Source organism: Strix aluco, chromosome 1 (assembly GCF_031877795.1).
Source record: "Strix aluco isolate bStrAlu1 chromosome 1, bStrAlu1.hap1, whole genome shotgun sequence".
Lineage (NCBI taxonomy): Eukaryota > Metazoa > Chordata > Aves > Strigiformes > Strigidae > Strix > Strix aluco.
In genome coordinates, this window is record NC_133931.1 from 95,943,329 (window position 1) to 96,087,507 (window position 144,179).

Sequence of the window (144,179 nt, forward strand, 5' to 3'; positions counted from 1 at the left end):
GCTCCTGTTGAGCTCAGAGCAGTGGGTACTGATTACCTTTCAAAGTTATGCTTTGGGAGTCCCAAAATGAGAATCCAGATATGGAATTACTCAAATTTAGCAAATGGTTTTAAATGCATAGACTGTGATATCTGACTTTCAGTTCCTTCATTTACAATGAGGCAGAACAGCAATTCCCCTGTCTCATTAGGGTGTTAAAAGGTTTAGTTGGAAGTCTCTAGGATACTTTGAAAATGTAGAACATCATCAAAGAACAATTTAATATAAGCCAGAATCAATTGTGTCCTGCTTGCTGGTGCCAGAGAATAGAAAGGCTCTCTTCCTCTTTCATGTAGGAGGTAGCATTTTTGCAAACTCAGAGGAGAATGGGAGTGTGTAATAGTGTGCCTCAATTCAGATGCCCAGTATAGCCACTGAGTTAGGGGGAATCTCTGCAATGAGTTCTGATTTGCTTCCCTCCTTCCTTGGAGAAACAGAGACCTTGGAGACACTGTTACCTCCAATTACTCTGTATAACAAACTCATCATATAACTTCTATGTTCTTTATTAGGTCACATTAAGATTGAATGAAAGAAAGTATTGACCAAAGTCTAAGCCCTTTGTCTTAAGAGCTCAGGGTGAAATTAATCTTGTCTTTAGACTACAGTGTAGAGCTCTGAACCTGACCCTGTAGTTTCTTCTCTTAGTCAGTGTAACCAAATGGGCATCTCTAGGATATGATTCAGCTTGACCTTCATCTTAAATATGAAATATACTGAACCTAGAACTACTGTTGGCTGGCTCATGAGCAGACATCAGCATTGTGAATGTTTAAAATTAGAAAAGATGCATCCTGTTCTTACTTTCTGGAAATTCCCTGAAGCTGATAACTGGACAGCTGCCTGATTCGTGCATCTCAGCTGGGCCCAGGTATAACATGAATGTTGCCTTGCTCAGACTGACCTGTCCATCTGCAGAAGGAGAACTACAGTTGTCTGGGGAACTTCGAAGCCAAACATGATGGCTTTACTGGATTTAGCTAATTAATTAGTTAAGTGGGAGGGTATTTCAACTGAATTTTATACTTGAGCACCTTTATTCTGTCTGGATTTTGTGCTAGCTGCTTACATCTTGTACTGCATTTGGACCAGTTTGCTTTTCCTTCATGTTTATAAGCAAGTAGCTGCATATTAAAACCTAGTGTCACTTGAACACTTTCAGTGTGGGCTCTGAGCTCTCTCATGGCCTGACAGTATCAAACAGTCTATGGTAATCTTGGTAAGATATACACTAAGAAGAATGCGGACATTTTTGTGTCTACTAAATAAAATTGCCCATCAAGTGTACTTGCACTCTATTTAATCTTTTTTCACTGATTGACTGAAGCAAGGCCGCTCGAATAACTGAAAACTCAACAGCATGAGTAAGGTCTCCATGACCTGGCCTGAGTTCTTACTACTTCTGTGAATGGTTCATGAGAAATCCACACAGTAAAATGCTGAAAATATGAGCCCAACATCTTTGGATAGTATACAGATTCTTGAAAAAATGAATCTGGTCAAGAACAATTTATAAGCAGGACTAAGACTGAAGAAAGGAAAAAAAATAGGAAGAATTGTTTGTTGTTGGATTCTAATGTGAGTTTCTTTCCTAGGATAGAGTCCTATTCAAAATTTCTGTGAAACTATCCTTATACTGTGAAAGTTGCCTTTTTTAGGGCAAGTTGCCTTTTATTTAAAAGCCTTTTTTTTTAGTACTAAATTAAAGAACAGACAGACAAACAAACTACGAACTCTTCTGAGAAAAAGAAATGTGAACATGGGAGGATATTCTGTATAGGGTCCCTGGGTGCTGCTCCAGCGTGTGAGTATGTGAGAGGGTACCTGTCATTGAATTAATAATGCAAGTTCTTAAAATTGTGATACAAAGTGTCTGTTTTTCAAATTGTCTTTTACAAGTAGTCCAGCTAATATCAGACAATATTGTGAGTCTCTATGCAATACTGCATGCTGCTTGTCTACTTAAGGGCTAGATCCTGCTACCTTTGCATGCCTCGCCAGGAACACAGCTGATGGAAGCTACCACTCACAACAAGGTCATAGTGGTAGTTTCTACCTCAGCAGAAGTCTGTTCCTGAAAGAGGCACCATGTCCTACATAAAGTCTCTTTTATTTCAATGCGAAAATCATTGAATATGTTGTTATTTAGTGTCAGAGAGAAAGACAGAATTTCACCCTTGGAGGGTGAAACAAAAGCAATTTTGATAAATCAGATGAGAGTTGATGACAGTGAGCTGTGAAATGCAAAGATAGCAGTTAAATGTTTAAATTAAATCAAAAGAGAGGAGTAAAAAGTTTGAAATCATAAAGAATTTTTTTTCACTCCTCTGATACCTTATGTTGAATAGCCAGATCATTTTATTATTGCAAATACTGTGGCAGTAATCTTTTACTGCTTGCAGTATAGGCCTACAGCATTAAGTTAGTATAAAATTACATATAGTTTAATATATCTGTACAACACCTTTAAACAAGCTTCTCTAGGCAGGAAGGTTATCCGTCTTATAAATCTATTATTTCATTGTACATCTTGATAGCCTAGCATTGCTCCTAGCCATGTTTAAGCATTAAATAGTGCATTATTATTTCACATAAATCAAACAGAGATGTGTGAATTCATAAATTTTGCATTTGCACAGACAGTATTTTAAACGTTTTACGGCTTCGTGGGAACTTGGTATAAGAGCCTGTACACAAATCAGTGCCCAGGAAATTTCAATAAAATTTAATATCACAATTACTGCTTTTCAAAGTCTTGGCTTGCATATTTTAGAAATGTTTTAACAGGGTCTAAAAATAAAATCAAAACTTGGAAATAAGGTCTTTGGTCAGATTTTGCTGGATAGCTCCTTTGCTGCAGTGGAGTGGATAATTGTTTTTTCTGGTGTTCCCTCTGTTGTCATCTGTGTTGTTTTTTTTCAATTTATTTGTACTTTTTTAATGCTCCAACTTCTTGTTTCTTCTTGTCTTTCATTTCAATTCTTCTAGGCCACTAAACTGTAAAGAATCATGTGCAAACCTGATTGTATTCATTCAATAAACTCCACTGATGGGAACTTAAATATATACATGAGGTTTTTCAGGTTTAGATTCTTTTGATTAAAAACCTTGAAAATACCGTCTCAAGAGATTTTGTTTTCATACAATATGTTATATATTTGTTAAATGCAATGTAAATATTCTGGTGTTAAAAATGACAATGTCAAGAAAGGAAAAAAAGAGTAAAGAACTATGTGTCATGTATTATGCCATTGTATCCCATGATAAGTTAGCTTTATGTTTTACAGAGGAAAAACAAGCATATTGGGGCAAGACGTCCACAAAACAGCTGAATTGTTGTTTCTGGAGCCTATTATGTTTCCTATGTCAAGTTTTCAAAATTTGACCATCGCTTTATCTAACTGTAGTTGAGCTTAATTTTGTGAATTCTCCATTGCAGTACAATGCAGGTAATTCAGTGTCTCCTTCCTTAACAGATAAGAAACAGAGACAGAGAAGTTAGGAGCTCTGTGGTCCCATGCCCATTCTGCCACAGGAATTACCTTCCTTTCTTTTGGGTAACCCAAAGAGCACCAGGAATTACTTTGTAGGGAATGAAGCCCAGCTGTGTTGGATCTCTGAATTAACAGAGATGGGAAGAACATGGGAAATCACTTATAGTTCTTTTGCACTTTGCAGAGAAATACGGATCTTTGTTTCTTCCACCATACAGCTTCTTCCTCCTGACCCTTGAATGCATGTAGAAAGGGAACTCCTTACAAACCTCAACTCCAGATTTTTACACCGTCAGGCTGAATCAAGATGATCTGTGCCTATACAGATAATTACATTCAGTTCTCCATTGCCTGGAACTCTAAGGAGCTGAGGTATACTGAGTAGAAGAAAAACACAGTTAATAATTTTGCCATGCACCACCTTAAATGTATTACCACTGCATTGCCAGCAGTTCTAAGGAGGAGCACCGCAGTAGCTCATGGAAAAATCTTGGATTTGGAAGCAATATAGTTGATTTTCTCTGAGTGAATAGTGCCCTGCTTAGACCTGGGCTAACCAGGGTGGAACAGTATTACTGTCTGGAGAACTGGATTTTGCACCAAATTTTGATTTTAATGAAAAAAAAAAAATATGCTTGAAAATGAAACTTTTCCATTTTTAATGGTTTTAAAATATAATTCTAAAAATAAGATCTTTTTCTTTCTGCAAGATACAGACAAAATTTACTATTTTTTCTTATTTCTAGCAAAGATTATTTTAAAACAAGGGAACTGAAAGGTTAGGAATGACAGAAAATTCATAGATGTGTGAGTTCTGGAGTTTTTACTGAGGGGGGGAAATATATGAGCAGCTGAACTTTTGCATAGTGATTCTAGAAAAACTTATTACCTCTTGTCAGAGAAAGACTCTTTTTCTATAACACAAAGACGATGAAGACATTTTTGATACACTATTGACCTGCACAACCATCTGTGTCATGGAGTGCATGTGAAACCCTGACACTGTAGTTTTCCACTCTGGCAGCAGCCATAATTGTTTTAACATAAATGGAGTTGGCTTGGTATAAAAATGGAGCAGTGATGTAGAGAATAAGGCTGTCTCACCTAGGTTGCCATTTTACATCTATATTGTGCTGCAGTGATAAACTACTCAAAATGCAGAGTCCCAACAAATCAGGTCCCTGTTGTTTTTGAAGACAAGGCATATTTTGTGGTACTGCTCATTACTGGGCAAGAACAACAAAGAAGTTCAAGACTAAGATTAATGGTATCAGCAGATCATTGTCTAAAGATTAATCTTTTTAAAATGATGAGAAAGGGATAGACACAGTGAGCCTCTAGCTGCCTACAGCTACAAAGAGTAATAATAAACATTACTATGGCAGGGCTGGCTCTGGAATACTAACAGAAGCGTATCTAGTTATCATCAGTAAACACTAATGGTGGGTTTGTGTTGTTTTCTGGCTACTGATGACTGTTGAAAATGGTGTGGCTTTTTTTCCCCCTTCCTAAAGCAACAATTGTGTGCTTTCTTTTGATGTTTGACTATTTAATATTCATTTGCTTGGGATCAATTCTGTCTTTCATGATATTGCCACTGTACTACTTTCTGTTACGAAAACTTCTACATTATTGTCTGGGTCTAAAACTATCAGGGATTAAAAAAAAAAAAAAAAAGATTCATTATAGAAATTACATTTGCTCAGTAAACCCAGGAGGCATTGTCTTTCTGTTAGCTCCTCTATAACTAATCCTTAGTGCACACTGCTTTTATATTTAGCAGAATATGTATTTATACTGCACAGGAGGTCCATGTAGCAGTTGCATAAATCTGTTTATTTTTCAAAGGCTATATGTCAGCAACTGATGGTATAGAAAAGGTGTGTATAAGATAAAACACACTAATAGTCCTTCTTTTTAATCTTAGCACTATTTATGCATCTCTTGTCAACATTACAAACTTCATGGTTTGAAAAGGAATTGTGAATTTGTGTTCAGAATGATTGGAGCTGAAAAGTCTGAAAATTTTGGAATTCATTTGTACCAAACGGCTCTTATGTCTCATAAACTTAAAAAGACAATCAATGGTAGAAGCAGTCCACTTTTATATCCGACAATGGCGATGACAGTGATCTGAATGTCAGCGAGTATCAGATTCTGCCAGCCTCACTCGGGCTGAGCAGTATATTACTGCAGGAGCAGCTCCACTAACTTCAGTCAAGCTCCGGGGATAGTAAAATGTTAGTATGATTTAGTAGTAGTTGCAGTGGGTGCCTATATGATCCTATGACATGACCGAGCATAGAGATTATTTTGCTAATTTGCTTCCATGAAAGCAGGCTTCTGTTCTTGCATTAAGACACAATTTTGACTCAGGTTTAAAATCTGAGCTTGATGCAACCAGTTTTTTATGTATTATGAAGTTTGAGTGTTACCTACATGATGTCCTGGGGGCTGAATAGTTCTCGCTATCTTTCAGAATTAGGCATAATGTTAGACTACGCAAAGTTGTGGCATGATGATCAACCTGAAGTCAAGCATGGGAATACTTGAATAAGTATGGTCAGGTGAAAGTATTTAGTGTGATACCTGTGTACATATAATGTATAATTGTATATTATTTATCAGGACTTGCAGTGGTTCCCAAATACAGGAGTGCTGCTGTTAAGGTTGACAAAGTAGGAAAATGTCAATACTTGGTCCAGAGGGGCAGTGTTGCAAAACCATCTCCTATCTTCAGGACAGGATGAAGGCTGTTGCTCCCTTTGAAAGAGCCTGAAGGCTAGGAAAGCTTAAATTTGAATTGTTAGAGCATGCTGAATGCTTAGCTATGCATGACTAACTCAAAGGAGGTACTGCATAGGAAACTTTATTTTTTTCATTTAAAAAGTCTGTAATCTTATTTAGGATGGAGATTGTGCAACGTCTTTCTCTTGTGACTAAAATCTGATTCAGCATTTCATTGTGGGTATATACGATAGTGAATTCAATCTAGGGAACTGCTTCAATAAGGAGTGAGTAAAATTGACTTGGGGGTCTTATCTAGCTTTACTGCAGGTAGTCTTAAAACTGAAATGCATGTTTCATTTTGTTATCATTGAGGTGGAGTTAGGTAAATTAGGTATGTGGCTTATGTCCTGTGGGGATCTAGAATTTGTTTTAAAAGCCATTAGGGTGGAGATACTAGCTGGAATAAAAGTAATATTGGAAGGGTATATCCAGATCATTCCAAAGCTAATGTAGTGGTCCCTTTGATTAGTAGGTCTTTAAAAATTCACACTTACGTTCTTTCAGTGATTTCAGTAAAGTTGCATGATATAAAAAATGGAAAGATGCACTCCTTGGGCAGCTCTTCTGTTTAAGAAACCTCTTCTAACTAGAAGAAAAAAACAAAAAAAGTTTGCAATGTTCCCATAATTCTTGTCCTGTGCTGAGAATTGGACGTATTGGTTTGGACAATCTCAAATTGTCCCACAGCATCCTTGTGATAAAACCTTGACAAAATTTGGGATTAGGAGTTCCTCTTTGGGTTAGAAGTTCTTTGGATGATCCCACTATCAACTGTGAAAGTCAATTCGGTGTGTAAGTGTTCATTGCCTGAAACATTGTGTATCACTTTTAAAAAAATACTGAGCATTTATATTTGGAAAATATCTCCCTAATTGTATATATTGTTCTGGGTCATTATTTTCTCATTGTTTAAATTACAGCTCATTTATTTAAAAGAATACTTGTCAAAGGAAGGCTTTAAGTACTGATTTAAGAAAGCAGTGTTAAATAATTGAAATGACTGTGATAAAATTGCCTTAGTTTAAACAGACCAGTTTTATCAGTCTGTTTAATGAATTGTGCTTTTATAGGGTGAGATAAATCTAATGTGAATTCAAGTGGTTGCAGTAGAAATACAGCTCTAGGTGGGATCTCTTGGTGGATTTAGCTAGCAGAATTAAAGAAAAAAAAAAAAAGGCAATTGTACTCCTGCATTTTCTTTCAGAAACGCTTCACGTACAATAAGCAATGCTGGTATCTTACAGAGTGTTGTAATCCCTATGTATCTGTAATGCCCGGGTATTCACATATGAATTGCACAGAGCATCTTGGTCATTATTTGGAAAAGATTTATGACTCTGGATGTAGAAATCAACTTGGAGATGCATCCAATCCTGGAATTGTTAATTTTCATGCACTAGAATAGTGACACAATCAATTTCTTTGTAGGCTGAGGAGACTTGGCAGGTTGGCCTTGCTACTTACTGATAATTTAGAAGGACTTTTCTCTCGTTGCAAGAAAAACAGCATATCTGCTTTGTAGTCAGACTAGAGACAACCACTGGTCCGTGACTGACACAGGAGATTCCTGGGATATTTTGGATTCTGTTGTTTATGCTTCCATGTGTTGTTGGAACATAGCTTACTTACAAGAAGAGAGTCATTATAAATACATACTAAATGTGTTTCATTAGAATGAACGGACATAGTGCATCATCAGCTCTTCTCTTGGCTAATCCACCTAAATAATCTACATAGCAGGATTGGTACATAATTTGGGGGGATAAATAAGGGTTTCCAGTAAGACCCAGTCTTCTTGTAGTTTAAGGGAAGTCCTTATATGCCTATTCATGTTGACTAGCATGCATGGTGCCATGAATTTCAATGGAAGTTCTAGGAAGGTAGGATTCAGTGTGTGAGACAGTGACACATTCTGGTCCCAAAATGATAGTGAAATTCTTGCTGTCTAGTAAGTGAAAAATATGAACTTGGTGTTGTATAACTCTAAGGAGATCACTGAGCCAGTAACTAGCATTTTTTATAGCTGGACATACCCACGTTAAGTGATTTTTAAATGCTGTCAAGCTGATTTTGGGGACAGTTTACCCCATCAGCAATCATTGTGCATGTAAGTGATATCTCAGGATACACGGCAATGCTCCCTCCATGTGGGGCATATACATGTCACTTCAACAGCTTTCAGTCCTCTATAGTCAGTTTAAGGAACGAAATACAAACTTCAAGTGTGAGCAGAATTTGTCAGGCAGTATGTGACTGGCTTCCCAGGAAGTTTTACTGCAGCTACAGCTGAATCCATGCAAATTTTTCTTGTTCTCAGCAAGGCCTTCACCACTTGTCTTCTGTAACCAGTCTCTACTGTCAACCCTGCAACTTCACTTGTAGCACTGGAAATTATAATGATTACTTAAAAACAAGCAAACAAACAAACTTGAACTAGAGTCTCATTGGTTTATACAAAACACTTTCTAGGGGAAGGAATTGTCACAAGACACCTGTGTATGATGTCACCTTGCTCTAATCAAACAAGCATGTAGATTTCAAAATGATGCTTGTCTTCATGCCTTGTAATTTTAGTTTATTATCCTTAGGTTAGCCTTTCCTACTCAGCTTGTTTTCTGTAGCATGGCTGTGTCTACTGACTGATATCAGTGTCTTGGCAAAATCCCCAGTGCACCTGAAGGAAATTTCTTGAGATTTCAATTGTTATGTTGTTCTGAAAAGGGGGGTAGATGCTCTCTCTTGCAGAAGTTGTGAAACAGGATATTTCATAATTTAAAATGGCTAGTGCTTCTCCTTTACTTCCTCCCCAAAACAGTTTGTCTCCAAGATCTATGCTTTCCTGTTCTGTGTCTGCTGCTGGCTGAAACTGGTCTTACAGTTTTTACTACGAACTATCAACTTGTCCATCTGTAGTAAAACTGTCAAGATTCTTGTTTCACTTAGCACCTGTCTAGGGAAGCCTATGTTTTAAGTTTGTTGAAATCAAGCTGCTATGGAGAATAACTTGGTTCTGATGGATTCAAATAAGGGAAAAAATCAGGTCTATATAACTGTCTTTCACAGTGGTTTTATGATATGAGAGTGAATCAGAAAACAAGAGAAAGTGAAAGTCTGAAAAATGAGGGAGGCATTTGAGGTAGAAGAGGTTAACATTTTTACTGTTCAGAAAGTACTTATCTTTTTATTAGACAATAGACTTTTTTGTCTTTGTTTTCTAGTCATTTCATCTTTCTACTGCAAACTTTTAAATAGTGGAAGGATGTATTAAATACCAAGGAAAATTATTTTTAAAAGCTATTTTAAAAATTAATTTAAATGTAGACAGCCATAGTATTATGGCATTAAAACACCCCAGGGTCTTTTTTATTGGTCCATTAATACTTGCCTCGAGTGGTAGAACACACCTGAGGCAAGATTTAATGAACCAATAAAACATGCCCCAGAGTGCCCTAATGCTATATTGCTAACCATTCCTATTACATAAATGCGCTGTTTGCATACTTCCTTCATACATTTCAGAAAAATCTTCAATTAAGTGAAGACCATATGACAATTCTTATCCAGAGTTTCCATCAGCATATTTTGAAGTGATTAAAATGATTATATGAGATAGTCTTAATCAACCAATACAATATATTGTGCCTAGAACTTTATGGACTGTCCAGATGGTGAATCCTTTAAGTCTGGTTATGTGTTAAGTCAGTGTGTTTCCTCTGTTACTGAGAAATTTCTAAAGTCTTCCTAAATAATTTGAATGTAATGCTGTTCTATTTCTGTTCTTCTCTTGAAACTACCCCATTTGTTGTTTGCCTAGAATCCACCCCAAAGCAGAAATCTGGCAGAGGAACTAGTCGTAACTTCAGTCCCATTAAAATGCTCAAGGATGTTACTAACATGATGTTGTCCAAAATTTTTGACATGGTTTAATCAAAGAATGATTTTAGTCCTTTCTAAGGGGGTAGATTTTTAGAGGTGTAAATCAGCTTTAAGGGAACTAAGCTCATTTACATCAGCTGATAGTCCAGCTTTTTCCTTTCCAGCACATTCAGAAGGATCAGAAATGTCATACTTGTATTAAATCAGACAGCTCAGATGCAAGAAAATATAAAGGATGCTTATTGTATTTTGCAATTGTTAATTTAAAGCCTTTGACTGGAGTTAGCTTTGGCACTAATGATTTAGAATGTTCATAACCATGAGCAAAAATTGATAAACATACCTAAGTTGATCTGTACTTAGTAACAGGAAAAAGAATCAGAAGATTGGTTTTGAATGCCATTGCATGCAGAATAATAACCTTTCATCAGAGAATGAGAGTGAGCTTTATACATTATTAGTTTTGCTTTCCAGCATTGTTGTGAGGCAGGATGATACTCTCTTAAAGAAAGAAGGTAAAGATTTATAGATCTAAATCATAAAAATGGCTTATGACTTTTACATATTTGAGAATCTAACATGAAATAACTTTTGCTTTAATGTGACTTTGTGATAGTCAGAGCCAAACTAAACATGACTTAAGAGTATGAATTTGCCAGAATCCTTACTTGAAAGCTTAGGAGAGGAGAAAGAGAATCCATGTTGTTAAATTTATGCATAAGAACCAAAGAAACTACCACTTGGGCTTTTTCAGGAGGAAGGCTTGTAAACCAAGCTTGATCTTTGCAAGAATATTTGACGAATTGAACATATATGAGGATATGAGCCACACATACTTGTTAGGGCAAAAGTAACTTTACTTACTTGTAAGTCTAGATCCTCAGCTATTGTGAGTTGGCATAGTTCCATGGAAGCCAATGAAATTATACCAGCTTATACCAGAGGAGGATCGGTCCGTAATCTTTCAAATAACAGGCTCATTAAATGCTTAGGGCCAAATTCTTTCCTGGCATGACTCCACTGAACTTAATGGAATTAAGCCAGCAGAGCATTTGGCCATTATTTAATACAGATAATGATCTAAGGGGAACCAGGTTTCTGTATTTGTTTTTCTTTTGATATGTAGCATTAGCAAACCGTATGTGATTTTTGTAAGACATAATATATGAAGTACTGGCTAAAAGAGTCTGCACAGAGATCTCACAGGTAGAGCACCAGACCTTCTTGATGTGCTACCTTATTTGGAATAAACAATACTGACCTGATCACAGGTTCAAACCTTCTACTGTCTTCTGGAAAGCTAGTGCCCAAACTGTCATCTCTTTTCCCTATTTATTCTTTTCTCATCATTTCACAGTACAATCCTCTCTGAAATTTAAGTAGTGTTAAACTTATTGTTGAAGTTCAGACTATCTGAAAAATTATGGTCTGTTCATCCTATGACCAAATAGCTGATGTAAGTTTTCCAAAGTCATTACTGGCATTTTTTTTTTCCTTTCAAAGAGCATAGTGGGCACATTCTGTTTTAAGAATTTTCACTGCATCATCTAGCAGCTAAAAGGCTCAAATGAGTAAGTATAGTATTACTATTATCAGAGACTGTTTCCTGGAGCCATTTTCATTTTTTTTAAAGCTTGAGGTTTTTGTCTAAGTTTAGCCTTAATTTCATTTCTGCAGCCTTGTTGGTGTTAGCTGGGCCTTATTCTGTTGGCTTAGCATGTGGATGACTTACCTGAGCTTGTTAATGCCTGACATGAAATGTGGCTTAGATGCTGCGATGACCACTCAAAAGTAGTCTGGTTTTGGTTTGTTTGGTTGGGTTTTTTTGTTTGTTTGTTTTTTGTTTTGGTTTGGTTTGGGTTTTTTTCTAGTTACCTCAGACAAAACTTGACTCCCTGCCTTCTTTATCATTGTGATGTTTTTTTCCATGTTGCTCTGAGATGTTAGGTACTGCTCTCAGCAGCAATTAGGTCTAGACTTTCAGAGGAAAAAAGCTTTCTTTGCTATATTTTTGGAGCACAAGTATGGAAAGGTGAAAGTATGTGGCCGCACACCCTATTTCATAATTGATATTTACTACAGAAACAAAGCTTTTTTGAAATAAATATTTACCATTGAAGAACTTGAGGCCCTTTATCAATTGAGGGTGCTTTGCAGCTGAGTTCAAGCATAGCAGGAATTGTATCTCAGTGAAGATGAACTTCCCATATAAAGGTTATAAATCTAGTTCAGAGGTCATTTTGTGACCCATATGCAGTTTTATAAAAACATGAGTAACCCAAACACTAAAATCCAAAACAGAATCACCAGCCCCTTCTACAGCATTCTTATTAAAGTTGGGCCAAGAGTGATCACTGCAAACTATTTGCAGTTGTGAGTGATGTAACACAGCTCAAGGGCATTCAGTACCTGGCAAGCAGAACTGTCTTTGAATGGACTTAGATGAAGGACCACCAAGAAAACACAGAATGAAAAGCAGTGGAAGGGAAATTCATTGCCAATTAGTACCCAAAACATTCAGATGAACAAGAAGAGCTCTTTAAGCAAATGAAGTGGGGGATGAAGAGTCTGGAAACCAGGTGGTAGGATGAAATAACTCATTTGAAGTTACACATGAAAACATAATCGAATGTCAAGGAGTTGGTATAACTTATGGCTTGCATAAGCAGGGCTAATGTTTTCACATTTCTTTTATGTTTTGGACTTGACCTAGGGCATGTAAAAGAAGCAGGTATGTTTCCATGTAAGGGGAAGGGCACTGTTACTGTTCCAAATAAACCTTAACAGCCTTGTTTAATAGAAGCCCCTGCCTTCTCTCTCTGCTCCCCTGTCCCAGTTTGGATTTCTCTAAGTCAAAATGTAGCTGAGTAATTCATGATAAGTAAATGTGATAGAAGGAGATGAAGGTGTATGACTATTCTGATAACACCGGCCTGCGGAGTTGTTTGCTTGTAGGCATGAGAGTTCCCCACGTCTCTGATGAAGTGATACAGTGGAAGCTACAGAGCATAATAGCACCAGGAGTTCTTGTTGGGGCTGGTGAGTGACTTGATGGCAGAGTCTGAATCTGTTTATTTGTTCAAATAGTGCATCCGCACGAGTGTATTTTCAGTTGTATTGAGCAGCTGAGTTGCAATCTTGCAATAACTGTCTATGCATGTGCAGGGATGTGTGTTTACAATGAATCTCTTTTCTTCTCTAAAAAAACCCCAAGTGTAGGGTTGTGTACGAGGTTTAAATTAATGGCTGTGCTTTAACACTGATTTTTTTTTTTTTTTTTTTTTTTTGCTCTCCATGCCTGAGTTGATGGTTACTTTTGCTATGCCTAAACATAACTTAGGGGAAAAATATTTGTGTAAGATTGCCCAAGTAATTAGCCAGTTTACTCATGCAAATAAATATTTTTTTATTCAACTTCTAACATATTTTGGCAGCATTGACTTTAATTACAGAAACATTTAAAGGAAGACAAGGATGTAGTGCATACTAAAAATGTTCTGTGCAAATAGTGAGAGGATTTAGGTGAGCAGCAGCTCTGTAATTACCTTGCAGCCAGAAGGACCCTCACATTGTTTGAAGGCTGTTAAAAATAAGGAAAGAAATAATTTTCTTCTCATGGGAAAGGAATTAATTAGCAGTGTGCTGAGGGCCTTGGGATTGGTTCTCATCCAAAGTAGATAAATAAACCAAACATTGCTTCAGAGTAGTCAACACAAGCAAAAGATATGCTGGGAGAGCTTCTTTGTAGGGTTAAACAGTGAATCTGGCCCCTGAGGAGGAGGGCTAAGAGAATTTTAAACCACCTTTGCACCTTTCCAGCATGGCTTATTCCAGAGGTTGCTGAGGCTCTTTACCAAATAGAGTCAGCCCTGAAGGCCTGTCTAAGCAACTCCAGCCCCTTGGCTGACCTGTTAACTGAGACAGTTTTGCAAGGCTTGAAATGCTGAAGGTGCAGTGCTGCATGACTCTTTTTTTCTTTCTTTTTTTAAATCTGTGTTCTGTCAGCTTGGGCTTGCACTGAGGTCTCCAGAAGGCAGCTTAAAAAGCAAGTTTGTGAGACATCTGCACGGAAGAGCAGTCTTTAGCTACATCATTAGATCTAGAATTGGATTATGTTCCAGTGTTTTCAGCTGGCTTCAGAGGTCTAGATCCTAGGATCATAGAGCTATCCCTAAATAGCGGTATAAGTACTTCTCTTTGTAAATGATCTGAGATTTATTAATGGAAGAAAATGTCAAAACCTTTGCTTACTATAGCTTAGCATGGCTTCAGAAGGAAATAGAACTCATCATCTTTTGCTTTCCCAGCAAATACCTGTTCTCCAATGTTAACTTTTTAACTATTTGGCTAATTTCAGCTATATTATTTGACAAAAAAAGCTAGAGGCATCAAAGACCATAAATTTGTGTACCTTTCTACCCAAGCATCTGATAGAGGGGAAAAAAAAATTATTAATGCCCCTGCTGAAAAGAGTTTATGGTGGGAGCATGTTTATTACAAAAAGTAAGAGAATCTGTGCAGAGGGGAGACGTTACAAATGCCCTAACTATTAGAAAAACTTCAGTTGAAAGTCATACCTTGTTAGGCACTAGAAAATCCCAGTAATAAAACAGACTCCTGTGAGACTAGGCTGTCTTGGTTGCTCTGCTCACAGAATTTTGATTTTTAAATTTTTTTTTTCCTCCATATACTGGAGCTTTACCTTTAGGCCTGCTTGCCTCTTAATGTAGAGGAAATTCATCAGTGTCTCCTTCTTAGGATTTTTCTAGCAAGTTGTTTGATCTCGTGTGTTGAATTCCTCAGGGGACTAGACCACTGATAAAATTTCATATGTAAACAGTGACAGGTGTTCACCTAAAATTTACAGTGTTTTCCATTTCTTATCATTCACTGCTATTTGATTCTGGTACTGTAATAACAGCTAATAGAAGAAATTATAGGGCCATTATGTTAGATTATGTGAAAACACAACACATAAGTGTCAGACATTCTGTGTTTAAGCCTGCAACTGATCTCACTGTTTATTTTTTGGGAAGTAACTTATGTATTAGCAAGGCTCCAACAGTCCCTTTGAGCATTAAGATTACTAAGGCAGACATTCGAATAAAGCCTTGTACTTATTGTAGCTCTTTAGCAAGCAAGTTAAGAATCTGAAAAATTCTCAGTTCTATAGAAGGAAGAAGAGAAAGTTGGTGACAAGATTTTGGATTTATAAGGCTTATAAAACCTTAAAGACTATTAGGTTTAAAGGAAGAACCCAATTTATAAAACTGTTTTTGATTATTTGCTTTTCTCTTCAGTAGTGATTGTATTTTTAGAAACTTTTATGCAAATCTGTGCTGCTTTCATTGCTGCCTAATTTGTATAAATTGGGTTCCCTTTGTATTTTGTGTAATGCAAAAGAAACATCCTGCATGTGTAACAGCAAACAGGAACCCATGGTTTTCAATGTCAGCTCATAGAAGAGGAACTTCTGGCATTCTTGGGAAGACTAAGTATTGCCAACTTGCATGAAATATTGGTGCTAAGATGCTGAACTACTGATATCACGCTCCTTGTCAATACTGAGTCTCTATAACGTGTATTTCTTGAGGATTTTTACTCATAGGACCAGAAGATACATTTAGTATTCCTGCTACTGAAATATGCTGAAAAGTATTTTGCAAAATGAGCACGTGATTAACTTTTCTTATATATATATATTTTCTGCTATCTTCATTTAAATTGCTTATATGTGGAAATTTAAGTATCTGACATCTATGTCTAGTCAAGATTTAAACTTATATTATAGCTGAGAAAACACCAAGAAAAAAGGAAAATAATATTTTGAGGATAACTTACCCTCTTTTTGTTGAGAAACAATATGGTTACTTGATAATTTTGCCCAGTGGAAAAGAAAGAAGATATTTCTGTATGAATATATGGAAATACATGAAAATTTATGAAAATATTAGGTATGGAGAAGAGATTATAAAGTTCAATAGGAATGTTTGCAGAAGAAGAGATATGTAAAAATGCATTATGTTGGATTTTAGAAGATTTCTCTATTAGTGCAATTTAGTTTTGGAGCAGTAGGGACAAGAAGATTACTTATTTCTTTATAAAATCCACAAACAGAAGTATAGGAGTGTTACTTAACCCAAGAGGGCTTGATTTTGCTGGCAAAAGACATTCCTGTCATTCATTTGTTCCTAATAAATAGTGTAAAATAAACAATGTTTCCCACATGGCAAATATTTGTCCAATGCTTTTTACTGGTTTTACTTGTGTTATAACAGTTTGCAAGTACTCTGATTCCTGTTAAGGTGCCTAGAATCTTAAGAGTTTAGGGTGGAATATACTCAAAATGGCATAGTTATTTTGATGGGGCCAGATTTTTTATATGGTTCATGTTTTTTCTTTCATATACTATTCTCTGAACCTTTTAAAATGAAAATTATTTTAATTTTCTCACATGAGCATGAATGCATTCCTATCAAACGTGATCCAAAGCCCACTGATGTCAGGACTTCTAGTTAATTTTTGGACTGGGTCAAACAAAAGAAACGGATTTTTTGCCATCTTTGCATGGGGAAGAATTAAATTCAGTTAAAGAGCCATCTCTCATGTATAATCTTGTACTGTACTGTTATTCTCTTTGTTCATATATATTCCTGCTATTATAAACCAAATGCTTTTTTGAAACAAAAATTCAGACCCCTCTTACTAACTTGCGTAGTTTATTGTGCCTTCAGGCTATAACTAGTGTGTACACTAGAATTGATACAGAACTATGAATCCAGAAGAATTTATCACAGTGATATGATTTTGGATGCATCTTTGCACAGAATTATTTGGTGTACATTTTCAGAGGCCCAGGAACCTAAGATTCTCTCAAACTTCAACTTATTGGGTGAAGCTTCAACATATGTAAATTAAAGATATTTACTGTATGGGTGTACATACATAAATATTCAAATCTGGGTTCATTGAAGGCAATGGTGTTTTACCACTGACTGCAGCGGGACCAAGGTTTCATTCATATGCTTATACTGTGTGATAGCAAAAAATACACTCAGACAAATCTCTGTAAATATATAAACAGATAATGTCTTTCAGTTATTCATTATATTCACCGTATTAAAGAACAGTTGCAAATCCATATGCCCATGACTATATACTTAATTATTTTCTCTAACCACAAGTCTGTGGTATGTAGTATAATTACCAGGTATTTGCAATCTTCTTTCCTCTGTTTAAATGGAAAAACAAGAACCTGTTAAATGTTTTTAAATTGTTTCTCCAATTGATATTAGTAACATCTTGCATTTTTAAGGCTTTTGTTTTTCCAGGACTTAAATTTTTAACACAATATTGCTCACAGCATTTTCTTTGCTTTGGAGATGACATTAAAAAATGGTTTTTCCTTCTCTCTGATTTCCTAAGATGCACACAGTATCTAATTTCACTGAAAACTAATTTTTTAACCTTAAGTTAAAAAGTGATTGTACACTGGCTGGGGGGCTTCAGCAATAACACACAGTCCTTTTGCCACTGAGATGATTCCAGACTGAGGAATGTAGCATTTATTAGTAGCAGGAATTGTGATGATATTGGTTGGACAGGGCAGGCTTAGGTAACTCTCTTGTGGAAAATATTTCCACACCTTAAAATGACCATGTTATGTGCATCCCAGTTAACAGCAGAATGCTCCCTTATTGACAAAAATGGGAAGAACCATCCATCCTCTAAATGTTGCAGATAGCTGAGCAGGATCTTTTTGTGATACCTTGAATGAATGAGATCTAACCATACATTTCTGCACTGCTGGCCTGTTGTACAGGGAGTATTTGCCCTTCTCTGTGCTTTTCACAGTGTATTCTTATCAGTTATAGGTAATTGGAGGGGATATATACATCTTCTGCAAGAATATTGAAAACAATTTCAGAATTTCTTCTAAGCCCTCTGGAGCCTGTTAGCTTCCACATGGAGAGAAGGTGCTCTCTTGCTTCTTTCATGAGGGCAGTTTTTAATGGCATGCAGGTTACTGAAACTGAATGGTTCCCACCACTCAGAGAAGTCTGCATTGACATTAACAGTGAACTTAGAATCTAGAATGATGGATCTGCGTTTGAGATACTGCAAATGTCAATGGTGGTAAACTGAATAGGATCTCCCATTGTTTGGGATGTGAAAGGAAAATAAGAGTAAAAGGGTCCCTTAAGTGTATTTGTTGGATTGGAAAATTAATACGGAAGATTTGTGTATAGTGGGTGTATTTGGGTATATTACATACATATGTAATTCAGATTCCTGGCTCTCCTGCGGGATATAACTAAATGACTGGGAATTTACCTTTCAAAATCCAGTACCAAAAGCCACCTAGGATCTATCAATTTATTTCTTCTCTATTTTGCCAGTTAGCATCTTGCAGACTACAGTCCCTAAGTGTGGCTCACAGTGTGATTCCAGTTCTTCTTGTTGATTCTTCCCAGGGCTGAATTCCAATCAGAAATTTACAAATTGCATTCTTTTTTCTGGAATCTGCTTTGACATCCTTTCAAAGACAGAGTTCCTGTGAGCCCTTGGGTGTTTAGACATCTCTTTTTACTTGCAGTGCTGCCTCTTCTGGCACTCAGGCTATAGCTCTCACTTTCCTCTAAGCAGGGGGAAAATCTTCCATTTTTGTTTTCTCTCTGGTCTTGCTGGATAGTTTCTGCAGAGGGGGATGGACATCTTCCTCATTCAGTTCAAGATGTATGCCTTTCCGCAGGAGAGAGTTGTCTGATTCTTACTGCAGGTCTGGTTCTCCTCTCCTCCTGGGGCAGGTGTCAGGTAGAGCCAGGGCAGGCTGCTCCATGCTGTGGCTGAGCTGGGAGCTGAGGGTGATGGCAGGGCAAGCACAGCAGTGCCTCACTGTCCAGTGATGCAGTCCCACAGTGCTTGAGCAAGTAGTGCAGAGGAGGACTGCTGATGGTAACTGGGATCGTCTAACAGTGCAGTGATTGTCAGACATGTCCTAGTGATGAGCTAGGGCTGATGCTAAACTGGGAAGGCAAGTCAGCAGGTCGAGACAGCAAGGTACAAGGCTAGGCACAGGTATACCTGCCACAGAGCTCAAGTGAGGACCGAGGGCAAAGCCCTGAGCTTGAATACAGCTCTCAAGCCTCAGGGTGGGAAGCTCCAATGAGACTTCTCACAGCTCTGACCCAAGGTTGCAAGGCTACAACATATGAGAACAAGCTTCCAAAGCCCTTGGGGGTGGGCTGTCAGTGCCCTCCAGACCCTGACAGGCAGGGGTCTGAATGGGATTTATTACTCAGTGCCCTGCTTTGCTTCAAGGAGACTGCTCAGGCCCTTGTTAAGATCAGTTCTGCTGAAGTGTTGGGTCTGCTAATTTGCAGCCAGCACTTAGCTTTACATACTCAGTGTGAAACAATTCTAAAATTAACCTGACATGTAAATGATTCGCTGTTCGCAGTTGCAAACTTGCTGAAGTTTGCAGTACCCAAACCTTGGTGTGTGACATTGTTTAATTTTAAAGGCCACACAGCTGAGATTCAATGAAAGTTAAGCTTTGTATCAAATCATCAGAAAGTCTTGCCAGAGCTTTAGGAGTGAGTGTTGTGCCATTTGCTTGTCTCTGTCACAGTCCTGGAGAGCTAAGATATTTGTATATACCCGAAGAGATTGCCAGAATCAATCCACTTTCCAGAGATGAACGTGGACATGTCCTCTTTTCCTCTGTAATGTGAATACTCAAATCTTTCCACATAAGAAACTCATATATTTGAGTTTCACAGCACTCCCTAATAAGGTTTTATAGCCATTACTGTCAGTGCCATATATCACTGAGGCATTGAAAAAGTGGAGTTTCTTTCCCAAACCACCTTTCTAAGCATCCAAGATGAAGTGATTTTATAGCTTACACTTCCACAGATCTTTCAAATCCCACAGCACAACTTGTTTCACCTGAGCCTCAAAGATTTTTGTAAATGATTTCCCAGAAGCTCTTGAGGGGGTCTTTTCTCCCTTTCTTTATTTAAATTTAAGCTTAAAATACGATTAGATTCTGTTCAACACAAAATTGTTCTAGAATACGTTTCAAGCAATGTGTGTACAAAAGGTAATCTACACTATCTAATAAATAAAATCATGTAACAGTTTGAAATTTCAAATGTGACCATTTGCTTTAATATTGCGAAGTGTTTGTTAAACCTTTAAGCTTGTGACATTTTTCCACACTGACAGCTAAATAATGAATTAATGGCTTTAAAGTCCATGGCAGCCCGAGGGTTTCAAATACATGTTTAGTCAAAATAATTGGTGCTTTAATCATTCTTTATGAACCAAAATTGTTCTTTTGTTATACAGGAGCAGTGCTAAAGCAAATATCTATGCTGTGAATGTTCTTTTGTATTTCTAAATTATCTGCTAAGTTGGAAAGTGGTGTCTGGATGCATTTTCTTATTTAGAGTTAAAGAAGTTGTTTTACTCTCATAATGACCACCTATATGGCTACTGACTGTGCTGTCCTTCCACTGATAGTGAGCAGCTTATGGTAGTTTTAGTACACACGTACACAGACCACCAAGTTTTGAGAGCAGATTGGAGAGTATGCGGGGGAAACCTCAGACCCTGCACTGTCAGATACAGTGTGTAGGATCCATCCGTAACTAAATTAGGGGATCTGTTCACAGCAAAGTTGTCTCTCAACCAAACTATGACACAGTTAAGAGCTGCATCCATAACATCTTTTGTTAATGGTAGGAATAAAAGGCTTAGATTAAACAAGGGTGGAAACTGTGGTCCTAATTGTATTGTTGGTATCATGTTGGTAGACTACTGTGCCTACACAATATTCTGCTGAAATACTTGCATTGACCTCAGCGATGCATCTGTGCCATATGATCAGGAGATGCTAACCCAGTTAACCTCTATCAGAACTTGCTATAGGCCATCATGGACCTAAAGAACTTTCTGTGCCTGGGACAATTGTAACATGGATAGGACCTACTTTATAAAATGAACGAGATTTAACTTCTGGCTCAGGGAAATTTGTAAGACCACAGATTGCTATAAGGTGTAAAGGTATACTGGAAAATGTGTTAATCTATGTTTGCCATTTCTTTCACTAAACAGCCACTAGTGACCTGTGCTGGACTAGGTATGGGCTCAGATGAACTGTTGCTGTGACCTAGTTCCTGTGTTGCATGACTAACTGCTAAGAAACACTGATCATCACATAACTAAAATGATTTTGTTGGAACTTTTGTGGCACTTTTTTCGTAGAGTTTAATAACAGTGTGGGCAGATTGCAAATGGAAATTAATTCTCTTCAGGACATGCCTCAGTATCTATTTAGAATAAACTCAGAGCATGCTCTTTGAGAATTCCTGCCACCTGGCATGGTTTTGAAGACAAGGTAATGTCTTTTAGAAATAGTTTTCTGAGTATCAGAGAAGATACTTCTGGCAGCAGTTATTCAGCTTTTGTCTACAACCAGTGAATCCCCACAATGTCTTGCCTTCTACTGTGACAGCTCTACATGAGTTTGAAATAGCCTGTCTCCGACATCCATGTTGGGCTTTCTCTCTGAACTCCCTATGGGTTTTTGTAATAGCCTAAGCACAACACATTTTGATACAGGAATGAGGGACTGTCCACTCCTCTCTTCCTCCCAGTGCTTGTTAGGATTGACTTGATATGCTGTAGTTGGAGTGTAATGCTTTGAGACAAGTCTCCAAGCTGGAAAAAACAAAAGCAATAGTGTGACTGCAAAATGCAATTATTTTTCTTTGACTATTAATGCAGGAGGAAAATGGCTAATCTGTAGCAAATTTCTTCCTATTTGGATAGCGTGACTGTATCCGATTAAAACGGAACACTCAGCAGAAGTTTTACTTCCTGACTTCTAGCTCAGGATACAGCGTGTGCTGGTACATCAGGTTGTTTCCTCTCTGCATGTAAAAGAGGAAGCATTGCAATGATGTTGGGGGTAAATCAGTCAGTGTGGGTTTTGAGGTGTAAAGTGTCTTGGAAGGGGAGAAAAATATCCTAGCAAGATTCAGCTGGCCCTTGTAAATGTTAGATATTTCTGACTGACTGCCAAAATGTTTTGGCATTTCTTTGAAGCTTTTCTTTAGCTTAATAGTGTGTGGTAATTAAAGTGTAGAATTTCATCTGTACTTACTTTTTTCCCTGGTATATCCTTGCTTAGGCAAACCTTATATTTCCTCTTCTTTGATTCCCCCTCCCTTGTTTTCTTTCCCCCTTTTTTTTTTTTTTTTGTGGGGGGTGTGTGTTAGTGGTCGTTTGTTTTGTTTGGTTTTTTTTTTCCTTCCCTCCCCCCATTGAGTGATAGACAGGGAAGGTAGAAACTACTTTTACTTTAGGAAGTTAGGACAGATCATTGCTAATGATTATCTATCTCCTTGAATGATTATTTTTTTTATTTGGCTGTGCAAAAGAGCTTCAAAATTCATTATACTGTTGAGAACTGGGAATTAAAAGTATGAGGCAATCCATACCTTGTACCTATGTTTGGGTTGGTTTGTGCTGATGCAACTATTTTAGCTAAGGGAGGGATTTATATGAAGGGATACCAGCCTCACTAAGGGTATACTCAAAGTCCTTTGCACTGTTGTAACTGTACCACACTAAAAGCTTGTCATAGCTTCAAAATGGTACAATAAAGATTTGCTTACGTATATGTTACATATTAGCGTAAATAAATAGCTAATTATATTGGCATAATTTAAAAAGTGAGTAATTCTCTTAGCTATTTCAAAATCAGAGTGCTTTTCTAGTGCAGTTACAACAAAAAGTAGACCAGCTACTTTGAATGTAGGTACAGATCATGTATCCATAGCTATATTAAAAGCTTCTGCTGTCTCAGCTATACCAGGCAATGGTGGTAATGCTTCAGTCTTCCCTTTCCTGCTTTTCTGAACATGTGAGAGTGGCTGGCTGGTGTAAAGTAAGTTTGGAAAAGGCTGTCTTTGTATGGACATGACTTAAACTGCTGCCATTAGATATTGGAGGCCAGAAATATAGATTGTTTCAAGTAGGAGTTAGATATGTTTATGGAAACTTGGTCCATTGAAAGCTACCAACTGTGCTAGTCCAGATGGGACCTTCTCTGGCAGAAGTCACCACTTAGAACCTGTGTCATTGGCTCTTCTTGTTAGTGGTTACCGTCAGAGACAGAGTGCTATGCTATATAGGCCTTAAAGCATTGCCCATCCCTTATTGGAATAAACTAATGTCTCATAGTATGTCTGCATCTATAGAAGAAACTGTGGTAGTAGCAAAATTTTTGACATACAGGCCTGAGATGCTGAATAAATGTTAGGTCTTTAATTTGTTGCAACAGCAACAAGTAAATGCTTATATCAGGGTGTACAAATGGCTTCCCTAAATCCAATGTCTGGATTTAGAGTTGAAGTAGAACATCAATACAAACAAGGACAATACCAAAAGAAAAAGAAAGGGTGAAAATTTGTTCTTTGAAAAGTAGGAAGCTACCGTGGCCAAATGAAGCAATGAAAATTAAGAATGGCATTGCAGGATTCCTGCCAAAAGTAAGAAACATTTAGCACTGGCCTTGTACTGCCAGTCTTCATTCTATTAAAACAATTTTAAATGAATTTTGATTTAAAAAGAAAAGTATTAAAAAGTTCCTCACTATAGAGCATGTAAACAGTTACCTCTATTTGAAACATTATGCTTAAAGTGTCTGGTAGTTGATAGGAATGGGAGTTTCTGGACACAGACACCTTGAGAAAAGGCCAGTTGGTTTGATGTTTGACTTATCAGATGGGTATACACTATGAGTCGTCCCACTGAGTCCTGTTAGGGAAGCTAAAGATGTGCTTCAGCCTTATCAGGATGGAGGAAAGGAACATGGGGATGAGCATTTGGAATTTTTGGCTATATTCTTAAACCAGGAAATGAGAACTTACTTTAATGGCAATATTGAGTGTTACAGTATTTCTGTCCACTTGTCTACAGTAAGTTAAAGTGAAGCATGTTATAATTGAAAGGATATAATTATAAGTTTAAAATATTCACAATAGAGTTTGCAGGATTTCCTTGTCCCTGATTGCTCTTCAAACTAAAGGCTTTTTTTTTTTTTTCTTTCTTTTCACTGAGTTGAATCAGAAGAACCAACTGAATCAGAAGAACCAAGTCTGGTAGCAGCTATTGAGAGTTTTAACTATGTATACTAGGAAAGGATTTTAGAATTTGACTATGCATGCCTAGGACAGTTAATTTAAAAGCATATGCATATAGACAAGTGAATGACACTTCTTGAAGGAAGGAAGATATCAACGCTTTTGGAAACTTGTCTAACAAATACTTAATTTCTATTACTGAGAGCTAATTAATACAAAACTTTTGTTATATGTACATCTGAGTTCATATTTTTAGCTTTCAAAAGGGTATCTCAAATAGTAATAATTGGTATATTATTTTATATTTTCTACAGTCTCTTTCATCTGTGTTTTTTATTAATTGCTTATGGGGAGAGCATGTTGCTTGAATGTAAGATTTTTAAAAAGTTTTATCAAAGTCACTATCTGTCTGTTTTCTTCACCAGGGAAAGAGCACTGAGTAAATTGTGGAGTTACAGGTGACGTCTGTCTACAAGATGGGATTCAGTCCTTAAGAAGTATCCTTGCAGTTGTATGGAGGGTGCCATCTTTCAGGTGTAATGTAGGAGTTCTTGTTTCATTATCTCTGTGGCTAGAGATATCCATGTTATCCCAACTATTAGCCGCTTGTCAGGGTAATTTCATTTGGTCTACCAGATTTGTTCTATATTACTGGTGGATTTTTTTAATGCTTGTAACCAGGTTTGTGTTTTGCAGGTGTGTATCTGCATTTTACATTTACCTTGCATTTTCAAATTTATACAAGTTTTTGTCATGTTACGGGAAACAGTCAAAAGAGAAAGAATGAAAGTAAAGTGATCATATCAAAATGCAGTCTCATATCCTTTGTATCACCAGTCTCTTTTGGAAAAAAAGCGGTAGTATGGAATAAGGAAGTTGTGATAGTACCTTAATAATTATGCTATATTTCTCATCTAGAAAGTATCCTGATATCTTTTTTTTCTTTCTCCAGTATGAATTATTTTCATTCTGCTCTTTTCTTGGAACACTGGATGTCTTTCACTGGCAGAGTCTAAACTATCAAGCCTTGGAAATGGATGTCACTTTCCAGGTGCCTTTCCAAATATACATTGAGTCTTCATTCATTCTCCAGTTGTCTCATCTTTCCCTTTTAGAATTTAACAAAACACACATGTTCTTACACAAGAACTCCTAAAAAAATTTAAGTTTTAAAGCTTTTTAGCCTTGAGTGCATCATGACCTGAAGGTATAAGCTGCTTAAAACTGTTATTGTTTTATAACTAGGCATGCCAGTTATTTTTTGAATAAACATTCATGGAAATCTGAACTAGTGAAAAATTAATGAATTAGATCCATTTCTTGAGAAGGTGGTGCTGGAGTTTACTATGTTAATTGCAAAACATACAATTAGATGTTTTAATTTCTAGCATAGTTAACAGTCAATATTTTAACTACTGAAATAGAACAATATTTTTATTAAATACTCAAGACTGTGGGTGAGATTTTCTTCTGATACCATGATTATATTTTATTTCTTTCTTTGCTGTTTGGCTGTTAACTGTCTCTTTAACAACTCTATTTTGTTTCCAGTGCTTTACACAGATGAACTTGGAATGGCTGCATTTAACTATACAAGATTCATTACAAGTCTGTGAAAAAGAGTATGAAGTGGGTGAAGGTATTCAGTATGATATGAATTTTTTTAGTAATGACAAACACATGAATATGTGGTGCTTTGTCGGGCCTTGAAAGAATCATGTGGGAAAGGCAATCCTCATCTATTGTAAAATGATTGCAGAGGCTTCTCTCTCCCTGCAGCATGTCTGAAGAATTGGGATTGTTAGAGCTTGGACTTGGGTCTTGGACAAACCAGAAACATCTTAAGCCTTAAGTACATTTAGGCATAGTGTATCTTGTCGTCTGAGATGCAGCTCTAGGAGCAGGAAGATGAAAAAAAGAACTTTTTGCTCTATTTACTTTTCCTCATTCTATTCTGCTATGTGAGTTCTACTTGCATATGCACACAAAAATCTGGCTTTCTATATAGTCCATGATGCATGGGATTGAGGGTTGAATGTGAAATTTTAAAGAAATTTCAGTTGCCAAGTCATAACCAACTGTGGCTGTTCTGAACCGCATAAGAAGGTTTTATACCCTGATTCAACAAAGTGTGCTCTTCAGTCTTCTGGATCCTTTGTGTGTTTAAATATAGCTAAACAATCTCATTACGGTTGCTTTACTGTTGTATCTGCTACTTAATTTCTTTTTTTTTTTTTTCCAGATTACCTTCAGTATTGATGAAAACACTAACAAATGGCCAGTAACACCCTGATTTTTTTTTTTGTTTTGAGCCGATAGCATAATCTTCCAAGCATATTGTCCACAATTTCCTCAACAGAAATTGTATGTGTATGTGTGATTGTGTGTTTTTTTCTTTAATTGGAGTTGGTTTCTAATGCAATCTATACATTACAACTGTTGAAGCCCATTTTTTATCCTGGAAATATGCTGAAGTTGGATTCTACTTTGATAGTAGGCATAAGAAATACATTAATATTATAACTTGTCATTGAATGCGCTTAAAAGTCATAAAAATGCTGTCTGTTTTGATTGTGTCTTCAGCTTCAACACTGGGAGTCTACTTAGACATAAAATTCACAGTGGAACCTAACTGAAAAAGTGATGTGTGGATTGAAATGAGAGAAAATTTTTATACTGAAATCTCTTAAGCTTCACCACTGTGTTTTCCCTAACAAAAAAAGTGTATTGCACATTTTGAGGACCGTAGTGTGGGTGTTCTAATAGAATCTGACTCCTTTGTCATAATCTCTTTGTCTAATAGTTCCTGTGTGGCATTTTTTTCCTGTGTGTTAATTTATGTTTTGATTTCTGTGTCCTTGACCCAAAACTGTCAGGCCAGGATGATACTGTTGTCTACAGCAGATTGTGAACTATTAATTCTCTCCTCCTTTCTGTACAGTAGTGTGCCATATGCAGATGGGGCTCCTCCCTGGAAGCATGTGCGTTCCAGTCTTTGAGGGTCCTCGAGCCTGTCACAGATGTTCTGTTCTGAAACAGGATCTCAGGTGAATGGAGTGGGTTTGTCTACAGAGCAACCTCAGTGTCAGAAATATAAGGCATCTCCAGGCTGCATCTCACCAATGATATGTCTGGTCAAGTATCTGCCTTTCAGCAATGACCGTCACCACACGTTCCAGAGGAAAATGCAAGAAACTTCAAGTGGCTGTTTGGAAATGATCTGTCCATGGGGGAATATTCTTTTTAGTCACCATAATTTGCCAGGCTATTTATTTGCAGAATCACATATCTTTTCTAGGTGGCTTGGCATGTATCCATCTTTGTGACACATTTCTTATTATTCTGAGTCACTTTTCACTGTCTGAACCCTTGTTACATTTTTTTGAAAAAATTCATTCCAGTGATAGGTAACCATGTGTCTACCTAGAGTTTGATAAAGGCATGTGGAATTAGATAGAGGAAAAGCACGTTGCCTTTGAGGTGGTCTGGTTGTTTGCACCTCAGTATCATTTTAGAGGTTTTCTCTTGAATAAATTAAGGAAATGGAATTTCTTGATTAAGTAGAAGAGAAATTTTAAGGTGCCTCCATCTGTTAGCATGTGTGTGGTTGTGCAAATGTCTGGATATGTATGTAAGTGTTCATGTATGTGTTTTGTGCCCACACTTACATGTATGTATGAAGTAATTTACAATCTGAAGGTCTGAAACTCAAATATGTGGGGGGAAACTAAGGGGTTGAATTTGGAATTTCAATGGAAATCAAGTTCTGATTTACGACTGCGGTGATTATGCCGTAATTCTTCCCTCTCCCTTAGCAGTTAAAATACTTCCAAAAGAGCAGATTAAAACACAATGACACTTAGCGGGAATACAGGATGGTGTAAAAGAGCAGACAGGCCAGAAAAATATCTTTAGATGGGGTCTATACATGCTCCTTGAGTTGCCTTTACTGTGGTTTCTACCCACTCACGCGGCCAAGGCTGCATCTGTTTCTGGTCAGTGTTGGAGAGGTCTGAAGGGAGAACCAAAGGGGGTGTGTAGGTATGACATGGACATTAGTAGCTAGCTGTCTTTACCGTTCAGTGCTTTAACTAGTGCCACCCATGGGGCTAAAACCAGTGTTATCTTAATTCCTATGAGGCTGCTTTAACTCACTTGCTGAGTCTTTCTCTCTCCCGCAGCTGTTCTGACCACACAGTTGCTTCATTAAGTAGCTCTGAGTAATATGTACCATCTTACCTTTTGAAAATGGCTTATTCAAATCTCACACCATCATGGCCTCAAGAGGATCTACTTCAGCAACGCTACCTATCATTTGATAACATAAAACTGGAAAACATTATTGTGTAGCCCTGCTACTTGAAAACATGCATTACTAATAGCAATTTCCAGATAGATTAACTGGTCATACTGTTGCACAAGAACATGGGTCCTCCTTTTTTTTTTTTCCAGATAAAGGGTAGGATAATTAAGTGGACAGCAAGGATAACTTAAGTGGTGCCATTAGAGATTGTTGCTGCATTCCAAATAACCCCTTTTCTACTAATCTCCTAGAAGAGAAACTGTCCACCTCAAAATCCAGTACTGAGGGCACTATTTCTTATGAAATGGAAAAACACCCGGATTAACCATCGTTTTCAGGTAGCTGTTTTCTTTCCCCTGATCTCAGCTATCTTGTTGCTGAAGTCATAAAATGAAATGGTTATATTCACACCTGTGTACATCAGTGGTAGATGTCTTTGTACAACACATACTCCAGTTACTGATAGATGGTGGTAGAAACTGGTCTCAGAGTTCAGATTTATAATACGATTAAGAGACTACATTTCTTTTCAGCATCCAGCATTGTAATTTCATGTATTTCTAGAAATTTTTGTAATCTCCCTGGTGATGATCCTGAATGAAGAGGTGATAGTAACTGACCAGTTCTAATTAGCCATTTTCAATGAAGTCTTTTTCTCATTAAACATATGAATACTCAGTTTCCAACTGACTGGAAGCTTGTGTTGCCTACAACTATTCAGAATGGCAAATGTTTTGACTGAGATTGCAGATAATGGATTTCCACTATGCTTCTAATATGGTGGCCATGACAGAGATAACACAAGAGCATCAACAGCTTCTGAAAACAAAATTGACCCTATCTGTCATGAGACTGCAGCCTTCCTGCTATTTGAGAAAATCACATTCCCCTTAACCCATCAGATATTCAGTGATATTGATGATCTCTTGAATAACAAAGCATAGCAAGTACAGATTTTTTATAGCTATAGAAAAGAAACCAAACCCTCTTTTATATTATAATATATGTATTCTTTCTTGTGTCCTGTTTATGTAAAAATGGAACCACTTGTGTGGTTGATCAGTATGGCAGAGGAGGACCATATGTCCCATTAATTTATTGTTGGAAACTCATCTCATGTAGTAAAAATAAAAGGAGCCACAAAACTTGACGCTAGCTTTCCACTGGCTACCTTAAAGTTTAAATATGTATATAGAAGTAGTTTTGTACAGGGTTTGTGAAATCAGTTATATTATTTCTTAACTTCCATGCTTCAATGATAAAATTCAGCTTTACTAGAAGAAAGTCTTATAATCATTTTCACATTTGCTATGCATTACTCTCCTCTCCCCCTCTTTCCTTTTTTTAAATAAATAGTACTTTGCAACAAATTGATTTTGCTAGATAGTGCATTGATCATGCACCTTGCCTGGGGACAGAATATAGCTTCAAAAACAATAATAACTAAGACAATCATCTAATTTTACTGAAATAAAACTGAAAATGTACACCCAATGAAATAATCTCTGAGACTACTTTAGGTGCATTTGTGCTTGTACTTTATCCTCAGTGACACAGTAATCTACTAAAGTTCTTCTCTCGATTTTTCTCTTTGCAATCTGGAAGAACAGATTCACCAGTGATTGTGCTCATTTATAAAAGCATCCAAAACAAAATTGAACCCCAAGGCTGATAAACTATAAAGATGCTGATCAGATCTGAGCAGAATGGACGGGATGCTTTGGGGCTTGCTCAGCTAAAGATGGCTCTACAAGACTGATGGCTTTATATACACAATTACAAACACCATAGCTTTGTCGAATGAATGGGAAATCATAAAATATGTTGCTTGCCCTTTATTAAGTAAAGAATGGTATTTTGTAAAATACTTGCAAAGATTTACTAAATTTCTGTAATTTAATTTCTGTCACTGTATTTTCTTTTCTTTGTAGAAAACTTAATCAAACAATCATTTGGTAAGAACAATCCAATAGAGTAAACCTTCTAGTCCTGAAGAACAAGTAGCTAATTGATTTTACTTATCAATATATATCAAGTGTGTGCACAGTGTCTGCTTCATATAAAATTCATTCATTTACACTAGCTGTGTCATAATCAATAATGGTTTAAAAATTCATTCATTCTCACTAATATTCTTCTCTAAATAAGATGCTGAATTTGAGTCCTCTACAAATTAGGTACTTATTGGAAATCATAAGAAGACAAAAGCAACAGGACAAAGTTTAAAAACTCCTGCAGTTCTTCTAAGCAATATTTCCTAATATCATAAACAAGCTTTGACTTTGTGATGACATGAAGCAAAGCTATGATGTGGTGACTCATCTGGGCTCTGTAGTGGCTTTTGAAATAAAATCATGTAAGCCAGAAAAACTTAAACATTTTAACAATAGTTTTTTAAAGCTCATGGGTTTCCTAAAGACTCTTCCATTTTCTTTCATTTTGTGAGTATACTAGTCAATGGATGTCTGAGTCTCTTGAAAGTCACTGACATTTAGGGAAGAACTGCTATTTTAATTGTGAAATATACACTGGGGAGGGGCAAGGAAAAAAAAAAAAAAAAAGAGGAAGAAGCTATAGAAGTTATCTATGTAGACTTTAAAAAGTAAGGGCATCTCCCTAGCTGAATGGAAAGCCTAACCATAGTACAGTGAGAAGCATTTGTTGGTGAGAGGGCCTACCTTTTACGTCAAGTCAAAATTTGTTTTCACATTAGGATGAATATTGTGTTACTCTTGAAATTTAGTGCTTTTAATTACTTGTGATTTTAAAATTAAAATCTATAGTGTATCAGAAGTCAAGTTTCAAAAATTCTATTAACTTGCAAAAAGTAATTTGAATGAAGTAGGACCAAAAATATGTTTTTTTCTTTTTTAACTGGCATTCTTGGGATCATATTGGTTCCTTATAATCCCTAGTCTGTTTGTGCCCATTTTATGTTCAAGGTATGACGGTGCTACAGTCATAGATGTGATTATGGCTGTCAAGTAAAAAGGATGAGAAGTAGGCTAAATTACATGCAGCTGCCACAGCTGCTTGGACATAGTTGCTGCATAATTTTGTGACTGCAGGTGCAGTTGAAGAGGATCCATCTTCTTACTCCAGCTCTGTGGTTCTCCAATGGCAGAGCTGGTGCAAGGCTATGACAAGGATTCCTATGTACCATGTAAACATATAGTACTGTGGTTAGTAACAATAAGGATCTCATGTTATGGGAGAATGTTCATACTTTAGTTTGCTCATATGCCTGCATTAGGTTTAGGCAACAGAGAAAGAAGAGCTCTCATATGATTGAGAGCAATGAGGCTGGTCTGAATTATCTTCTGGGGGAGTTTATCTTTCTTCATCAAGTATGCAGGGAAATTAGCCCTATGATTTGTGCACTGGAATTAAGTTGTATAAATGCTCCCCTCTTTCCCCTTCATGCCCTGGATAAACTTTTAAATTGTGTTTTGCATCTTCTGCTGCTAGTGAAATCCAACTAATAGATCTGTCAAGAGAGTTATATTTTTTATTTTTTGGAGAACTTTTGCCTGGTGGGAAAAAAAAAGGATCTTTTTTGACTGGTTTAGCTTAGAATTTGTGTATAAAATGCTCTCCTCTTTCTTTTCTTCCATGAAACACTACTTTAAATGCACTGTTAATGACTTCTCATAGGGCAAGAGATTTGAAAATTTTGAGGCATAAACTAAAAACAGTAGCTACATTATGTACTTGAAGATAAAATGGAGTGGACAAACATTTTTTTCAATGCCAGACATAGTTCCATCCTTCAGATTAACTTACATCTTTCATGCATAATGACAGCACACTGAGTAAAAGGAATAAGACTAGCAAACAGTATACTTAATGCAGTGAAACAGATTATTTGACTCTGATTATTTTCCTGCTTTTCCAGCTCTGTGATATCATGTGTAAGGATAGTATACTTGCTATGCAAAGCTAAATCTCTCATTAAAGTAGACAGTGTTATTTTTTTTTTTTACTGTCTGCTGTGAAATTCTGTTGATCTAAATTTGAGATACGTTTATTTTTAAAAACATGAGCTAAAAGAAGCTGGTTGTTGCTGATTTTACTCAGACATTTTTTTCTGAACCCAATAGGAGCAATCCTTTCTCTTCCCCTCCATTTTTTTAATGAAGAGAACTGGTTTTAAATGGTATGGGCTAAAGAGTATCTTCACATTGTGTTTGTATATTTTTTTTTCTGTTCTAGCTTTAATTCATAATTACAAGCTTCTTCCAATCTCTGCATTATGGAACTACATTTTAGACCAACAGCTGTTATCTACTTTCACTTGTAGCCTTGGGGTATGCATATTTTAATATTCATTTACTATGTGCCGATAAACTAAATACTTCCTACTGGAAGTCTATGAAATTAATCACAGTATCTTAGTTGCTGTTCTGTCTTCCATGTAGCTCATATTTTTTAAACTTACTATGTTATATAAATTCCTCTCTTCTCCTCCCTGAAAAAATGGGGAATAGGAAAGGTTATTGCAAAATATACAAACAGAACAAGTTGATTAAATCTGTGATAATTAGAAAATAGAGAGGAGTACAGTGTAGTCATTCAAGTGACACAACCTTCTCTCCTGTTCCTGTGTCTTGCATATAACTAGTATAAACCTTTGCCACATTGCCTCCAGCAATATTTTAATAGCTGGCTTTGTATTTGAAGGCTGTGGTTTTAACTGTTATTTAAATAGTATTAGGTCCTCATATGCATATAATATAGCCTAAGGGTAGATATTTTCCGGTCTTCCAGGCACAATCACAACTCCAAGCATATTTGTGTTAAAAGTATAAAACCTGTGGCAACTTCAGAGATGAAATTCAGTGAATAAGGAGGAAATAAAAGTCATGCAACCCATTAAGTTTAAGGCTGTTTTTTGTGCAGCAATGGATAAAGAATTGGTGAAAAGCTGTAGAAGAGCATGAAAATAGATTACTTCAAGGATGAGTTTGGTGATAGAAAGTAATAATGTCAGGGCTGGAGATGTTTAGACAGATTTCTCATGTTTATATTTCTGGAGTGATGTCCTCTTCCCACAAATTATAACTCAGGGGCAGCACTTGGAGATAATAATATACAATAGGTACCTGCTTCTGCTCATGTTAGAAGCAATGGAGAATTTTGCTACAGAATTTGGTGGGAGCAGTGTTATCCAAAATTCCCATGGGACATAAGATCTGTATTATGAATGACTGAGGTCTGGGATGTGCTGTTGCCCATCCTGGTACCTGAATATGCCCCAAGAGTAAGTACAAGCACACTTTGGGCTAGATTCAGTAATTAATGAATAGCATGAATAAGACACAGCAATCTGAAATCACAAACTGTGTTCCAGAAAGTCCCTGTTCATCTATTGGCTAGGACTGCAGATGTCTGAACTTGTAAGGTACCTGCCCACGGTTGTTCTGGTGTCCCAAGTGCACTAGTAGTCATCTTCACACTTGCTGAGAACTTGGGACATTTTGATGACGTCAATGCATATCCCTTAAGTCAATTTGGGATGCAGAAACTGGTTCTTCCTTCACATAGGTCCCTGGAAGAGAGATTCCATTAGGCATATTACGATCAGGCTGGATGCACTGGCGTTTTGCATTAAACTAGTGCTTGAGAGAGTACCTAGAACTCAGGTCCTCTCACCCTCACTTAGATGCTCTAGCCACTTACTGCCTCTGAGCCAATGAGTCTGGATTTCTACCAGTCCAGTTTCATAGCCTCAAAAGGAAAGATTTAGAAAATTCCTTATTCCAGAACAAGATGTATTTTAGTGTTGAAAGTGTTCTCTAGAGATGTGGTTTTGAACGCCCTCATGCTTAGGAGACTGCTTTTGAAAATGGCTCTTCCATTTCCCAAGGGACCCTGCTGATCACAAGGTTGCTAATCAAAAGGTGAATGCCAGCACTACTGTGTTCCAGTTACTTGACCAAGAGAACAGTGGTAGGATACTGTCTTCTGCAGGGTACCCATTCTAGGAGAGCCAGATAGACTGAGATGCCTATGCTTTTAAAAGTAGTGGAAGAAGAATTCAGATACACCCTCATTCTCAGTATATCTGAAATACCATTCAGTTCCTTACTAAGTGTGGAGGTTCTCTTCAGTTTCATCCTTAAGTACCTTAACATGAATTTATTGTTATTGTTCTGGCCCTTGAAATGTTATGGGATATAGGGCTAGCTGCATTTAACTTTCTGTGATCAGGCAAATCAAACTGAATGAAAAATAGAGCTTTATTATGTTGATATTAAAATATCTTGAGGAGGAGAACATCATTATATTTGTAATCAAATTAAGATATAAAATTATATCTAATCTGAAATTTGTATCTCTCTTTAATTGACCTCGTAAAATACGTAATAGCCTACAAACTGCAGTTCACCTTCAGAAGCTCACTGATGTCCTTCATACCTCCTATGAGATGCCTAGCACACCTCTGAAGGCTAAAAAATAGTAAAGAAAATTGAATATCAATTGTGCCTTTTTTTGGTGGTGAAAGAAAATTGTCCTGAGTCATAAAAACATAAAACCCATAAAATTATGTCCTAAACATAAACAGCTTGCAATGAAAAAAAAGTAGACTAAGTCCCAACCTGGATCAAACTTTACTCAAGCTTCAGGAAATTGAACAGATGACAGGCCATTGAAGCTTTGTCTTAGCAGAATCCTGAGGCTTTATAAAGCACAAATTCATTTGCAAATGAATTGAAAGTTGTTGGTTTTTTTTTTTTTTCCCCTTGCCCAAATTAAAACAAAGCACTCTTTTTGGCTGAAATATCAAAACTCTCATCTTAGCTCCATGTGGAGGTAAAAAGTGGAACACCAGTCCTGTGGGACATTATGTAGAAGTCTGTTTTTGGTTTGAACTGGTACAAAAATAACAAAATACTTACAAGTGGAAAGGTCCACAGGTTTTGCTTCAGTGCTACACTGCATCTGCCCAAATTGCTATAATGCTGCATGAGAGCTGTCATATAGCTGCCGTGTTTACGTTCACTTTTGCCCATCAGTACTGTTAGGTTTCCCATGATGGTTCATATTGTGTGATCAAAGCATAGGCCACTGTTTGGTGGGAAGTGTAGTCCCACTGAAGAGAATGGGGACGGCAGCTTTTATGTTAGACTGTGGGCTACAACAGGTGCAGATTCATACCTAACAAAACCAGAACAGAATGCTGTGGTTCAGTTCAGCAAACCAAAATATTTTAGTTCACAATAACAGTAACTTGTAATACAGTGCTTTGTTTTGCTTTCATCATTGAAAATACCTGGGATAAAATTAAGATGTTTCTATAGCAAATTGCAACCTCTTGAGATCCTCATTGCTAGAAAATGTCTGATATGTGCAAGGAGCTTTGTTTTGTATAATTGCATGTCTTGCTTCTTGCTGTAATTCTGTGAAAGTTAAAGAGACTCCTGAAGTGAATATTTGCATGATTGTTACATGATTTAAGACAGAAATCAGGTCAATAATGAAGACTTAATTTGCATTGGGCTTTGATGTCATTGTCAGCTGTTTAACATTACATACTCCTCAAAGAGGAGACTTTCATCTATTTTAAGGAATATTGATATTGTTGCAGTTGTTTTCAAAGTTCTTTGACTTTTAGATCTCTCAACATTTCCAAGTAAATGTTCAAACAGTTTTGTAATGAATTTATTATTATTAATGCTAAGCTTTTTTCTTAGTCACCTTAGAAGTTTCCTGTGGACCATGTGTAAAAAACATTGAATTTGACTGTTCCACTTTCATTAATGGAAAAAAAAAAAAAAGGTGGATTTTTTAGGAGAAACCATAGTGGAACTTAAGAAACACATTAACTTTTTTGTGCTTTTACATGTGTTCCTCTTAAAAGAATTATCACTTAGACTATTTGGCCAAAGAAAACAAGCATAAAATACAAAACTTCAGGTAACTATGTAAATTTAGCAAAGAAATATGAAAGAGTGCTATGAACCAAACCAGATCATTATAAATACCCTTTGTTACCAAAAAATTTCTCATCAGCTGTATTGAATGTATGTAATTGTGAAATTTTGTTAGGTTTCTTATTTACTTCCAGACTGTAGGTTCTAGTGTGCTGCAGTAAGTGAACTATTTTAAGACTAGTATGTGTTTTTAAGATAATAGTGAAAGAAGTGGTACACATTACAGCTGTTGCAAAAATGACTCTGTGAAGGTAAAGCCTTCATGTGTTAGTGTGTAGAGGATGCTTTGTTATGATGGCAAAGCAATCTCCTCATTCTCTAAGTACCTTGACTTCTTTTCACTGCAAAATAAAAAAATGTGTTTATATGATAATAATTTTATATTATAAATCATAAATGTGTTTATGTATCCTGTAGCTGACAATGTCTCAGATTGCTGCCTTATTTTCTCTACTCTTCCATTCAGTGGTTCATAAATGTGGTTTCAACTCTATCAATTTTCCAGTGTTCTCTGTTGTTTTATAGTATGTTACCCTTCTCTGCTCTACCAAAGCTCTTTCACCAAGAATATTAACCATAATTTCTAGTTCAGCCAAAAAAGGCTTTTTATTCCTCCCCAGCTGACATTCCTGCTTTGCTGGCTGTCTTTCAGCATCTTACCCTTCAACTCCATGCCAGAGAGGCTGGATGATTCTGGAAGTCAATGTTAGCTTATTTTAAGATTGATGGTTAAGTGGACTCTTTAATTTATTTAGACAATTGTTTGTGTCATCAAACCTTAACCATATTGATTGCTTGACAAATGGAATTTGTCATTTGGTTTTCGTGATTTGTCTCAGGAGCTGGCTCATGAAAGTTACAGTCTGGGTTTTTTTATTTCTTGGATAGAGGGTAGTCATTTATACAAAAGATGACTTTTTATCTTTGCAAACTTTCAGAAATATAGTTGTTCATCTCCCCCAGTGTATGAATAATAATAATAAAAAATCTTTCTTCAGCTGTGAGACCATATCTGGTGGGAATGCCTTCATGAATATTTATTTGGGCAAGCCTTTGCCATTCTTAAGCTTTCTGAAAACATTTGTGTGAATAAAATCTTAGTCAGCTGAATTAGTCTGAGAAAATGACAATAATAAAAACAAAAGCAATGAAACAAACCAGAAAGCTTTATTTATGAGATTATTTGCTATTTTGAGGTTTGTAATAGGATAATTTTAGCCTTCGTAATCTGCATTTTCCTGACTTTCTAGATGCTTTTTTTTTCTGACTTTTTTCCCCTCCCCATGTTTTATGATGAAAAAAGGAAAGTAAAGAAAACAAAGGAGGAGGAATAAATTTCCCTCAATGAAATCTATTACCAGTTATATCTTGAGGTCATATTTCAAGATAATGTGCGAGGACGAGGGTGATGATCTCCAGTTTCACAAAGATGGAGCATCCTTACTGTATGTTAACCATATCCAGTTCTCATCCCTGATGAAGGACAAAAGAACTAAGGAGCCTGATCTTTTGTTTTTCAAGAATCTGCAGGAAAACTAGGGAAATTCAAACCTCCATATTCCTTCTTCAGAGTGATGGCTTCAGGGAGAAAAATGAAAAATAGTCCTTGTCTGGAAGATCTGAACACTATCACTTCTTGAACTTGCAGGTTCAGATCCTCTTAGCAGTCTTTATTCTCTGGTTCATGTTCTTGTTTATGAGACTTAGCTTGTTTCATCTAAAAAGCATCCCTGCAGGATAACAGTATGAGTAGCACATTATTGAAAAAGATTTTTATAGATTCTTTTGTTTATCCGAAGTGATATGGTTCTAAATTTTCAGTCTAGATTTCATTAGCGCTTTAGTGTAAAGATCCAGAACAGTATGTGCAGACTTTTAAGGAATCTCTCCTAGGCAGAAATGGAAAATAGGAGAGAAGAAATATGTACAGAATAACAGAAGTGAAATTGTCGTATCAAGTGAGGTTTAAGAGATCACACAGATGATCTTCATATTATTACAGAGGATTAAAAAACCCAACAGAGTAGATCAATAAGCATTCAAAATTACTTTTGTTGTCATTGTGGATATGGCCACAACAGATTCCAGCAGCATTCCTAAAGAGCATATGCAAAAATAGGAGACAGAAAAAGTAAAATAATTAAAAAGCCCAGTTCTCCTTCCAGTATGTCAGAACAGGACTCTAGTTTAGGTGCTGTGAGAATTGTCTGGAGTCTCTAGAAAGAGCCTTCTGCAGGAATCTCCTTTCTTGCAGCTATATAGGAAACATGAGAACACAGACTTCTAACACGGGTGCTACAACTGTCTCTCTACTCTCATTTTTGGAACTAATATATAGTTCAAATGAACCTGACTCTGACTCAGGAATATACTGGTTTCTTTTTCCATTCAAACTCTTAATTTTGCTCAGTTAGTATAGATCTATTTTTCTTTTTTGACTAAATACAGTAAGATGTATTAACCTTATAATCAGAAAACTTTTGTGTATCTAACGCGTCCTTCATGCACACAAGGACTTTTCAACAGCTTAAAATTGCAAATGAGCTCAAGCCTCTTTCTTATTCCAAATTCAACATTAGCTAAGTTTTCACAGCAAGCTGCTTTATTTTTTGTCAATTTCCAGTTTTAGATATTTGCGCTTTCCTAGGTTAGAATATTGTTTCTTTCCACAACGGCATAAATTTCTATTTGTGACATAGCAATAATTTCCATGGCAACAAATCATAGTATTATGAAGGTGAGCAAAATCCAGCTACAGAAGACTGCCAGTGGTGGGGATGAAAGCTTGGAAAAAAGCCCTCAATAATAACAGGGCTAATAGAAAATTATAGGCAAAGTAAAAAGCATTTTGTTTAAATGATCTCTATTTTCATGTTTGCTCAAGGATAAAACTATTTTTAAGAGGGGTGTTCCAGAGTTGACTGAATTGACTTTGCAGGGATTTGGACTAGTTCCTCACAGAACTCTGATAAAAGCTCCTGCATATCTCTGGGAGGGTCTGAATACCTTATTCAGGCAAAATTTTTACTGAATTCTCTAGAAGTTTTTCATTAATACAGATTCCTATATTCTAAGTTAGATATAGTTATGTAAGTTTAACCTATAATGTAAATGTGTAACTTGTATAAATATACCAAATGCTTGCTCAAGATTTCAGAATGTTTATACTCAGGATCAGTGTTTGTGATCTTTCCTGTCATGTTTTAAAAAGTTTGGCAAAAACTGGTTTAAGTATAATAATTATGTGTTACATCTGTACAATGGGACCATATGCACCTTAGCTCTAATAGAAACAACTATTTTATGGTATTTTAAAGATCACTATATCTGCATTAAGTACTGCAGCACTGTTTATTTTCATCCATATTGATTTTTAATTATGCTAACACTGTACATTATTTAAGAGAGGGGAGAGGAAGTTAAATCCTAATCTTATTAGCACATTAAAATGGATTGTGTTCAATGGCATTTCAGTTTGTCCTGGGTCTGATGTGACTGAGAACAGACATGGACCCTCTTGGATTAGTTTTTAATTCTTATGACATAGTCATTTCATTCTGGATTAGATTTTTCATTCATATGACATGGGTTTAGCACATGTTGAATTGATCAGAGAGTAGACAAGGCCAAGCCTATCTGATTATATAATTGCTTCATCTTTTGTACCATAGTTGCATAGGGCCAAAGCCTGAGATTTCTATTCATTTTGAGTCAGTCCTTTTTTAAAACAGGCCTCAGCTGTCTTCCAGGTTTGTTAATGCAATGCCACTGAAAACAGTGCAAATTTGCCTAATAAATAAGGGTGGTTTAAATAGAGAGGTGTAAATCTGTTACTTGAATTCAGCTAGTAGATTTGGACCCAGATGATTAAAACTAGAGGCTGACCATAACGAAAAGAAGCAGGTTTCAGCTTTTTGGCTTAATGTTAAGCTTTTTTTAAGGATTTCTGTGTAACTTTAGTTAAGGTATGTTGTTCTTTGTGTCATTTTTCCACATAAATCTCTTCTTTAGTTTTCAATCTTTGCTGTAACCTTTTTTTTTTTTTTTTTTTTTGAGAAAAAACAAAACAAAACAAACACCCACAACAAACCAAACAGAAACCAAACTGTTTTTTACTCCTATTAGGAAGTGCTCAGCAGAACAGAAATATAGTCTTAGGGGATACCATGGGATTTGACCTCAGTTCAACTGTAGTAGCCTGATAGTAGTGTGTGGTGAATCAGTGTTTTCAGTGTGTGTATGTATGTACTGGTACTTTAGGGGAAAAAGTCATACTGTGGCTTCTCTGCTTCCATTTCACTAATGGCGTATAAGTACATTGCCTTGGTAGATGAGCTTTATATGACCTTTAGTTGGTATAACTCAGATCGTTAAAGTCAAAATAGTCTCCTTGTACTAAAAGCTGAGTGTCTGAATCGGTTACAAATTTTCTAAGACTTTCTGAAATTGTTCTTGTGGACTAGCTCCTTTCTTGTTGGTGCATAAAATAAATAGAGTCACCACAGATGCTATTGTGTGTATTGCTTCAGAAAGTGTCTTTTGATTTCTTCATTTGTTCTGGAAAAAGCAACAGTGCTAGAGAGCCCCCATCCCTGTATGTAATAATCACATTGTTTCACTCATTTGTAGCTGGTGACTTTTCTAAATATTTTTGATCAATAGAAAGAAATGTAAAAAATCAGTAGATTGCAGCTTGTAGCTGGAATTGATAGATAGTTTAGGTGGCAGACTTTGAACTCCCTTGGCAATCAGTAGTTGAAAGAAATTACCTTACTTCCATAGCTAGGATCTTCTGCCAAATTTACCCTGTTCACGTCTAAATCTCTTACATATTTTAAAGGATTAAAGTTAAAGATGAGATTAAAAACTTTCCTCTTGGCTTCAAAAAGAGAACAGAATTCTCTATACAAGCATAACTGACAACCTCCCATGAGAAAAAAAAAAAAAAAAAGAAAAACACTAAAGATGTTTCCCCATCTCCTTAACCATTTATTTTCCCTTTTTTTTTTTTTACCTAGATATCTCACTGAGATGGCTCTTTACAATATGGTGTTGTTAGACTTTATACAAAGGTTATACTTTATGATTTGACTTACAGTATTTTTCTTCCTTTGAACTCTTCTTTGAATCCTTAATTCTTAACAGGTCTACATGTTGTGGCAGAATTAATTATGTTGCCATAACATCACTTTCCCCTAATAAATTTTCCACTGTGGGGATTTCAGCACTTCAAAGATGATACAACATACCTTTTCCTAACCAGATGATAAGGTTTCATCTATGCAATGGAGCCAATGATTATTTTTGAACCAACATATAATTATGAAGACACAGTGAGAGAACTTTCAACATGCTCGCAAATGGCAGAACTAAACGCAAGTAGAAATGTCATGTTGGGGTGGAGGTTCAAAGTTAGCATCCAGTCTTCGACTCTGCAGCTGCTATAATTACACAACTCTGTAAATTGGAATCATTTATCCTCTGCCAACTGCAGTAATTAATTTTCTCTTCAGTCAGTGGAGGGGGGATTGATCTTTCCTTTATGAAAATCTTTCTCACGCAAATACCACTTTGCTCTTCTATGTTTCAGTTCTGGAAATTTGTACTTCTATACAGCAGGTATTAAAGAGTAGAGTTGCAGCTTCCTTGCCTGTATGTTCTTGTCTGCGTGGCAGTGATGAAAATGAAGATCCGAAGTGTGGGGTTTTGTCATGGTATTTAATTACTGCAGATTGTGGAATTAGGGTGGCTTGTCTAGTAGCAAATGGTGACTGGTGTTCTTTACATGCAGATACTTGGCTGGTTATATCGGTCACTAGAAGATGGATATTTCTTCTGTCTAAAGGCCTCTTGAAAATCTATGAAAATTATTAATGATTTGCATCTAATTCATACTGTGTGTCTCCATTCTCATGCTGCCCTTGTTCTCTAAATAAGTGGCACTTTAGGAAGAAATCTTGGGAAAAAAACCCATACTCTGAAAGTCAGGGACTTTATCCTTAGAGGGCAATTTTCATTTGGGCTGTAGCTTCTTTATACTCTCTGGTTGCTGCAAAAGAGATGTTACCACGTGATTATTGCCTCATAGGTATTGTGTAGGAGAGAAGTCTAGCCTGCTACAGACTTTGTGTAGTATTACTATGCTGACTGCTTTGTAGTTAAGCATAGAGGCTGTATGTAGTTGTGAATGAAAACATGCTATGGCTCTGCTGGTGGTTCAGTGTCCCTGATGGCCTCAGTGAACCTCTAGTCAGTGACAGTGAATGTGTGATGGAGGTTTCTGTTGCTTGATCTGATCCCCTATAGACCACAGAATTAAATCAGCAAGAATAGCACCACTTTTGCTCTTCAAAGGGCTGCTGGCTCCAAATGTGTGACTGGGCAGAAGTCACAACCTCCAGCCAGTGAGGACAGGACCTGACTTTCCCAGATCCCTCACTGTTGTCCTTCCAGTTCAAGAAGGGGTAATGCAGTGTGGCAGAAGCTTTTGTTATCATTATGCGTGCTATGCTTGTCCACAGAGAATATGGAAGACTTCTGTCTCGTGGCTGTGCACAAAACCCTTCTCCTAAGCAAGAATTTTCTCAAGTTTTGTTTAGTCTTGAAAACTGGATTCATTTTGTCTGTTCACATAGTACCTCGTACCTTCTGGGCCAGATCTTCCATCGCAGTAATTGGTATTTTTCTGATGGCCTGTTGGGTCCTGGTGAATGCTGAGGTGTAAGCTACTCTTAACTACTCTGAAGCTAGTTCATCATCCCTGGTAACTTATGCTAGTGGACTATACCAACCTCCGGTTGCCACAGATTGCCCACCTGAGAGAGAAGGTGAAAAGCCAAGAGAAAGATTTTGTCCACTCCTGCTATGTAAAGTTTTATTTTATATAGACTAGTGATCCCCTGGTTTTCTAGGACCTGACTTGCTTTTGTTGTTTAGTGTGATTCTGAGGGAAGATATAGTGTGGGAAGGATCAGAGGCAAAGTGTAATTCTCCATGGTGTATCACTATGAGGAAGGGTCATTGAAATGACTTGTCTTTCTCCCTTTGCCAGTGCCTGGTTGAACCTTTTCTATGATCTGAAAATAATCCACTGCTTCTGAATGACACTTTCCTCACAAGTAAGATTAAATAAAACTGTAGGAATTAGAACGCTTATCATGTAAGAAGTAAAAGAAACATCCCTTTTGCTTTCTCTCTTTCAGCCTATATATGCGAGATATTTGTATGTTAGTAGAACTACTGTATATACAATAAAAATTATGGCCATTTGAGTAGAAATACATTTTCGTTTACCTTTTGATCATAAAGAAGAATTGGAGGATTTCTTTCCAAAAAGAAACTCGCTATATTCCAGTTTGAGATATTTGATAATCCTTCTTTGTATCAGAGTTTAACACAGTTAAAACACATCAAACGTGATCAAACTACATTTATCAGCAGAAAACAGCTCAAGTAAAATTATTAAAAATCCTTTGAATTTCGAAGGCAGGAATACAGCGTGCTTCTTTGGTGTTTTAACTTCATATGGTGATTCAGAATGATCTGCTTCCAGGCCTTGATCTTTGCATATTTATACTTACTTTATTGGTGTTAGAGGTTTTGTTTGCATTTAATAATTATGCAGCTCAGAGTGGTTGTTGAATGAATTTCTGGAAGTTTTGTAAAAATCGCTATTGGTTTGGACAGGAAAGCCCACATATTGACAGTAGACATGCATTTGAAATCAATACATGACTTGTATTTGGGAAGCCTGGAGCAAAATCCTCAGGTGGGGTGAATCACCATAACTCCTTTGACTTCCATGAGATAAAGCTGATTTTCACCAGCTGGGAATCTAGACTTTGTTTTGGTTTCCTGTTTGACTAAACTGAGCCAAAAGCAAAGGAAATGTTTTATAGATACATATTTTTCCCTAAAAATAAATTAAAAGAGAAAAAAAAAATCTGAGTGGGGATTGTAGTAAATGAGCATCTCGGAGTGGAACAAAGGAATAGAAGAGAGGGGCTAATTGTTTAATTAGTAAATGTCTGCTTGGTTAATGACATATTAATGAGTTTTTAAGACAGTCATATCATTTACCATAAAAGACCCATGTGCGTATCCCTGGATGTACTGTATAATTAAGTAATGCGACCCATAGGAGTTCATCATTTAAAAACCTGTCAGCTGTCTCATGTTTGGTAGCAGATGAATAAGCTCAGGAGGGGCTCACCAGGAGGACTCAGTTAGGCGTTTAGGTCCAAAACATCTCCCTGTATAAAATCTGTTAATCTGTCAGCAGTGTAGTATCTGTGCATTAAGACAGTGTGGTTTAGGATTTGTCCAGCAGTCCATTGAGTTCTTTGTTAACAGAAAAGTTGTTTCTGTGAAGTGGTAGATCCCACAGGCTTCTCCCTCTCAGCTCATTTCCATCATCTACTGGAAATGAACAAGTGAGGTTCTTGTTCAAGGTGTTGGCCCTGGGCTGAGACATGAGATTTACCCAGCACTGATGGAGTTCATGCTACCCTTTAGATACTTTATCTCTGCCAACAAGAACTTATCCCTGGTCATAGATGTACTACTGAAGTGTACTGTCCTCCTTCTCAAGAATTCTTCTGGCTATGCCAACAATGTATATCTGTTTAAAAATTTTCCTCCTTCCTTCTCCCCCACCCCACTTTAGGGCAACAGTAGGCCTAGGTTTTTTTATCGCAAAATGTATTCTTCACCCTTTTCATATTTGAATACTGCTTCGTGGAGCATTGCAAGCTCCTTGCTGCTTATATTCCTTCAGTTTTTAAAAAGAATGTGCATTACAAAAGGTGTGGATATTGGTAACTGCTTGCCTTCACCTTCAAAGAGGGGTGCAAATGTCAGGATCGCTCACTCTTTCTGTCTCAATATGTATATCTATCTATCTATATAATCTCATACATAAATATATTTCATAGCTGTGATTCAGATTTTGAAGTTCATCAAAGTTTGGGGTGAGCTTCAGGTGCAGGGTATGTGGGTTGAAAGTTTATGCTGTCTCTCAGAGCTGTTAAGCCATTGAAAGACCATGGGCAAAGTACTTGCACGATATGCAGAGAACTCTAATTGTACACCTAGTTGATCTGAACATGCAGTGCCAATGTGGATCAATTATGCAGCACGTGCGGTAAATTTGATAGATCTGGTGTGATGAAAACCCTCTTTAATCTTGGATTTCAGGGCTTGGCCTTCGTGGGTGCATGATATAGTGGCAGAGCACTCCTATCATTTCTGTTTCATTTCCTTAGCAGTTTTTGGAGGGATTGCAGAAGCACTGTCTCCAGACTTCCAAGCTTCTAATGCAGAGAATCCAAATACGGCATGCAGTGAGTTGGATAGGTCTAACTCTACTGTGCTGTTGTATTAGTCATTTGGAGCCTGGCCCTAAAGTGTGCATGTGCACACTGAGAAGGGTCTTTGGGTACCATAATACATGCTTAGTAATTAACAAAAATATCTGTGTGCAGAAAAACATTTAAGGAAGATTGAAACCATTTGTCATTTTCTTGTGTTCAATTTTCATTATTTTTTTCCAGTTAATTTTTTCCAACTATTTTAGTTCACAGGTGACGTGGTTTGAGCTGAGGTCAACTGAGCACCACACAGCCACTCACTCCCTATGGCAAAATATTGTAGGTACAGTCTAAGAAAATATTCTAGTTCTAGAAGCAGGTTTTGGTTGAAGTTGCTAAAAGCTTTTTTTTTCTAGTTTCCATAACAATAAATACACATATGAGGCAGAAAAGTAATTCCAGGAGTTGTAAAATGAGAGCTGTGGCTTGTTGTGAGTCTCCAGGTAATTGAAAACTGGATATGTTTTGAGGTTCCCCTTTCTAGGGGACCTCTTCTAGTCTCTTCAGATTTGATAATGAAATTGAATAGATAAAAGAGCTAAAGTGTATGGATTAGAGGTAAACAGACTAACTAAGGGATTATGCCTTCTTCATAATACAAATCAACAAAAAATGGTGCTACCTTAGCAGTAGGGATGACTGACAAGACAGCAGAAGAAGCTAAATGGGTCATTTATGAGTCACTACTTACTACTTATATTCTAGTATTGCCTTCTGGATTATACTTTTAGAAAGGCATTGCTTTGTCTTAAATATTTTTTTTTTTAAATCTTATGCAAGCAGATAGCAGGCTGTTTGAGAGAGAGTAGTATTCAATGTATGGGCCCTTCCCCAAAGATGGATATTGAGCACTATCAGGTTAAACCTGTGCACAAGCAGAAATAGGAGAGCATTCAGTATAATACCTGTCCCAAGTACATGGTGTAGAGGCCACAGAAAGAAATCATATAGACTTTATACATTTTTTTTTTCCAATTGTTTTTTTGGCAATGGTAAGTGAAGTACCATTGCTCCTGATAGATGAAGTTTGAGAGCAAATATTACACACCAACTAAGGGCTTAAGTCTGATCTCCCCTCTGCGGGTGCGTATCATTAATGATTCATTGCATAGTTTGAATAATAAGCTGTCTGCATAGTGGAGGGCAGGACATAGTCCTAGGAGACTATTGCATGTGTGATGCATTAAGGATTATATAGAGGATGTGTAACTTATTAAAGTAACTGTCTTGGGTTAAGTCACTGTTGGGGTGTATGTGTGTATATTTATCTGAAAATTAGGGGAAATTAAAAGATGATCTTAGAGAAGGGAAAGAGACTGTAGAAATACAAATTTAAGGGAAAGCTATTGTTTTAAAAGGACATGAAGCATGACCTTCAACTCCTGAGTTAATAACATTTGAGCAAAACTGACAAAATGTATGTTTGCTTAGTCTAGTTAGTTTAGATTCTTTTGTTTAAAGTGTAAATCTCCATTTTGTAAAATGAATGTGAAAATTAAGTGACTTTGGAAGCAATCTGCTTTCCTGAAATGATAAGTATAATGAAAAATTAATAATATTTTATTTGCCTATAAAAGATACTCCTTTATAAGAGAGCAAGCAGAACTTTGGAAAGTTGCTATGCGTATGATTTGTACACAAACATGTACACACTCAGTATTCCATATATATATATATATGCATAACTTGCACACACATCAGACTGTCAAAATGTGTTTGTCCTCCTATTCTCAAATAGGTATAGTTATTGTAAAGTAAAACTAAAAATTCCCAAAACACTCTCTTCACACCCCCCCCCCTCCATATGTAAGTATAGCTGGCTTCTTAGCTTTGGGTTAAGAGTTACAACCATCTGCCCCAGCTGAGGATCTGCCTCATTGTATGTAGTGTGTAGTCCATTAAAAGAGCATGCTAATGCAGTGTTATTCTACATTCTATTTACTTTTAATGTATTCCATCATACTATGATTATGCATATTATGACATTATGACTATGATACCTATTATGATTATGCACTACAAAGCTTCAGAATGAAATCCTATCATGACTGAGGCCAGTTCACACTCTCAAGTCAGGAAATTAAAAAATTACTAACAACAGTATTAATTTTCTATATTTTCCACATACAGAAAATTCTATACTTACAAGAAAATGCTATTTCTAAGAAATATCTTTCATTTTTCCTAAAAAACCCTTGTCACCCTATTTGAGGAATGTAGCAGAATTGCTGTGTCCGGATTGGAAGGTGAAGGTTTTTTCTGCTTTCTCCATGCTGATGGCTGACATTGAGAACAAAGGAAAACAAAAGGGAAAATGAGGTAGAGGTGCAAAATACAAAGACTGTTGGCCTTTTACCCAGAAATCTATGCCTCCTGTTCTCTAACTTCTTTTCAAGCACTGGCAGGAGTATGTTATTTATAAACAAAACTTAGGCATATGGGAAATTGGGTACGGTCCAACAATGCACATGTACCTTGAAGACTCTGGCTAGCCAGGGGTAGTGGTATTGTAGTTACATTGTACAATTCTAGTAATTGCTTGAAGAATACATGTGAGGAAGTGCTTTGCTTGAAGAAAGACATCGAGCCAGGCTTTGGCATTCTTACTGACAGGATGAAACTGTGAAAGAAGTAGTTTGTCTGTACTAAAGCAGTGGTATTTTGTTGCTTTATTGATGCTCCCCTTTTCTAGTTGTTTCTGTATTGGGAATATTGGGGATAAATAGTAGCTGCACACTGGAATGTGTGGATGTATTATATTTACTTCTAATGTATTTTATTGTCTGTTATGTGTACAATATACGTGGTTAATAATAGAAGAGCAAAAATAAATACTATTGTGTATATAGTGTAGTTAGATATAGTGTTGTCTGTGCTGGGAAGAAGGAAGGAGGGTTATTTGATCTGTGTTTTAAGAGAAAGTGATACTGTGAAGTTGTCTAACTTTGTAAGCTTTTCCTTTGAGGGAGATATGTGTGCAATCTGCATGCCTGGCTAGCTCTTTGATGATAAATTTGGACTCAGTTTTTATTCAACTACAAGAAGGTGCCAAAAGCATTGGCATCTGTTTTAGAAAATTGGCAGAGTTTCCTTGGCTGCAAATTTCTTTATCCTGTCTCATTACTTTATTCCTATCAGCTCTTACCTGCATGAAGAAAGACCAAAAGAAAAAGGCAAGAAAACCCTTTAAAACTTAAGTAGCTATTACAACAACAGAGCCTAAACCACACAGGGTGAAGATTCTATAATTTCCACTCTTTACACATACTAGGTGCAATCAAACAACTTGAAGCAATAACACAGGGGGAAGTATGTTTTACATAACTTGACTTCCAAATAGCGATTATCCTTTCAAGGCTATTTGTTTTCCCAAGAATCCTGCTGATTATAGGCTCTATGTTAAACCTGTTTCAGATGATAACTTAGCTAAACCCTGGCTTCCGTTACATTAACCAAATTATGGATGCTATGAATGAGCAGGAATTATGGGTTTCTTCTGCATGCAGGAATGTTGTCTTAAACAGACCAGTGCTGTCATACCAGGCACTAGTTTCACGAGATCACAAAAGATGAGGTGAAACCCCAGTAGCTTAAGATCAGTAGCAGAAACCTTGTTGACTTCAGCAGAGCCAAGCTGCCACCTCTAGTATTTGCAAGTGATTCTGATAGTTGTCTGTAGGTGATGGAAGATCCTAAAAACTACACTGTTCTTGTTTTATGGTGAACAGGTTCATGGTGGTTGTGGTTTTGTTCCCCCCCCCAAGATTTCATTTGGTTATTTTAAAAATATATGAGGTAGAGTCATATTCTGTTCTGAATTAGGTGACAAAATAAATGGAAGATACTGCTCTTAATCTATAATTCCTCATCTAAGGAGATCTGAAACCACCTAAGCAGATCCGAAGTCATGAGATCCTAGAATGCTGTTGAGAATCTAGCCTCTGTCTTTTGTAATAGCGTGTAGTCCCAAGGGATATCACATTCACATTTCATGCTCATTGCTGCTTTTGGGCTGTCAGAGACTAGGTGTTTCTAGGAAAAGAAATATCTCAGTTTTACTTGTAAATTCTTTGTTTTGCTTGTAAGGCTGTCACTGCAAAGCAGCTTGGGTTCTTAGTGCAAGTATCAACAACGCTTACTGAGCCTGAATGAAAGATACTCCTTGACTGGCTCTCCTTTTGTTGAGAGCCCAAAGCCCTCTCTAACTGGGTTTCCAAAGCCTATCTTGCATTGAATTTGTGATGTTTGAAGGAAATTGTTTTGGAAAGAAATTCACAGTACTTATTAGTTCCTGGAAGCTGCAGATCTCCAGCAGCTCTGTTTTAGGTACAAGGTTTTTTTCCTAGTCACTCTTCATTCTGCCCTCTCCCTGTTGCTGTTCCTACAATGGAAACTGATTGCACCCTATCTCCAGCTCACACTGACCTTGTAAAATAGATGAATCCACAGATAGATAATGTTAAATTTGTGGTCTTGATAGAGCAATTGTGGATTACCATATTGCCATATACAGAAAACTTTTTTCTGTATATGATTTTGATGGTATTTTAACATGAAGAAATAGTCATACTTTTTACACTCATAAGCAGATGCATGGTGAGAAGCATCTTGCCACTGCGGAGCATCTAGTTATAATGATTCTTTTTTTTTTTTTTTTCTTCCTTATCCCTGGTGTGATAGCATTTTATCAGCTGGCCATTCTCTTGTGTGATAAATTGTAGAAACAATATGGAGGGAGGAACCAAAGAATTACCAATCTGTTGCTATTTGAGACAGCAGAACAGTAAATAAATGGTTTACAAATGTTTTCAAGAAAAAGGTCCAAATGAGAATCTATTAATTGCTAGACTTTGGTATTTAGGCATTTTGTGAGGATCTAAAAAAGGTCATGGATTTTGTTACGAATGTTGTGGGGTTTTATATGTTTATGTGATCAGAGAAAGAGAAATAAATGGCATGTGAATCAGCATTACACAAATAAAAGATATTATAACCTTTTACCATAGATATTTCAAGGAATATATTATTTGAAAATTATCTTAATATTTACAAAGGTGACAACTATCTATAAAGAAAACCATGAATGTTTCATAAGTATATTGTTAATATAAACAAGGGTTTAGCTTATATTAACATGCTGTGTCAGTACTAAGACGCCTCTGTAGTTTTCACTTTTGATATTAACAATTTATGGTCTTTTGTTAAAATAATTTTGTGTTTCATAGTAGGGAATGCTAGAAAAATCAAAAGTTTCTAAAGACACGTTATGTGTTTTCTTCCTCACACTTTAAAACCCAAAAGGTGTTTCATGCAGTCATTTAAGAATCACTACGAGATTGACTTCCAACTGCAAATGCTGTAGAACATCCATCTTCAGGTAGTATCCTAGATATAACTCATTAGAGCAGCTCTGCAGTAAGGAAGAAACCATAAGGAATCAATCATAATTCACACCTTCTGCAGTACAAATGGTCTGCCAGATGATTTAAGGACTTGGAACTGTATAGTTCAACTTGCTCACGGTAGTAAGGTAAAACCCACATTTCCTGTCACAGACTTTGTAAGTGGTATTGGATATGCTTAATATTTTGTGACAAGTTGTGTATACACCTTTATTGCACCAAAATATCATTGACTTCTCCAACAGTTTGGCTTGATACAGGATTGAATAAATTGGTCTCCTATGCCACTTCACCTGTTGGTAAAATTGATAATGTATTTGTGTCCTTCATGGGTGAATTTATGAATTTGTAAGTTAAGCACTTAAACATTTTGAAATATGTGTGTGGGAAATACTAATGTCTAAATGTACTTGCTAGTCACTTTAGTGACTATATCTCTCATCCAGCTTCTATGAGAGAGGTAGAGCTGAGGGACTAGAGTAAGAAGGAAAAGCTGTTTGTGGCCAGATATATATGTATAGTGGTTAAAAGGTTCATTCTGCTTACTGAATTTTATTTCTTGGATGAAATTTGTTTATGCTTAGATTGTATAATAATTAGTAATAGCTTGATACTAGGTAGTTATTGGGACTGTACTCATGAAAGGGATAAAATTGATAAGAGACTGTTTCCTGTTGGGCATACAGACATCCACTTGTGAGTGGAGCACTGAGGTGGATGCCCCTTAGATGGGCATAAGAATCCTTGATTTGCATACTTTTATAAATATCTGGAACAGTGGAGAGGAAAATTTTCTGATACCCCAGTTTGTGGAGCATTGCTGGTATGTCAGTCTATTAATTTTATGGTTTTTTGGTTTGTTACTCTGATTTCTGCAAGTATAATATGTATTTCCATATCCCTTTGAAGTATTATTGGAAGGTTCTCAATGGCTTGAATGATCTGCAGAGGTGTTCAGAGAGATTTTATACAATCTTTTTAAAGCCACAAATACAAAAGACATGCAGAACTCTGGACTGTAGAATGAAGTAATTTTTTTTTTTTTTTTTTTTTTTTTTGTGGAGGTGGAGGTGGAGTTGTGGTTTGTTTGGGTTTTTTTTTTAAGGGAAGTACACTTAAGTCGATTGAGTACTGCCTTTCCAGACAGTATTGGCACTCAGCACCCAAGTATGGAGTGCTTAAGAAAGTGGTGGGTCTTCATTTTTGTTCATTCCAGCTACAATGCAAGCTTGAGGAAAGAGGTGGAAACTTTATACTCTTTCCTCAGATTCCATAAAGTGACATTTGATGCTTAGCACACAATTCCATCCCCCCTGTTTTTTTTTTTTTTCCCCCAGTCTCTTTCATCTGTCTGTTTCTTAAGACAGAATTACTAAGAAGAGAGTTTTGTGTCAGGAAGGTCAAGGTATTGAACTTTAAGGGGTATCAATTGCAGTTGGATGGCAGCCCAGTAGGAGGATCTCTTAATGGGGTGGAATAAGAAACTTACTTGTTAGTCTGCTTAAAGGTAATACTTTAAAATGTGTGCTCCAAGGAATCAGTCTTTGATTTAGAATATTTTGTCTCCTGCTTTTCTGAACATGCAGGCCTTAGATCTTTCTATGATTAAACTATTTTTAGCAGATGAGAATTCCTCTGAATTTGATTACAGTTTCTCTTGCATTTAACCCTACCTCAGCTGAAGAGAGGTACAACTGGGGATTTTTCTTCTGTTAGCTTTTTGGTGTGTTTGCTAGGTCTATGTTGCTTTCTCCTTTGTTCATCTTTGTTTCATACTTTCAGAGATAACTTCTAGCTATCAGTAAGTCAGAAGCATGGAAATGGTCCTTGTTCACTTTAGCTGGGCTGGGTACCTGTTGATGCAGGTACTCCTCAGTCACAGCAGAACTGACTGATAGGACAAGAAGTGGAACTGTTAGTCTCTTGAAAAGAAAAAAGCAAATTTTCTCATGAAAACTTTCTCCATTGTTCTCTCATAGATGTTCATGGTCCATATTTTAGTTGTATTTTTAATTGTTTTATGCTTGTATGGGCACTCACTGAAAGGAATTGAATTTGTAGAAGATGTAGGTGTGGATAAAAATAACTACTCAGAAACAACTAAAAATTATAAAAAAAATAATCTGAAGGCTAATATTCTCTTATAGAAGTTTGTCTGTTGTTGCCCCTAGGAAACCTGAAAGCTCCCAAATAAAAAGAAACTTAAATGAAGTGAAGCTAGTAAATTTTAAAGGAATATAGTCAATATAAAATGTAACATCTTTAGACAAGGATTGATTTGTATTTTCTATGTAACTAAATAGGTTATTGAAGCTGGTATCACACCATCCCAAGGAAAGATGGACAGCTCAGTAGTGGATATGTCTTCTGCTGCTCAGCTCTAGACTTTACTGCACAGTCACCCTTTCATGCCTGAAGCTCTGAGGGAAGATACCATTGTTGTCTTTCTATGTCAGGAAATAAAAAATGGAAAGAAAAAAAGACCAACATTGGCATAAGAATAAATGGGTATAAACCAGCCATAAATTCATTAGGATGGAAACTAGAAGGAAGTTTCTGTTTTGTTTGAGAAATGACGTTCTGGAACATCTCTGATAAGAGTGAGTGTGAAAAAAAACCCACCCCAAACCCAGACCACAAACCCTCTAACTCATTCAGTGATTGAACATTAAAAATTTATGATAGCATTAATGTAATGCCCATGCCTGGGCTTCAGTTGTCTGGCTTAACAGCTGGGGTTGGCTTTGGTGGCCTAAGAGATGCCATCCAGTCCAGTGGTCCTACAACTCATTCCAGTGAAATCACTGAAAATATTGGCATTCACTGGATCTCCATGTTGTCAGTGACAGGTAAGCAATGTACAGCATCTAGAAGCTGCTCTATTGAAAATGGTTATGTAGATTGAATGATAAAAATAAATGAAAGAAATTTTCCAATTTCAAGCCTTACAAATCACAGGGTGGTTTCTTCACTTTTCTCTACAGAACTCAGACTATTACAGGGGGGAAGGGGGAGGGGAACACAAACCCTGAAGCTGTGACCTGCATATGTGTGTGAGTGTTAATACAATACTAAGATATCAGACATGAAATGATGATTATCTTCTTAACATCTATTCATTTAAAGGAAAACAAAATGCTGTAATTTGAGTGGCAGCTCTTATCCATGAAGCATTATTCTCTCTCTTAAGCTTTGATTAGATACATCATGTGCCATTAGATTCCACTACATTACATTTAATTTCTCTTCCACAAAGTAATAATACCATACATTAAAGTTAAACCTTAAAAACATTAAAGGGAAGATACTTTAACCTGCATTAAGAGTGTATTTAGCTAGCCATAAAGCTTTTCTCTCCCCTTAAGATAAACACTCAAACACTTAAACAGGCACAATAGTTATGCTAAAACAAATAGATTCCTATAATAAACTACATCTTCCTTTTTTTTTTTTTTTTTTTTTTTTGATTGAATGCCAGGCTTGACATGATTATACTGTAAAGAAAGTCTCTTGCTATAGGAAAACAGAGAAATTTTAAGCATACCCTTGTCATCTGACAATCCCCAGGAACCCCTCTGCTGCTCTTAATTCTTTTTTGTTTTTGGCCAACTGCCAAAATCCACTTTAATCCAAAATAGTTTAAAGACTTAGGGTTTGATCCAAAGTCCCTTGAAGTCAGAGGAGATTTTCTGTGTCTTCAATGGGTTGAACAGACTGTTGAAACAAGCTGAAGGCTGACATCTCATTTACTTTTGGGATACTGTTATTTGTGTAGGTTAAGAGTGATTATAGGTAACATAGTGGGACAAACACTGCAATCCTTAGATAATTCCTATTTAGGCTGAACTCCTGTTCAAGTCATGGATAGAGAAGGAAGTGTTCTACTTTGTGCTTTAATTAGCAACAATAACCAAAGGCATAGATCTTTAATTTCTCATTAGCTGTTCGTATGTTAGGCCAGGTAAGAAGCATATATGGGGGAAATGTGTTTTAGTTTTAAATGTTTGTCCCCAAGAAGTGGTGTTCAGAGGATTATGGCATTCATTTCCTTGCCTAATAAGGTTTTATTGCCACACCCTTGAGCGCATTTCTGAAGTATCTTTAGGAACAATTCATAACAACAACAACAGCCAATAACCTAATTTTCCTTTCTTCCTTGATGCAGTTGGTACTCTTTTTTTTAATAGTATTTATTTTCTTGCTTACTAAGTTTTCTTTTCTGCCAGTGGGTTGGCACACTGAAGCCAGTGTTGAGCTTCTTGTTTGTCTTGCTGCACTTTTGACAGCAGTGAAGGTAAGAAGAGGATGCCCAACAGTCCTGGGCCAGGATGGACAGGAAGGGCTGTCCTTTAGTTCCACTCCTGAAGTAGTGCCCTTTTCCCAAGTTCCCAACTCACTCCAGTGTTCCACCCCTTTCACTCTCTTGCTGTGAATGGAAAATTCACAGAACTCTGTATTTAAAAAAAAAAAAAAAAAAAGTTTGTAAAGGAAATACACTGAAAACCTTCCCTTCAAACAAGCTTGTGTGTGGACAGTTTGCCTTTTTGCAAGGAAGTTTTTTAAAAAAAAAAAGTTTCTACCGGGAAACTTCTGATCAGATTCTAGTTGAAATCCTAGTCTCTCCTAAATCATTCTTTCATTTGCTCTACTCATGACAGTGTCCACCTTAACAGCTTTGGATTGATAGTCTGTCTAAACTATGCTGTCTATCTGCTGTAGCTTGTCAGCAAGTGAAATCAGGTTTATGTGATTTTGTTATATTTTTAAAAAGTACATATTTGAACCTGTCTTACCAGCAGCTCAGTACCTTTCCAGAACCCCTGAGAGACTTGTCTGTTATTGACTGATTCTATGTTTCCATTTAGAAACATCATCCTTTAATTGCACAGAAGTATCTGAAATGAGAAGGGTTGCTCAATTTGATGCTGACTTTCTATGACATACAAGAGTCTTCAACAGTTTCTCATAATTTAAAATATAACCTTTTAGTCTTTCATGTTTATTCATTCACTGCTGTAGATGGTAACATCAATACCACTGTTCTTGTCACTAAAATCTATATCAAAGACATAAATTGTGAGGATACAACTAAAGGCAGCTTTCCAGGGGGATTCCTAATTGTATTTGCTTCTGAAACTGAGATGTAATGATGTTGATACATGTATACGTACAATAAGGGAAAAAAAATATGAAAAGGCTGCCATTTTTTAAACTCTTTTAAGCTCTTCATATTCAGTGGCAATGTTTAAAATGATATTTCTGATACTTATCAGCCAATATTATTACCAGTATAGCCAGGCTAAAAAGGGCAAAGAAAAGGACAATCATTACTGTCATGACCACCAAGTATTTTTCAAATAAGGCCCTTGGCAAAAGGGTACAGGTTCTTGATGAGTACAGGTATTTAACATTTTGTGAATTGCTTTTGCATTGTGTCTACTGGTGACTTTGTCCTATTTTTAGGCAAGTGTAACTCTCGTATGATTGCTACTGTTGCAGTAATGTCCATAGGAGAGAATGACTTTAACAAAGCTAGTGTCAGTAGTAGCTAGAAAAATGTTGCTTAGATAGATAATGCATTATATCACCTCTGCTGCATCATGACTGCTCACAATATTGTGCAATGTAGTGCTAGGGACAATTTGTGATTTGATGACTTCAGTGTGCATGATTGCCATCAGTATAACTGTAGAAAGATACTCTGACCAAAACATGGTTTCTTCCTCACTAGGAGATTGTCCTCAAGAATTAGCCAGTCTTAATATTGGTTTTGTGAAGATTCTAGATCAAATATGGAGTCTCCATCCTAATTTTTGAGGGCTACCAAGTTCCCTGAGAAAAGAGCCTCCATATAGTGGGGCTCTACATAGTTGCACAGGCAGCTGTACTCTGAAGAGAATTATTGGCTAAAAGTTAGAGTTTACCAAGGTATTTTAGAAGTTACTCTTAAAGTTCATACGGATTAACCAAACACTTAACACTGATGTGATGTGAACTCAACATATCTGTATTATTTGTTAGTTTACAGTAAGATTTAACAGCATTAAGCATGTCTTCAGCAAGATGTGTGTTGTTGGCTCTATAATATTTTACCAGTTGAAGTCTCTGAAAGTACCCAGTGCCTTGTATGGATAATATTCCAGTGGAAAAAGATGTAGGTAATAAGATTTTGGCCAACCTTAGACCTCTTCCTGAGCAACATAAACCAAACCATAAAAGGTGGTATTTGTCGTGCTCAGAGTGAGTGTGTTAGACCAGTATGGTGCAAGACCTATATATATATTTGCTTTGTTTTAAATTCATGCTTTGGCTTTTTATGTAGAGGAGGTATCAGGAGCAAGTACAGCCAAAATTTACCAGAGTAGACTTGTCAATATCAGCCAGTTGATACAGCACTGAATTGGTGAGTGGAGGAATCATATCTTCCCTGTCTTCTAGCATGCTAAAGGAATTCTGTTTGGTGATGTTTGTTCAGCATATTTTCCTCGAGAGGATATACGCCTCCAGAGAGCTCATTAGGGTGCTTTATTGCAGTATGTGTAACAAAACTAAAAACTTTAAAAAAAAATCCTTAAAAAAAAATATATCGATGCTAGTTTATTTCTACCAGCATCCATCAGTGTGGTGCTGCTTCCAGTTTAAGGAAATTTTCCATTGTTGAACAACTACCAGGATAACTCCTTATTTTTGGGAGTGGAAGTGTAGAGAGGAAGCTACCATTATCTAGTCTAACCTTACTCAGAGAAGTCTCTATGACACTGGAGTAAAACGTGAGACTACATGCTGCTGATAAAACTTTGCTGATGGATACCAGAATGAGGAGCATTTTATCCAAAACAGCCAACTCCATGGAAGGCTTTTTAGAGTTGTAAGACTTCATTCTGGTGGAGACAAAAGTGAAAAAAAAAATACAAACAAACCACCCTAATATAAACTGTTTCCTTTGGCTAGTACCATTTTATCTTGAAGAATGACAAAGGGAATTGTAAACCTAACCACAAAGTATACAGAGAGATTACTTCACTCATCATTGAAGTATATCCTGTCTCTGGGGCAAAAACTAGCAGTGGTTTAAGAGCATACAGTGATGCCATACAGGAATTTTTTTGATACAGTTCCAGCTTCTAGATGTAATTTCCCACTATCAAGTTCAGTGATGGTTATGAAGCTAATGTTGCTGTTCTTATTTTAAATGTGCCAGAAGGCTCTTTGATAATCCAAAATATTCTGGGGGTCTTGACTGTATCTTAAACTTGTAGGAATCTCTCTTCAGTGAGAGTAATTTCTGTAGAGTTTAATGGAGCTAGGTGGATATAGATAAGCTATATTGGCCTATGACATCTGTGCTAGCATTGTAGGAGATTACTTTGTGTCTCTATAGCTGCCCAGATAATTCAAATCAGCAAGTGCTTAATTGGTGGTTTTCTTTGCAGCAAGATAGTGTTCCTAAAATGGCTAAGTACTGATTCACTTCAGTTGTGAGAGAAAGAAATCAGCACAAAGTAATATAGCTGTGGTTTTGGTGGGTTTATAGATGTTGAACTGGGGAAGGTTGTGGTATTTGATGGGTTGTGGGTTAGAATGAAGGGTTAGAGATCTCCAGGACCCAGCCTGCACAGTGATATGGGTAGTAAAAGACAAAAACCTGTAAGAGAGAAAATAAAAAAACCTGTCATGACTTGTAATAAAAAATAAATCCCACAAGAATTTTGGAGGATTCACTTAATACATTCCATGTGTTGTAACTGTGGCAAAACCTTTTGAGCCATGAGCTAGCATTCCTAAGTAATTCCCCAAATTGGACTAACTGGCAGGGACAATTTTTTTAAAGTCAACATAACTGTATTTATAATGTTTGACAAACTAACTGTAGTTTACTTCAGGCTGTTGTATCTGGTTTCTTATGGTATGTTTCACCAGTTCACTTGATAGCTCTGTTGCACAGAACTAGCCAAATCTAATTTACATACTAGAGGGTCTGTGGTCAACTAGAATTATGTCTTTGCCTTGTAATTCTGTGAACCTGGATTCACATGTGACGGGAGTTCAATAGAATAATGTGTTTGGTGGTCTCAATTACCAGCATGTCACCAGAAGAAATTTGTCCATATTAGACAAACTACTCAGATTTGATGAAGTCCAGGCCAATTTGCATCCTCTGATCCAGACAAGTCAAGTAGTGGAAGAAAATGGCGTGAGTTCAAACTAGATTAGCTCTGCTCTGGGTATCTAATGTTCACAACTGATACTTGTATAGTAGACACTGCAAGCTTCGTTGACCTAGACAATACTGTGAGGGTAATATTTCTGTAAGAAAGAACAGTTGTTGAAATGGTTTAATATGTACATCACATATTCTTTTTCTATCTTCTAGTTTTACTGAATGTCCATCTCAGTAGCTGCTTTGATTCTAAGGTATTTACAGAGCACTATCCTGTCAAAGATAGATTTCTTCTAGTTCTTCATGGAGACATTGCTGTACACCAGACAGTAGATACAATTCTTGATGGCCTGTAATTTGGTCTTTCTGACTGCTTTTCTTCAATTTTCTCAGTGACAGTAGAGCTTGTACCCTGTACTAGTGACAGCACCCAGTGACATTTGTACCAGTGACTGCAGAGCCTGTAACCACGTATCCCTACTATCACCCTTCCTCTGAGAGCGTGTAGACGTGGAATAGGAGAATCATAGAAAATTTAAGACTGGGCGGAATCTCTGGAGGTCATCTAGTCTTGCTTCCTGCTCAAGGTTGCTCAGCTGGCCCTGCTGGAAGTTGGATAAGGATGTTCAGGCACTTACACAAGGATCTGGAAATCCTTAAAGGCAGAAAGTTGTCTGCCTCTCTGGACAACTGTTCCAGTGCTTAGCCATGCTTGTTGTGAGGAAAACTTTTCTTATGCGTAACTGGAATTTCCCTTGTTGCTATTTGTCACTGTTGCTTTTTGTCCTTCCATTGTGCTTTCATTGAAGGAGTTTGCTTCTGACCGTCAGCACACTTCTGGAAAGTCACAACCAATTAGTCTCTGCTCTTTTTCTTTATGTCCTTGGTCCTCCCATTCTTTTGTAAACCAGTGCTATAGGGATGCTTAGCAAGTCTTTTAGGTTTGGCCTGAGACTTTTCTACTATGAAGTTTTCTTCCGGAGGGGAAAAATATCAGACTCAAAATTATCTTGTTTTTTTCACTTTTTTCAGGGGATTTCTTTAGATAAAGAATGCAAAATTCCCTATCTTGTGCCTGTCTCTCATGAAAATTATTCAAGAGATGGAGGAGTGCACTAGGCAAGTGTTTTTAGGAAATCTTCAAAGGCAAATGAAACTGTGAGCCAAGTACCATCTGCTGGATAGCTCAAGGTAACGGAGGCAGTTGCAGTTTCTTGGGGTAAGAGGGAATGTGGAGCCAATATCTCTTTGGTGCAAATCTTACACTAAAGCTTGTGAAAGTCTTCCACTTAAGAAAAAATTTGAAAGTAACACAGAGACTGCTTGGATGTTCTTTTATATATTCAGGGTAAATCTTTATTTGTGATGCAGTTAAAATGCTTTTGTATGTAAGTGTAATAAAACACTCTAGAAAGTTGAGAGGCAATTTTGAATACTCCTCTGTAAACTGAAGGGGAGTGTCTTTTCATCTATGTGATTGTTAAGATACTCAGACACGGAATCATATTATGAGATCAGCATCAGATTATCATGTGCAGAGATTCCATTAAATGCCCTGGAAGGAGTGCTCTTTTCTGCTGAAGTGTCATGGTTTAAGACCAAATGACAGTGTAGAGGCTAAGTGGATTTGGATACCAAGACACTTTGATCACAGATGCATGCAGTTTTACAATTTACAGAACTTTGCTGGGGTTTTTGGGGAGAGATTCCATAATCCACGAGTGCAGCTGGATGTGTCAGCGTAGAGACTCTTTACAGGACCTCCCTGTCCCAAGGGAGAGAGGCCATGGCCTGGGGGTGAGGTTGGGCAGTCCAGTGTAGTTGTTCCAGCCACACTATATGTAGTTCTCCTGCAGGGCTATGGGGACTCCTGAGTTCTCCTCCCTTCCCAGAGACTGGTGGGATGGTCCTGGTGCAAGGCTATAGGGTTCCCTCCCCACAGGCATTCATTCTGGGGAATACTGGGACACTCTGGACTACAGCAGTACTCCTTGATGTATTTAGTTAGAGGATTGGGTAGAGAATACCTCACTGCTGAGCTGTCTGCATACACTGCTCTCATTTTCTGAGTTAGTCGCCATTGGTGGTGCTCATAGTCTGCTTGTTCCAGACACTTCTAGATACTTTTGTGCTTCTTGATGATCAACAGGCTATCTGAATAGTTAGGCTATCTATTTCCTTGAGTACACCAAAACTGTTTCATTGTTTGGGACAGGTGGCTGGTTGTATTTCATCTACTTCTGTTACATCAAAATGTAGGTTAAAATTCACAGACTTATGCTAAGAGCTATGTTAGCTGTGCCTAACTCATGCTATCTGCTACATAAAGTCACCATATTCATTAGCTGACACAGTCTGTGTGCGGTCTCAGAACTCTGACATGGCTGACATTTTCTTTAGAATGATGAGGATACTTGTCCTAGTAATATTTCTACATACAATAGAGTTGGCAAATCTTTCTGACTCGTATTGGACAAAACCGATTCCTGGTTTTGATGAAAATGAGTGGACATCACCTGTTCAAAAAGTGCATGTTACCTGGACCAGCTCTCATCTTAAGAATATATCAAGAGGGCAAAGAATGCAAATAATAACTGAAGTTATATGAAAAAAATAATGTAGTTAAAAGGAAGCAAAGCAAAAAACCCACAGAAAACACAAAAAACCCTAAACCAAAAATACCACAACCAGCAAACACCCCTAAAAAAGGCCAAACTGGGAACATTGAAAATTACAGAAGAGTCCCCAAACAGAGATTGGAGCCCTGCAGTAGTGGCCTCACTATGGTAAACTAAATCATCTGTAAAAGCTGGTTCCAATAAACCATTCAACGTGATAAAGGGGTGCTATTATATTACAAAGCCCAGAAGGCTCTGGTACTTCCACTATCATGAACTGAATAGGTTAAAAGTATTTTAATGCAACTGGCATAGCTTTCTACAGTGAAAACAGAGCTACAGGCAGAAAAAATATCCTTTTATTAACGTATACAGTAGGTCACCAGGACAAATTAGAAGGAAGTAATCTGGTTTGTTCCGATCATTCAATACTGTGAAAACAGTTTAAGAAACTATGTAAAAGCAGCTGGGAAGCAAATAAGTTTTATAAGAAGTCTTGTAATAAAAAGTTTCTCTTGAAAAATGAATTGCATGCTATAGTTGAAGGGGGCCTCTTAAGATGCAGTCGTGTTTTCTACTGGAGGGAAAGTTAGCCCAGAATCAGCCTCTGATGGGAAGACTCCTTGCCACCTTGCAGTTATCCTTTTATTCTTTCCTTCCTGGCTTTGGTACTAGTGGTGTGACAGAAGAGAGAGACAGTTGCCTGCAAACAATAAATCCCATTTTGAAACATCCGCTGTTCTTGGAGTTCTGTATTGCCTCTGTGGTCATCTGACATTCAGTAAAATAGGATAAAGACAAAACAAAGCCTGTGAGCCAAATGCCAGAATCCTTACTTAGGCTTCGTTCCCTGCTTGTTGATGAAAAATGTGTGAGAATGGGCTGCAAGAGAGAGGAAATCACTGTGAATTTCGATTCCTCACAGTTTCCTCTTGAATCCTCTGGTCAGAATGATTTTTAAATCCCAGGAACCTCAGGCCTTAAAATTTGAAATGCATATTTTGGGGGATCTGAAAGCATCAGACAGTCAAATATGCATGATATAGCATTTGATGATAGCTCTGTGACAGCATAGTTCTACTGAATTTGCCTGATAGTGTTTATGTATGCTGGATACCCTGGGGGACTGCTGGGTGGGCAGCTTTCTTGGATGTATGTCTCCAGTGGATGGACTGACATAGGTCCTTTGAATAAGGATCAGCAGGGCATGACTTGTCCCCCAGTCTACATGGGCAAAAATCCCAGTGGGCCAGAAACCTTGGACACTTCATTGTTTTTTATTGACAGTAATTTGTACAAACCAGATGGACTGGGATAAGGAAAGAGTTGCATAGACAGAGGGTGTCTTAGACATCTCAGATGATATGGGGCGACAAGCTCCCCTTACCAGTAAAGCCTTCTGAATTTTTGGTGTGTAGTTGTTGAAGTCGCAGGATGCTTGGAAGGAAAGACTGTGAAGACAAGTGAGGGAAACACTCTGCTGAGTCAATACTTTCCATGCAAAAGGGAGCCCTGAGTTTCTGCAGCTCTGCTGTCAGTGCAGCCTTGTTTGTGTGATGGTCTAGATTCTCAGCAGGTGTAAATAGGCATGACTCCTCCAAAAGTCCACCCAGTCTCGCCTGGCTACCTGGTTGAGGATCCAGCCTTTAAACACAACACCATGAGGCTTTGTGGAGTAGTACCTGTGGTTTGGTTCACATCTTCAGGAGATTAAAATCAGTATAGCTCAACACATCTCTAGTGAGTTGCTCTGACAGACATAGGCTGCACATTTAGCTCTCAGATTTTACTCTGATTCACAGTGTCAGAGCCACAAATAGAGCCTTAAGTGCATCACTGTGTCAGTTATATATGCCCACATTCAGACATCACTGGCCTCCACCACAAATCTCCTAATGCAATCGTGGCAATTAGTTATTTCATGATTAACATGAGAAAATATGACATACTGAGAGCTATCTCCCCCACCCCTCCTTCCCTCAAACCCTTGATACTGCAGTATTTGAGAAAGAAAAACGAATTCAAGTATTAAGCAAAACTTCTTGTCACAACAAATATGGAATAAAAAAAATGATTTGAAATACTCAGTATCATTTATGATGTAATCTCCTGGCAATAGAAAGCTGGCAATGTGCTACAGTCATGCTTTCAATTACATTACTAAGTAATCACACATTAAAGTCTAATGGCAAAAGATTCTTTATTCCCAGGGTGCCCTATCCAATTGTTTTCTAAATTGGTTTCAGGAATAAGGATGCAAGCATGACTGCAAAAATATTATTTATGGTTTGGAAGTCATCTTTTGTATCCTTTTTTTTTTTTTTTTTTCCCCTGTGTGCTTTCTGGCAGATATTTCAGAATGTAGTTTATTATTTCTAGGTTCATGTTTTAGTTTGACAGTTAAGAAATGCTTAAACCTCATGATAAACTTGGTTGGATTGATAGATAGAGTTGTCAGATTTCCACTGCCACCAAATACATTGCTTGTCCTGTAGGAAATTAGTATTCTCTGAGGGAAGACCTGTGCCAGAATTCAGTATTTTTACCTTTCTCATGCACTTGCATATCCCTTTCTCAGTGCCTGCAGCAACTGGTATATAGTAAAAAGAAGGTACAGGCTTTGTGTCCTGACAATACTAGAGTCTTCAAATATGACAAAATGTAGGAGTTATGGTCCTTCTCTTTATAAAACGAAAAAAGAATATAAAGAAATCAAATGAACTCCCTGAAGAATGGAGAACCTCAAAGTGCAAGATAATTCTTGAAGCATTAGGAAGGTAAGAATTCAAAATGTGGGGGAAATTCATGCTAAATATTTTAAGTTTGCTTTTATATTGCACTTTGCATTGTTGGAAAAGTATATTTATATAGTTGATGCTTTCCTCTTTTCAATATCGCCATCTTCAAGAATCTTGGATGTCTTTAATCTCATGTTAGTGCTTAATGAACGGGTTTTATACATTCAACTGTATTTTTGTGTAGTGCAGAAAAATAAAACACTTCATAAAGTTAAATTAATCAAGGCATCATACATTAACTTAATCAAAAGGATACTGTACCTCTGGTGGTTACTTGAGTACTACCTGAGTGCTACTCAGGTACAAAGAATGAAGAAATGCAAAGCAGGCTTTTGTGAAGAGTATATACTGTGTAAAGATCATGAAAAGAAAATGAGGGTATAGTTGTGTATAGTTGCCCCAGACTCAGCTGAAGCAGCCAACACCATGAGCAGCAGCCATCTGTCCATCAGATCATTCCATGCTCTGTTTCTGAGCATAGAATGTAGGTCCTAAAAAAGCTAGATACTTTGGATGGCCCAAATCTAAGTCTCTCTGTTTCCCTATTGACACCTCTCCTAATTATGGGAAACTTTTCCATGGTCTGTGGTACCTTCAGAGAAACAAAGCCTTACGCTGCTATTGATATTATTATTAATAGTAACATGTGTATATATAGAGAGAAAGAAAAATACATTCAGAACTTACTTGTATTACACAGAAAGGTATTTAACACAGACACAACTATTGTTGGGTTAGAATTTATGGAGCAAATTTACAAGGGCAATATACATTTCTGTTGGCTCCTGCTGCTTCCAGGATTTCCACCTCCTGTCCTCCTTGTACTGACTGTGCTGTGTGGTTTGTTGCGTGACGCAGAGATACTGTGAAATGGATTTTTTTAGTTTCATTCTTCCTTTGCTTTCACACCAAGTGTGTCATCTGGTGGAATAACACTGCTACCAGATACGTAGACCCAGCAGGAGCCCAATGTGAGCACCGCCAAGCTGCCCCAGAGCCCAGTATGAGCCCTGCAAGGTTTGATGAATTCTAAATGTTAATTAAGTCAGATGGCTAGTTTTAGTTAAGACCATAAGTGGGTCTGATCCCTGTGAGATTTTGCTATAGTGAAAATGCAAGTACTAGAAATTACATTACCGTAATGACTTTTACAGGGTCTATATGCTGAGACTGGTAGCTGTGCTAGTGAAAGAGGTTGCTTGCTGTGTAGGAGGCGTATTATGAAGACAGAACTAGACCACAGTAAAGATAATGTTTAACAGAGAAGTGGAATTCAAATTAATGGTGGTGTGGTGGTTGGATCTGGGTGTTTGATTTGACAACCTCAGTCTCTGCTTTGTTCTGCAGCACTTGATATTGTTGTGGATGTCACTGCAGACCACCTCTGAATTTTATGGAGGAAGCCACCACAACCAGTTCTGGGAGAAGGTTTTGTCATGGTGGTGTTCCTCTTAATGATATTACCTGAAGATTAGATGAGGTCACTTGAGAAAACTGTCATGTTTGGGACCCATACCAGGGCAACACTGGCCTTACTCTGCAGTGCTGTGCAAGGAGATGTCTTGCCTCCATGCACAATATGGACTTTGAATGAGACTCTTACCCAGATCTTTGACATAAGTCCTGAATTAAAGTAGGACTGTGACTCAGCATGAGTAGATATTTTGAAATAGTCCTGCATTATTTATTTGATTGGTTTGCTTTCAATGTAAAATTTTATAGGAACCATGGATTTTTTTTATGTGGTGAAGTGCTCATTTTAAGGGTAATGCTGTAAATACTAAAGTAAACAAGTATATGAATAATTTCTTTAAGTGTTCCTCTCTCCCTGTCTTGTAAGTGCTCTTGAGACACTTCAGCATTAAAGTGCCTTCTCTTCAACTATACTTAGGAAGGAAGTCTAGAGTATCTGCTTCTTGGATTTATGGGGACAGGGTCTTGACCTGAAACAAGATCAGCTGAGGACAAACCCTAAGTGTGAAGAATAAGGCTTATAAAAATGGCAATTGCTGCAAGTATTTTTTAAAGACATATTTTTGTTGTGGGATTTTAACCTTATCTGCCTCTTCTAGTAAAAGAAGAGGGAATGGAGAAGAAAATGAGGTTGGAAGTGTTCCAAATACTCTAAGCATAATTTGCTGATGTTTGGTTTGTGCTACAAATGTTCAGAAATTAATTAGAAAACTGTCCAAATTCCCTGAGAGTACACTGACATGTTGTCTTTTACCAAAAGTTGTTGCTAACAGTAAGAAATGGTTCTGGTATAGCGTGTATGCAGTGTGTCCTAAGTACTATTACATCACTTTATTTAAAGGTCTCCAGGCCTTGTAATAATCTAGCCTTTTTGTGCTAGGTGATGTACAAAGAAAGTGGGGGACAAGGGAATAAGGAAGGGCCCTTGCTCTGAAATGGGGGCAATCCAGAGAGGAAGAGGTATATACAGGATGCCTCTATTCCCATTTAATGCTGTAGGATTGGAGACAGATTATTTGCCCTGACTAAGCAAGGTGCTTATTTAAGCACCTGACTAACATAAGCATCTAATTAATCTCTTGTGAATATGTATGTTAGTATCTAACTGAACTAAGATTTTGGTGGCTCATCTAAAATCACGTTTCATTTCTATGACACAGGCAGTAATGAACCCCAAATCTCCTGAATCCCAGTCTTGTGGTTTAGCAGCACTGTCAGCCTAACTTTAACTATGAATCCACTACCATTTACCGAAGACTATAAAGCATCTGTATCTCTCTTCCCTCCTCTCCCCACCCCAATTCCTCCTTTTGGTATTTATTTGAAGCATCAAGATTTAATTTTGAATTGCATTCAGAGATGTTAAGACTTTAATTTGGCTTCATTATATATAGTTGTCTTTTATGGATTGTGTCCTATTATGACTTCTAAAATCATTTAAAGAAATATCAGTACAACACATTATGATGGAATATGTTTGAGATTTAAAATTATTTTTGTTGTTATTGTGGAATACATTTTTTTTTCTTTCTAAGAAGGAATTTTGAGAGGAAATTTATAGCAAATGAGTGAACTCATGATCTTGGAGTAATATAACTTTATGATGGGCCTTAATCTTGGTACACTGTAACTAGTCTCTATATGTGTCTTGTATTTTGGATTATAGGATTCTTCTTGTGATTATTGTGTACCGTACTTGAAGTAAGTGAGATACTCTATGTTCAGTAATTTTGGATTTCAGCTCCATAAAGATTAACATCTATGACATTGAGAAATGGTAAAAGCCTCCAGGGATATTTCAGATATAAGAAAGTGCAGTGAGCCTGTCTATATAACTGATCACACCTTGACGTAGAAGCTTATTCTGAAATCAATGCACACAACTACACACACAACATCAGGGGAAGTCATCAGATGAGAATAAAGTATAAGCAATGTTCAAAATCATAAATGCATGATTCTTTCTTCAACTGAAACCCCAGTTATGGAATAATAAATTTTTTTGTTTCTTTTAATTTAAGGAACATGGCCAAAGATAACTAGAAATTGATTCAGTTTAATTGTTTCCAAGGAATCAAATAACTTGTTCCCATGGACTTGCAATTTAAGCCTATGGATAGGGGAGCTAGCTGATGAACACACACTTTCACATGAAGCATAAACTATTATCAAACTTGGGGGGCTTGTGGAACTACAAAATTCTCATGAACAACAACTGCTATTTGCTAAATTCCATTCAATATATATTCTTTGTATTTCTATTCTTCAGATTGTAAGTTGAAGGATAAAAAAAAAAAAAGAGAGAGAAGAAAAAAAAGCAGACTATTTAGTCCTGTTGCAGGTAGAGGCAATTCTGAAACCTTGAAAGGAGCATGATGTTTATAGATGTCTATTCCAGTTTAGGAGCTCAGACACTGAGGATGTGCACCCAGACTTCTGAGCTGAATTGAATTTTCTTGAAGTTTACCTTTTGCAGCTGCAGACAACAATAAATTTATTCATATAATGTCCATATATATATGCACAAACATTCTGATGAAGCCATAACCAAGAATTGTGTACTAGAAATGCAAAAGATGGCAAGGAATGAACACATGAAAAGGTTCATCAGAGGGTCTGAAAGTGCTTCCCTAGTAGTAGTTAATTATTCCTGAAAATACCCTTTATGATAAAGCTTTTAATTAAAAAAGTATTAAAAGCTAAAAAGTGTTTGTGACCGTTTTAACTTATTCCTAAATTCAGCAGAATTTGTTTCTTATTCCCAAATGCTTTCAAGCCAATAGTTACTTGTAAACATGTGCTAAAGTTATATGGGCATGAATACATAATTAATTTTTAAGGGCCCTTGCTGAATAGGTTTGCTTTTCTGATTCAGGCTCTGACTGTGGAAACCCATTATGCATTTTTATTCCACCATGAGTATCAAAGTCTCTTAAGTTCACCAGAAACCATTGCCTTTTTCTCATTAACGTGGACTAGCTCTTTCGTTTAGGTTCTGATTCTACACTCTGCTTATGTATTGCTGTAAATCTGGAGTAACTTGAGCAAGTTACAAGATTAGATCATCCATAAAATTGTAAAAAAGGATTATGCTGACTTCATTGTATATACCGTACCTTTTCCTTGATGTATGTGAGCTACATTAATTGATTAATTACTGTATTTTTATACCTAGGGATTGAAGTAGTTATCATGCTTTTGTAGTAACCAGTTCCTCTTACTGATTCTTTTACCCTATACAATAAAAGAAATTCAAAGTAAAAGCCAATGACTGTATATCCTGTGCATTAAGGTTGCCATTTGGTGCTCTAATTAAAAAATTCTGCCAATTAGAAACATAATTTCAACTGAAGTTTGTATGGAGACCACTAAAAAGGCATTGTCCTAAAGCCTGAAGGCAAAGATCGTGTTCAGAAACAATCCCTTTTGTCCATGAATGGGTATATTGTTCATTCTTTGGAAAGCTGACAAAGATACTTGTTGCTGACGTTTACATTTCTATCGAGCTGTATGAAAACATTCAGCATAATTGCATCCCACACAGGCAGACGTCTCAGCATCCTGGAGTCCCAATGTGTGCAACAGCCTGTCTTGGATTACATGAAGGGAGGAAAGGGGTGCAGGCATCTGATCACACAGTGAGCACAGATATGCATGATGGTGTGACAAGAGGGAGACCCTCCCCTTGGATGTACCCAGGTGATGTGTCAGAGGAGGAGCTGTGCTGGTGCTGGCTGTGAATCTTGGGATGGAGGAGTGTTCTCTGCTGTAAGGCAGGGGTGACCTAGCTGCTGTGTGGCACCTCTATGTCTCTTGCACACAGGACTCTGGGCAGCTAGTGAAGGCTGGCAGATGTCCAATCATCAATGTCTGGTTCACGGTATCTGGGGAGAGGCGGAGACGCTGTTCTACCAACACGTGAAATATTGTCATCGTGGTGAGGCTAAATGAGTAAGAAGAGTACCTGAGATGTGATGATCCTGAGATGTATGCGTGTTTAAGCCTCGAAGCAACCTTCATTCAAGTGTTTCTTCAAAAGCATGACATTCTGTCCTTTTGCAAAAAAATAGCGAAGAACCCATTTGTACTGTGTCAAGGCCCTTAGTGCACTAGTAGGTCTTAATGGCCTAACTCGTCTAGGGTTTCAAGCCATACCCTCTACCCATGGGCTCCAGAGGTCTATTTAAACCCTTGGATCTTCAGTTTCTGCCTCAGCTATGTTGTAGGTGTGCCAGTCCCCAGCTCAGCTGCTGCTATGCCTTAGCTTGGCCAAGGGCCCCATTGACCTGGACTGTGACCCATGGACTGACTTCTTGGCTTGACCTTGGGTCTGCCTTGTCACCATGGGCCTTTCCAGTGACCACTGGGCTGTGTCTAGCCCTGGCTAATGCCACTGGACCCGATCCTGACCTCTGGATTGACTTCCTGGCTTGACCTTGGACCTGCCTCGTCACCTCAAACTTGCCTGATGATCTCTTTGTTGAAACCGGCCACCTGCCCTGCTTGCCTTGCTTGAGGACAACGGGATGTGTCACCTGTCTGGTGAAGTCCTGCCCTGCTAGCTATGTTATTGCCCTCAGCTTCTGGTCCTTCATGCCTCAGGGCCAGGAGTTTGCAGCTTTCTGACATACTGTTTGCTTCTGTTCTTCATCAAGTCTCTCTTGCGTGGATGCAATGATCTGGAAAGGTGCTATATGACACCAAGCTGAAGTTTACTCGCCTTCTTGCAATGTTTTTGTCGGCTTGTAGGATTTGAACCAAGAGAAGTAGGAAAAGACATGCTACTGGGGTGGGGAAGAAACAGGCAAATCCCAACTGTGCATTGATACCTCTTCTTGAAGTACAATTGTGTCTTTTATTGGATGCAACATATGCAGCTATTATTTCTATCACAGCAAGAGCTGCTGCCATTTTATTTTTCTATGTAGTCACTAAATTTGCATGTGGAGGTGGATGAGTCCCTTCAGTGACCTCTGAGAAAGTGGAGGTGCCTCAGCTAAGTGCCCCAAGTTAGACGAGTGTGGGTTTGAGCACTTTGTGTCATCATCCATTGCACATTTGAAATGTCACATGAAATTGATAGGCAGATTTTAAAAATCTGTTTCTTAATCATTTCAGTTCTGTCCATATGTTTTTGTGCACAAAACCCCCCAGCTGTATTTAAGAGTTGGCTGAAAACCTGGCATAAATGGGTTGGCTTACAGTGACTGCTGCTCCCATTTTGTACTTTGAGAGGATGTTTGCAACACAGGAGAATCAGGCTACAGATGTCAGAGTTCCTGTGAGTGCTCATGACAGAAGAAACTAGATGTTTAAAGTGTTTCCAGGGGAATAAAAAGTCACTGCAAGATATAGATGCAAGGGAGTTTTTTGCCACTGGTTAAAAGCCTTGCCCAGGGTTGTCCATAGTTTTGAAATAGTGACAAATCACTATTAATAGCTTTTCATCTGTGCATCCTGTAAAATACTGTAATGCTACTTTACATAATTGAACTGGAAGGTTATCTAAAATTCATCTTTGCACTGTTCTTACTAAAAAATAGAGATATAAATTTTGTATCCTCACAGTGTTCAGATTGCATAGGGCATGCTTGGAATTTCTATCCTAAATCAAGGGGTGTTTTCTGTTTATATTGTAACTTGTCTGCAAATTTCTTTCAAAATAAAGTCTTCCCAAGTAGTCTATCAAAATCGTACCTTTAGGTATTCAGTCCATAATGAAACTCTGTGTTAGATGCTAAAAGCACTGTGTAAGAAGTAACCATACTCATGATAGTAGCTTTTTCATTAGAAGTCTACAGAAGTAGAACAATGTATTGGACATTGCATTTAACAGAGTTAATTAGTGTACAATGGTTATTTAATATGTTAATCAAGTTTTAATCATGATAAAATAGACTAATCTTGCCATTATTCTGCCATTATAAAAATGTAATTGAAATAGATTGGAAAAAAATACAGTACATTCTTGTCAGTGTCTTAAAAACTGAGCTCAGAAGCACTGCAGTGCTCAGACGCACATTTCAAAATAAGTTGTATTTTATCAAAGTAGATTTAATTCAGTTGGTGTTTTATGTTAAAACCAAGAGCCACCCACTTGACAGAAACAAGTTCAGAACATAGTTCTGCAATCATTATATCTTTTAGTTTGATTTCCTAGGGAAGAGTCTAATGCAGTCATGGTGTCTCTCTGACCATGTTTATCTGTCTTTCTGGACATCCTCATGAAGTCCAAACTCTTGGAAAACTTCAGCAAAATTTGTCGGAGGAGTAGCAGTTCTGAAGGAATGAAGTGTCCATGAGCTTCAGAAAAGTACTGAAGAGGAGAAGAGTTGTTACTAGTACCTATGCTGATAAAGTGGCTGCAAGCTGAGCTTGCACATTAGACTTCGGGAATCTGCGCAAGAGAGAGGCATCGTGAATGCACTACAGAGTTCTTCTGGGTTTTGTTAGACGTTAGAGAATCCAACCTCAAGTACAAGTTCATAGGAATCCAGGCCCTGTTAGTTTTTCTGTTATTTAAAAAGTTGTCTAAACTTTGCAGCAGAGACGGTTGGTAGTGTGGCTTTATTCTTGGTATCTTGAATATGCAGACCAGCAGATTTACCACAGTTTGCAACTATCTGTCTTCAGCTACCACTTGGGTTATCTTCTAAGGGAAATCCACAGAAGAATGTCTTGCACTTGAGGTTTAGTTAGAGTACACCAAGGATGCATGCCTGGGAACCAGGCCATGGGGAACAAAGGGAGAAGATCTGCAGTTTAGACACAGTTGCAGGGCATCATATTCATTAGGCAGGGAAAGGATGACTTCTCACTTATTTGTGTGGTAGCCCAATTGTACCAGCAGCCACAGTCTATAAGTAACAGTAACAATTATAAATTTGTGATTAAAATCAATTATTTTCATTTCCCTCTAGCTTTTGGGGCAGTCCTCAGAGTTCATGGTTTTGGTCTATCCTCTGCAACCAAGGGGTTATCAGTATTTTAACTATCTTTAAAAATAATTAAGTCTGATGCACTCATGACTTCAGGGTTGAATCTCTAAGAAATCTGTAAAAAAAAGTACCTGGTCTTGTGATGCTCCAGATAACATTGTAAGATTTGGAAGCACAGATAACTGTATTGATTTCAGATCTTTCACTAGTGTAAGTGAGTAAATCAGATTGGTTACAACTGTTTAGAGGCCTGACTTTGTATTTTCTGTGTAAGCTTTATTTCCAAAGGGTGCCACACTTTCATATACCTGCGACTGTTATTAGTGTCTGCATACTGTGAATTTGGTGTCTAATAACATCTGCAGAAATACTGTTCTTCCAAGGTCATGAAACTCACTTCTTTTTTTTTTTTTTTTTTTTTTTCTATTAACTGTATTACTACAAGCTATGGGCTTGATTTTTTGATCTACTGCTAAAAACAACGGTGTGGATAAAATCGTACCCCTTTAAATTTTAGTACTGGAGAATAATTTCATGTAGACCTTTCTGTTAGCAGGCTCTCAGGAGTACATTGTAGGGAAGTTTACAGTGCTGTATCTCTTAGCAAAGAAACGTCAAGGTTTAGTGAGGCAGTATACACTGTCTGCCCGTTTCCTGACTGATCACTCGGTATAAATTGTGGTTTGGATTATTTTCTATATTCAATTTTGTTAAGAATCAGTTAAACAGAATCATTCATAGTGATGAGATTAAAATAGTTGCTGCTAATTTTTACAGTGCTCTTTTTATAGGGAGATCAACAAAGAGCAATCAAAGATTTCTGATATGGGGTCCAATTTGACCTAATAATGACCGAAACAGGCACCTGAGCCAAATTAAGTTCTGACACAAGTAGTGGTGCAAATGACATGAACGCCTTTCTTTTAGTAGTTGGGAGCCTTTTCTTCGAATGCTTAGTCATAACACTGAAGAGCCCTGTATTCTTGTTTCCTCATCTCTGCAGTTCTGGTAGTTGGGGGAGGTAAGCCGAAGAACAGAGAAATCTCAAGATGGCCTCCCTTCCCCTGCAGTGGTGCTGAGCAACCAAAGCAGGAGCTCTGCCCCAAACAAACTGCATCATCCACTGATTAGGCAAGTATTGCAGTGATGTGGTCTGGGTAAGTTATGGCAAGTTTTGGCCTTGAAAAGTAACTGATGTGCAATGTTCCCTTTATACTGACTATTTTGAGCCTGTTGTCTACAGGTATTAAGGGTTACTTCTAAGGATCTCCATTTCCCATGCAGGAATCAGTGCTGTCCATGTAACACTTTAGTATTCTGCAACTTGAAAATGTTTGTTTGTTGATTTCTGCAATGCAAAAAATTTGGTGAAATTTTAAGGGAACAGTGTAGGAATGTATATTGCCCAAACATTTTATGGAACCTTAAGTACAAAGGTTTTGTTCAATTGAATGGAAATATGGGGTCATTTCAGATGATCAGGGAAATTAACAGGATATAGGGTTATCCAGTTAAATGCTGGCAAAATAGTACTCAGGTTTTCTGATGTATAATTTTTCCTCTACTGAAGCTTTCAGAAGAAAAAAACTTAACTGGTAAATTTAGTTGATAAATTGATTGTTCCCTTTTTTTTGATAAAGTTATTCTTGTTCTCCAGGTTTCAAAAATGACCCATATTCTTTTTTCATTAAAATGTTCACTGATCATTTTCACTTAAATTTAATTAAGAATGGATGTAGATCAGTTGCTAAATAGTCAATTTTCCAAAACATTAGTGTCTTGGAAGAGGCAGCATAGCTCTGGTAAATTTAAAATGTTGCTATCCTTTTCTTCCCCTAAAACATATGACATGGAAGTGGAATTTTTGGTTTCAAATACTCTAGACAGTTTTGTAGAAAAGAAAAAAAATTGGAATGTTAGAAACACTTTGCAAAAATCTCATGTGGAAAAAGAAATTTCCGTGTAGTTTTATTGTTGTTGTTAAGCCAGCTCAAGAAAGGAATAATTTGTAATATTGTGTAAGAGAAATTGATTTGACATTCAGAGCATGCACATGACTGAGAGCAAAATATTTGCCTACCATTTATTAGGGACTTTCTTATACAGTTCTCTTCAAAAGACCTCTGTATTTATTACGTTCTGTTTGCACACCCACTCACTTTCAAGCTGGTGAAACACCCAGAACATTGCTATTATAAATACAAGAAATTACTTATCTTCTCTACCCTAGTTATTTCTTTTCCTATCGGTAGTTCAAAATCACAGGCGATAGCCCCTGAAATTGAAGAGTAGCATGTTAAAAGCTAATAAGAAATATTGATTGCCCCCTAGGGATTTAACCAGCGGAACTGGAACATGGTGGTAATTTTTGAAGTGAGAATTTAGGTTTGGACATTTATGGTGGTGGTGATAACTTTGAGTTGCACTTCAGCATTTTTTTAGTGACTTTGAAGGGACACATAAGATCACATGATCCCAGTAAGGAGATACTTCATCTGGTCTGCTTGGCTGGGGCTAGAGGATGTGCAATGGCTGTGAGGGCAGTAAATGCTACCTTAATTAGTCTGCATGTGACAAGTTGTAGGGACCTGCCATGGCCAAGGCTGCTACTTTGATGTGACTGTACAGGAGTTCCAAAACTTGTGAGGATGCAGAGAGGACCACCCTGGATAAATACATCACCACTCAGCAAGCAGGACAAGTAAAAAACCTGCTTTTTTTTTTTTTTTTTTTTAAATATCTTATTGAGTTGCTGGGCTGACCTTATTCAGAAACAAGATAAAACCAAGCTAGGTGGACCGCTGTAGTGAGTCTGATAGAGTAACATAGGGATTTCTAGACTGGGTTGGAGCTGAAATTCATCGAGATTAATATACTTGGAGTTCAACTGTGGAGGCGCTGAGTTCAGGGGACAGTGTAAAGAAATCTGGAGTTGAATCAGGACAGGGCAATCTGTCTTTGTGCATGGGTAGTTCTGGCGTCACTGTGACTAGGATGATAGACTGATGTCAGTGAGTGTTTTACCAATGGAGGTGTTTTAACTTAATACAAATTAGTTGAAGAACCACTGGCATTGCTTTCTGTCATAGGAACTGCCACAGAGATCATAGTTAAGGCTGGTTGAAGAGTATTTTCCCTGCAATTTTCTTTTCTTTTTTTTTGGTGCTGCCTGAAGTCTAGATAGGATGCGTTTTAGCATGTGAGTCATTGTCTGATTCTTCCCTGTTGTCATTCTATTAAATGCTAAGATACTTTGGCTGTGTGATTGGTCACCTAAATTACGTAGTATTGGTGCTATTTTTGTATCTGACAGCTTAAGTTTAATGAGCCTTGAAGTTCTTCTGGACCTGTCAGAATAATTTGATGTGTGATTCTTTGGGGGGGGGGGGGGTATTTGTTGTGCATTTTTTTACCAGAAACATAGTATTATTCTATGGTATTCACCCCAAAAGGAATGTAGAATGTTAAAGCTTCCACTTCCCTACAAAAAGAATTTAATTCACTGTGGAATAGATTTCTGGTTTGTGATGAGCCAAATAGAGTAGCAGGCCTGAATTTTTTTTTCTGTAAACACTTGTGTGAAGGAAACTTTCCTCATACAAATGCTCACAAAAAGCAAGGTTAGTTAACATGCTTAAGACCAAATTCTATTTGGAAGTCATGAAGTCATGGCTATTTCTTCAGTGCTAATTCAAATAATCTGTTTAAATTATGGTTCTTCAACTCCTAGAATGTGACTGTGGCAATGACACAGTGAAAGATATTCTGATTTTTTTTTTTTGTTATGCTCATGGCTTGATTCCTGTATTATTGTTCTGAGATCAGGAGCTAAGGTACCTTTACCTCGGAACTTCTGGTGCCTGACACGCACCACTGACTTTAGAAGAGTGCTAGGATCAAGCAGGTTTAGAAGAGTGCTAGGATCAAGCAGGTTTTGCAGGACTACCAGTAAGTCATGGTGAGAGAAGGGCAATGTGGCAGGAGATGAGTTAAAATAACTCACGTGGAACTGGCAATTGCCCAAATGATCTAATTCCATTAAACTGGGAACTTGTGACACTGTTCTTAGGGGCATAGGGGATAAATGAAATGGATGGCTACTGTGCAACAGCAGATCAATAATTGTCTTTAAAAAGTAAATACAGTCTCCAACCATGTTTTGACAATAACTAGAAATGATTCTTTGGCAACCATCTATTTACTAAACCTAGTGTCAACCGTCAGAGCTTATTAGGGCTAGATGTAAGGCAGGGTGCCATGCTATCTCAGTTAGATAGTCAGAAAGTTTTTGCCATAGTTTCTATGATTAACACCATCCAGCAAAAACTCCTGGCCAGCTGTGCAGAGACAGTTGTCTCTCTTCTAGATACTATTGTGAGGCTTCACTCCTTGCAAAACAACAGTAACTTTGTTTTACCCCCCCTTTTTTGTTCACCCCCCTTTTTCTTCCCCCCCTTTTTCTGCCCTCCCTTTTCCCCCTTTCCCTTTTTCTTTTATTCCCTCCCCTTTTTTCCCCTTTTTCCCCTCTCCCCCCTTTTTCCCTCTCCCCCCTTTTTCCCTCTCCCCCCTTTTTCCCTCTCCCCCCCCCTTTCTTCTTCCCCCCCTTTTCTTCTCCCCCCCCCACTTCTTCTTCCCCCCCTTCTTCTTTTTTCCCCCCCTTTCTTCTCTCCCCTTTTTTTCCCCGTGAGGTCGAGCATGATGATTTAGTTCTTCTACGTCTCGCGGGTGAGGTCGCAAAGCCCGGTCGCTGCCGCAGGCGGCCGCCAGCCCTCGCCAAGAGGAGCGGGGCGCCATTTCCCTCACCCCGCCCCGCCAGTCCCCCGTCCCCCGCGCGCCGCCCCGCCCCGCCCCGCCCGCCGCGCGCCGGTAGGTGGCAGTGTTTGCGTGGCGATGGAGCCCTCGGCCCCGCCGTGCCCGGAACGAGCCAAATAAAAATGGCTTTTGGGCTCGCGAGCGTTTCGGAAGGGAGCCCCTTCGCCCTGGGATCGTCGGGCCGCCGGGTTCCGTGGAAGGTGCTGCAGAACCGCAGGTGCTGCTCGGCAAGTACGTGCTGCGAAAGAAGGCCGAGACCCTCCCGGAGGAGAGGGGGAAAAAAAGAAAAAAAAAAGGAAAAGAAAAAAGAACATATGTGTGCTATTCATTTATTCAGGGCCACGCAATCTGCCAATCATCCTTTACATCACGCGGTGCCTCGGGAAAAGCTGCTCAGAAGCAATCTCTGTTACTCCAGAGAACCAGGCTTGTGCTTTTGTGCCACGTGGAGAAAGCATGAAACATTTTTTCCCCTACGAAACTCAGCATGCATAAATCATTAAGGAGAAGATCTGAAACCTCTGACCCTTGCCGATTCAGACCAATCCAAGCTAAACCCTTCCCTTACTTCCTCACTCTTCTACTCATAAATAAATTAAAATAAAATCAAGAGGGGGGAAAGGAAAGGAGTCTGAAATGACAGCCCAGGCACTGGAGAAGGGTTGTTTATCTCAGCTGTATGGTTATGCTCTCTGGCTGTAGAGATGCTCTGTGTGTAACGTGCCTTAAACAAAATCAGAACAGGGGAAGCTTTTTTTTTTTTTTTTTTTAACTAACGAAATCTTGGCTTTAACAGAAATTACATTGTCAGCAGTAACAACAGACAGGTATGCAAGATCTTCCTTCCTACCCTCCCAGAAGAGACTAAGAGCCCTGTGTCAATGGGATGCCAGTGCACACTTGGATTTGCAGCAAGATCCACACCTTGGGAGGACAGCGTAGTGAATGCCACTTCAGCCTAGTGAATCATGAACACCAATCAATTCAGATTTCTTTTTAATAGAGGGGCTGGGTGAAGGTTGTTAAAAGATGATATAGAGACCCATGCAAAGGAAGCAATTTAGAATGCCACTGGAAGGAGATGTATTGATCCTACAAAATCCAAGAGCTATGCTACATATTTTTGATTATCATATATTGACATCTTATGTTAGTTTACTTTAAAAATGCTAGTGCTTATAACTAGGGGGGGTATATTTTCATTCAATTACTCAAGTAATTAGATTCATAGCTACTTTTATGTTACACCTTTTATGCTTCAGTGATCTTTATTCTCCAGTTCAATACATATTGAGCTGGGACAGCTGCCTTTCAACTTGGTTTGCCTAAAAGCCACTCAAGTCCTTATCTCCAGATTATCTAATCTTGGGATAAAACATAGGTCATGTTTAATTAGTTGTGATACAAGATTTCCTCCTTGTATATTTCTGAGAGACCAAACCTTGCACCTTTGCTAACAGGCATCCATGTGACACTTTGCACTCCCTCTAGCTCCAATAGATTCCTGTCTTTTCACAGGGAATTTGTGGAGATATAAAAACATGAACAGACCTTCAGAGATCATCTAGACCTTTTCTCTGGCCTTGCCCAGGATCATATACCAAAACTGCTCACAGAACAAAACTGTGTTTCTTAGGCTTCTTCACACTTTAATCAGCCCTTGCCCAGAGGAAGGGATTTGCCCCTTGAGGGAGAATTCTCTGCCATGTCCTTGTTGTGGATTTGTTTTTTGTGAAGCCTGTCAATGAAGCTCACCCGTCAGTGAGCTCATGATGAGGGTAGGGTGGGCCAGAATTTATCACGTGGTACTTTGCAGACTGGTCCATAATAAACTCTTTCTCTTGCTCTTTTTTAAATTTTTTTTTTCTTTTTAAAAAATTGAGTCTTTTATAGGTCTTCCCAGCTTATAGTTTTCGAAATGTCAGGTTTTCACTGAGCAGCTATTGCATGAATCAGAATTTAAAAATGTCTTTGGCTAGATTCAGAGTCACATGTATGCTCTGGGAGTCATTGAGAGATCAGAAAGTCTAGTGGATTGTGGAAAAATAATCCTGGGCTTGAATCTTAGCATCATTCTCCATTTAAGGCTATTGGGATGGAGAGGTGTGCTAGAAGAAAAAAAAATATTTTAAAATGCTAGATGTCATTAAAATCAATAGCCTTCACTATCCATGTGTACTTAAGAGAATCAGAGTCAGTTAATAAGTTTTGCATGTATACTTCTGAAACTCACTTCTGGTTTTTTGTTGGGTTTTTTTTTGTCTGGTGTATCTTACTTCTGCCCTTGACAGGAATAGACTGCACAGGAGGTTCTTAACCAGCAGCCAAAATATGGGCTCACATGTTTTTATAAGGTTAGTTATACATCTGTTTTGGGTAAAATTGTTGCAGGAATGGAATTTGACCTGTAGTGTTAGGCCCTTTGTATGATTTGTTTGGGCTGCGTTTATAAATTGTTTGGTTTTGTTTATGTTCATCTGTGTAAATTCTAAAAGGAAAAGGCACCTGAATCAAACAGTGTACTTGTCTGCTTTTCTATCTGCTGGACGAAATCCGAAAATAAGAGTGGAAAAAAAAAGCTATTTGATCATGGCCGTGAAGGAGACAAAAGCTCTCCCATTCCGGGTATGGAAAGTTTTTCTTATTCCTTGTAGTGATGGGCTAGTCTCCAAAAACTTGTGAAGTGTTCAGTTTGAATAAACAATCAAAGATCTGGATGTTTATCTGAGGCTTTTCTATAGCGCTTTGGGGTGGAAATGGGATTGAGAGGCTTGAGAGAATGAGCTCTTTGTACTCTTTGCATTTGGTGTGGTCAGAAGTACCACAAGCATAGTCTTTCTTCCAGTCCTTTGGCATTTCAGCTTCCTGTTCTGGTCCCACATCAAGGTGTATGATACTGAAACAAAAGAAAGGGTCTTAAAGGGACACTGTAAAGAGAGAAACTAGAAATATATATTAAATTTCTGCTTCTACTTTCCTTCAGTCACAAGGTCCATCTTCAAAATCATGTCCATGAAGGGACTTTTTATGCACAAGTGGATGTTCCTGATCTTGGAATAAGTGGGCAGTCAATGACACAGAGGACAAGCTGGCCAGGTCAAGACTTCAGTGACAGATGCGTCCATGATTTTAATCTCCTTTTTTTTTCCTGTTAATGCAATGTGGCTACATTCCAACTTTTACTCAGTTCTATCTTTACTGATATCTTTAAAGATAAAGGGGGTTTTGAGTCTTTAAAAAAACATTGGGATATCCGTTTCAAGCTGGATGGGATATTTGGGAAGATTCTTGTTTTACACTAGATGGTTTGCTGAGTCCTGCTTCTGTTTACTCATTTTAAACTAAAATCAAAACTCTGTCCAAAAATCCCGTATAACTCCCCCTGCTGCTTCCTCATGGATTGGGTCATCTAAGATGCAGAACATTGTAGGGGATTTTTACACCACCCGACTTTTGGTTTGACTACTGAGAAGTTGTGCTGCTGCTCTGAATCTCTGAGCTCCAGCTCTGAGCTGAGAGGTGCTTGATTCAGAGAGGTTGTCTGGCTGGCTGTGAAAAGCTGGGTGATATAAGTCACCTTTCACTCACAGGTGGAAAGCACCTTCCAGTTGTACAGGAAGGACTGTTGTCGAAGGATTGTGGAGCTTGGTTAAGCAGGGTGAGCATCTTACAGGGTGGGTCAGGAGTTCCTTTGGAGGAGTTCTGTAAACCACTCCTGTGCATACAAGCCTCTCTCAAAAATGCTTCTCATTAAAGCAGTCTGTGCCAGCGTAGATATTTTTCCCATGAAGGGCAGCTTCTAGGTATTAGGGGATGGTCTGTAATTTAAATTTACAGCAGTGAACACTGGTCTACTGCTACAGGCCAGGGTACAACCAGCCTGTTTCAAATCAATTTGTAATATCAGTGAAAATTTATTTGGCACTTGTTCATTACCCTTTTTAAACCAAAGGAGATTATTCATTGTTTCCTTTAATGTCGTCTGTTTGGTTTATGAGGAATGACTCAAGGAAGTTTTTCTCTAATTCAAAACAAACAATCTGCTTGCACATTGATTGTCTAAGCTTTAGCTGTCCTGAGGAGTCTGCACACATGTCAGGTGTTACAAGAGTGGAAATGATTTTCAGGGTCAAGCAGAAGAAGAAAGAGAGAGAAACGTCTTCTAGGAAGCCATGGCTGTTGATAGCTTTCAATTTCTAACCTGTTGTAAAGGTTACTGACTGAAAATTAGACCCCTTGTGCGGTATACTGAGGTAGTATAATATTAGTTACTTACCCTGGCTTCCTTTCTAACTGGTAGAAGAAGATACATTACCCTAGAGGACAGTTCAGAGCACCTTGGGCAGGATCCTGCTTCATGGTCCTGTGAAAGGAGTGATTTCTCTCTGCTGACAACTGGTCTAGTTGACTAACTGCAGTCTGAAGTTAGACTGTGCATACTCCCCTCATGTCTCCCTGTTGTATGCAGTAAACAACAGTCCAAGCTTGTCTGTACTGAATTGACTCTTCATCACAAATTTCAGTTGTGGCTAGACCGTACTTATAAAATGCGACATATGAGTTTTCCAATTCTTACTGTCATGTAAAAATTATAAATAAATGCATAAGTTAAGAAAATGTATAGCATAGGGATGAGGAGAATGGGAACAGCCCTTATAATAATGATGCCAACCAGTTCAAATTCAGTCTGGTTCAGTCAAACCTATAAGGTGCTGTCTTCCAGGGGGTGTTTGTTGGCGCACATGAAGGGGTTTGAATATAACTGGTAAAGATTGTTAGGTGTTGATATTATAGTTGATGCTCCGTCAGATACAAAATGTACCTAATCCCTGTAAAATTTACAAAAGGAGACACCATGCTCCAGGAAACTCAGGGAAAAAATTAAAATAGGTTACAGAAAATTATAAATAGGTATTGACAAACCTCAGGCATTTTCAGATGCACAGACAACCTAACTCCCATGGGACCTAGGTAAGTGTTTATCACGGTGCTTGTTAAAATAAGAGGTCTTTGCAACCAGTAATGAGGACACATCTAATTTGAAATTAATATCTGTATGTAATATTAAGTACATTACCTCACATGGATCAATATTTAAAGCATATTTTAAAATAGTAGGCAAATGAACAAGTAACAAATGCATACTTACATGCTGAATGCAGCATGGTGGATTGGAAGAATCAAGAAAATCAACGTGAAATCTGAGGCAAGCTTTTACATGGACTGGACAGGTCAGGGAGAGGACAGGGTTCCTGCTGTTAGAAGTGTTATAAGTGGGGAGAGGAGGGTGGATAGGACTTTCTACAGTAGTGTTACAGTGTGCTTTCTGTATCTGCGTATAATGTCAAGAGATATATTTATATGTGCACTGTATAGCTCACACATGCTTCTAAAATCTGGTATCAATGACGAGATCAAACTCCCAGTAAACTCAAACTGTAACAATTTGGAGGCTGGTTGACAGGCTTAAAAAATGTAGAAACATTTTTTGGTGTGCGTGTCAATGTATGCTTCTGTCCATGCCCAACAAGAGGTCTGTGACACCACTAAGCATTGAAGGAGTCATTTGTTGCTGTGTGTGATGTTCTCTTGTGCACGTCTATCTTCTTTTCCATGTGCCTTTTCTCTATTTCTCTGTTGTGTCATTCCTCCACACTTTCTGAAAGGAAAATGTTACCATGTAGTTGTGATCTTTGTGCTAACCAATACTCCAACTAAAACTAATGGATTAGATTCTTTTCTGCTATAATGTTTCAACTTCTATCAGTGGAGCTCTTCTAGATTTTGGCAGTTGTAACTAATAAGATCACTACAATATATATATATAGTCAAATTTATCAATGGTTCTGGAATGATATATATGAAATAATATCATATCTGAAGGCACCATAAAAGATATTTTATGAGAAGCAGTCACTGTCTGACCCTCTTAATATTAAAAATATTAGTCTTTGTATCAGCCCTGTGGTATTGGATACCATAAGTTACCTGATCAACAACTCACATATTAAAGTCTTCTGCACATGAGGGTTACGTAGTATAATCAATAAGATGACCACTTCTAGACTTCTGAATTGCCTGGGTTTAGAGGCAGTTAAAAATGTATAAAAGGAAATTAGTGAAATCCAAATTGTTTTCTTTCTACAGAATTAAAGTTTTCATATGTTATTTTTAAATGTAAAAGAGAATTCCAATGATGATTTTAAAAAGCAATTCAGGGATGTTTTATAGGATAATGGAAAATAAGACTGAGAAGTATCAAGAAGTAGAATCAACTTTATCTGTATTGTTCTTGACAGACATTTTTCTAATATCCCAATGAAAACCTCCAACTGGAGATTCCACAATCTCTCTAGGCAATCTATTTTAAAGCTTAACTGTTCCTACTGTTAGAAAGTATGCACTGTTGTCTAAATCTCACTTGCTGAAATGTAAGTATCTTACTACTTACACTGCCAAAGTGCATGAGTAGAATAGATTACTCCCCTCCTCTTTGCAAAAGTCTGTCTTTCTCCCTTAAGAGTGTAAAATACTTTTTAAAAAAAAAAAAATTGTAGGCACTTGATGTGCATGTTCAATACGTTTGCTACAAGAACTGCAGTGCATTTGGTTCAGTGATGTTATCCCAAATGCTAAGTTATGTCCCCCTTATATTTTTGGTGTTGTTGCTTTTTTCTACTCTATGAAGAGACTGATCCACAGTCAGTTTCTGCAGTGATTTTGCTCAGAGTTCCATTTGAAACTGCCATAATACCATATTCCCAGGACATCAATAAATCTGATGTATTTTGACTATTTATCTTGTAGGCAATAAATATCTGTTTACAAAGTGTATTTCGTGAATTTGCTCAAATTACATTTGGGCTGCTGCAATCCTGGAGAAAAGAGGTGCTAAAGGTTTGATGTGGGAGAACATTGCATTTAACTTCAGGGGAGAACTAAACTTGTGATTCTGTCATCAAAGGTGAAACAGCAAAGCCCTATTTCTTGCTAACGTTAAACCATTTATTCTTATTTAGCTGTCATTTTTATTACAGGCATTCAGTCTGATGGTCATGACAAAAAAGTTCAGACATGCTTCAAAATGAATTCGTTGCATACCTAGTGTAAAAAACTATACTTTATGTATGGTAGCTGGAGGTGGCTTGTGGTTTACCACTGATTATAAATTATTCTAAGATTTATATATATAATTGATATTCAGAGCTGATAGCATAAATTTTTATTGGAAAATACTCTCGTCTGTTTTATTTGTGGTTATAGGCATTTAGACGAACGCAGGCATATGGCAGTATCTTGGTGGGCCCAACAGCTCTTCATTTACACTTGATCTGTCAATCTGCTACTTATGCAAGTATTTTTAGAAAAAATACGAAGTTATAATCTGGAGTATACTTTTGTGAAGATGGCATAATTAAGAACAAGTTCTTACTGTCTGATAACGTAGTATTCCCTCTAAGGAAAAGGGTGGTTCCTTAAACAGTTCATGTTAATGGGACTTACTCAGATGAATGACACATATATATAAGATGCCAAATTTCTGAATCTGTCTGAAGTCTCAGCATAAATTCTGCCCTCTCTTGCATTCATCTACAGTAGCAAAGATCATTGCTATTCACAGATATTCCTAAATCTAACCTGCTTTGATACTTTTGAATCTAATCCCTAAGATTCTTTTGGCACAATACCACACTCAGCATTCTTACTAGTCTGCCAATCACTGTTCTTCCATTTCCTCAGCTGAGCAAGTGCAGCCGCTTGCAGTTGTGTACCTTCCCAAAGCTGGGAAAAGACAAGACTGTATTTGCAATGTGGACTTGAGCTGTGGCCCTCATTCGCGCTCTGGGAGATCACTGCAGAAGGTCCCATCTTCCTATTTTCCCCTAGTTTCTGTGGTCATGAGGAGAGGGTTGGTTTTTTTTCCCACTGTACAAGTTCCATTAATGATAAATGTTAGATGTCTAACTTCCCTTAGACTTCATGGCAATAAACAAATAAAATAAAAACAAGTAATTTTACTGCCCAGCAACAAAATGAGTGTCCACTGGGCTTTTGAACACTGTACTCCTGCACAGCACTGCCAACCATCAGGCCTATGATGTTCAGCTACTAGGCTCAGATAATATTTAAACCACAGACTTACACTTTGAGCATCCAGTGGCACTTTATTATTTCAAACTTTGAATTTATAGGCAAAATCATTGGGATCAAAGTGGGAAGATGTGCTTTAGCCACAGTTCAAAATGCCTGTTAGCTCAGAAATAAGAGAAGAGTTGATATTCACAGCCTGCAAAGTTTTTGTATTTAAAAGCTAAAGTGAATGATGAAGTGAAAGTGATCAGAGACTGTGTAGTGTTGAGGTTATAGAAATGTGTGTTTAATATATAAATCAATATTCTTTCCATTTAAATGTGAAATCTGAACTTCAATCAGAAACTAAAGCAAAACTCTGAGGACGTGCTGAATAGTTCATGCGGTGTGCTGCATGGTCCAGCTCATGAACTCTTCTGAGGTTATGGGGAATGGCTGTTTAGGCAGCACATGCTATCTGAATAGGCAAATACTTCCTTCTCTGCTTGGTGTTTAAGGTCCGTGCTGCTGCCTATATGTCTGCAAAATAAGACACACTAAGTTTAGAGGGCTTGGTCTGGTATATTTAGGGTTGCCCAGGCTGGATCTGGAAGAGAAGAGAGGATTTTGCTCTGATGATTAAGACTTGCATGTGTGTCATAGAATAAACATATTTGGTAATTTTTTCTTTGCCTTGCACATTCCCCTTCTTTTAAATTATATATTTCCTGAAAATAATGACTGAAAAGGTGGACTGTGGATTTTATAGTGGAAGATGGGTGCTCACATGCAGAGAAGGAGAGTTGTGTGTAGAAGAACCTTTCCCTTCTCCTTTTGGCTCACATACTGGTTTTCTCTCTGAGCAGGTTTCCTGTCAGACTCTCAAGAAGTGCAGCTGAGCATGGACCTCATCCAAAACCCCCTGGAGCAAGTGAGAGGTTTACCAGTGATTTCAGTGGAAGATCAATTGTGCCTTACAGTTTATTACCCATTTGCAATGCCAGAGTGGTGGGCATCAACTGAGCATGTGGCTTCTCTCTGGGTACACGTGGAAGGTGACAGATCCTGCCCAACCACTTTGTTACCTGGGTAGGTGAGGCTGACACAGATCAAACACTGAAGACAGGAGGTAAAATGACACACCTCAGGTTACAAAGCAGAATGGTAGGGCTGAGAAAAGTAGGATGCTCAACACATGCTCAAGATACTGCGTAACAGAGAATGTCCTTATGACTCATCACTGTTCCCGTTTCTGCCAGAAAACATGCATAACACTTTATCTGGCAACCTGGTTGATTTATATATCTAGCTAATGTACTAACAAACCAGTGAAACATTCAGTGTAATAGTCCTCTTGCTTACAGTGCTGATTTTAAGTGCTTTAGGTTTTGGCACTCCAGTGTAACACACTTACAAATCACCTGGCTTTTATAACCTGATTATCAGGGTGACTGAAAGTGATTATAATGAGCCACTGAGTGTCACTAGTCACTATGGAAAGTTTTGTGAACTTTCCATACAAAATGGGGATCTGGACAAATAATTTTGGAACAAATTATTTGTAACCTCTAAATCCACTTAAGTGTTCAAACTGAATAAGCAACTGCTAGGTTGGTTGCTGCAGTTCTGGCACTGACTTTGGGAACTTTAGCATGCAACTACATTTAAACTATGTAGGATATAAATTGGTCTGCTCTGTGTTTTCCAAGTTCCAGCACAATAATGGGATCCCATTACTTCAGAAGTTCTAATGTAATAGCAATAAAAAGTAATCAATAGCATAAGGATATCTGCTAAATAAATAAAATATAGAATATCTGTGAATATCCAGATAACTTTTTGGCCACATATATTCTCAAAATCTGTTAGAGAAAATACCTGCCAAGAAAAAAGAAAAAAAAAAAAAGAGGGGAGTAAGGGGAGTAGTTTACAGAAAATGGACATATGCTGAGAGCTGTTCTGAGTCCTGTAATGAGTTAGGTTCAAAACATATCTGGTGAGCCATGGTATTTCCCAGTCAGGTACTCAGCAGTCACAGGCCACGCAATGTCTTCTTGAGCATATTTTTAGAAAAGTAAATGGACCCTTCTTAAGAATTGTTTCAAGTATTCAGAAATTAGATTTTGGCACTTTCCCCAACATGAGACCTTCCAACTTTGTAAGGGCTGGGTGCCTTCCCATGAGATGCAGATGTAACCAGATAGAGATTCTCACCCATATGATAGTGGATTATACCTTACCCAGATTAACTGATATGTCAGTCACTGAGAATGCTATGATATATCATACCCAGATGGGCATGTGCTAATAGCAGTAGTTACAGGTGATAACAGGGTCACTTGCCACATATCACGATATATATATGAAAACCTAGCAATCAGTCAATATTGCTGTGCCTCATAGTATGCTTTTATTTTATTTTTTGATGCAAGAGGAAGGAGTGAAAGTAATACAAAATTTGATCAGTCTCATGTTATTTGGGTGAAGGAGAAATAAGACAGTGTCTGAGGGTCTCTGTGAGCTGCCTCTGTTTGGGGGCCTTTCACTCAGGGCATATTCAGGAAAAACTGCCTCATAAAACTCTTAGGCAAATCATAGCTATAAATCATAGGCAGCAAAACAATTTCCCCCAAGCCAATGGCAAATCGTTGCTATATCTTGAGTGTAAATTACTAACAATCAGCAACACACCTAGGAAATGGAGCAAGTCTATAGTATATTTACGATTTATCAGAGGTGAATATACTTTTGACAGAATTTAAGATCTCCAGAAAAACATAAAGAAATAGGTTTGTTCCTCAGGTTGTACTTTCCTCCCTTTCCTGGGGACCTTACAGCTGGTGTAGAAGCTGCTCAATGCTACCTTTTTTATTGCCCATTCCCAAGTCTGATGTAGTTTGGGGTTGTTTTTTTTCTTTCATCAAGGGATATAATCTGTTAGACAAGATAATTAAATGTGTATGGGCTAGATTCTGATCTTATTTACAGAGTCTGCAGTAAATCTGAACTCACTCACAGTGACTGCAAGGGAGCCATTCTAGATTTATGTTATTATAAATGAGCTCAGAATTTGACTTGTATAAATGAATACTAAAGAGGGAAAAGAACTGTTTCATGTTCACACTCCTAGCCCCTGGCAAAGGCTAACTTAACTTCCTTAGCCTTCTTCAGTGAACATGAAGAGGTTCAGTCACAACTGATCTTTAGGAGGGATTGAACCTGGTTTCAGAGCTTTCAGAGAACCAATCATAATTACTAATTAATAGTAGTATTAATTATAAATGCTGGATGCGTTACTGCCAAAGGAAGTCTAAAGTCATTCTGATTATGAATCTGTTTGTTTCTGCATTCATCTTTGGTAAAAGTAAGGATCACTTCTGTCCTTCAAACACCTTTTCTCCTTCTTAAATTATACTTTCTCTTCCTGTCAATATTCTTGTGAGAGGCACACTACCAACCAGGTGATGCAGGTACATCTTATTATGCAATAAGCCTGTATTTTTTTTGGCAATAGTGGTGAGCGAAGTATGCTGGTCAAGGTTTCATACCACTCTGTTGCCTTGGTGTCTCCAAAAAAGTCCTAACCTGATTCTTAAACGGGAAACTTCCACTAGGATTGGCCAATGGCTGGATATACAACATGGAAGAGTGCTGAATTGTTTCATACTTGAAGTTACGTCTTCCCTGTAGAGAGATATATTTTTGTTTTCTTTCCTCTGGTGTGGTGGAGAGCCGGAAGAATGACTTTAACATGCATTTTTGGTAAACATTTTTCTGAAAAGTAATTTTCTCTTAGACTGCGGTAAGTCAGTCTCTGCAACCACTCAAGTATGACCAGCAAATGATTCATTCTGAAGACTAGGGATTGTGGTTGAAGACTTTTTTCCCCCCCATCCTGTGATTGCAGGAACATAAATCAAAAACATTCTTTTTTTTTTTTTTCTCTTTCTTTTTTTTTTTTTTTTCCTCCCAGTAAACAAAGCCTAGCTGTTAGAAAACAAGGAAGCCAGATTTATCTCAGCTAACATTGAGTTCTGGAGAAAGATGGGTGTTTTTATAGAACTCAGATCTAAGTGGCTTCATTATTTTTGAAGAAAATTCTTTTTTTCCCCTGACAAAAAAGGGATCCTGGAGCAGATACAGTCAGTGTCTTATTTAAGTGTCAAATATTCCACCCCTTTCCAATTTGTAAATATAAAATAACAGAACGAGTATGTAATATTAGATTTATTTTTTTTTATTGCTTCCCATTTTTCTTCTCAGAAGACTGCAGTATGTCTCTTTTGTGACAGTATGTGAAGATACAAATTAGGTGCCTGCCAAATGAATTGGTAGTTGGTTTGTTCAGAGGAAGACCTGAGGTGCTGCACGGGCATGTTCTGGCATCTGATTCTGGCATTGTCTCAGATAGGGAAGGGTGAAGATTTACCTTTGCAAGTGGTACTTCTTCCCTTGGCTTTTCATCCTGTGACTTCCCCACCGTGTGACTTAATGTAACCATGATCCTCTTCTAGCACCTGCCCACCTATGAATTTTTTTCTTTAGCTATAGATTTTTACCATTTTACTGTATCTGTAGACTTGTACCATTTAGCTGTGAGCTGCCTAAAAATGAAAAGCTTTATGTGAACTTCCACAAACTCCATTCGATCTTGAATAAAATGGACTTGTGTCAGTAGAAAACCTGGTTAGCTTTTTTCTTTAATAAAACGAAACAACAAGCATGATTTCCCTTTTTGTTTTTCTCTCTTGAAATAGTTTGAACAGTGCGTTTGTAACATGGAAGTTGCTGAGCATAACACAAGCCAAATCATGAATAAAAACTGTAGGTTGACAGAATAACTTCTTTTTGTAGAAAACAAATTCTAGCTAATTTCAAGTGGTCACTAAATTTTCCCCCTTCCTTCCTGGTATGGTCTCCTCTGTCCATTCCCATACCAGAAGTGCCATTACCTCATGTACATCTCCAAGATTGTTTAAAAGTCTCCTCTTCATCTGCCCCTAGGACTTTTATCTAGGGTTCCACAACAGTCTGAGACATGATAAACTGTTAAAGAAAATTGCAAAATTGAAAGTATTAGAGTGTGGGGAAAAAAGTCCCTGCCATGTTGAAGGTGTTTTTACTTACAGTCAAACAAATACTCTTTCATATTCTTCCAATAAGTGTAAGAAAGCAATCTATTTCTGAACTGAACGTGTAACAGGAGACTGGCACTTTGTTGAAAGCTGTTAAGTGATTTAGAAAATAAATTCACCAATCCAAAACCCCTTCTTATAGTTCAAATTCCAATGTTTATTCTACTTGTCACTATCCCTTAATGTATTTCCTTACAGAGGCAGGACAATCAACCTCTGATGTCATGTAAGGCAGTAATATAGCCAGTAGCCCTTCTGTAGCTTTAATGTACTGTGTGAACATTGAAGGAGTTTTTATATATTTATTTTTTAAATAACTTAATCATTTTTTAGACAAGTAATAAATATGGTATCTTTTATATGAGCAAATAAGTTGAATAATTGATAGGGGAAAAAATCAGCTGTCAAGTCCAATGTACTTCTGAAATGTAACTTTTAATTTACTTCTTATCTTTACTAGATTCTTCAAACTCTTTTTGGTATCAGTGTGATTTTTGGGTAACTGACACTGAAGGGTCATTTTCAGTATATCAGTGCCCACAAAAGTGATACTAGATATATAACTTTAGTTCTGAACTTGGTGTCTTGGGTCAATCTGGTGCTATACTCAGGTACCTCTGAGTTCATTTGTTCTTTGTTGGTCATGCTTTCAAATTGATATACAGCTTTTTGGTGGTTTACATATGTATTTTCAAGGTAGCTGGTATTTCTTTTAAAGCTCCTTTTACATAAAGGACAACTAATGCTAGTTTTCTTCAGAGAAAAACTTCATGGAATCCTGTAAATACAATGTCATCTCAGAGACCATGAAATCAGTGCATCTTTTTGTGTCAGTGATTTTAAGTCTTGGATATTTCTCAACTTGATGATATGGAAATTCTATTCACATTAATGTGGAACACCAGCAAATCTAGGTAGTGATGTACTAAACATTTACATGACAGCTTATATTTGGAGATGCCAGAAGATTTTTCAAGAAATAAATACTAAAATCACGTAGCACTCTTCAGAAGTCCAGTTAGTTGCAAAACTCATTACATACATGGCTCAGTGATAATATACTTGTTAAGAAAAACATATAGTGTTAAGTTGTTTCTTGGGCTTTTCTCATAGCTATATTTGGTGTGTTAGAATCTAATTTCTTCTCTTTCCTCTCTTCCTCTCATTTAGCAAGGCTGCCATCCTTGAAGATGGCAGATCCTAGGAGAGAGACAAGAGTTGCCTGTTGTAACTGCGGTTCAAAAGGCACTCTGAACAAAATAGCATCTTTGGAAGTTGCTTTCACAGCACAAAGCATTCATTTGTGAAAAGTCAGACACAGGTTACAAAATCAAACTGCTACACAGTCTCCCAGAAATTCCCCAGTATCTAAATCCTGAATATCTGTTGCTGAGATGAGAGGTTGGACAACTTCTTTCAGGTGGAAGAGCAGGGCCAACAAGTGTTACTCTCAGAGGCAAGGTTATTTGTGGAAGCTGTTGGAAAGGATGCACACTGATCTCTAACAAAGATTTTGCTATCAGAAGATCTTATGTGTTCTCTTGGATGATCAGATACAGACAGAAGGAATGTTATGCTGAATCAAATGATCCACATTATCCATCAACTCTAATATATTTACTTCAAGGCTATGTAGTTAGCAGTACATGGACCTTACAAGCATTTTTCTACCTTCTTTTGTATCAGATACTGGTAATCAAGGATGAAAGGTGATGATTCCAGATGACAGTTTGAATTACCAGCTTTTGGAAAGAAATCAAATGCAAGACAACCTCCCATACTTGCTCCTGCCCACTCTCCCAGCCCCTGCCTCCCCCCCCCCCCCCCCCCCCATTTTAATTAGCTTAGTTGTTTTTTCCTTGGCTTTTTTGGGTGGGTTGTTTTTTAGTTTTTTTTTTGGTGAGTGTTATTTGGAGTTGCCAGTGGGGTTAATTCCTTGGCTGTTCTGTCAAATGCTAGGTTCTAGTACAGATATTTGTGTATATATGAACAACTGTTTTTTAATAACCTGCCAAGAAGCTATAATCTTCCATTGCAATCCCCCGGGATTTAATTAGAATGGTTTTCCACAGCCTGACATGTTTATGGGGCATAGGTAAAGAGACAGTTCATAAAGCTGTCAATTTTCTGAGAAATTAAAGAAAAATTGGGCTGCTTAGTGCCTTGGCAATTCCATGCTGCTGATAGTAGCATTGCAAACAATGAAATCAAAGGCAATGTAACAAGATACTGATGCATTAGAGATGGGGAGGGTTTAAAATTATATACAAAGGCATTTGTCAATTTGAATTTGAATGCATAAGAGGAGAAATATGGAAAACAAAATATGAACTCCAGTAGCTGCACATTAAACTGCTCAGGTTTAAACAGTGCAAAGCTGAACAATAGTCTCTTCGTTGCTTTAACTGTAGCTGTAACTTTCTCTCCTAGGGCAAGTGGAAAGGGATGAAAACTGTGAAAGGAAATAAGGCTGGACTATGAAAACACTTGCTACTGATTTCTGTCTTCCTTGCTGACTGGAGTCTCAGGATGCTTGGTCGTATAATGAAAGGGTATGAGTAATTCTTAGAGGTACAGTTCATGGTATTTCCTCATAACTGATACAGTCTAGGTTTCTTTGAGACTGTTACACACTGGCAGGTGAAAACAATCCAACTGCCAAATTCTGTCCATTTTCTTTTTAGCAACTTTTCAGTCAAGCCATTTGGGTGTATCGGATTTTGTCTACCTTCTTTAATGTAAAATAGCAGGTATTTCCCCTTCTTTATGGCTCTCAGGTATGATTGTTTTCAAAAAAGGCATTAAAGTTGCCTCTCTGTCCCTTGTGCAAATCATCTGTAGCTTCACAGTAGAGTGAAATTGGTATTAAGAACAGTGAGCAATAAGAGTCCTAGGACATGGCTTCAGCAGCACGGTGAACCCTTGTTGAGGAAGCTGTGTAGTGGGTTTGGCATTTAAACAGAATTTAATAGGGATGGTTCGTGCCTGTGTTCAGTATCAAGCGTACATTTCTATAACACATTTTACATTAATATTACTGAATACAAAATCAGAGACCTGTATCATCTTTGTCATTCAGTTTGAGTGGCTTTTGTCCAATTCTGGGAATTACATTTTAGGAATAAATATGAACAGGCTGGGGAGTGTTCAAGAGAAGGTTGACAGATAACACAAATAGAAAAGGTTCATGATGCACAGCTCACCTGAAAAAAAATTTGTGTTTCTTTTGTCTTCCAGAAGAAAGAAGTTTGCAGAGGCCCAAAGCAGTTTTCTGATGTATCAAGGGCTCATCTCCAGATCCAGTAAACTCATTCCAGGAAGCAGTTTGCTTAATTATCAACAAAAATGACTGACATTAAGAGGAACTTTCTGGTTGGAACAAAGTTAATCCCTGGAAAAGCAGGTTATGGAGCCTTTGCCAGTGGAGACTTTCAAGAAGGTTAGACAAATTCTTGCTTGTATTTTCTACCTGCTGTAGTACAAATCAGAGAACCTTTCTAGTTCTGATGTTTTGCATTGTACTATTCTGAGAATTGGAGAAATAAGAGGGCACATCCCAAACCAACAAATTGTCATAGCTTCAGTTAATCAAGGGAAAACTGTATCACGGTGTATACTGCATAGCAGTGACTGTGCTCTGCTACCACAAACGATGCACTTGAAAACACGGGTGTTGCAGAGGTGTGTTTAGGAACTGATAAGGGAAGTACATTTTCTTTATCCAGATCTCAGGCTGCATGTTAAGGTGCTCAGGTGCAAACAATGCAAAACTGAACAGTAGTCTGTTCAGGGTATGGGGACTAGACTCCATATTTCTCCTCAAAGTAAACAGAAAAGTGTGACATTTCAGGCTGATGGTGTCATGGCATACAGACAAGTCTGTCTTCCTTGTTACCTTGTGTTCTCTCCTTTTATCTCTGCTTGTCCACATATTCACCTATTATACACTGTCAAGACAGTTGAATGTCTTCCATGTCTGGTGTTTGTTCGTACAATGCAGTGCAGTACATAATGCAATGCAACCCTGCACTGGAGACCCTAGGCACTATTCCAGTAGCAGTCACAATTAATACTGTCAGCATTTACTGTGGATTCATTCGTTTATTTTTACTGTGCCATTTCTTAATCCATGTCATTTCCTTTTCCTTTTGTCTTACTCTGTGGCTGTATCATCTCCTCTTTCACTCTCATTTATTTATCTTCATTAATATTTCTATTCCTTCTTTTTCTTTTCCTGCTCAAATCTCCTCTCTGCCCAGCTTTTTAAGTTATAAGCATTACTCGTATAAAATATATTGTAGGAGCCATCAGATACAGAGTTTGTGTGATGTGTCTCTTATAACCATAAAACACCTTAGGGAGAATACTTTCTCAGCCCAAAACATCATATTTTTGCTTCTTGCAAGATTATTTAACTTCCTGTCTTTTTCTCATTTCTTTTTTGGTTTCTACCACACTTACTAGGTTGGTGGGGCTTTTTTCAAACAACTATAAAATAAAAGTCACCAAGCCATTGGATCTAGTTGTTGTTGGTTTTGTTTTTGTTTTTTGTTTTTTTTTATATTCCTACACGTACATGATAAAAAAGGGAAAATAAAAGTTTATGAGCTGAGAGACTGAAAAAGAAAGGAATGGAAGTCAAGGAGAGTCTGTGCTATAGGTCAGCAAAGAACACAGAGATTGAGTGCAGATCAAAGAAAGTTAAAAATTATTTGACAGCATTTGATTTAGAACAGCCATGCTGAGAAGTCTCCTGTAATAATTTATCCTACCTTTCACTCGTAGATTGCTGAGCTGTCTTGAAAGAATTCAGAGACTGTGGAATGCAACCACTCTTTTCATTTATGATTTGAGAAGATGGGATGCAATGTAATGTGTCAATGTGTGATCAAGATGTCACCCTCTATCAGGATGGCTTTAGATGATTTTCTACAAAAGGCTGTGAACTGAATATTCATGGAAAAGATTCAGTTTCTTCTATGCTTTATGAGACTGATGTAAGAAAGCTTAGAGTAGAAGAACACCATGTGGAATAGTGCTTCCTCCCGAGATTGTTTCATTTTGTAGATGCTCTCTTCCATTATGAATGCTTCTGCTGTGGTGGGGAGGTATAATGAAAATGAAATGCAACAGGCTGTGCTAAAGATTAGTGGATTCAGTATCTGGTATATCCTGTGTCTTAGAGATTTGTTTCTGATCTCAAATGTATGTTAGAACAGTGATATTCCATTGAATGCAGTCATGTTCTCCCTGAATTGAACCCCGTGATTCACTGCAGAGGCAAAGAATATAAAACCTCGATTAATGCATAGAAGAAGACAAGGTCATCAAGATTGAACTGTACTATCTCAACTACAAAAATGCTTTAGGATAATTTTATTAGGGTCCCAAAAACTTCTTACATGGACTTCTCCTGCTATTAGTTTTTAGTATTTTAGTATATTAGTATTTAGTATATTTAGTATATTAGTATATTAGTATTAGGGCTGCCTTGGCATATGTAGGGTCTACTGCAGTGCAATGTCCCTGCCAGTGCCACACATTCTGAATTCACATGTCAGCCCATATCCTCCAACACCATGAGATTGGCTTAAAAATGAGAAAAGTTCATACAGTGCTCCAAGATTTGGGGCTTTTAGAATCATACTAAATAGTACATGACTATGTGGCAAAATAATGTAAAGGTGTGTCATCAAAAAGAATAGAATAGAATTCCCAAATATGCCCAAACTATTCATGCTCTCACTATCCTTGGTAGTGGACATCTGCCAAATGACAATATATAGAATGCACTGAGTATATTTTGGTTGCGGTAAATACCTAATAATAATAAATGCTTTGAAGTATTCTGTGACAGCTCCATTTTGATTTTGACAACAGTAGAACTAGTGCTGCTAGTGGACATGGTCTGATTGGCAGTGGAACACAATTAAATATAGAAGGTTTCTGCTGCTTATCACAGGAAATGATATCAAATATGCCACAGCAGATCTTTAACGTTTTTTATCAAACAGTATAGGAAACATCTTATTCCTATAACATTCCTTTATAAGGAAAATGACCTGTAGGAATTAAATTAGTGAGCATAAATTAGATGCCAATATGGTTTAAGAGATGCAATTTAGTTTTTAGCTAGAACTCACTGAAGCTTCATCTAGAAAAAAGTGTGTTAAAAAAACCCCAAACAACCAAACAAAATAATCATAAGCACTTATGTCTGACCAGAAGATTTCATACGGGAGAAAGAAGTCTGAGTAAGAAATTTTCTGAAGACGGTGGTTGACATCAACTTCTAGTATTACATTTTATTCAGTGCATATGGTGTTTAGCATGTCTTGAAGAAGATAAGTAAAGGTATGAAAGCACCTTTTGAACACAGTTACTTTGTCACAACTGTGTGCTGGACACTTCTTTTCTACTCTGTTGTGTAAGGAGCAGAAATTACGGTAAGAACCCTGAAAAGATGTGTTTTTCTGGAATTGTGCTGCTACTTCATGGCTGGATGCCCACTGTCTATAAGAGGATCCTTGGATGATGAACTCAGATATACAGGTCTCCATCATCCATACCTACTTTTATGCAGAAATATCTGATCCTTAATCTCTGATTTGCCTTTAAGTTTTCATATGACTTCATTAGCAAGTCTCTTACACTCTTATTCCATTCCATTTAGAGACTCTACATAATTTATTAATACCACACATCGCTGCTATATCTGCCTTGCCTTTTATTAGAGTGTTTTGTCTATATGTCTCCCTACCACATCCTGTGTCTTCCTTTTGGGGCTTTCTCTGTTACAAGCGTCCATGTGTGCATAGTGGTTTCAATGACCTTCCACTTTAAAGCTTTACTAAGTTTTGTGAAGTTTAAGTGATAAATATGTATGAGCTGCTCACTATTTTACTATATATATGATCTAATCCCACTTTAATTAGATGTCTACTTCACAGGTGGGATTCATCTCCTAGCTAGCCTAACCAGTCATGGTGGTTCTCACTAAGGCCAGCTGATAAACAACTTTATCAGGGTAACCAATAATAAGTGTCTAAAATAGGTGGTCTTAGTCATTCTTTGGAGGAAGTAGAAGTCTTTAATGATGTCAGGCCATGAAAACTGAGATTCCTGTTGGAAAAATGTAGAATCTAAAACGTAGTTTTTTAATCTAAGTGCTCCAGATTTCAATGGGGCTTGTCAAAGTATGTTAGTTTAAGCAGAGAGGCAAGTTTTTCTGTAGACTTGTGTAAGCCTGTCTGATCAATCCTCACTTTTGCTGCTTTGAATTACGACTACTTTGATTAAAAAGTTCATATTAAACTCGTCACCCCACAGAATTTTTCCTAGCTTTGTGGAAAAGTCTTTTGTGGATTTTAATATCAAATGTTCCTACTATTTCGAAGTGAAATCAGAGTATATGCAAAGCATGTATTTTCAAGATTATTAGAGTAAATGCTGTAACACTACAGCCCTAGATCAAAGGGTTCACCAGTTACAGTGTGGATTTTACCATCCTTGCTTTACATGTGACTTCAAATGCAATATCCATTGATAATATTTTTTGTTTTCTGATTTCTAAATTGCAATCTTGAAAGATTTGCTTAACATCCTACTTACTAATTATTTACATAAAGTTTTGTAACACAGAAACAAGGCTTGCCTTTTGGCCTTGCTTTAGTCTGTTAATGCAGAGTTCATTTCAGTTCATTGACTTTTGTATACCTGTTGTTAGATGATGTTCTTTTGACCACCTTTTGTTGTACAGTTAAGAATTTGGATGCATCTTCCCATTCTTCAGAGCAACATTTGAGGAGCACTTCAGGGAAGTTGTTCAAGTTGCTTATTGATGTGTGTGAGCCAGACTTGTGATTAAGTATTTTGGTATGGGTTCAGGCCATGCACTAAAGACAGAGTCCCAGGGTTCCCAGTATTTAGTGCAGTTTGCAGAACACCACATTTTGATGTGTGATTTATGATCCCTGGTTTATGCTTTTTTAAAGTATTCATTCACTGTGTGTTTCACAGGCAGTTAGTGAAGTGGGAATTCCAATTTCCCAGATAACCAGAAATCTTATTAGGATATGTCTGTATCTGTCTAAAGTCAGAATAAAGTTATCCTCTTGAACGATATATACAATGGACCCCACTCCTTATAATCTATATTCCTCAGCCTTCTAGAGTTGCTGCAACTACAAGTGGATCTCTGTGTATTAGTCATCTGGATTATTTGAGGTGAGATCTGCTGTGCTTTTTAGAGAGTATTTTTTTAACTGAAGGATTTTGACATAGTGGGGGTATTATTTATTATTGTTGGTTTTATTTTTCCAAACCATGGTTGCCTTGATTTTCCTAGTCAGTGTTTCTCTATAATGTTCCCTAAAACTCTGGTGGTGATCTAACTAAACTGATCAGCAACTGTGTTTTCTTGTGTCAGACACTACATGCAAAGTCCAGTAGACACAAAATTCAGAACTCTGCTACTGATGCAGGCACTGTCATGTACTGCCCTGCACATAATGTTTACCCATTGATCTGTTCCCATAATCCTAGTAAGAAGGAGAAGCTGAAGGAGAAGTCACAGTCACAGCAACAGTTACCTGTGTACTATGAGCAATCTGTAGGAAGCCAGCCCTAGCAGTCACCCTTCTCTGCCATCTTTTTCAACTGGGGGCTTATACTATGACTTTCCACAGCACAGGTGCTCACCTTTGCTGTGCACCTTCTAATTCCACCATTGTGTGTTTGAATGCTTTTAGTCATAAACTGTTTCTAATGATGTAATTGCTTCAAGCAAGCTACAAATCACCTTGAGATTGTAGGTCATGTTTTGGCTTGCGTTGTCCCTGTGGAGCCTCTGGAGTCTCGGGTTCTGACCCTGTGTGTCATCCTAAAGTCATCTTTTGGTAGCTTTAGATCAATACATCTGCCAGTCTTGAACGCACAAATACAAACAGCTCCTGTATAATTTTTCGCCCCTGGTCCTCTGCACAACACCTTTCTTACACATTCAGCACTTGAGGAAAAGTTGGTGGCTAAGCAAAGCCAGAAATGAGAGAGCTGCTGTTTTCCTGAAAAATGGATCATATTCCCTGTCTTCTGTGCAGCAGGATGTGCAGGCAGTGTTCAGTGTAAGCTCACCCTGTCTTTGATTAAGGCTTAGATGTTGAGATAATTGTGTGATTTTTAAATGTACTGCTCTGCTAAATGCAGCAGGGAAGTGTGTTGTTTCATCTGCTGTACATAAATGTAGCTATCACTAGTTCAAATGAATGAAATCAATTTTAGGCTTGACACTTGACTGTGGCTGGAATGGTGGTGGCATGTCAACAACTCCAACAGGTCATGTGACTCTCAGATGAGGAAAGGATTTTAAGATCTAAAGCTGAAGGTTAGGTGTATTTGTGAAGGGGAATGCAATAAAAGAATACATTTTTTCAGTGCATCAGAGGAAGGGGCTCTAAACACCCTCTCTTGAGGAATTCAGCTGCATATCAGTGAAGGTAAAGTGGATATAAGAAAAATGCCATGTGTATGGAGAGCATTAGGAAAGGTCATATATTTCAAGAAAGAATATTGTTTACAAGGAGTGTTAATAGGTTTCAAGGGAAATGTTAATTTTTTTTTCCTGGCTGAAATAGCTACTGTAAGTTTTTAATGGTTAATCATTCATTCTTGAATTTTTATATTAAGCATTTCATATTACTTTATTGACTTAACTTTTATGCTCTTCTTCATTTTGACAGTAAAGAATGACCAGGCAATACTCTTTGAAAATTGGAGACCATTTGCAGCTGCTCTCTGCTGAGGAAAGTGAATAATAGGGTGCCCTCAAGGAATTTCAAAGGTATCACTCAACAGAAACTTTTGTGTCTGAAGAAAACTAGATCATTTTATCATGGTAGGCATACTGATATGTTTGCTTTAATAAAATGCCATATTTCTGCCTTTAATCTCTTGTCAACCAGCTATTAAAACCCCAAAGTGTATGCGTGCAGCACATGTAAACACTTGTGGTTTCAAGTTTGCCACACAACATGCAAACAAAGCATGTAATTTTTGTTTTGTGAACAGTCTGTAATAAACTTACTGAGTAATGGCAATAAGGTTCTTTTTCTTGCCCCTCCTCAAGCCAACAAATCAATTTGATTTAATTCAATAATCCATTCAATTTTTTATCTTTTTATTTTAAAGTATTATCTAAATCATACAGAATTCTCTGAAGTGGCCAGATGAGGAAATAATGACAACTGTTTTCCATGTAAATAGTGATGAGCACCTGAAATAATAGCAGTGTTAGAAGATGATTACTTATGAGAATTGACATTATGTGCCTCAAGCCCCTGGAATTTTGCACCTGCACTGAACAGTTCCCCTTGTCTTTCAGCATGGCAATTCTGTGCTGTTAACTCACTCATCATTTTTTGCCTGTTAAGGCAAGGCTTGAATCGGTGCCCGCAGTAAGAGAAGCTTGCTTTGAAAGTAAAAGATGTTTCTTGTGATTCAGCTCTTGTGGTCCTTGCATCATATTCACTCAAATATTCCTCAGTCTTTGGGTGGATAAGGATACCTTAATGACTTTGGGAATTGTTTCAAATAATAATAGAAGACTAAGTGATAATATATTCTGAACACAATGGTCAAAAAATATGCTCTGAATAACAGTTATACTGTTTATAAAGTAGATAATACAATAATTATATTAACATAATATCTTCATTCTTTCTATCAATCCCCATGTGCTCAGGTATTTTACAAGATGGTATAAATTTAAGAAGCCTGTTTGTTCATAAACCACTGCCCCAAAACTGCAATGATAGAGGCAAGTCTATATATCTAAGATTGCCAGCACTCATACAGCACATCAGTGAACCACAAATATTTGCAAGTGTGAGTGGGTAAGAGGGAAGAACAAAGCTTCAGACACTATGACCTGCTGCAGGATAGACACAACCACTTGTTGTACATGAACAAGTTGGGAGTTAAGATTGCATTTCCCCCGACTCCAGTGAAAAGGGAGCCATAGCTACACTAAGCCAATAGCTACATTGTCAATTGCCTGTCTATACCCATTCTTTTCCCTATTATATTAACTCTTTTCAGTGTTTCTCTCAATGGAATAGTGTTAAACTTTCTCAATTCTGCTTCTGGAGATGTTTTTCAGTACCACTACTAATTTCTGTGGCCTTTCTCTATCTGCTACATTTTCTTTGAGATGCAGTTTATCATGACAGAGTTAGCACTAGAAGTAAAGAAACATAATAAATTTAAATAATTGCTATTTCATTGTTGATATTATTCCATAAATGGAACCTGTTTTTAGTTTTCATGTATGCAGGTAGTCAATAATAAGGTATCTTCATACAGCTGTCCAAATTGTTTTCCTTATATTGTTACAGTGTTCTAGCTTTTATTTTTCACTGCATTGGAGTAGCTACTTATACACGTGTGGCACTAACTCATTTTTTTTTCCTTTTAGAGAAAGTTAATGTTCCTTTTCTGTGTTGAATTTCAAATACATGGTGCCCTAGGTTTGCTGGGTCCTTTTAAATTTGCTATTAATATTCTTTAGTTTTGGCTAGCTCACATATTTTAGCATGTTTTTCACCCCACTGTTACCTTACTTTCCTCTATCATATATTTTATTTAATTAGTTTGTTGGACCCATGTTCAATTTCCTGTTAAACTGAAAACTGGTAACTAATTTCGAAATCATGGGAAGGCATTCCTGTGATCTATTACTTTGTTTACCTCTTGAGTTTTATCAGAACTTTTTCTTTAGATATGTTGTTTATCCAACTATTTTTCTTTTTTTTTTAATGAATTTTTGACCCTGCTGAGCAATCCTAATGCATTGAAAACTCATAAGTTTACATCATAGAATTTATGTTCAACTGCCTGTTTTATGGATCTTCCTTGGATTTTTGTGTCAGCCTGTTAACTGAGTTATTCTCATATCCAGGATTGCCACTAGCAGTTTTTCATTCACATTTCATATAAAAAATATATTGATAAAATGATTAGTATAAGTTAACCATTGCCAAATAAGGACTAATAAATTATTGAATAGGTTGATACTGTTCTATATACCACATATAATCATAGCTTGTTACCATGTGAGTACATTCAACTGATTTCCTTCTTATTGTCTATGAACAGGCTGCTTATTTTTACCATGCTTTCTACTATTTGTTAATCTTTTGTAAGGTATTAGTATCTTCTGACCTCATTTTTACTAATAACTTGGGCAATTGTGGTACATTTTTCAGCAACTTTCAAGTCACTTAAGAGCTTCTGCTTTGATTTAGAGCTGTGTGTGGACACCTTGGGTTCTTCTAACACTTCAATTGAAACATCTCTTTAAACTTGTGGTTAAATGTTGGCAGCTTCTGACTTCTGATTTAAATTATTTCTTTTTTTCAGTGTTTCCTGTCGTGACATAATCTTTGACCACTTTTCCATGTTGCTAAATTGCAGATCACCCACTGTTGCTGTCCTGTGATGTGTCTGCAAGGGACATGGCTCTGGAAACCTAGTAGACCTCTTCAGTCCCTGTCCTGGTTTAGCCAGGATAGGGTTAAGTTTCCCCAGCAGTGGGGGGGAAGCTCTAGCCGGGTTATTCATATACCGTGCTGACATCACATCCTGGCGCGAGCGCGGGAAGAATTGGTGATCGCGTGGGTTGGCGCAGTCGGTTCTCTCTTTGCTGTATCGGTATATACTTTGCTCTGTTCATTGGTATCACTGTTATTCTTATTGTTATTGTTTGTTGTGTTGCTGTTGCTCTGTTGCATTAAACCTGTCCTTTTCTCAGTCTTGGGGCTTTGTATTTCACTCCCTTTGTGGGGGAGGGGCAGCGGCCGCGTGGTCTCAGACCCCAGCAGGGGCTAAACCACTACAGTCCCTGATTCCTGTGGTCTCCAACATTAAACGTTCTTGCCTGAGGCTGTAGGCCTTGTGTGGGCAGAACTCTGATGGGAATTTTCTCCAGACCGTGGTTGTAAGGTTTGCAGTGTTCTTCAGCTCCCATGTGAAGGTGTGGGATTTTTTTTCCTTCCGCTAACACGATTGCTGGAAAAGGCTTGTTTATGGTAGAAGAACGATGCTCTTGCATTCTCAAAATGGAGAAGTACTTCTAATCAAATATTAGAACAGGAGGGGTTGGTGGCCTCTTGTTTTCCTGTGTTATCTTATGCTTAGTCTTTATGGCTACATCTCAGCCAGCAGACCTGGAAGTATTTCTGGGTCCTGAGACAAGACATGTAATTCAGACAATGTTCTAACCCCCTATGTTTCCAAAGTCTGGCACACTAAAGCTTCCTTCTTGCACCCCGGGTCAGCCTGCTGATTTTCATGATAAGGAAACCAAGGGATGCAGGCTGAAAGGAGTTCCTATTGAGCGATCCTGCCAGATCTTCTGGCATGTTCTGGATGATTGAAGTACACCCACTGCTAGAGATGGCTTTTGTTTATGCTTACTCACAGTAATATGATTCGCTATGTAGTTATTAGGTTTCTTTCACTGATGTACAATGTGTGTGGATAGGGTTGCTGCTTAAAATCGAAAAGTGAAAAAGGAACACAGCGGTATACAATTATGAATTAATTAGGAAATTATTATTCTATTATAACACTTTACCACAACTGTAATCTGTTACAACCATTGTGTGTCTATTGAATGTATTGCTGGCACATTGATCTGTGTAGTCTAGATTTAATACTTACAAAATATGATTGCAGGAAGAAACTGCTTTTCTGCATCTTGTAATGTGATTTTTTGTCAGTTCATCTGAATGTGACAGGAGGTCTGACAGACAACTGATGAACCATGGCAGCTCTCAGAAGAGAGTGCAGGATTCTACCTTTAAAAACTGACTGATACCCGTGAACATCGTTTTTCAACATTCTCAAAACATGCATCAAATACATCTTGAATTATGTATTCGTTGCTGCACAGAGTCAGACAACAAGCAGGCATGCAATAATTAGGATGGAGCTACAACAAAAACTGACCCAGGAGACAGTCTTGTTTCATGGATTTTCTTAGGGTTAGACATTCTTTTTCATTACTGGTAATGAAAACTAAACTGTTTAAAGCCTTCTTGTGTGCGTGTGTCTGGCTTAGAGTGGAGTAGCTTAGCCCAGATCAGGCAAAACAGGAAACTGAAACATGACTTTGCAAGGAGTTTTGGCCATGGTAACAGCATGCATTTTGCAAAGTATTTTCAGCAGCTCCACTCACCTCATGCATTTCACCTGTGGTATTTTACACCTGCTGCAACTCTGTGCAGAGGTGCCGACTCGGCCAGTGCTGCTCGGCCTGTCTCTGACTGCTGGCTGGTGTTCCCGAAGTAGCTTCATTAGCAGTACTTTGGGTCTTGATCTTTGCCATGATCCTCCACAGTGTGCAGGGATACACGATATTATCTTCCTGACACATGGGTTGTCTTTGGGATACAGAACTAAGACAGCTATCATGCACATTTACTTCCTGGGGTATGTGAAGGACCAGTCTCCTAATTTCTGTACAAGAGAGCTATTGCTAAAAAGGAGATTCTGACATAAATGCAGGGCAGTACCTATAGTACAAGAGTTGTGTGGGAGGCTTTTAATTTTTTTTTTCTTTTTTTATGGTAATCTTTGGCAGTGGAAATGTTGGTATTTGCTCAAGAGATGCTTTTCCACTGAAAAGAGCACTTTTTGTAGCCTTCACTCATTTTGAGTCATCTCAACAGGGCAGGCAAAGTATTTATGCAAATAAAAATGAGCTAAATATTCTGTGATAATCTGTATGGTGCACTGGCAGAACAGGATCAGATCCTCAGTCTGCCATCATCTTTTCATGCTTATTTAGGCAAATTGCATGTCTGCTTCCTCTGCAGTCTGTAAACACTTTAGAACAGAGGCTATCTCTATCAATCTCTATCTGCAGGACAAAGGGCAGTGAAGCCCAGATTTTAGCTTTGTCCTCGGAAACTATTTTCAAAATGGCTTTGTGGCATCTCTATAGACCTGTGTTTCAGTGCCAAGAGTCAAAGATAAAAATGAATGTTGTGGTCTTATTTTAGCCCTGTTTCTGTCCAGGCTTTGCTAACACATGTCTGTAGTTGGAAAGCAGGGGGTTCTGTGGTTGGGACAGAACTGGAATGTTTCTGGGAGGTATGTATGGAATTACAAAAGCTGAATTTATTGTTTTCCTCTCACTCAAGCTGAAAACTTCAAAAATAAAAGACTCAAACTACTTGTGAGGCATCATGGGCATGCTTTTTGCTGGAGAATAAAGGATGCCCTCTTTCTTTTTTATTAGATAAGATAGTCTTCATTCCTCCTTGCTGAAATTGTAGTGGAATGCAGGAGTCCATGAAAGGACTGAAGTCTCAGAGTGGTAGATGGTGCACAAATGTGAAATTAAGATGGAGTTTGTGCATCTCAGGTGCCTACAATCCTAGTGCACAAGGGGTAACAACAAAGCTGTGCTGTTTAGCAGCAAAAGCAGCAATCATGGCGAATCAGCTGTATTAGCATTGTTTCACCCAATAGTGTGGGTGAAACAATTTTCCCTAGATAGAGGACAAAATAGTTCTGAGGCATCCTTCTGGTATTCCTGCAGGGCAGAGACTTAACATGCAGGGTGAACTAGAACAGAGAGACAGCTCTGTGTGTCACCAGTACACTGAAACTCCATCCCCTCTATGCGTACATGTAACCATCCCAAGGATCTCTTCATCAATACTCCGGTATTCCTGCTCTGCTGAGAACTGTTTTTTTTTTTGCAGGATCTACTGGGAGCTGCCACCTAAGAGTAGTGTTATTTTCTTTGATATTGGTGGTTTGCATGTCAAGTAAACAAGTGTAAAATCTCATGTAGGTGGAAGTGTTTATTTAAGACAGAATATCGCTTTGTAAATCTCAGAAGGAAAAATCAAAGCCTGAGTAAAAAGGAGGCTTCCATCTGATGTGAAGTATTGCTGAATGTTCTGATAATAGGTCTATGCTCAGTGCTTTCATAGATTTAATAATTCAACAGCAACAAAAAAAAAACCCCACTCAGAATGAAAAATTGTAAGCGTGGTGCATGCAAGATGACTCTGATAGGATCAACCCCCAATTCTTGTTTCACCTGGGTTTTTTCTTTTTGTTTGCAGAGGCTGGCAGGATGTGATGACAACTTTTTCTGCTGGCCCTGTTAATAGTTTTCACTAAAAAGGAAAGGGGAAGGGAATAATTCTCTGCAATAATATTGACTTCTTATGTGATCTTGGGTAAGTCACTGAACTATTGTGCTCAGCTTCCTCAAGAAGAGAACAATACTATTTCTGTGCCTTGCACAGGTGTTATGACTGTTGGTGTGAATAAAGGATATTTTGTTTTTCACGGGTTGAACCAGCACAGAATGTTTTTAGTTCTCTTTAAAAAAAAACCCCAAACCTGTTCTTTTTTGAAATTTTAGGTCAATTTTTAAATGAAAGCTGCCCTTCTGAGAAGAACAATTTTCTTTAGAAAATGTTGAAGCAAAATGGTTTTTACATTTCAGACAGTGAAACTCATAGTATTTCTGAAATAGCTCTGTCAGGAAAAAAAAAACCAAACTACTGTTTGACATGTTCAATTACCTCCTGCTCCACCCTCCATATTTTTTTTCTCAGCCAAACCTCTGTGTGTGAGTTTATTATAACAGTAAAATTCTTTGAAAGATGTAGTGTCCAACTTACAGATCAAGGTTCATAAAAGAAAGCTGAGGTGACTTTAAAGTACATTTGCAGCCTTTGGACTCCAGTCTGATTTACAGATATTTATATTTATGTGTCTCTTCTCCTGGGGCTTCCCAAGGAGTCACAGGAGTGACCAAATTTCTTCCATGTTAAATGCCAGTGCTGACACTATTGTCTAGAGTCCTAGTCTCAGTGCATGTTATTATCCCAATGTGCATATAGGGCACCTCAGAAGGCAACTGTTGAGCCCTTTAGTGTTTGGCTGTGGTCTTGCAGAGACTGCCTGTGTGTCCCTGCCACAGACCCATCTTCCAGCAGTGCCTACACCACCAGCTTTTCCAAAAGCCTGTGGATGCCTTGATTCAGAGTTATGTTAGGCTGCAGTCAGCTATTTGGACAAAAATACCTATCTTCTTGATCAAGGCATGCATCCTAATAAAGGCTGGTGGTTTGCCTGGTAAGAGTTACTTAGTGTTTGCATGACTTTCTGAATGCCTTGAAAACAGCTTTTCCAAATTCCAAATGCAAATTTTTATGGAGGAGTAAGCACACTTACTTCAACGGGTCTTTAAGAAAGCCAAAACCTCATTCAGAGATTCATCACTTGTCTATCCTCTTCCTGAAAAGGGAATGAAGAAATATTTTTTATGTTAATTATCTACCTGCTGAAACTTGTTATAACAGGACAGAAAGCAAACTTCCCTTTTGGTGAGCAATTCTGTGACTGCACATTTAACACTGAACTACAGTTTGTATATACAAAAAAAAACCCCAGACTGCTTAAAACATAATTATTAACGTAATAAAGTAAGGAAAGAACAGCATCCAAAGAATTCATGTTTGAAGTAACAGATAATCCTGTAATTGCTACTTCTCGGTAAAATTCTGAGTATGTGAGAGGGAGCCTTTATTTTAAAATGACACATACACATCAAAGATGCTTTCCTTGTCTTTTATACAGTAGCTTTCTTTCAAGTAAAGAAACACCCACACAGAAGGGGAAAAAACAGTTCTATTGTGCTCTAAAGTCAGTTCATTTCTGCTCAAAAGTAAATGCTGGTTTTTGGCAGCCCACAGATGGAAATGTGTTTAACACTGTGAAGGTGAATTGCCACTACAGCAAGGACTGGAAGTGGATGTCAGCATGAGGGAATTATTGTCTGTTTTTTGTGAGTGGTTCTTTGCTGAAGGATTTTGGACTAGCCATTGCCAAAGCTTAGAGCAACATTTGTTTCCTTCAGTTGCTGATCTTCATAAAAGCATCATGCAAAGAAAATTGGCCTTAGTGTGGATGTGAGCATATTGCAGGTTTCAGCATTCAAACTGGAATCCTGACTCCCACATGCACAGAGGCTGTTAGCAGAGCAGTCTGATTAGCTTTCATAAGAGTAGTGACTTCACTATTTTGAGCTAATCAGAGAGGTAAAAGATGTCAAGAAGAAGAAGCTGCTGTGAGGATTTTTCTCCCATTGTGTTTAGCCAAGACTTGAACATCACCTGTACTGCCACTAATGTCTTAGAAATTAAGCAACCATGTTTTAATATAAATCAATCAACACATGCAATATAATAGAAGATAGCCTATCTATGTGATTTTGAATTCTGCTATATAATTCCACTGCAGGGTATGCAACTGCCTTTTCATCTCTTAAAAATTTTACAAAATGTGTGTAAGTGTTCTGCTTATCTGAATTTCCCTAGGACTTTTCTTTAAGTGATTGGCAGGAGCTGGTGAAGAATTGGTGTACCCTGATTCAGAACCATGCTTTACTTTTAACATGTTTCATTGCTGTCTCTGCTAAGGAGCCTTTTCTGAATTTCTGAGAAAGCTCTAGCAGAACTGTGGCAGTGACCTCCTTTCTCGCAGTTGATGTTGAATATAAATTTCTTGTATGCCAATGTTTGTTTCTTCTACTGGCCACCTTCTTTTATCTTGCAACTTTAAGATTTGCATGGCATGGGTTGCCTCTTGTTTAATGTGTAACACCACACAACCCGGTTGATGTGCCTGCCTGCTACTGCAGTATAGATGGCAGTAAATAACCCCAGAAATAGGGCCCATTTCACCTTAAAAGGCAGCTGGTTTGCTTGTGCTGGGCATGGATCCCAGCACTTCATGGCCTTGAAGGAGTTATTCTCTTGTTTTCCAACAGGTTCTAAAACTGATGGAGGTGGTATGGAGCACTGGGATATGAGTAAAGTGTTTGGTCAGTTGTCTCCCTGACTGGCTAAAACATATTTCCAGACTATCCTTTTAATTAGCCATTTCCAGAAAAGAGGAAACAATGAGCTCCCCATGGCCAGACCAGGAGGGCCCCTTCTGCTTCTCCTGCAGCACCACCAAGTGATTGGAAGCAGGAGCTGCTCAGAGGCGATGGAGACGGGAGCTGAAAACAAGCCTCTTCTAGCAAATCACAAACCACAGTAAGCTGCAAAACCTTCAAGGACAGTAAGTATCTAAATAAACCCAGTTGACTGTGTATATCTGATCTGGATATAAGGACACTCTGGGAAGGGGTTTAAAAGCAAGCGGTATAACTGGCATAACTCATCCTGTTAAAATCAAGAGGAGTTTTATCATGGGTTTATAACGGCAGTGGAGCTCAGCCAGAGCTGGGGGCTATAGAACAGGATCCTACTAAGCAGTGAATCAGAAGACCAGTATTTCTTAGTGATGGTTTTCTTGTGGTTATAAACCTTGTTACCAACAAGTGAGGCTCTTCCCAAACTGGAGTTTGTTCTCTGAGCCAAATTTCTGCAACTCTTTCTTCCCAAGCTGTTCATGCTGTCATGTGCACCGTCAGAGTGCACTGCTGGAAAGATAGCAAAAACCTTTTTCAAGGAAAGGTGTATGCTTGCGAAAATTTGAGTATGACCCCATGCTTCAAACACACAGTCCTGTTGTCATAGATATCACCATGAGGGAGACACAGGGATTTAGAAAGGGAACAGAGAGAAATATTTATTTCACTGTAAAAAGTGACCTTGGAAATGTGCATATCAATTAACCAGCATCTGCCAAGAAGTTATTCTACAAACAGAAACCTAAAGAGCTTGCAGAAAAGTACTTTTTTCTTTCTGAAAGGGATGGCAGGATGCCCACATGAATACTATATCTCCACCAAAAATGTGTATTTTTAAAAATCTCTTATCAGATATACCAAGATGAAATTAGTCTTCAGTAAAAATGCTATTGAGAGCCCAAGGAGAATTGGGAATAAGAAACTCCACAGTTGCAAATGCTAGTTTAGTTCATTTCATGTGAGCCTGCTGAGAAAGAGCAGAACCCTTGTCCCTCTGAAATGTTTTCATAACCCTTCCAATATCCAGCGCTGAGCGAGATTGGGCTGTGGACATTCACTGCATGTCAAGTGCAAGAGAGAGACAAAAGGTCTGAAGGATCAGAGCTCCTCTTGGAACAACTAACCCAGAGCTTTGGGCGATAATAGCACTCCCGCTAGACAGAATGAGCCTATATGCGCTGAATAATTAGGTGTGCTTATCTTCAGTGATTTGGTTCTGTATGTCCTTTTGTTACAGCTTAGTTGAGCTTTTTGATAGAAATATATTTCAGGAATTTGGTACACTAGAGAAAAAAAGGGGGGGCAGGGGGGCCAGGGAGGGGACAGTCCTGAGAGCGATGGCTGCCCCCAGGAAGTGGAAAGGAGAGGGAGAGGCATTAAAGTGAATCATGACTTACATGATTTTTGGTCTATCCATTTTAAGCAAAGCTAATGATTCCTAAAAGCCAAACTATACTGTTACTTACACAGCCAAAAGGACTTAGATTATGTACATAGCTTACTTTTTTCCCCTTCAAACATTATACGTTGTTCTTAATCTGTTTCTCAGGAAAGGGAGGAGAAAATCTCCAGCATTTATTAAACCACTAAATGGGATAACATTGTCTCCGTTCTGAGGGATGCTAACTACTTATCCTTGTTTGCTGAGCACAGGTTGATGGCTTGTGACCACAGGACACAATTTAATAGATTGAACTGTGTCAGTCACCACGGTAACTAGGCCAAGTACAACTTCCACCTTATTTTCACACACAGAGTTCTGCCTTAATTTCTTTTTATGTGAAGGACCCACAAAAGCTGGAAAACATGACTCTGTTGGACTCTGTTGATTTTATTTGTATTTCTCTTTTAGCCTCAATATCCTGTAAAATGGCTGTATGTCACCAACTTCAGTCCATTCACAGTTTTAACTCTGAAGCATCCTTTACCAAGCAGAATTGCTCATAAGCTGGCTTGTGTTTGTAGTTGATAACTGATTTTGTAACATTTTCCTAATATTTGCCTGATTAGGTTAAAGATTTGGAAAAAAAAAAATTGTCTGATAATTTCAAAGGGAAAAAAACAAATAGCACTCTTAAATAAATCAAAGTCTTGCCTGAATCCTCAGCTATAAATCCCGTGTATTATTGGTGCATTTTGCAGTATGTACCTATCTATGTATTTGGGGGCTTAGTGTAAAATAGATTGAGCTGGAAATATGCAGGTTAAACCAGCTGTGGAAATTGCAGCAGGAAAGTGGTAGAAGGTAGGAACTTATCATAGACATGACATTTTACGTGGGCCATTTTCATTATTTCAAATCAAACTGCACATCTTATTGTAACTTTTAATGTCTTCTGTTTACACAGCTCGTCAGCTAGACTTGCAAAATTGATAATCTATACTGTGCTGGCAAAGACACTGACGCATAGGGAGATGTAGTAAAATTGTCCACAGTATTTCAGGAAGTCTTTAGCAAGAACTTTGAGGGGTATGATGCTGCCCCTTCTTTTTTCTCCATGAAGAGGGAGACCACAAGGTCTCGGGTCTCAATGCTCTCTCTCAATGCAGAGTTGTTTCATTTCTAAGGTGAGTGATTGATTACCTGAGGATCAGAGTGTAACACTGGTAACCTTGTTTGTGCTGTTTAGTACCTAATTTCATATACCGTCATACTTAATATAGAGGGATAGCCTTCAAAACATGGGGTATCCACCAGACTCTGATATTCTGATCTGTATCCTTTCCTAGCCTGTAGTCCTCATTTTGGGAAGTGTATGCTTGTACTTGAGATTTGAATGGGAACACAGAAAGCAAGTCATGGACTGCTTACATACAGATTTTGCTTTTGGTCCATCCTAAATCCCTGACAGGGTGATCTTAGAGTGCTGTATTACTGCTATGGTGGATACCAATTTGATTCTCTTTGAGCACACACTATTAGAGCCATAGGTAATTCCCAGATTCCCTGTAATGCAGTTTGCATTTGCAAAGTCTGGTCTCTTTTTTGCTACAGCCTGTGTGAGTCTTTGCTGGTGTAAGGACCTCTCTGTTGGAGCTGGCAGCAGTACGGTAGCATTATAAACCAATGATCAACAAAGAAAACCTTTATTTGCCTCATTTCCCAAAAGGGAAAACCACAGTGAAAGGCTAAAAACCAGCAGTTACTTTATGACGCCAACATCTGCATCATTTTACAAAGAACTTATTACAGATGGAACAAGTATATCTTTGCAGTAAAAGAAAAGGAGTGGAATGAGATAAAGATTTCCTTGAAGACTTCTGAGCCATGAAAATTTGAACCATTCTATGGGAATGGCTTATGCACAGCACAAGTGCTGATCTGCTGCAGAGATTAATGCTACTTGGCTTCATCTGCCAAGTTCAGCAACTTCCTGGCCTGCAAATTACCCCTGTTGAATTGCTACAGTTTGTTTTCTCCTTGCTTAATTTTTCAAGTGCAGCTTTGGGTTTGCAAACAAACAACTAAAAACCTCGTTGCTTTTTTGCTTCTTTTTTCATGCTGGACAGCTTTCTGTCTGATGTCCTAGCTGGGTAATAAGAAAGGCAGTAAGGATACTATGCATTTAGCTGCATACTAGGCAGGCATGAGAAAGCATGTAGGAAGAGCTTTAGCTGACTGTTGTATATAATACATAGTTAAATACAGATAACACCTTCTCAGAAACAAGGAAAACAACCAGACCAAAATATTTCTGGCCTTGAATCCTAGTCATTAGCACAAAACATGAGAGTTGGGCTGTGAAAACTAAGATGAATTTCATGGAGTCTTTTGATGGAAGTCAGTAGTCTTTGTGAGGAGAGGGAAGGCTCTTTGTGACCTTGTCATACATTCCTAACTCACATGTCTTGTTAGGATGAGGGAGTTCATTTGAATTCAACTTAGTTGTGGGATGGTTAATGACGTTCTAAGGTATGGAGTAAACTTGAGTTGAGATCCTAAATTCATTGTAAAGCTGGTAGCACAAACTACTTTTCTGACCTTGTGTTCTTATTTTTAAACAAATTCTGTCCATGCAAATAATTTATTTAGAGATATGTAATAAAACTAGGAAGATGCTGGGATCTTGGTCCTGTAAACAGAACTCAGTTTGTGCCTGCAAAAATTATCAGCTGCTTTTATTTCAAAATCCATGTTCTTACAGGCTTCACTTCCTCACTGCTCTGTTTAGAATTGGATGGAAGTGTCTGCATATGTAATACTGTAGAGTGCATTTGCCAGAAAACTTGATAGCTAAATTCCTGGCCATTTTGTCTATTCATCTTCCAAGACAGGGTGCTTTCTCACCACAAAACGCTACTGTGTCTTCTTGTATTTTAGAAAATGACCCATATGATAGCATAAATATCTCCAGTCTAGCTCAACCAACTGATTTAGGTACTAATAGAAATTTGATTACACCAACGTGGACTACATGGTCTGGGCAATGCATGTTCACCACTTCACTGGGATATTTTTCCACTGGTACTGCCATACCACAATCCCTCCACAGACATTTAGGTACATTTCTATCATGGTGCTGCAGTCAAAACAGTAACCACAACTTATATCTATGCTTGAATCTGTCTCTGTCTCTTGTCTCCCTGTTTCCATTTCTATGTGTTTCAATATGTGAGGTTAAAATAAAAATCTTTCCAGAATAGATGGCAAATAATTGGCTTCAGCTTCTTTCCTCTTTCCTTTCCCCACTCAACCCACCTGGGCCTATGTTTATTGAACTCCATACATTGTCAAGACAGTATTTGTAAATGGAATTTAACTGTAGGTGAGCAGTACAAATGTAATAATATTACACAACTCTTGTTTAATTTTGAAGGCTTCATCCTCAGCAACAGCGCTTATAATGGACGGTTCAAGCCGAATTATCCATTATTGCTCCCAAAGTTTACAATTAAACTATCGATCAAAGCTGGCAGAAAATTCTCAAGCAGGCTGGGTGTGCACCAGGCTTGTTTTAGATGCCGGCTGAGGGAGAGAAACCCAGAAGCAGCCTTCAGCTAATCCTCTTAGTGTTAACTGTCCTGGATGCAGCAGTGATTATGTATCGTGCTTATACAGTTTTAATAGTGCAGGTCCTATGCAATTTGCGACCTCTATTTCTGTCCAGAAAGATTGGAGCTTAACAGGTTTGGATCCACAGGGAACCAGCTTCGGCTTTTAGGCTTCTTCAGACACTGCAGAATGCATCTTTTCTGGGGAATTCCACAATAAAATGACTGTTATTTATCATTACAAACCTCTTTATCATTTAGTCAATAAAAGGCCTCTCTCTCTCACTTTTTTTTTTTTTTTTCCTTGGTGTGCTCAGAGTCAGAAATCTGTATTAGTCTCCCCTGGCCTGAAGGCAAGAGATGTCAAATGCTAAATCATGATCTGCCCTGGCTTTCTGGCTAAATTGTGTATGAAGGCCTGAGGCAAAAAGGTGCACATGCTCATTATTTGAAACAGAATGATTTTTTCCCCTTTCTTTCCTTTTTTTTTAAAAATACATATTGAGACATATATGGTAACACACATACAGTAAGCTTCTGAAAAGTATCAAACCTGAAACAAACCAGCCAGAGCTAAATATGTCAAATATATATGCTTGCAGATTGGGAAATAGAAAAAGGATTGTCAAGAAAAATCAGATGATCTTCCCCTTTTGAACTTTTCGTTAGCAGTGAGGAAAAAAGTGTTAGGAGTTGACAGCAAGGTGACAGATGTGGTAAATAATGCATCTGGTGAATTCACCGCAGTTTTTTTGGAGAGGGGAGGAAATGTTTGAAATTAATCTTAGTTTGAAATTGGTCAGAAAACCTGCACGGAAACATATTTTAAAGCCTGTGATTGTTTTGCAAACTGTTTTGAGTGTGTCCTCATCTACTTATTTGTTTGCAGTTTGTGATAGATCACGTTCCTCACAGGGCATTGTTACTATCCCAGGCTGGCTAAGAGACTTGCAGGGGCTTTAGGACAGTCATCCCTTGGGCAAATTTTTGTGTGAACACATTTGCATATATATGTCAAAGTCTTTCAGTTTTGTAAGCATTCTTGTGAGAGAGGTATCATGCAAACCAAAATATTGGTGGGAAACTTATTTAAAGGGTCCTGCTTGCCTTTGCAGCAAATTTAATTTTTTTTAATTTACTTTGACACTAGGGAAAAGTTCAAGAATGTTGTTCTACAGTATTCGTTCAGCAGAAGGTGACAAGGAGCTTCTACAAAAGCATATTAAACTTCACTGTTTCCACACTGTGGACTAGTTTCAAAAGCTGCAGTGAAACCTGGGGAGCTACTCTGGAGAATCTAAACAATGTATGTATTATTTTTAGTGCCCAATATTTTCCGCATTTAACAACAAAACATTCTACATACTTATGCTGACCGTCTGCTCTCTTAATGTAAGCAAGAAAGGGACCACAGCTTGGAGAAGAAAAAGGGCTTGTGTAACAGGGACATTATGTTCAGCCAGCCAAATTTCTGACATTGCAAATTTGATGTTGATTCTGTAAAACTGGATTTATTGAAATGCTTCGTTGCTGGTTACAAGTGTTGAGAATGAGCTTAGGATGCTTGAATTCAGATATTCTATTTCTGATGATTTCAGGGAAATGATCTGATTGGATCAAAGTTTTCAGGGGAGACCCCTCAATGGGATGACATGTCACTGGCTGATACCTTCACCTAAAAATCAAACTCTGTGAGCTTAACATCTTTTGAGCAGTTAAATTCCCAGTTCTTAATAGAGAGCTTTATTTTTAGATATATGTTAAATACAAATTTGTTTGGTTTAAAATGTCACTGATTTATTAGAGCTGTGCTAATATGTAATTTCTAGTTACGACTGAAATAGTCTGCATTGTCAGTGTGATCTTTCCAAATTTAAAATAATGCACTTTGAGAATCCTTATATCATGGTCTTTGTAGAGATATAAAAAATTAGACTGCTCTATACATCTCACTGGTTCTGTATTTCTCCCACAGAAAATGATGTCCTGTTGAGATTACTTGAGCTCTTTCCCCAGCTGCCACAAATATGAGACTGAAATTAAGAAAAGGACTATGGTTTTCGAAACCTAACATAGTCCTGCTATTTTGTACAGGTCAATTAAAACCATTTTCTTTAATAAAGTGCAAAAACAGTGCAAGAGATTGATCAGACCAAAAGTGAGTGAAATATGTTGATATTTTCATGTTTGTCATAGTGAAAAAAACCCAACAGTCTAATAATCCAGAAATGCCACACATGAACTTTTCTGCAATTTTGCTTTTCCCTTCACATTATGGTAGAGCTTACTAGAAAAGCAGTGTCTTTGTCTCTCTACTGCTTATGGTTAAATTTAATTCTTCTCAGCAAAGAAGCTGACTTCACAGAGATGCAGCTTGATATATTGCAGCACTATGGTTTCTTCATAAATGCAGAGGCTGGTGCTATATCCCATCTCATTCATGTGTGGGTTTTGTCCTAAGTTCAGGCGTGTGTGAATGACCAGCCATTCCCAAATAAATGTATAGATGGACTGGTGAGCCTTCCTGTGCTCTGTTTCTGCATGCTCTCTTCTGATGCATGCAAGCAAAACCTTTGGTATGGCTGAGGGTAACAGTAACTTTATTCTCTGAAGCTTCAGGGTACAGTATTCCTGCATTTCCCTCGACAGTCTGCCATCATGCAGGGCTGGAGAGTATGTGGCTTGTGGAAGAGAGAGGGATCACATGTACCATGAGTTGAGCACCTCACTTACTTGGGTTTTTGGCATCCCACTGTTGGCAGTGAATTTGAAGAACTGAAGTCCTAAGGAGGGGATCCTTCCCTCAGCTGAGTTCAGTAGGTCACATGCACTCTCAACAGGCACGGTGTAAATCTAGAGTTTCTCAGAAAACAAAGGAGTTGCACAAGGGTAACCTGGAGCAAGTAAAGCTTTGCTTGTGTTAAGACTTGTACACAGGACTTCTTGCCTTAAAGAGCAATAGTCCCACTGAGCCAAAGCAATGGTAAATAGTAAGCCTAATATGCCTGTGTAATAACATGCATTCTTCTGAGGTCTGTGCAATACTGGTGCTTGGTGTAGCAGAAGAGTGTTATCAACGACTGCTACAATTTAAAGGCAGTTTAATGTTACTGTTATTACTCCTGCTAAGGAAAAGCAATCCTATGAAACCTGTTCTTATTAAGCACAAAACTTCGGAAGTGTTAAGTGGAATCATACAAGCTTTAACAGAATCTGCTTACTTCTACTGTTTAAGCGCGAGTAATTTCTATGTTCCTTCATTCTGTATACAATCTTCCGTATTTTGCAAAGTTTGACTTCTCTGCTGCCTTTGTGCTTCTAAGATATCACATGCCCTTTTTCTATGTACACTCTGAGTTCTTCAGCAGAGTTCTTCCTGAATGTCAGGAAGATGCAGAATTTCAGAGTAATATTTGTTTGCTAAATGTTATTGCAGAACTCTTGTGACTGTTCACTTGGCTTCTTTTTTTTTTTTTTTTCTTTTCTTCTTTTCTTTCTTTTGTGCTGTTTTTCTTTAAAACTGAATCCAGTGAGCCTGTATATTGTGTATCAAGTTTATTTAGTGCAATACGTCCTGATTCTCCTTGCACTGCAGCTGTAACTCAGAATAACTCCACTGAAATCATTGCAGTTTCACTAACATAAAGCTGGGAATCAGGCCCATAAATTCTTTATTCGTTACACAAGAGCAGAAAGCACTTGGGACTGATAGACTTTTAATTGTTGCCTCCCTTTCACTTAATCATGGCCTAACTTTTGTTAAAAGCATTTTAAAATTTAAAAATAGAGAAAAAAACCTAGTAGTGTAATTCCAAGATGAGACCTCATATTGACAGCCTTTGTCATACTGTGAAATTTTATGCCTAGTTAGAAATAAGATTTGTAATGGAAAAGATAACCAACACAAAAGCATAGCTGTAAGAAGTGAGAGTTACATTCATATAGTCTGAACTCCCTGCATGATTCTGAAATAATATATTTCACTAGAAAATACAATTACAGCTGTTTTCTCTATTTTTTTTTCTTCAACTTAGCAAAGTGCAGGAAGTTAATATCCTCCAAACTGAACCTGCCTTCAAGAAAAGTGGTACTTCAATGAAATAAACTGTTTTCATACTTCTAATGATGTGTTTGTTTTAATTTAGTTGTAAGTTCATGCTTCTTTAGGATTCATCTGAATCTTATCCCCCAGCTATATTCAGGCTTCCTGTTTTAAGGTCATTCCTACCTCAGAAAATTGTCATTATATTGGATATAAATATAAGGAGGGATTTTAAAATGTTCATGAGCTTAGTATAGTTCTTATTTAAAAAGCCAGCTTCTATGTACTTCCCATGTGAGATCTCTGAATAAAATTTGTGTTAATATCTTCATACAACTCATAGTGATAGCCCCAGTCAAACACAATATGCCAACCGTTCCCTTGTTTTTCTCATGGAATTTCTTTGTTTATCTGAATAATATATTTATTTTAACTTCTTAATTTATAGGTCCTATAGCATGTGAACATTAAAGTACAATATATGAAACTAATAAAGAAACTGCACCATAACTTTTAGCTCAGCAAAACTCCATCAGTTGTAAATGGAAGCAGTATTTGGATGGGAACATTTTGAGATTTTATTGTTTAACTGTAGTCTCTGCAGGATTTAAACCACCCAATTCCACCAGTGGGCTTCTTAGGACCTGAATCAGTCGGGTGCCAAACGTCCTTCACTGCTGTCATGTAAGATGTCGGCTGCATTTACATGGCTAATCATGCTCTGGACACATCTACCATCTGCAGTCTTGACATGCAGGAGCATGCTGGGGTCTAGATTTAAGCTGAGCTTTAGATCAGCAAGGACAGGAAATGGGACAGGCCACAAAGCTTGTGGTGCTCAGAGTCACTTTTAAACCTGCTCTTCAGTTTGCAGTATAGACGTGGCCTAGGGTGTTCAGCATGCACAGATGACAGCCTGAGGGCTGCATACATCACCTGGCATAGTGTCAGTAGTCAATCTGTGGTTAGTTGCTAAGTCATTACTATAATTTAAGGCCATTTGCTCTGGGAGACTTCTCCTTGTCTTCACTTGTGCCACCAACTCTAAAACTGGAATTGACAAAAACTTAGCTTGTTGTAAGGGCAGCAGCTGGCTTTGGGGTTGGGCACCTGGCTCAGTTTTCCTTGCAAAGGGCTGTAGAAACTTCTTGGTCTCAGCCTGAGAAGAGTAAAGGGCAGACAGGTGGGAAGAAGGGGGAGGACAAAGCTGGTTTGGGTACCAGGACAGGAGGCAGCAGGGGGTGTTTCTTTAAAGCTGATCCACCGGCACTGTTGAAACCATCTCTGGCACATTTTACTTGCTGTGGAGGAGCAGTTTGTCCTCCTAACTCCTCACCTTCTGTCTTTTCCTCCCATAATCCTAGATTATGTGTTGTCTGAGACTGGGACTCTCCTTTCTTTGTAAAGCACACAGCTGATGTGGCTATTCTCCCTGTTGTAGCCTGCCAAGTAGTGCTGGACTGCAAATAGCGAGCAGCAGAAAGACGAATGGACAGTTATCAACATGGTGCTTATAGGGCCACTGGCAGACTTCCTTCCTGCCAATTGGGGTAATGGAATCACAGTTTCAAAATCAAATACTATTTTCTGTAAGCAAGCATTTCTTTTCAGAGTCCTCAGCACACAGTGGCCTCCAGTCCTAATTCTGGCAAAACTCCAACAGACATCAAAGTTACTTTTTCTTTGATTCAGGTCTGCAGGATTGTTCTTTTAAGTACAAACATGTCATATGTATGTGGCCTAATTCCCAGAAGTGCTGAGCAGACCCATAGTATGTTGCCAACAAAGGGAGTGGAGAGAGCTAGACAGCTTGAAATATATAGTAGTTAATGAAATTATTCATGTTGCTTTCATAATTACATTTATAACTGCATCATCATGATGTGATGTGTTGATTAGTATCCTGAGCAGTTCATATAATTAAACAGAGCATAGGGAATTAGCAGACTTACAGCAATACCGTGCTACTGTTTCTGGCACATTTCTGTTCACATCTGTTTGATGGACTGGGAGGTGACCACAGTGTGAGAATGGATGAAGAGGCAATGGCTTCCTCCTTTGCGTGGTGGCGTGATCCTGTGTCTGCACAGTGAATTTGCCACTGCAGCATAAGTGCGGTGGGTGGCTGGGTCAGGCACTTACTACCGAGCATTACCAAAAGGGTGCCTAATGTTCTTGGTGTGAAAACACCCATGTGTCTGCTTCTTTTTGCCGTAGATGTCTGCAAAGTTTGAAATGAGTCACTGCCACATATTTGTATTCAGCAGCAGACTGCATCTGGAATGCACTGTAATGCTTGGTTTGTCAAAGTATTAAATGTGAGCAAATGCCCCACGTCACTCAAAAGGGGGTACATTGTCTCTGGTCCAGACTTTAGCTGTCTGATCATACGCAAATGGCTTACCTTCTCTTTTGCCACATGCCAAATTACAGTTGTATTGGGAAATATTGGCAGAACTATGTAGCATATGTAAAGTACTTTGAATGTAGAGCTTAAATATTGCAGTCATTAGAGAGTATTGACAAATGTTGTCTTTGGGCAACGTGCATTTTCAGTGAAGTTCTATGACAAAGACAGACAACAGTCAGTTGCTAGTTCAGCTGAAAACCAGTTTCTGCTAGGGAAAAGGAGTGACAACATCTTTTCAGGCTGAAGATTAGAAGCAGAGATCTGGTTTTGGAGATGGTCTGTCATATACAAACAAGACAATCTCATGAGCAGGTCGGACCTTAAGACCATTGACTCGATAGTCTGTCTTCACTAATGGCTAGTAGCAGGTGATTCAGAGGTGTAAGAACTCTGATCCAATGGCATGTAGTTTAGCAAACAAAAAAATAAATTACATGATCCAAAGGCTTACTTTTACCTTTGTAATACTTTCCATCTAGCTGTATTATAATCTCCTTTCAGCTGTGTCATAAGGTGTATGCCATCCACAAGATGTTCTTAGGGTTTTGGAGAGAGTTCAAAGAATTGTGGCAAACTAATCAAGTGTCTAATCTGCATTTTATGTGAGCACTTAAAAAATGGTTCACAAATATAACACTTGTAATTATCCTTTAAGGTTTTCATTAAAAGATATGTTTTAAGGCACTTCATATATGTATGTTACATGTTTCCTGGCTGTATTCTTCTGAACCACATTGAAATATAAAGTGTTGACACCTTCCTGATTTAGGTTCTACTTTTTATACTCATGGGTATTGGAACTCATATGGCTGTTTCAATTTTCTGATGTCTTCCTTCATGCTAAATTTGCATTCCTTTTCTGGAATATTCCTTCACATTGTCACTCATGAAATGTCTGCTATGTAATATTTATAACACAAGCACAGACACTTGTGCTTGTCTGCCAGCTTTATTGAGCTGACTTGACCCTCTCATTGCTAGATGTCAGTGTAAAAGTACACTTATTATTACACTTTATTGCACCAACAAAGACAAAGGTAATAAATTAATATTTTAGACTGAATTGTCTCTACTTTTATAGGAAGATCTACTCTACAGTCTGTATACTTCACCTCAAAAAATGCATATATATTAATCTGTGATAATGGTACAGAATAAAATTTATTCTATGATTTTGAGAAATTATGGTTTAATTAAATTGATCTACAGAATGCTTGAAGGTAGCTTGTATGAAATTTATATATAGAATACACTGTAAGATTCAGTTGTTATTAAAAGAATATTGCATAGGCTAAATGTGATACACTAATTTCTTTGATTTCTTCTAGCATTGTTATTTCAAAAATTAAATCAAAATGTTATTTTGAGGGAATCTTTGCTACTGTTTAGCAGATTGATGATCTTTATAATTCATGACATTATCAGTTCTGCATGCAATAGATAGCATTTGTATAGATTACTATACTAATATTGTACATCACTGGTGACTGACAGTACAACTCATCCACTTAATTTTTAGCAGCCTGATTCACAGAGATCTTACCCGACAGCATTCTAATTTCTAAGTGTTCGTTTTTCCTCTGAAGTATTTTTTTCCCATACTGTTTTTTGCTAAAGAATACCAACAACAAAATCCCTGCCACTTACAGGATATGATCTCTGATATTTTTACCTTTTTTTTCCTGGGCTACTTGTGACAGAGGCAGTTTTTCACATTTAGCTGAGACAGTTTCACGGAGGATGGTATACAGCTAAGAAAAAACACTATGCTAATCTGAACTTCAGCGACAAGCCCAAGTGAAAGTTCTTTTTATTTGGCTGTTCTTTTGGGTAGGTTTTGTTGTTTGGTTTGTTTTTTTTGTTTTGTTTTTTGTTTTTTTTGAGGGGGGCAGGATGTGTGAAGCTAGATCAGAAGTTTCTTTAAAAACTTTAAAATAAAGTTATGATGTAAAGAATCGCTAAGCAAGTTCACTATAGCATTTTTTTAAAGAAGTTTAGTACTACATAAAGCACACAGTGCTCTGTATGCATGTGTAGTTCTATCCTTAAACTGTTATTAGGAAATTAAATACTGTTAAACTTGTATGAGAGAACTCCAGAGTGGGAACAAGTCTTGCAGAGAATGCTCCCACTGGCTGAAGACCTGTCACTTTTCCTTCTGACAGGTAAAATGCTAGGTCTGTAGTGTCCCTGCTTATTGAAGTAAATATGATGTTTATTTCAAAGCCTCCCTGGACTTCAGAAGATTCTCAGTCTTTCATTAGTCCAGTTTTTGCTGAGGGTGAAGACAGCAAGACCCATCTGGGACTGTGGTCCAGCAGGATGGGCCATGCCTGTCTCCTCAGTTATACTGGCAATAAAACTGTTGTAAAAACTGTGTGCTCAGATGGAAATCACACAGGCTGCATTCCAAGTAATTAGTTATTAGAAAACATTAAGAAGATTCTGGGGGCTGAATCAATTAAATTGCTTTTTGACTTTTTTCTTCAACTTGGAATCATTTTAAAAAAAAATTGTTTGGTTTATGGTGTGTCGTGATAACCATCAATAGGTTTCTGCTGTTTCTCTGAGGTACTGTCTCTGGATACGCAGATTTCCTCCAACCATACTTTATATTTTTTTTTTCTAACATCCACTCATCATGCACTTTAGTATCATGTTGAATCTCTGTCTGTTTTTAAACTACTTTTACTTCCTTTGTTAATTTGTCTATTAGTTCCTGTGCCTTCTGGAGGTATTTCCCTCCTCTTGCCCTAAATCAGTCCCTTTTTTACGGTGCAATTGCCTCAAGTCTTGATTCTGATTTGTTACAGTCTTACAGCTTCAGTTTAGCTTCCATTTTTTCCTTCACTGTGTCATTTTGCATGTGTAAGTTGGCATGTATTCCAGATTTCATTGCTAGTAAATTCTTAGATATCTTTCTCTTCTCTGATTTAAGTTATAAGGTCAGTCAGCTTCTACTGTTTAAGTCTTGTTTTCCTGCATGGCTGTTGCTCATGAATGGTTCTAACTGAGGTTTTTCTTATGTCTTGCCTGCAAATCTGTTTTGTCTGCAGGGATGATCTCTTCCTGATTCTAGGCTACTTGAGATAAACATTGTACTTTATAGTAACAAACAAAGAAAGAAAACCCGAAAAAAAAAAAAAAGTCTTTATACTCTTTTCCTATTACCAGAGGTAAATGGAGCCCAATTTGAAATCTTAAGGCTTGTCCTGTTCAGCCTGTAGTTTTGTGCATACTCTTAGTATTCACACACTTTCTAGATTTTTTTTTCCATGCCTAGGAAACTCTAAAATGTACCATTTCTGTAATTTGCCCAGTGTCCAATTTAGCTGAGAACTATATTGCAAAACTTTCTTCATGACTACTACTGCAGAATTTAAATTCGAATCCTACAACTGTAGGGGTAGTTTGTGGCTTTTCCATTAGCTTTTCTTTTTTTATAGACAGTGAATCCTAAATGCCATGTGCCTCCCTAACTATGTGATGCAAAAGAATATGATTTGCCATTGTAGTTCTAGTCTTAAATCCGTTCAGCTTCTGAGTCATTGTGAACAACTTCATGGAGGTAAAGATTGGGATTATGAGTCATAAAAATGCCATTTTATTTTCTGTATATATTGTGGTCAAGGAAGAACCAAAGTAATGTTTATAAAAGAACACCCTGGGAAAAGTCATATTGATTTTATCTAGCCTACCCCTGCTTTTTCATTTTTAATCTTAGTATTTTCTCTGCTAGACATGAATTTCTCCTCTTGTACTGTTTTCAGTAGCTTAAATTTACTCATCTTTGGTCACATCAAAGATGGTTGCCACAACTACTCTCTTAGGTTCTTGGACCTCCATGAAGATACTCGCTGTCATTCCTATAAAGGGAAAGAATAGAAAAATCAATTTTACTTTGATGGCAAGAGAAAAAATTACTCTTTTCTCCCACATTCTACTTTCAGGATGTTTTATTCAGCTTGCTTTTGTAGAGGTAGTGTTGTCTGACTTCTGAGTTTTGTGATTGTCTTTAGAACTTACTTCATGCTTGCTTCATGCTTCTTAATTTCTTTTCCTTAAGGTTTTGTTCATATTGTCTCAGAAAAGAACTAAAAGCAATGATGGGTGTGTGCCATGGCAGTAGATGTTTGCTGAGGCATGGATATCAATCTTATTTATTTCAACAGCTTCATCAGAAATTTCATTTCAACTTCTACATGATTAAGCTGTACACTTGATCATGATGATCCTGGATCTTCATGGCTTCATGTTTTGAGATTGTTTAAGACTGAAGTGTGAAATGGAGTTAATCTATTTCCAGTATGCAAGAACCATCTCTTGTTTTCCTCTCCTGATGTGTTGACAGAACATATATTCAGGAAAAGTAAAGGAAGTATGTGCATATGTGGATAAAGCACATGAAGTTAGTCCATCCATTTCTCCAGTTGAGGGGCTGTGCCACTGTTACCAATGATGCTTCAAGAGCACTGCTGTACCTGGGATAACAGAATCTCATTTTCCTTTTTTCCACTATAACCTCCTTTCTTTACCCATGTGCAATGTGTGAATGAAAGAAAGAGGAAGGGAGAAGAAAGATTTTTCTAAACGTCAACTACCAGAAAAGGAAATGGAACATAAGTCAGCTATGTGTTTTCGAGAAAAGGAATTTTACTGTACATAATGTGTGTATATATTTATATAATTATATAATTAAAGTTAGGTGTTAGCAATAATCAGTGTGCACATACAAGACCATATTTTTTTAACATGGGATCAGTCATGATTGAAACTTTCCTGTTGCTTTTCTACAAACATAAAAATCTGGAATATGGAAAATATGACCTTTTTAGAATAAACTGACCGTATTCAAAGTTATTTTGAGTTCTCACCACAATCTTTCTAATTTGCAGGGTGCATGTATGTCTAAGAAAAGCATAAACTTCTAAGTTTTTCATTTGAGTGTGAAACACATTTTTTTACACTAACATGTGCATGGGTATTTTTCAATTACCTTTCTTGTGCAGAGTGCTACTCTAATGCACTGGATTGCCCTTGTAGCAACTTTCCACTTTCGAGTTCCAGCTAGTGAATCCTCCAAAAATGTACATGTAGCAATGTGTGTGAGAGAATGGGCCAGGGTGTTTTGGTTTTAGATGAACATACTGTATAAAATCACTATGTTACTCCAGTATTCAGACATGTTCTGGTCCACCAACAGCTTGGGAGTATTTTGTTGTAGGGTTGAAGCTCAGGTCTCTAATTTGAAGAAAGACACTTTTGCATAAAGTATTCCGTAGCTTCAGTGTGGGGTCTGAGGCTTTTTAGGATGTTACAAGATTCCAGCCCATCAGTGTTGTGTGGCGTTACCCTGGAACATAACACAAAAGCTGGAATTAACTAGCATGGCTCCTCAATCTATTGTTGATGTTGTTTTGCTGTTTATACAGAACACCAGGTCTCTGAATAATGAGGATGATGGAGAGATGATAGCTTGATTATCCCGCTGCTGTGCTTCTGCTGGGAACTGATGAATCCTTCACACTTTTTACTATCTCGGGCCAGTGTTGCTGGGGAGGATGAGAAAAAGTCGTAAAGATGACATGTTTGCTGTCCTGTTCCCTGATGGGGCTCCAATGTATTACCTGGATCTAATTATCTCATCTCCAGTTGACAGAGAGGCTTCCATGGCATGCTTTCCATCACTGGAAGCCTCCGCCAAGCTTCCAGTGGGCTGTCTAATAGCTTGATATATTTTTGGACCTCCTGCTCATTGGATGAACAAGCTGAAGTAAATCATGTGTTGACCTCAAAGCATTTATAAACTGTAGAACATTATATTCTCATCAGAGCCATAGGGGCAGTAAACTATAGTTTCTCTGCTGTGAAACATGGTTTTGGTTATGCACTGTGTTAGTAGGGTTGTACTTAAACAATAATATATCATTTGTGGCACATGTCGCCTTCTTTATTGAAAGGCAAAACAAAGAGTTGAGGACAAAAATCATTACTACTTTAGCAATTTTTCACAAAATGCTTTTGTTTTGTACTTGACACACAGATGGGACATTGTACTGCAGTGCAAATGATGTATAGCAGCATGACAAATTTCATTTCCTTTATAAAACAAGAATCAGAATAGTGGATGAATTTGGGGAAATGGTGTTAACTTTTTTTGTTAGTGTTAAAAACAAAATAAATAGGGGAATAAATACAAAATTTAAAAAAAAAAAAAAAAAAAAGAGATTGACTCCAAGGGAAAAATTCCTCTCAGAAACGGGAAACTATTTGAGCCCTTTAATTGTCTTGGCACATATTGATTAAAGTGCTTAAATGAAAATATTGAAAACAATAAACTCACTTGTGTTAGAGCTTTTGTATCACCTTAATAGTGATAATCTATGACTCAGGAAGAAATTAACACAAGGTGTTACACAGAAGTGTAGACTAAGCAAACAATAGAAGATCAATTCCAAGGAAAGCAAACTGTATTCTTGGCACTGCTTTCAATCACAGACTCTTTGGTGCTTCAACCACGTCAAGGAAATATAAATGCTACTTCTCAGCCTTCTTGTTTCAGTTTAAGTCTGTATCACTGTGGTATATTACTGTCTGCTACATCACACTGTGAAAGATGTCCGTTTCTGGGGGAAGTGTTTTGGACTTGGTTCTGTTAGGGTGGCATAGCTTTGCTTTTTCCTTTTATTGTGTATTTGAAGGAAACATGCCCAAAATCTTTACTCTGTATCCAACCACCAAATTTTATGTAACATTTCCCTGTTATTAATCTTTAATAAGAAAACAAGAATCGAATGGCTGTAACATGAGAGAATTCCAACCCATGCACAAGCACAAGGATCCCATATTCTAAAGTGTACACAAGTGAAACAAAGCATAAATTAACCAGAAAATTTCCACTGTTCTCCCGAAACTTTGTGTGAAAGCATTTCATCTCAGTCTTGTTTCAGGTGCAGTTGAAATTCAGTCTCATGGTCCTACAACACATCAGAATTATTTTTCTTTTTGTTTAAGCAGGCACTGAATTTTGCCATTTTTACAATAGCAAAAGCTAAGAAGCTATTTAAGTACTTGGCTTTGTTACTGCAGAAATCCTCAGTCTGGACTGCTGCATCTCGATTTTAAACAATTAAAAGTTTGAGGTTGTTCACACCTACCAGTCTGGGGATGGTGCATTAGAAAGATAAGGTCTGTCTGCAAAGTATGAGTCTGAACATGAACTGGTCTTTGAAGTCCTCTTTCCTCTCTGCTACTAAAATTTTGAAATATTATGAATTTCTGTGAAGCAGGTGAGGAAAAGATATTCATCCTAGATAAGAGGACAAAAACTAGGAAATTGTTCTATGAGCAATGAACTTGTGAAATCTGTGGTTAGCTCCTGTGTGAACTCTTTGGTATCAGTGCAGTTGCTAATACTGCTGTATTTACCTTAGTCAAGGCACTTATTTGCTCTCTTTCCTCTATCTATTTAACCCTTTCCATGAAATTTATTTGAATTTATTACATGTGGTCCTCTAATACATTCAAGTCTCTATTGTTTCTGGCAAATTTGGTTGGAATTAGCCTGCAGTATCCAAAGTTTTAGGGACTCAGACACGCACACAAAGGAAGAATTTTATATATGTGATTTCCCCAGTCTAAAAAAAAAGGTACTGTGGTTGTACAACTAGAACCAGGGGCTGCAGAGGGGTGTGTTGCAATAACTTAGGAGCAATTTGTGAAGAAATATTAATTATATAAACCTTAGGTTCCATCAGTGTCTCGCTCCATCTTTTCCCCAGTGTTGCTGTGTTCTAAACTGTGGGCACAAATCTGGAGTAAAATGATGGTGCCTACTTTCCCTGCAAATTCACATTGCAAATCCAGTATGGTGCCATTTAATTTGGCTACAAGCTTAGATATGAACTGTAACAATTTGCAGTATTTTTATGGTTTTGTGGTTAAGGGTATTTTCTCCTCTTATTTCCTCCTGTCTGTCTCTACTTATGCCATACAAAGCTTAAACCTTATTCTCAGCTGGTCTAAGTTGACACAGCTTTGCTGACATCAACAGAGCTACAGTTATTTACATAAACTAAGAATATGGCTGTGTATATTGGATCAGGGTGAGTCTAGGAAATGACGGCCTACTTGCAAGGAAATATCCAGGCCAGAAGACTTGTCTCGAAGTTAATAATTACTGCTTGGCTCTGTAGCCCTGATAATGTAATTTTTTGCTCCGAATGGTGTCCTTGTGACTATGTTGGATAAAGCTGTCAAATTCATAATTACCAAGGTCTATTGAGATATTTTACCCTAGTCTCCTTGTTAGCCAGCATGCCATCTCCAGTTTCTCCCAGGGCAGCAAGGTGTACACTACCCCTGCAGCCTGGTCTTGCTACTATATTTGGTCTCTGAAAGTCTAGAGAGAGGTGAGATATGTGAAAGAGGAATGCAGGTGTGATCACACATCTGTGACTTAGGCATAGTCTGGGCAGACTGTATTTGCAACCCAAATCTTACCTGGATCTGATATTTAAATAGCCCTTGTATAAGATATATGTTTTAGAAATCCTTACTTACTTACTAGGCAATAATTGCTTGAATATAGAAGATTTATTTTCCTGGATTGTAGGAAGCATGATTTTTCAGTCTTTGTCTAACTGAACACTGCTTAACATTTTCTTTGTCAAAACCAGCTTCCCGGATGTCTTCTGTGATGATCTGTAGCATCTTCCCTTCTAGCAAGATGGAAGACATCTGACAAAAAAAAAATCCCAGGTGGAGAAACCCTGGTCCCTCTGCAGTTGCAGGTAGAAGCTATGAAAATGTTGTGCCATTAGGACATCCTAAAAATCTAGAGAGACTTCTGGCATATTGCTGCTTCTGTCTTCCGCTAGCTTTGTGTAGATAACAGCTTTTGTTCTCCGTATGCAAACTGCTAAACTAAATGAGATCAGCCTTTTCATGGACTGGGATGCAGGATTTGTCACCAAAACTGCTATTATCCCCTTGATTTTAAAACTTTACTTACTTAGAGATTTGATTTGGGTTTTTTTGGGGGGTGGGGGTGGGGGGGGTGGGGTGTGTGTTGGTATTTTATTATCTGTAACTCTGACTATTACATTGAAGTATCTTGTTAATGTGCTGCGTGGTTTTGGTTTTTTGGTGGTACTCATCCGTTCCTGTCAGGAAACTTCAGATAACAGAAACCTCAGACAAAGAAAAATTAGATTTCCTATAATTGTATAGTTGACAGCAGTTGGAGTGCTTGTAATCACATACATTAGCTGCTAAAATGCCTATCGGGGGTTTCAATTAGAAGGAGAATTCTGACAATAGTGTTGAGAAGGTGAGATTCCAAGGAGCCCAAAGGATAGAGAAGAAGCTAGTAGTAATTATATTTTGGACCTGGAGAAAGAGAAGGTGTCAGGCAAGCAAATAAGCTTCACAGAAGCTATATCTGCTTTTTGTAGGAAGATGGAACAAGTTGAGACCAAATGCTGTGATAACCATAAACTACCAGCTGTGGCAAAACCCATATGAATTACAACTTGCTATGGCTCGTTGTATGTTGATGCATGGATAATAATTTCATGAGAACCAGTCTTCATTTGTTTTCCTTTTGATATACAGCTGCAAGTCTAAGCCAGGCTTGACTGCATAGGACATGCTAATATCCAACCATGCTCTAGGAATGACTACAGAGCAGTGAACCCCGAGCTGGCCCAGCTTCAAAATGAGGAGTATGTCAAGAGTGAGGTATATCTTTCTTTTCAGTGACATGAAAATGTGGCTGGAAATTTCATTCTCTGGGCATCTGTGCCATGCCCTACCCCTCTCCCTCATCAATCAGTCACAATGCATGTCTATTTGTGTGACACTGAAGCAATCTGAAAGCAGACAACTTGGACACATGCTTAACACATCAAATCTCTTGAAAGTCTTTCAGAGTTGCTTCACCTATCTGTATTGATTCTTGCGTAATTCTTGGAGTCACTGTGTGAAGGACAAGTCGTAAAACGCTACAGAAAGGAGGTTTCAGAGAGGTGTTAAGATTTTACATGTGCTGGCTAACTTGGGCACACTCAAGTCAGATGCTGAGTCAGTTGTCTGTAACAGTGAATCCTTAGCATGGCTCTGTCATTGTTTTCACAGAACCTAAGGTGTGGGTGATACAGACATTGCTGAGTTTACATGCTATCCCTTCCAAATGTCTGTCTGTCTGCCCTGCAGTACTATGGCTGCCATCCCACTAGGGAAGGTCCTTGAAGATCAGTGGCACCTAGAGTTACTGTGCTGGAGAGGTTTGAAGGCTGGCACTCTGGGAATAGGATGAGGAGGGACAGTGAAAAGACAGCTTCTCTGAGTCTTCAAGGCTGTCTCCTTTCTGGACAAGGGATGCCAGCACCAGGTACTGGGCTGGCCTTCCCAAAGACCACACACACTGTTGTGTGTGTGCTGCCTACTTGTGTTTTACCTTAAAGATAAAGGAACACCATGGTGAGAAATTACAAATGCCCACACACAAGCATGCCAGAGAGGCCTATAAGCCTACTTCTAGCACTTTTTGTTCCTCCACTCCATAACAGGCCTGGTGGTTAGATCTTTATGTGAGCTTCTACTATCTGTCCCTCTTAACCTTCCAGCCCTTGTGGGCATTTTGTGTAATATATGGCCCCTTCAGCCTGCTTCTGAATTGCTTTCTCTACCCCAATACTTGTTGCACATCATTTTCCTGCTGCTGCCTGAGGTTTTCTTTTGAAAATGAGTTGGTGTGTTATGGAAGTCAAGGTGAGAGGGAGATGAAAACTTAGTTTCTTGTTTTGTTTTGTATTGTTTTTTTAAGTCAAGTAACAATTACTTTCCATTAATAAGCTCTACCAGGCAGTGAATTTTCAAACCAATTATCTAATATGATAGCCTGATACTAAGTTGTAGCCAACAATTATTTATTGTATGCTCATTGTGAAAGTATCTTGCATACTATTTCACCAAAATGCCCTCATGCTCCCAGGTCAGCCATCTGTGACATCCTGATCTGGTGTGCAGTGACGAAAATCAGGTACGAGTTACTACCATTGTGCAAAGAAAAGATGGTTTAACTAGAGAAATAATTTGAAAGTCAGGTGAAGTGAGATTTGGATTTTATGGGTCAAAAGGGTTTTGAATGTGTTTTTATTATTCTGTGTGCAGTATTGCAAATGCTCTTGTCTGGAGATGCAAATAAATGTGAAATTGGGGTTGTGCTTCCTGGTTTTCCAACAAAAGCAATGAGTACACTTAGAAATTCAGTAATTTAACCTCTGTATTACTTCATCTGTGTTTGCTCATTGCTTTATGAATGCAGATGTTGGTAAAGATATGGTGCTAAGAAAAGAACCTTTTTTCACTCCCTGCTGTACACAGTACAATTTAAATGACAGTGGGAAAAGCATATCAGGTTTCACTATAGAAAGGTTGGGACAGTGCCACGCCTTTTCAGGTGGGAGAATCAGATCATGGTCATCTTAAAGTCAGTAGCAGTTTTACTGAGTTAAGTCATTCCAGGACTGGGCCTGAAGTGACCTGTTCCTCTAGTTCCTTTGAAGTTTGTAACAATGAAAAGTCTGTCCAACATTGTGCTATTATGGGAGCTTATCCCAAAAATTAAAGCATAATGAAACATACCCTTATATCTTCTACCTGCACCTCAGGTAAAATTAATTTGGATTTTAAGCCAAAGTAAACAGGCATGTTTCACAATGTCATAAAAATTATCATGAATTAACATCTTTTTTTACTGCTATTAAGTTTTATCTCACATGTAAGTTCCCTCCCCGCTTCTTGACTTTCATTTGCAACGTCTGTTTAGGCTACCAGCATTTGGGGCAATTTATGTCTTCTGTATATATAAAAGTCATAACATGATCTACAGGCACACAGTAAATACAACAGTATCTATAAATGCCTACTGAGGTGATGTCTGTGGTTGGAATTAAGGTTCATTTACATTAAACTAAAAATAACCAACCTCTGCCGGGTGCAGCCAGTATTAAAGGTTTTTGATGAAGCCAGGAGGGAGAGAACGGGAGAAGATTCGGAGAACAAGGGAGCAGTAGCAGTGTTGGCACGTGTGAGGAAGCGGAGCAGTCACTCTAGCCCAGCCACACAGATGCATGGAAGTGAACGGCCATGTGTGCCCACACCTTCTATTTCAGCCCTCAGGGTAGACAGCAGGAGTATTCTGGTCAATCCTAACGGCCTAGTTACAGTCCATCAAGTTAGCTGTAAAAACTTCTGTTTCAATTAAATATAAGCTCATTGTATTTTCACACAACAGTTAATAAAATAAAACTCATTAGGAATATAGCATTTAGACTAGAGCAAGTGATATTTTTTAAATGTCACACTAAAACCACATTTCCTTTAATCAGCATCTGCTCTGTGTTAGACTGCCTATAAAATCTGGTGCACTGTTCACAATAGGGGAAGATGAAAACAAACAAACAGGAAAACTACAAAAGACATGGTATTAACATCAAAGTGCCATAATCCTTCTCTTTCCTTGGCATTTGAAAAATGTTTTTATTTTTGACCCTAAACAATTTAACTTTGTTTCCACCAATTTTGAATTTGGACAACAAGGGTGGAGGGATGATGGAAAGAAAGTAGGGCATTGCATGTGAATTGAAACACGAGATTAGGAGAAAAAAAAAAATAGAAGATAATAAACAAGTTTGAATAAATTAAAGATTTTTTTGAAAGCAAACCGGCTCCATCTTTTTGGAACACTTTGTACAGAAAGACTTGCAGGGATGGAAGTAGCGACATTTCCATGTAGTTTGTATTTGTACAAATAACATCAGTGTTTCTGTAAGAAGTTAAAGATAAGTATTTAATATGAAGGAACGTATGAGAAAATTGTGAGAGTACACTGTGGAAAAGGGAAAGAATGGCCTCTGTGTTGTTTTTTTCTTATCTAATTATATAACTGAGTTTATTATTCAGTAAATATTAAATGTTCAGATAAAACTTGTGTAAGTGACTGAGTGTTACAATGGGCTAAATGCAAATGATCATAAGTCCATTGTATTTAGGCAGTAAACTGCTAAATACCTGGGGTGAAAGAAGGGAGGGGACTTCCTTAATCATTAAACTAGTCCTTGAATATGGAGGATAATCACATCATGTCTAATCCCATTCATAAACACATCATGGACCAGAGTTAAAATCATTGTGGTTTTGTTTCCCCCTATTCCTATTAGAAGTATTTCACTGCTCTGATGGTTAGAAATTGTCTTGTAATTTCCAGTGTAATTGTGGCTGGTTTATACCTATTTGTTTTGTGTCGGCGCTGTCCTTCAATGTGAATAGCTTTCTTCCTCCCTGCTGCTTACCCCCTGATACATTTATAGACAGCAATCATGGCACCTCTTAGCCTCTGTTCTGCTCTGTTAAACATGCAGTGCTCTGTTGGCCTTCTCTAATAAAGTATGCGCTCCTTTCCTTCAATTGTTTCTGTTCAGTACCTACTCTTTAATCGATCTTAAATGTGTTTGACCAGAATGGGGCTTTGTGGTCCGTAGGACTCCCCCTGCACAGATGCTTAAACAAGGGCTGTTGATCTTTTTCCTACTTCTGGAAATACTGAACCTGATGTACCCTGGGATAATACTGCTTTCAAGGACTCAGTGGTGACTAGTAGTCATCCTGAAATTTGTTACGGCAGCTGTTTCTTTCTCCTTCTTCATCTCCTCCACCTGATGATCCCATAGTTTATGGGAAGAGTTGTCATCAGTATTTCCTAAAGGATAGCAAACACATTTCTTCTGATGTAAATTCAGCATCTAAGTAGCAGGCCAGGCCTCTTGTCCAGGCCCCTATCTTAGGATGGGATGACATGTCCTCTGGAGATACCCATTGCATTTCTTTCTGTATTGGCTGAGATACTAAACTTTTAGATGCTCATCAGTAATGTGGTATGAATGCTTTGCAGGTGCACACCACTGACACTTGAACTGGTATCACATTTATGCTGGTCATCAGTATCAAACAGTCTTCTTTTGTGTGACCACCTCTTCTGTGACAACCACTGCCTCTTGACTGTGTTATCAGCAGATTCATTAATGTTTTTCTACATAATGTTTTTTCTAATTCCTGATCACTAGAGTTATTCCAGCTGCTGAAGGCCTTGCGTGGAATACAAGCCCTATATAATAAAATGTGCAATTTCAACCCTGAACTAAAGCCTATGGACTTGAGAAAAAGCTCCCACTGGCAAAAGATGCCAGTTTTGGTTTTGCAGGCAGCACCATGAAATAGAAGACTTAACCGAAAAGAGGCTTTCTATTGTTAGTTTTTGATTTTGACAACGTGCCTGTTAGTGTTTTAACAAGAAATTCCCGCAAAAAGCTCATACGTACAAAGCTGAAAAGCCTTTTCGAGAGAAAGAATTAAGGACTAGTGCAGGTGTCTATTTGTTTTCTATTTTAAGCTCAAATGGACTATATCAGACTTTTCAGATTATGCCCATGGGAATAGCAGAGGCCACATGACTTGGCAAACAAATCTCTATATATTATGTACATTTGTTGGAAATGTTTATGCCATTTTTCTCTAAAATAAATGTTGTCTATTGATACTAGGATATTCAAATTGTATAATGTGAAGCAGGAGATAAGAACAAAACCTTTTAAGCAGGTCATAGGAGGGAAAAAATCTTTAATTCCCCATTATTTGATTCTGTTGTGTTTATTACAAACTGTTAAATGCTATTCTGAGGGAGAAGTCATTGCTAGCTAGCACATATTTACAATGGATACAAGTCAGGTAGCAGAGGATGTCACTGCTTTTCTGATGACCACTTGTGGCAATGTGTACCAGAGGATTGTGTCTGTGTTAGTACCTTGATAATGCTCACTAAAACTGCTGTCTGGGTGGTAACACTTTGACTGGACGTTTTATTTTATTTACTATAAGGAACATAGAAAAGCACTTGAGAGCTCTTAAGAGCTGTCTCAGAAGTGGTCACAAATGCTGTATCAATGCTTACCTACATAGTTCACACATTCTTGTGTGTATGAGGAGTTTGAATGCTTGCAGGCCTACACATACCTCTTGTCTTGGTATGCCTGGTGGAATGCTGAGGTGGACACAGGAATACCAGAATGTGTGTGGACTTGTACCCGCATCACATCTCAGGCCCTACCTGTCCAAACAGCAAATCTGACCTGAAAAAGTGTGTTGGTTTGAGTGGGATTTTGACCAGATGCCCTCCAGAACTCTCTTCCAACCTGAATTATAATTCTATACATCTGTTTATTGCTGGATTTCTTTTACCTTCCTGTAAGCACCTTGATGCTGTTTACTAAGGCAGAATATTGGACTAAATAGGTTTGAAATATCATCCATCCTGGCAAGTCCTGTATTTCCATGTGCAAACAGGATTTATTAGAAACTCAATACATATTGAACGTAGGTCTTTAGGGATCTCTTATTTACTCTGGGCAGGTAAATATTGAATTGTGGGCAGGTAAATATTGAATTGTCATGAAAGGTATTTGACTCCATTTTGGAACATAAAACACAGGAGGTTAATAGAACAAAGAGAAGACATCAACACCAATGGTAAATGGTAACACACATTACTGTATATTCCCTTCTGACTTTGCAAGTGGTGCATGTTTTGCATAGCTATACAAAGCAAATTTCATAGCACCACAGGCCTCAAAGAGGTGAACAGAAGATGGGAGGGTGCTTTTGTAATCATCACTTGTTTGTGAGTTCTTTTTCCTGCCAGTTATTTCAGTTATTTCTCTTTTATTTTAGGAAGAAGTCTGCTGGTTCGGCCTCCTTTTTTCTCAGTTACACTCCAGATGAAATTCTGACTGTTGCAACTTTCATTGCCAATGCAAAATATCATTGGGAAGCTGATGCACTCTGCAGGGTTTCCCACAAGCTACTCAGACACAAGTAATGGGAGGAACAGGACTGTAAGGGGTGTCATAGAGTACAGCTGCCCCACACTGTGGCTACAGCCAGTGGAACCACGGTTTCATCCTGGTGCTGCAGTGAGTCATCTTTTTCACCCACTGGAGACACATTAATGACGTGTTCATGGGAATATCAATGATTGTCTATGTGAATGATTGGCTGAAACAGTATGTGTAAGATAGCTGTTTTCAAAATGGGATGATTTGTTGGTGATTGTTTTTCTTAAAAACTTATCCATGACTTTTGGGGCTTTTTGAGGGAAAAAAAAGATGCAATTTCACTCCCCTCACACAAGTTTTAATAAGTATCCCTGTATCCTATGTCATATAAACACCTTTCTGAGAATACCTATCCTTGTTGGTAACATTATTAGAGGACTCGAACAGCTTCTCACAGACTATTTTTCCATGAATACTTCCATTTTATTTCAAGATAATGCATGCTGCAGTTGTTGAAGATTTTAAATTTTGATTGCATCTGAAGTAGATAAAGAGAATATGGAAATTTTTGGATACAGTGAGAAATGTTCTTTCTACAAGTCTGTAAGCAGATATTAGTGTAGGAAGAATTCCAGCTCACACTTTCTTTCAAACCTTGAGATTTGCAAGCAAGTTTATACAGTTGTTACCATCCTATGCAATATGTAAGATTACTTTTTAAGGTAGAAACTAATGGTACTGTTGCTGACAAGATAAATAACACTCCGTATGAAACTGTACGTATCAGTTGACCTGCGGTCTTTGTTTTTTATATAACTTTTTTTTTTTTTTTTTTAAAATGAACACTGCTCATTTAAAAATATACACAGGAAGGAAATACGTATTTTTGCTGATTAAAATGTGTAGACTGTCTTTTTAGCCTCCCTGACAGTGCTGTTCTTTGCTCTCTCATCACAGCACAAAGAAACACTGTTATTTACCCTGGGAAACAGGTGACTGAACTTATAAAAATCACTACAGGACAAGATGTATTGAGGCCTGGCACAGAATGACAAATTCTGGCGGGGTTTGCCAAGAAGAGACATATTGATTTTTAAATGATTAATAAGGAGAATATAATTGTATTTCATTAAGATGGATGGGATTTCATTTAGTCTGTCTTCTCCTTTTCCACTTCAGATGCGAAAGGAAATCAAGTCATCATCAATGGCACCTTGTGTTAGCCTGCCATGGAAACGAGGTCATTGATTGAGTAAAAGAAGTTTCGGAGAGGCTAGCCTAGTCTTTAATGGAGTTACTAGCATAGATAACATGGCAAAGATAACAGCACTAAGTTTCTCTCATTATTTTGAGAACAACCAGGACTAGGAAGACATTGATAATATCTGGACTTTGATTCTTTTCAAGTTGCATACTATCCCAAGTAAAATGATTAGGGCATACAAATACACAGGTTTTCTCATTTGAAGCCATTCCACTGTCTAAGCCTGAGGGACTGATAAGCTGAAAAAGGGAGGAGTTAAAAATCCTATAATCCATATGTGTTCATGGAATCCTTATCAAGAAAATCAGTGTATTCTCAATCATAAGTATGTAATTAACTTCTCTGTGGATTTCTATAGATTTTAGGATTATGGTTAAATTAAACCTGTACTTCCACTGCCACCTGAAATTGAGGGCTTGGTGAAGGAAGATGTTCTATTTTAGATCATCTTTTCAAGCAATATCTTAACAAATAGAAGATGAAGGACTTTCCTCTCTTGTTTTCCAGCACATGTGCCCAGGATGCTAACTCACATTACTTCTGACTGCTGTTACTTTTACAAACTGGCTTTTTTCTAGAAGTTTTTACTCTAGTGGTAGGGATTATTCAACTGCTCATATGGCAGTGGCTAAACTGCCTCAGTATGGCATGTTAAGTAAACTGATTTTCATTACACTGCCAGTTTCCATTTCCCAGCATTTCAGTAGCTCTTGTGTCATCCAGCTGTATTGTTTCTGCAGCTGGGAGTTTTCACTCAGAGTCTCCAGATAAAATATTGAAAAGATTTTAGCGCTGGGTGAGCCAAAATGGGAGATATTGGGTATTAATTAGCAGAAGGTGAAAGAATATATTGGTTAAGGAATTAATAGGGAATGCAAGGAATATAGAATGAGGGATAAAGAACACTTAATGATGATAATCACATTCATACAAAGAATGCATGTTCCTACTAAGTTAACATATATTACAGTGCCACACTGAATTTGCATATAATTTTGGATTCAGTTAAAGGCATGAAAGACATCACTCTACTGCAGACAGAGGAAGCTGGGTTTTTCAGTTCAACCAACTTGATGATGGATGGAGATGGAGGGGTACAGCCATGGATGATTAATTAAAAACTGATAAAACAAAAAATTAGTTTTGGATTGAACAGATGGAGAACAGATTTTCAGGTATCATAGATGAGATGATTATATTATCTCAGAGTGACTACTCATGCATTCAGGCACTGTAAACTGCAGATTAAGACTACAGCTGACAACATGCAACATGTTATCAAATCCATTTTTCAGGGAAGAAAACTGAGACAATGAGGTGGAGTGAATTATGTTCTGAGTCAGGTCAGGAAGGATCCATGAGTTTGTTCCTTGAGCTAGACATTCATTTGCTGTAAGACTGAACAAATCACTTAGGAGTCATACTAGAATGGAGATGTTGGTATTTATTTACATGATTCCTGTGAGAATTAAACAAGTTTTTTTGTACAGTTTTCTGCAAGACTCAGTTACTCTACCCTCCTTGCAATGTGGAGACACAGAAGTATGCATATATACGTAGCTGATAATGGAGAACAAGGAGAACTTCTGTTTTGCATATGCTAGGCTTCTTTCTTGCTTCCACAGAGACCGAGGAGAGCAAGATATTCTCAGGATATGCAAATAAAGGGGAATGGGAGGAATATGGAGTGTAAAATGCAGACCACAAGCTTTTTCTATATCTATGGAGATACTGGTTTTGAAAGAAAGTGAGAAAACTGCATTAATGAAGCTCTCGGCCTCTGCTGGGTTGATTGCATAGTGGTCTCATCCTCCCAGTTGAAATATTTACTGTCCCTGAAGCCACAATTTCAAAGGTAAGCAAGGTTACCGTATCCCTCTCAGCTTGTGATGGACTCAACTTCCTCCAGATTGCTTGGCAGAACTGACAGCCCAGGCCTTGTACAACCGAAACTATCTTTGATGTATGCAGCTGTAAAATGACTCCTATTGCATTTTGTAACACAAATGGTTTCAGCCTGACACCCTTGCACTGCTATGTCCATCTGCTTGTGTTAAGTACCCAGGAGATGACTTTTCTAGTACAGAATATGGTACAATTCTCTGATGGGGGCATTTGCTAACTGATGTTCTGCTGAATAAAAGGAGATATATACATTTAAAACATTATTACAGACTATCCTAATTCACTATCGCATGGCTTATCCTGACAGGTTTCTAATGAAACATTAGAAAAGGAACAAATCATGGTAACTAGAGAAAGGAATGATAATGTGGTTTTGATCCTGGAGCTGTGGTGACTACAGCAGATAAGAAATTTTCTAAAAAAAAAAGTCTTTCAAAAGAAAAATGTGGGTTAAGAAAAACCCCTAAATTTGGGGTAATAAATACACTGTTTTGTTTGCAACTATCTCATTTTAAGCAGAAATTCTGCTAACAAAGAGACACATTCATTCTAAATAATGCATAAACTGTTTATTAAATGCTGTCTAGGTTGCGATGAGGTTTGTAACTCTTTACTGAATCAAGCAGCAAAGGTCCTGGAGTCTGGCTCTCCTGTCTTCCAGGTTAGTAGCTATTCTGGGGCAGTGAAGGTAGTTTCTCACTTGTCTTGCATGAATTTTTGGTAGACTTGAAAAACTTGAAATGTTTTGTTCAAAAAAAGGCTGGAATAATTTTTAAGACTCAAAAACTTTTGTGTTATGGGGAAAACATCTAAGAGCTCACTATGTTAAGGATATAATCTCTGATTTTGCCTCTGATTCTTTGTGATGGTCAGCAAGTCATCTCTCACTGTATTAATTCTTTTTCTAAGAAAGATCTGGTACTATTCTTCTACCTCATCTTATCTGTATGGACACTATTCCTATAAAAATTTCTGACTTTATGTTCAATCCAGACCAGTGTTAAAGGTAATCATCACCTAATTTTTTTTTGTTGTTGTTTCGTTAAATCCTTTATTCTTTCTGTACTCCCTTTTCCTTTCTTTCCTTATGAAGTCTATGAATATGCATTCTAGTCTTCTCTATTTTGTTTAGAGATGCTTTGGCAATGTCTGAGATGATTTCTCATGGGCTCTAACATCAAAACTGAAGGGATGAAGAAATTAGATATTTAACAAAGTCTTCATTTGTTCTGTAAAGTTAATTAGTCACTCTTGACCGTCAGATTAGATTAAAATTAAATATGGGTCAATTAACACTTGTTACTTTTGTTAGCTTCATTTCTGACCAGTCACGCTGAAATTAGTACTGAAAGTCTCAACTTTATTTAAGTAGAAACTAAGATGCAGAATTAGCTTTCTCATTCTTACTAAAATCACAACATTTTTTTTTCAGAGTTTAAATCTGTTAATCCTTTTTTACTTTGGTAGGGTAACATGTCTAAGTAGGAGGCAGAAATGTAGTATCACAGAAGAATCACACCATTTTTATCTTATAGTATGTATTAATAGATTTGTTTTCCTAACATTTCTTAACCTTAATGGTTAATACACTACCCTAACCAAACTTTATTGTCTGCACAAATCACATACATTAGCATTTAGTATTGTATGATTACAATTATTGAATTTTGGAACTAAATCTTGCACTTGGTTCTTAACCTTGAGTCATGTGCTGTACCTTAATAAAAAAGATCATATCCTTGTTTTTTGTTTCTAACCAACAAGTTAGATCCTTATCTTCTTTCTGAGTGATCAGATGCCTTCTGTTTATCAGCTCACTCACAGTACAGTGCCTTTACACTGAGCAAATTTCTCAGGTCTAAGGTTTTCCTTCCTCATATTTCTGCCAATTAATAGTCAGGATAAGGTCTCATTTCACTTTATTAGGAAAACAGTGCAACTTGATTATCAATTTCTTTGTTTTCACCTTCAGAGTTTGTGGGATGTTACCATTATTGCACTGATTATCGTGGAGCCGGCTAATTAAGGCATGATGGCAACTTGTGAATGTACTATAAAAACAAACAAACAGAAGACAAACCAAACAAATCCACTGTTTCAGGTTAGAAATTATTTTCAATGTTTATATTACATTTTTTCTTTGAATGCTGCTCTGGTTTCCCCACCATTTTTTCCACCCTCCCTTTCAGTCCATAATTTATTTTTATTGGTTACAGTAAGACTGCAGGCTTTTCTACAGCTGAGCACAGCTGCTAATGTTTTGCTATTGATTCCACATGTTAGCTCAAAAGTGTATAATAATCTGTTTTAATCGTTGCCTTTGGCTTTTCCTCTTCCCACTCTGAGAAGTGCCCTCTGCCTCTGGCCTGGCATGGCCATAACCAGAAACTGATCCTAATTACATCAAACCACTCTCTGCCAAAATGCCCAAATATCCGTAACGTGTTTGAATAACAACTGTTGGGAGGCATAACTCCATTCAGCTCCTTGGAAAATGCTTCAAATTATCAACTGTAGATGTGCTGACAGGAAGAAAATCTTGTGGGCATGGTAGGAGGCTAAGCTACCTCTGGCCCAACAGGGAATACCTCAGCAGTACAAATGTAATGCTATTTAAGTCCCCCCCTTCAAATCCCTGCAGCTCTGAGGAAGCTCCAAATTATAACAGAACTCCTATGGGAACGGCACATAATCAGCCCTGCTGAAAACATGTTGAATAGAGCTAAATAAATCCCAGGTCTAATTATGTTACTGAGACTGCATGGGGACTGCACATCTGGAAGTACCCCCACAAAGTCCTGTGGTAGTTGCAGTGAAGCACAGTCAGCTACTCCGGTGTCCATGGTAGCTCAGCAGCCATCTCCAGGAAGGAACTATGGGAGTCCCCTCACAGCGCAGGAGTAGCCCACATTAAATCACTGCTTATTTAATCTGTCAAAATCCTCTCCTTTGTTCTAGTGGGCATCTGCCCAGGCTGGTGTGAGAGCCTGAGCTCTGGCATCAGATGGGAATGGCTCACCCACTGCTGCTGGGGTGCAGAGCCTTCAGCTGCTCCCCAAAACAAAGCCAATCCTTTCCCAAGCACTCAGTATATACGTATGATAGAAGCAACTTGGGGTTTTGTCTGCAGATATAGAGGGTGGTGTTTTGTTGAAGTAAATGAAAGCTTTGCCACTGACGTCTCTGGGGCTGTGTTTCCACTGCAGCATCTCATGACACCAGCAAGCGTTGGGTCAATTTGCACAGAGTTTGCACAAAATGCTCAGCACCCTGCACAATCTTTTGTACAGAAAATGACTG